Source organism: Marmota flaviventris, chromosome 14 (assembly GCF_047511675.1).
Source record: "Marmota flaviventris isolate mMarFla1 chromosome 14, mMarFla1.hap1, whole genome shotgun sequence".
NCBI lineage: Eukaryota > Metazoa > Chordata > Mammalia > Rodentia > Sciuridae > Marmota > Marmota flaviventris.
Genome location: NC_092511.1, coordinates 61,225,551 through 61,369,434, shown reverse-complemented (window position 1 = coordinate 61,369,434; position 143,884 = coordinate 61,225,551). Strand labels below are relative to the sequence as shown.

Sequence of the window (143,884 nt, the reverse complement as noted above, 5' to 3'; positions counted from 1 at the left end):
AAATAAGACTAATCTAAAAGGGAAAACATGAATGAACATAATAGATAATATCTAAAAAGTAAGAATAATGAATTAAAAAAAAATGAAACACATGATAAAAAATATCCCAGAGACCTGATAAATAGGAAAAGCAAGAAAGCCAGGCAAATTCTACAAAGAAGAATGCAAATACACATAGGAATTTAATATGTCATAAAGGTTACATTTCAAATCTGTAGGTCAGATAATTTAAGAAATTGTGATAACATACATTTTGGGGTTAAATATCTCTGGAAGTTTCCAAAATGTGGGAAAAGGCGATGTCTCCTGTGGGAAGAGTGGTGAAGATGGTGACTGGCAATTTTGAGGGAATGGAAAGCTGTTGGGGCTGCTGGGTCCTGCAGCTGTTGGCAAGTTGCTCCTTGCGCATGCGCACTGTGCTTGCGTTGGGTGGAGATGGAAGCCAAGGAGTGATTATTTTCTTGTGAGCTTTGGTTCATGGTAATGGTCCCTGAAGACAGCGCTTGCCAGAATCAATGGAAGAGGACCTGACAGGCTTCTCAGTTCAGTATTTATCCCCCCTTTCAAGTGTGATCTCTCTCCTCATCCTCTACCCCAAAGTCTCCATGCTATGCTCTGAAAGCCTGGTTGGCTGCCTGCAGGGGGCCCTTGCCAACAGTGAGGACTTGAGGATACAAGCCTCAGATTGAGGCCTTGCTTCTCGACTATTAGTAAAGTGTCAGAGTGATGCTGGCCTTGTGTGTGAAGGTTAATTCAAGTAGTGCATCTTTGCAGACCTGGTGCATGGGTGTTGAGTCAGTGGTGATTTATTCCAGGCCATGTTCTGGGTGGGCCTCATGCTGCTGCAGTTCACTTGGCCAAGTCTCAGGTTATCAGCTTCCCTCAGGGTAACTGTGAACCCTCTGACACCCCTGGTAGATTCCCTGTGTTTTGTATTCACCTTTCCCAGCTAGGGAAACTGACCCAAACATGGTGGAGATGTGCCCTGAATCTTCTTTTGTAAAATGCCTTTCAGGTAGGCCAAAAACTAGGCCATTCTCCATGAGATGTTTTTTGTTTGATTTTTGCGTTTCTTCTGGTCAACCTGAGCCCGTCTCCTATCATTTTCAACTTGATTGACATTTTATCATTTTAACCCTAGTTTCAAACATTGTGTTATTGGTCAGCCATTTTGCCAATTCCTGATTCTTCCAGTAAGTCCATACATCTCTCTTCTTTTTGCCTTCCTAGTGCTGGATCATATGCCTTCCTCTTTCCCCCATTCCTAGCCTTTACTTCTATTATCCCGGCCAACTTTGACTTCCTTTCTTCTCGTGCAGGCTGTGATCCCCACCGCTATCAAACTAAACCACACTTAACAGCCATTCAAACTCAAAATTCCTGTTTATTATCTATTAATCAATTCCATTACATTTCTCTATTCAGTTTTATTAAGTTTGAAAAGTATATTGGAATGAGTACATATTCATACGTCTATGAGGACAAATGTTTGATATCCAAGTGGTAACACAAGGCCTCTTTATTATCTATTAACCAATTCTATTGAATTTCTTCATTCAGTTTGACTAAACTTTAAAAATATATTAGAATGAATACATTTGTCTCTTTGTATCTACATATTTATAAAATTTGTATCTACACATGTAGAAAACTATGTGATGCCCAAGCAGTACCAGAAAGCATCTTTATTACTTATCTCTCAAACAATTCTATTACATTTCTTTATTCAACTATATTAAGTCTTAAAAATCTATAAGTGAATACCTTTGTATCTATGTACCTCTCTGTATATATATGTGGAAAACTATTTGGTATTCAAATGGCAACATAAAGCCTCTTTATTATTACCCTCTAATCAATACTATATAGCATTTCTTTATTGAACTATATTACCTTTTCAACTGTGCCTAATGAATAAATTTTCAACTATCTATCTATGTGTATATGAGAACACTATTTGGTACCCATGTGGTACCCAAAGGCCTCTTTATTTTCTAACAATTCTCAGTGGTATCAGAAGGCCTCTTTATTATGTATTAGTGAATTATATTACATTTCTTTATATAATTTTATTAAACTTTGAAAGCATCTGAGAATAAATAAATGTGTATCACTCTATCTATATACATGTGGAAAACTATTTGGTCCCTAAGTGGCACCACTGATCTCAGCAGCTCTTACATTATGTAGCCATAGTAGCGAGAAATCTCCATCTCTCTTTCCCTCTCAATGAAGCACTGCACTCTCCCCAAAGCAGTGTACTTGGCAGCATTCTCACGCTCTTGTTGAGCCTTCTTCTTCATGGCTTCCCGCTCTGGCCTCTGCTGTTTGGTGATGGGAGTTGATACTACTTGCCCAGGAACATTGGGTTTCCTCCATGGAATTGGTTGTAAGGCAAAGTCTTGGAGTAGATATTGGTTTTGAGACTTGAGCGGTTGTGACTGGGGCTTGGTCCCAACATTGGGAACTGGTTGCCAATGGAGAGAAGTGCAAGATGATATTTTGTAGGGTGCAGGCCCAGAAGCAGCAGACCGAGGGACACTAGGCTGGGTAGAAGCGCTCATACCTGACTGAATGGCATGAGTCAAAACGGGCTGAGCTGGCTTGGCAGGACGCATCCAAGATGGGTTGGCAGTAGCTGGTTGGGATTGATTGACTGCCATGGGTTGAGCTGAGCTAGCGGGACCAGGCTGGGCAGGGTAAGCCCCAGTGGGTGTCCGTGAAGCCAGAGACTGTGGCCTCCTATTGATTACTGGTCGAGGTGGAGGTTTCTCCAGGGTCAGAAAAGGCAAAGGTACCAATTTAACCTTCCCAGGTGGTGGAGGCTCATAAATGGATGGAGCGGGACCTTCTCCTTTAGCGCTGATATCTGGGTTCTGGGCTTTGACTTGTGATTTCTCAGCACGCTTATCCGCCAGCCATGGTTTCATAGCTGGGCATGGACGGGGGTCTTGGGTACTGCCTGAGTTTCCCAGGGCCCGGGAGGAAGAGAGCCCAGTTTTCTTATCATTCTTCTTCCCCAGTGTGTGGAAAACCTGCACCGACTCCAGCATGTGCATGCCGAGACAGCTCCAAGGCTTTTTAAAGGTCTCTTGGCAAAGCTCAGGTTGGTTCCTCTTCCTCTTCAGTTTGGGCACTGTTGGCTTCTCTTCTGCCTTGACTTTGTTGCCTGGCTGCTTCTTCTCGTCGGCTTTCCTGGAGTTGTTTTCTCTGGTCCTCTTGGTCTTTTCCTGCCCATGGCCCTTGGCCTTGCTGTTCCTGCTGGATGCAGCTTCCTGAGCTTTGCTGATAGAGTGCTTGGCTGTGTGCAAAGGGGCCCTACTACTGTCTGCATCCCTGTGAGCAACTTCTCCTCCTAATGCACACTCTAGGTCCCTTAGCTGCATTTTGGCCTGAGGAGTTCCATCAGGACACTCTGAGGCTTTATGTTTGTTCTTCCTCATTGGCTCACTAGGACCCTTTAAGGCGCTTGTGATTTCCTTACCCTGATTCACCGTGATGGCTCTGGTGTCATTGGATTTTGTTATTGTGGGACTTTCAGGTTGGTCAAAGTCTTTTAAGGAACTGAAAAGCTCAGGAAGTTGAATATCCCCCAGCAGTGCAGTGAGGTCTGCAAAACCACTGCTAAATTCAATCCCATTTTCAAGTGTGCCTTGGTCCTCAAGACTCAGGCTATTCCTTTCTAGATGGATATTTTCAGAATGTGGCTTCTCCTCTTGGTCCAGAGGACCAATGGAGGCCAGAAGCTGGTGGATTTCAGGGATGTCTAAAGGGAGTAGTGGAGGATCCTGGTTCTCCATGGCAATTTGGTAGGCATCCAGTGGTTCTGAGAGCATGGTGTTAATCTCACACAAATTCTTAATCTCTGTTTGTTCCTGGCTTTGATTTGGAGGCAATGCCAAGAAATCAGTAGAACTCTGGACTGGAGTTATTGTGGAAATGTCCCCAAGTTCAGTTTGTGAGTTTTTCTCAATTATTTGGCTTTTTCTGTTATTGCAGATGTATGGGAATTCTGGAGGCTGTGGCAGACAAAATGTCTGACTTGGAGGTTGCAATCCCAAGGAAGCCTCCATCCCTAGGGAAGTTTCCATCCCTGCAAAGGAATCAAGGACGATGGTAAGTAGGATGCTCCCCCTTCCCAGAAACACACTATTCAGGGAAACCACCTACGGTGGAGAAAGCATTTCTCTTAGCTCTTTTTAAGGACCACTGACAGGTATCTGTTAAGAGTTGCGTATTAGTTACAGGTGATCCCTTGAAGTCTTACTTTTGGGCTGGTCCATCACCATGGCAGCATGGGTTTCTGGTAGAGCACTTGTCTCCTCTGTGGGAAACACCGAAAAACTGTTTCATGAAGTCTCTCATTCTCATATAGGGGCCTCTCAATTCTCTCCACTCTCCCCAGAATGTAAGAACTCTTAACACCATGAACTAGGTGAGGGTGGAGCTGTTGCTCATGAAATCAGTGTGAAAGGTCAGGGGTTTTGGACTCCTGCTTTGGACAGCATCTCTACATACAGAGGTTAAATCCTTCAGTCAATTAAGGAACAATTAAATTGTCACACCCTGATATGTGTTGATGTATTTTTCTAAACCAAAGTAAAATTAGGGAAATATATTTATAGTGTGGTTATGTAGCTGGACTGAGTGCAGGACCCTTATCCGCCAGCCATGGTTTCATAGCTGGGCATGGACGGGGGTCTTGGGTCCTAGAGGTCTCTTAAACGCATGGGTGGCCATTATGCTGTGCTGCATGCTTCTCTTACAGAGTCTGAAAATGGGGACTGCTGAACAAGATTGTGGTTAAAATCTCAGCACTTGAATTCTAGGGATGTGTGGACTCACAGTTACCAGCTGAAAACTGGACCCTCCTTTCGAATGGTAATCTTATTCCTTCCCCTTTTTGCTGTTTGTACTCACCTTGAAAATTTGTTCCTTCTATACTTTGAGTGGACACAGAGTAGTAGGTCACAGGTGTAGGGACTGATGGTAGGACATTTGTGGGCTGAACTTCCTTCAGCACTGTCACCATTTCTGGTTGAGGGGCAGCGGCACTAATTCCTGCATATGGCACAGAGCCATAGGATTGCAGGCAGGGCCAATGTTCTCCAGAGAGCAGAGTCCCCAGAGAGTTTTGATCATAGTAGTAGACCTGGCTTCCTTCTTGGTGGGGTAGTGAGAGGCAACGTCCTTGATTTGGAATCTGAGATAGTGTCACCTGGACGAGCCTACCAGATAGTAGTGGATACCCGGGGATCATGACATTGGCTTCGGAAGTTTTGTCATACTGGGATGTCATAGATAGGGAAGAATCTGCTGTATTCTGGTCAGTGACAGTCAGATTAAAGTCCCCGAGTGAAGAGGAGCTCTTTTCAGCACTTCCTGGGATATACCACTCAGAAATACTTGGATAGGGGGCAGGTGCCATGGGAGTCTGGTTCTGGCCAGTAACCCCAGACACCATGGCTGTGGTAGCATGTTGATAAAGGTAGGCACTGCCCATGAGTGGCTGGAAGGAGGTGCCACAGGTTGAGGGCAGTAACCATGCTGAAGTGGCAGCTGGAGCAGAGGCTCTGGAGAAGTTGCAGACACTTCCTGTCCCGGAAGCTGCATTGGTCACCACAGGAAGAGAGAGCTGCAGAGATTCAGCATTTCCATGTAAAGAAGAATTTTGGAAATTTTCTGTAGGAAGAAGAGGGTGGTGAAAATATTGATGAGACAGACAGATTCTTACAATATTCGAGGAATAATGACATCTTAATGTTGTAGTAATCAGGAAGGCCCTCATTCCAATAATCATTGAGAGACCCCAAATCACTCCATTTAGGATGGCTGCAAGTACTCTTCTGATTACCTGCCTTTTGTCTCAAATTGGGCCCAGAAGTCCCAAGTGGTCTGCTTCACACATTGTTCCCTAAAAGCATCCTTCTACCTGTCCTACCTTTCCTTTGAGCCTGCACTAGTATTGACTCCTGAATTTGCCCTAGAACTGAAGCATTTTCAAACTCAGAGAAAACCCCAACATTACCAGTTACCAAATGAGTCCTCCAAGGGTTAGTGAAGTGAGATCGACTTGTTCAAAATCAGCAACAGATTATGGAAACTTACTCCCTGGCCAGGACTCTTGTTCCAAAGACCAGAAATCTGGAGAAACAGAAATTTGTTTTTCCCTGTTCATAGAAGATCGTACTGATATCACCACAGTGATCTTTAGTATCTCCTTTTGTTTGTCCAGGTCACATGATATTTCCTGGAGTTCAGTTTTACCATCCAAATGATAATTTAAGCGTCATTCTTTGCCCTCTTTCAGCCTAACTGCTGATCCTACATGAAAATGACTACCTGAAATTCAGTTTCTCAAGAAATGCTTCTTGAAAGAAATTAAAACTTTCTGAGCTTCAGGTTACTCATCTTTGGTGTGGTTATAACAATACCAACAGTGATAATTCATCCATGAATAAAAGTGTCATATTACATAAGATTCATGTGGGGGCTGAGATTATGGCTCAGCGTTAGGGCGCTTGCTTAGCACATGCGAGGCCCTGGGTTCAATCCTCAGCACCATGTAAAAATAAATAAAATAAAGGTATTGTGTTGAACTACAACTAATAAATAGATATTGCAAAAAGTTTCATTTGGAGGGAGTTACAGTATGTTCTGGAAAGATAGAAGCAAAAGTCAAAACCAGCTCAGAACTAAAAGGAATGACTAGATAGTAATGAACATATGTATATGTAGCAAAAGTGAGTGTATATCAAATTTGCTAAGAAATGAGTTCTGTTATCATGCATACAATATTATGAATGTTTCTCTTTGATTTTAGTGAATACTGTTAATCAAAACAAAGCTCATAATTGAAGGTGAGTTTGAATGCATTCTCAAGCAGTACATATAGACAGAGAAACTATACTAAAAATGTGTGTAATTTTAAGTAAAGTGAACACAAATTTAAGTAAAGTGAACAGATGGGTAGCCACGTGGAGAAGCGAAAACTAAAGCCAAAACCCATGATGAATCTGGGCATGGTGTGGTGGGCCTCTGGTCCCAGCACGTGGGAGCCTGAGGCAGTGGGATTGCAGGAAACCAGGAATTCAAAGCCACTCTGGGCAATTCAGCAAGATCCTATCTGAGAAAACAAATAAAATATCCTGGAGATATAGCTTGTGTAGCATGCTTGCCTAGCATGCATGAGACCCTGAGTTCAATCCTCAGAACTGGAAAGAAGAGAAGAAAGGAAGAAAGAAAGAATGAATGAGAGGAAGGAAGGAAGGCATAAGGAGCAAGGCAGGGAGGGAAGGAGAGAGAAATGGAGGGAGTGAGGGAAAGAAGAAGGGAAGGAGGACAGAAGGAAGGACACAAGAAATTTTGTACATACTAGAGAAAAAAACAATAAGTGTAAAGTAATTTCATTACTGTTCTTGTTTCTCTTCCTCTAAGGATTACCAACACCAAATAAAAGACATTAATTCCACTAGGTAGATATTTCAATTAATATAAACACATTTTCTGATAATCCTTTTGGTTATTAAAAAAACCAGAAAAAATGCTTTAACAAAATCATAGAAGCCTAGTTTATTATCACATTTAGAGAAAAATCTTGTCCCTAAAGTCTGAGAAAACCATCACAGTATAATAAAATCACAAATTTAAAACAATTTTTGTCTTTTATTCTGATATTTTCTTCTCCCTTTTATATTAAAACAAAATTAATACAAAAATGTTTGAGCTACCCTACACCCCAGCCCCGAAAAATTATTTGAAATGTAGACAAAACAAAAAGTCTTCACATAATTATTTAAATAAACTTGGAATTAGAGGTGTGAGCTTGAATTTTTATTCTTATATAGTTCTTTCTTTCGGTTCTTAGATTTAGAAATCATCAATGACTATTTGTATATTGTCTGTTTTAGAAAAAAAAAAAAAACCGTTGTAAAGATGGAAAACAGCTTCATCTTGACAGCTTATATCTCACAAAGGAATGTGTCCTTCTGATGCAGGTTTGGACAAAACATTTTTTAGAAATCCCTGTAGTTTAAAAATCAGAACAAAGTAGGACATGGAAAATGCCATTTCCCCAGCTCTGTCTAGAACCACTTTCCTTGGCATGTTTGGAGGAAGAATAATTTCTAAAACATACTTCTAACATGTTCATGTTCAAACTGTCAACATCATCTGTGTTGAAAGAGATCATAGAAAAACTGTAACAGCCAAGTGTGACTTTTCTGATAACCTGCTTACCCCAGTGATACCCTAATTCAAGTCTTAGTTTCCTTGCTGGTCTGTTAATCTAAACATTCTCTAAACCAGCCTCTGGGAAGATTCAATCTATGCTGTCTGTTGGTTTAAATAAAATCTTTGCTTTTCTTCCACATCCATCCCAACCCACCTCTTTTTTCTCGAGAACATCATTCTCTTCATCTCTATTATTCAAACCTTTTCTTCTCCTTTATTTTTATATTTTCTTCCTCCACCGAGTTCCTGTTGCCTTGTGCTTAAACAGTCACAAACTTGCTTTCCCAAGAACATCTGCCTCCTTACAGCCCTGTCCTCCTGTTCCTCTCTCCCTATTTCTCTTTTCACCTAGTTTAAACAGAAAACTCCCAAATATGTGAATGTCCCTTTTATGAACAGCACTAAATTTGAAATACTGAAGTAGAAATCTTGGTGAAGGGAAACTGTTACAGAGGAAACCTCTTGGTTTCCACCCTGCCTAGGATTTGTCTCTTTCAGTTGAAACAACACAACCATGAAATCTGATTTCATTCTCTATAAACATGCCCCTCAAGATGCAAGAAAAGTAAGGGACCAGAACATGGGCAATCTGTTATCCTCATGTAGCAAATCAGGAAACAGATTTTGTGAGAGAGTAAGATAGTCCAGTTCTATACCTAGTACATGTCAAATTCCAAATGAAATTAGGTGTCCAGATTTCTAGTTCTATCCTTTCCCCTATTATTCTAAGCTCTTTTGACTCCATTAGTAAATTGAGGCAGGTAAAAGTCTAATGAAAAACTTTAAAAGTTTGTTTACTCACCTGACATGGTCAGAGAAGAGGTCACATCAAATACAAAGGATGAGGAGATCACCCCAGAGGATGTGTGGGTGGCTGAGGCTAGAGAATGCATGTTTCCCAATATGGAGTTCACTGGTCACTGTTTACTGGCCACTCTAATGACTGGTTACTGGTCACTGGTCACTTGCGATGATCCAAATTTGTTTACAACTACATGGCAAGCCTAAGATTCTAGCAGGTGGCAGTAGGTTTGGTGGGAGAATGATGTCACAAAACTGGCCGTTTAAAGGTATGAAGTAGCCAATAGAGTGGTCAGACTCCCAAGGAGAAGGTGCGATTGGGTGGGGAAAATGACAAGAGAGTTGATTGGGTGGAGAAAGTGACAGGAGAGTTATAATAGAAACTAAATGGCTCAGTTCTGGTAGGTGAAGCCCTGCAAGAGGGACATAATGGGCTTACCCCATGGCTCCCTTCCTTCAGGCTCTTGTGTTAGGGATATCATCTCCATGTTCCTCTTATATGTTCATTAAAATATTATGAATATGTTATAAATTATGTTTCACAGTATAAGAGGTAATAGTGATACATTACTCTATTAATATATGCAGTTAACATCCCTGGAGATGGAAGAAAGAGACATCTAGGTTGAGCAAGTATAGTGGTTCTGGAACCACAGAAGTTGATTTGATTAGTGAAGTTACTGCAGTATTCAAGGATTCAGAAAGGGGTTAAAAAGTTTTTTTTTTTCCTAGTTGTAGATGGACCCAATACTTTTATTTTATTCATGGGTCAAGCCCAGTGCCTCACGCGTGCTAGGCTAACGTTCTACCACTGAGCCACAATCCCAGCCCTAGGGGGAAGTTCCTTGAGTGCATTCTCTGGGGAATGATGTGGCCCAAGATTCTCTTTAGTTTCTCCTGATCCCTACTTTCTTTGGCCTGGGCTGGGCCAGGTTAGACTGGTAACTCTCTTCTGCTCTCCTTCCCCCACCCCTCTTCATTGTAGACAGTTTTTCATGGACAAGCCTTGAGTCTGCATTCGTGTACATATTGATATTACTTTATTTTGACTTCCAGAAGCAGGGGTCTTTTTTTCTGTGAGTTGATTCTTTGAAAAATGAACTCTGAACAATAGCAGCAACTCTAGAGAGGTGGAAGACTTAGTTGACTGTAAAATTTCCCTCTCTGGATTTTTGTTGTACTCCTTTAACTTATAATTTCCTGAGGACAGCTCCTTGGTCATGTAGACTTTCTGCCATGAGCCTCTTTCATATGTGAGAGGCACTGAGGATCCTTTCTCTCTTCTTATGTAAGTGAATCCAGTGTGGCAGTTACTGTGACTTCCTCCCCCTTGCAAACAGCCACTATAGAATCTTGGACTTCTTGCATTCTTTGCCTTGCATGTTTGGGTGGAAGGCCAGGAGAAAAGTTAAAACATTAAGAGAACATAAAAAGTATGGATAACATAAAGAAAAGAGAGGTTAACATGGACTTTTAAATTTTAACTTTTTGTTAGAAACAAGTCAACTCATTGAGGTCCCATTTTGTGTTAATAAAAGAGGCAATTAATTTTTTTTTTTTTTTGCTGGGGGGATGGGTCCTTGGAATTTAAACCAGGGACACTTTCCCATTACCTCACATCCCCAGCCCTTTTTATTTTTCTTTAGAGACAGGATCTCACTATGTTGCTTAGGGCCTGATGGATTTGTGTAGACATGTAAAGAGAGGCTTGTGGAAAAAGCATTGTGGTTATGCTGTGCACCCAAGGAAGAGGTGTGTCTGTTCAGCCCAAGTTCATCTAAATTGGTTTTGCTTTTGATCCCCTGGAGAGTATTAGTTTCACCACTTTCTCTTGTAATGCCATAAAGTCAGTCAGGACTGAATTGGTAATAATATATATATATGAGTACTGAGCTGGTTTGGGGGAGTACAGCTATGGGATTTAATCATTTTCCTTGGTGGTAAGCTTTGTTTTTTTTTTTGTTTTTTGTGGTGGTGGGGGTTTACCAGGGATTGAACTCTACCACTGAGCCACATCACCAGCCCTATTTTATGTTTTATTAGAGACAGGGTCTCACTGAGTTGCTTAGCACCTTGCCATTGCTGATGTATGCTTTGAACTTGCGATCTTCCTGCCTCAGTCTCCCAAGCTGCTGGGATTATAGGCGTGTGTCACCCTACCCAGAAATGTGGTAAGTTGTTTTTTAAAAAAATATCCTGTTAGTTGTCAATGGACCTTTATTTAATTTTTGGACTTCTTTAGAGACAGTGAGTAGATAGTGTGATTCACGATGTCAAGAACCCACAAGAAGAGAAGCGCATATATAGAAAAAATTGCTCATAAATAAAGATAAATATTGCATTTACAGGCCTATTTTTCCCATCTCTTACACTGCTAATTGTGGAATATATATATATATATATATATTTTTTTTTTTGCTGGTTGTGTGTGGGATAATTCTTAGCTAAGAGGGATTGTGAAATGTTTGGTGGTATAAAGATATGGCTTGGAGTATGTCAACTTTTTCAGGGTATATTTTTTTTTCTTTTTATCTCAGCTGCATACCTCAGATAGCTTACTTCTATAATACTGGCATGTAATATGAGACTAAGAACATACAGTGAGTATCTGTAAGCCAGATCATTCCTTATGTTCTCTTAGAAATCAATGGTATCCACAGCTACTATAGGTTAAGGAGATGGAGATGATGGAGATTTGTGCAGACCTCATGAATTCAGCAAAGCCTTTATTCAGCTGTGGAGTCAGGCATCAGATGGGCAGACTTTCTGGTTAGAAATGGCTGCTGGTCTGGGTTTATATAGGTTACACACTGGGAGGTAACTTACCCATTGAAAACTTTAACAGGAGGTGGGCATTCAGGAAAAAGGTTACCAAACCTAGAAATTTGTTTTTATTGGCAGTGTTTTCATAGGGCAAGAATGGAGGGTGCATTGTCCTATCACTGAGAATGGATATATTGGGACAGGTCCAATGCTTGCCCTTTTCCAGGGATGTCTTGTCACTGACTGATGTTTGCTTCCTTCCCAGGGATTTTTATGTCACTGGGAAAGGAAGTATTGGGAAAGGATCAATGTTATCAATGTTCTGATTTTCCCTCCCTCCCTCTTCGTAGGCCACACTGTTTTGGGGTTGTCATTTGCATATCTTTCATTCTAGACACTGAAAAGTCATAATGAATAGTGGCAATGATTTCAGATCTGGTTGCTTCTTGCTGAGAAAGGGTCAAGTAGGAGGACCCCTGCTCTCAGAGTTCTGGAAAAGAACATGGGTTCTCTGGTGTTTTAGGCTTAAGAAGAGTATATGTGGGAGTAGACTTGGGGCTCAGGCACAGTCCTCCTTTTGTGGTTTCAGAAAGTTGCACTGTATTCTGGAGAGGGCTTGAGCCAGACAGGTCACCTCATTAAGAAAATGTTTTTTGTACACAATTAAGAATAGGGAGAAGAAAGGTTATTATAATCAAGGTGACGATTAACAGATTTGTTAGTTCTAGGAAAACAATTTTAGCAGGTCCTATCATTGGGGAGCCCATTTCCCTTAATCAAGGCCATTGTATCCCTTTCAAAAACAGGGTGCACTTTCCATGATCTCAGGAGTTCAGGTCCTTTGGAGCATTGCAAGCATGATTAATGTTGGAACCATATTTTCCTGATGGTTTAATCATTTCCAACCTGCTTGAAAGACTGTGCAGAACTAGAATATAAATTAACTGTATAGTTATAGCTAGTAACCCAGGTATATGTGTAGAAAAGTATTTCAAAGAGTTGAGGGAAGAAATCCCTTTAGCTAAACTGCCCCAAATTTCTTATCAAAAGTAGATGTTTTTGCATTTTCTATGGCAGAACTTGAGATTGTAATTTTAATTCAAACAAGTATTGATATGAAAAAGATCAAGTCCATTAGGTGATTACATACATTTTGCCCTTGTGTCTCAGTGTCATCATATGGATCTCTAGTGACACAAAATTGGGTGATATTACAGTGACCCTGAAGTTTCTGAGCCCATTGTAAATCTTGTACTTATTCTCCTAGTCAAATAATAGAATCTTTTAGTTGTTGAATTTTGTTTGAATGATCCGGATCCATATGTTCTTGAGTTTGCCAGGTCTCGGTAACATTCTTATGGAATTGTTGAAGGTAATGGGTGTTTGGATCTGCTGATGCAGTGTCTCTGCTGCAGTCAAAGCAACAGTCCCAGCTCTCAGCCACCAGATGAGCCATTTAGCATGGTGTTTCAGGTGCCTCAGTAGTTCCTACGTGGATGGTACTTAAGGGGCCTCCTGCCATGGTACTTTTAATTTTACAAGGAGCCTTTTGAGAGTCATTATAGTTTGTGCTGAACTTTGCCATAGAGTTCAAATGTTGTTGTAGCATACACTTTACACAATTTTAACATAATATAGATTTTTGTGAGGCATCACAAAATTTGAATGGGTATTTGAATGGGTCTGGACCCTAAAACATAGGGATTTAATACACATACTGTGAAGGTACAATTCCTTATGAAAGGAAATGTTATAATAGATAACATTTTTCAACTTATTATATTGAGAATTACCCTTCCAGAATGGAACCACCATTTGACCCAGCTATTCCCCTTCTCGGTCTATTCCCTAAAGACCTAAAAAGAGCATGCTACAGGGACACTGGTGCCGCAGTCTGGCTGGGCACAAAATCACGAGCCACTCAAGCAGGAACAAAGTTTATTTTTTGAAACTGCCGCCAATGTCCGGTACCGCCCGGGAAGATTTTTTCCACCCACGCGGCCTCCTCCCAGACCCGCAGAGAGAGCTCCTCCCCCGGAACTCCCTCCTACTGTACTTCCCCAACCAATGGGAACTCTCCAGGAGTCCTGTAGCCGGCCTAGGTGAACAGCAGGAGTCCAATATCCATATGAATGCAAATCTTAACATAATCATATCATCTCAGTGGCTAGCTGGCGTCACCTTTCGACCAAAAATGCCATGCATCATATACTTGGCTCTTAGCACACTGGTACATCGATGTTCATAGCAGCACAATTCACAATAGCAAGACTGTGGAACCAACCTACATGCCCTTCAATAGAGGAATGGATTAAAAAAAAAAAATGTGGCATTTATACACAACGGAGTATTACTCTGCATTAAAAAATGACAAAATCATAGAATTTGCAGGGAAATGGATGGCATTAGAGCAGATTATGCTAAGTGAAGCTAGCCAATCCCTAAAAAACTAATGCCAAATGTCTTCTTTGATATAAGGAGAGTAACTAAGAACAGAGTAAGGACGAAGAGCATGAGAAGAAGATTAACATTAAACAGGGATGAGAGGTGGGAGTGAAAGGGAGAGAGAAGGGAAATTGCATGGAAATGGAAGGAGACCCTCAGGGTTATACAAAATTACATACAAGAGGAAGTGAGGGGAAAGGGAAAAATAATACAAGGGGGAGAAATGAATGACAGTAGAGGGGGTAGAGAGAGAAGAGGGGAGGGGAGGGGAGGGGAGGGGGGATTGTAGAGGATAGGAAAGGCAGCAGAATACAACAGACACTAGTATGGCAATATGTAAATCAATGGATGTTTAACTGATGTGATTCTGCAATCTGTATACCGGGTAAAAATGGGAGTTCATAACCCACTTGAATCAAAGTGTGAAATATGATATATCAAGAACTATGTAATGTTTTGAACAACCAACAATAAAAATTAAAAATTAAAAAAAAAGAGAATTACCCTTCCAGATCCCCAAAGTCTCCTCAGTCAGACCTATTTTCCATACTGTGTCCTGAATTGGCAGAAAATCCATTCTCATGGCAGGTGGTAATTCTCCCTTAGACCCGTATCTAGTGATGTTGGAATGGAAAACAGCTCTATAAGCCAGATGTTCTAAATTGTCTCTGTAAGGTAATTTTCATTCCAAAGCTCTAGATTCAGCATCAGTCATTCCCCTGGAGAACCCCAATCAATAACTTGTTTTCCTACAATAGAAAGATTCGATGATAGGGTTATCACCTTCAGACCGTTGTAAAACTTTTGGTGAATGATTTCTGTGGCAATGGTAAGAGCATTGAGTCTGCTTACTGAGTAATTAACATTAACTCCCTGGCATGCAGGTGAGCCTCTGCCAGTGAGGAAAATAAGCCTAGCCTCTTGATCCTGTTATTTTGGGACATATATTAGCCGAGTTTTGAGGCCCAGTGTGGTAACAATATGAGTTTCTGAGCGAAACACAAAGAGGGGGTCAGGAGGACAGTCCTGAATAATTGAACAAAGATTGTTGGGAGGACCTGGTTGTCAAGAAAGGACCAGGCAAGATGGCCTTGGAATTAAGATAGATTGAAGGGGGAGGATCAAACCATGTTACTGGGTGAGCAGTGACAGGCTGTAGAATGTGGGCCCTATAAGCCTCTGTGTCTGTAGCCATGCTGGCAGTTGTGCATATTATGAAGACCAGCACGAGGAACATGCTAATCGGAATAATGAACTGACCTGTTTTCCTCAATTGTCCCCAGTTATCTCTCTTAACGTATTCCCATGGCCTGGGGTTTGTCCTCCAGGCTCAAGACATTAACATTTTTGCCTGTAGAGAGAGGATTCTCACTGAATACACCAGGCACTTCTTGTCTCTGCTGTTTCTGGTCTGGTGTGGCAGTTTGTGAAGTTAAAGATGATATGTGGAAAACACAAAGAGAGGAAATAAATTTGGGTGGGGGTCAGGACAATGAATGTTCCTTGAAGGCAGGAACATTCTCCTCTTCTAATGTTTGAAGAGTTGAAAGATGAAGGGGGAGTAAATATGATGAATTGAATTTCACTCTTGAGTGCTATTAAGAAAAGGAAGTAGAGGCTGGGGTTGTGGCTCCACAGTAGAGCACTCGCCTAGCACATGTGCGGCACGAGGTTCGATCCTCAGCACCCCATATAAATAACCAAATAAAATACAGGTATTGTGCCCAATATAACTAAAAAAAAAATATTTTAAAAAGGTAGAAGGATATCTGAGACAGAAACCCTAAGAGTTCTAGGAATGAGGGACAGCGGTTTCCTCAGGAATGGCTGGAAGGTAGGTCATGTGTAGTCCAGTGAGGCCTGTGACAACAGAATGATTAGTGGCATTAGCAGGAACAGGGATACATTACTATATTAACGTATATAGTTAATATCTCTGGAGAAGGAAGAAAGAGACATCTAAGTTGAGCAAATATAGTGGTTGTGGAACCATAGAAGTTGATTTGATTAGTGAAGTTACTGCAGTTTTCAAGGATTCAGAAAGGGATTAAAAAGTTTTTGTGTTTTTCTTTCTTTTTTTTTTGTTTTAGTTGTAGATGGACACAATACTTTTATTTTATTCATTTATTTTGAAGTGGTGCTGAGGGTCAAGCCCTGTGCCAAACACATGCTGGGCTAACGTTCTACCACTGAGCCACAATCCCAGCCCTAGGGGGAAGTTCCTTGAGTGCATTCTCTGGGGAATGATGTGGCCCAAGATTCTCTTTAGTTTCTCCTTGACCCCTATTTTCTTTGGCCTGGGCTGGGCCAGGTTAGACTGGTAACTCTCTTCTACTCTCCTTCTCCCACCCCTCTTCATTGTAGACATTTTTTCATGGACAAGCCTTGAGTCTGCATTCTTATACACATTGATATTACTTTCTTTTGACTTCCAGGAGGAGGGGTCTTCTTTTCTATGAGTTGATTCTTTGAAAAATGAACTCTGAACATTAGAAGCAATTCTAGAGAGGTGGAAGACCTAGCTGACTGTAAAATTTCCCTCTCCGTATTTTTTTTTTTTTAATTGTTGGTTGTACTCCTTATTTTTGTTGTAGTTTTGTAAGTTATAATTTCCTGAGGACAGCTCCTTGGTCATGTAGACTTTCTGCCATCAGCCTCTTTCATTTGTGAGAGGCACTGAGGATCCTTTCTGTCTTCTTATGTAAGAGGATCCAGTGTGGCAGTTACTGTGACTTCCTCCCCCTTGCAAACAGCCTCTATAGAATCTTGGGCTTCTCACATTCTTTGTCTTGCATGTTTGGGTGGAAGGCCAGGAGAATAGTTAGAACATTAGGATAACATAAAAAAGTAAGCATAACATAAAGAAAAGAGAGGTTAACATGGACTTTTAAATTTTAACTTTTTGTTAGAAACAAGTCAACTCATTGAGGTCTTATTTTGTGTTAATAAAAGAGGCAATTCATTTTTTTTTTTTTGCACGGGGACAGGTCCTTGGAATTTAAACCAGGGACACTTTCCCATTACATCACATCCCCATCCCTTTTTATTATTATTATTTTTTTAGAGACAGTGTCTCATATGTTGCTTAGGGCCTTTCTAAGTTGCTGAGGCTGGTCTTGAACTTGTGATCCTCCGTCTTCAACCTGTTGAGTTTCTGGGACTACAGGTGTATTCTACTGCACCTGGCTCATTATATATATAAATTAAATACATATATAAAAAATAAACACATATAAATTAAATGTGTATATATAAATTTAAAAATATATATATAATTTTTTAAAAATACCTAGGTTGGAAACCCAAAAACTGTCATGAATTCTATACAGTGGAGATAAAAATCTTAATTTTTATTTTCTTTTTTGTCAAATGATTTCATTTTGTCACCCATTAATGTGTTTGTAGTGTATGGATAGCTATTTTAGATTCTGGGTTTTCAGCTCACTTTTCTTTTTGTCATATTTTAAAGAAATGCAACATTGTAAGATATATTGCATGTTTTTCCATTGATGATAGTTTATGCTGAAGTATTGTGAATTAAGTTAATCTGATGGATTTGTGTAGACATGCAAAGAGAGGCTTGTGGAAAAAGCATTGTGGTTATGCTATGCACCCAAGGAACAGGTGTGTCTGTTCAGCCCAAATTTATCTAAATTGCTTTTGCTTTTTATGCCCTGGAGAGTGTTTGTATTACCAATTTCTCTTGTAATGTGATAAAGTAAGTCAGGACTGAGTTGGTAATAATATATATATGAGCACTGAGTTGGGATTTAATGATTTTCCTTGGTGGTAAACTTTTTTTTTGGTGGTGGGGGGGTTATCAGGGATGGAACTCTACCACTGAGCCACATCACCAGCCCTATTTTATGTTTTATTTATACCTAGGGTCTCACTGAGTTGCTTAGCACCTTGCCATTGCTGAAGTTTGCTTTGAACTTGCCATCTTTCTGCCTCAGTCTCCCGAGCTGCTGGGATTACAGGCATGTGCCACCCCACCCGAAATGTGGTAAGGTTGTTTTTTTTTTTTTTTTAAATGTTCTGTTAGTTTTCAGTGGACCTTTATTTAATTTGTGGACTTCTTTAGAGAGAGTAAGTAGATAGTTGATTCACAATGTCAAGAACCCACAGGAAGACAAGTGCATATATAGAAAAAATTGCTCATAAATAAAGCTAAATATTGCATAAAGAGGCCATTTGTTCCCATCTCTTACACTGCTAATTATGGAATATATATATATATATATATATTTGCTGGTTGTGTGTGGCATAATGCTTATCTAAGAGGGATTGGCAGTATAAAGATATGGCTTGAACTATGTCAGCTTTTTCAGGGTATTTTTTTTTTCTTTCTAGTTCAATTGCATACCTCAGATAGCTTACTTGTATAATACTGGCATGTAATATGAGACTAAGTACATACAGTGAGTATCTGCAAGCCAGATCATTCCATAAGTTCTCTGAGAAATCAAGGGTATCCACAGCTACTATAGGTTTAGGATATAAGAACAAAATGGTGGAGACGGGTGCAGACCTCATGAATTCAGCAAAACTTTTTATTCAGCTATGGAGTCAGGCATTAGATGGGCAGACTTTTTGGTTAGAAATGGCTGCTGGTCTGGGTTTATATAGGTTACACACTGGGAGGTAACTTACCCATTGAAGACTTTAGCAGCACGTGGGCATTCAGGAAAAAGGTTGCAAAAACTAGAAATTTGTTTTTACTGGCAGTGTTTTCATAGGGCAAGAATGGAGGGTGCATTGTCCTATCACTGAGAATGGATATATTGGGACAGGTCCAATGCTTGCCCTTTTCCAGGGATGTCTTGTCACCTAGTGATGTTTGCTTCCTTCCCAGGGATTTTTATGTCACTGGGAAAGGAAGTATTGGGAAAGGATCAATGTTATCAATGTTCTGCCTTTTCCCTCCCTCCCTCTTCCTAGGCCACACTGTTTTGGGGGGTTGTCATTTGCATATCCTTCATTCCAGACTCTGGGTAGGCATAATGAATAGGGCAATGATTTCAGATCTGGCTGCTTCTTTCCGAGAAGGTGTGAAGTAGGAGGACCCCTGATTTCAGAGTTCTGCAAAAGAATATGGGTTCTCTGGTGGATGAGGCTTAAGAGGAGTATATGTGGGAGTAGACGTGGGGTTCAGGCACAGTCCTCCTTTTGTGGTTTCAGAAATTCGGACTGTGTTCTGGAGGGGGCTTGAGCCAGGTCGGTCACCTCATTAAGAAAATTTTTTGTACACAATTTAAAATAGAGAGAAGAAAGATAATTATAATAACAGTGAAGATTAACTGATTTGCTAGTGGTAGGAAAACAATTTTAGCAGGTCCTATCATTGGGGAGCCTATTTCCCTTAATCAAGGCCATCGTATCCCTTTCAAACTCAAGGTGCACTTTCCATGATCTCAGGAGTTCGGGTCCTTTGGAGCATTGCGAGCATGATTAATATTTGAACCATATTTTCCTGATGTTTTAATCATTTCCATCCTGCTTGACAGACCCTGCAGAAGAAGAACAGAAATTAACTGTATAGTTATAGCTAGTAGCCCAGCTATAAGTGTAGAAAAGTATTTCAAAGGCTTGAGGGAAGAAATCCCTTTAGCTAAACTGCCCCAAATTTCTTACCAAAAATAGGTGTTTTTGCATTAGCTATGGCAGAACCTGAGATTGTAATTTTAATCCAAATAAGAATTTCTATGAAAAGGATCAAGTCCCATTAGGTGATTCCATACATTTTGCCATTGAATCTCAGTGTCATCAAATTGGGTGATGTTACAATGACACTGAAGTCTCTGAGCCCATCATAAATCTTGTACTTATTCTATAGTCAAATAGTAGAATCTTTTAGTTGTTGAATTTTGTTTGAATGATCCGGATCTATATGTTCTTGAGTTTGTCAGGTATTGGTAACATTCTTATGGAATTGTTGAAGGTAATGGGTGTTTAGACCTGCTGATGCAATGCCTCCGCTGCAGTGGAGGCAGAGGTAATGATGCCAGTCAAAACAGCAGTCCCAGCTCCAGGCACCAGATGAGCCATTTAGCGTGGTGTTTCAGGTGCCTCAGTAGTTCCTGCATGAATGCTACTGAAGGGGCCTCCTGCCATGGTTCTTTTAATTTTACAAGGAGCCTTTTGAGATTCATAATAGTTTGTGCTGAACTTTGCCATAGAGTTCAAATGTTGTTGTAGCATACACTTTACACATTTAACATAATATAGATTTTTTTATGGCATGGTATTGTATTTGAATGGATCTGGACCCTAAAACATAGGGATTTAATACACATACTGTGAGGTACAATTCCTTATGGAAGGAAATGTTACGATAGATAACATTTTTCAACTTATTATATTGAGAATCACCATTCCAGATCCCAAGTCTCCTCAGTCAGACCTATTTTCCAAATCGTGTCCTGAATTGGCCCAAAGTGCACTCTCATGGCAGGTGATATTTCTCCCTTAGACCAGTATCTAGTGGAGTTGGATTGTAAAACAGTTCTATAAACATACCTAAATTGTCCCTATAAAGTCATTTTCATCCCAAAGTTCTAGATTCAGCATCAGTCCGTTCCCCAGGAGAACCCCAATCTATAACTTGTTTTCCTGCAACAGAAAATTCCAAAGATGGGGTGTATCACCTTCAGTCCATTGCAAAACTTTTGGTGAATTATTTCTGTGCCAATGGTAAGAGCAAATGGGTCTGCTTAATGAATAATTAAGATTAATTTCCTGGCACGAAGGTGAGCCTCTGCCAGGGAGGAAAATAAGCCTGGCCTCTTGATCCTGTTATTTTGGGTACATATGTAAGCCAAATTTTGAGGCCCAGTGTGATAACAATATGAGTTTCTGTGAGAAATGCAAAGAGAGGGGTTCAGGAGTAGAGTCCTGAATAATTGAACAAAGATTGTTGGGAAGTCTGGAAGTCAAGAAAGGACCAGGAAAGAAGGCTTGGAATTAAGACAGATTGAAGCGGGAGGATCAAACCATGTCACTGGGTGAGCAGTGACAGGCTGTATAATGTGGGCCCTATATGCCTGTGTCTCTAGCCATGCTCACAGTTGTGCATATTATGAAGACCAGCATGAGGAACATCTAAGAGGAATAACAAACTGACCTGTTTTTCTCAATTGCTCCCAGTTATCTCTCTTGTTTTCTTAGCCTATCCCCATGACATGGAGGCTTCCAGGTTCAAGACATTAACATTTTTGCCATAGGGAGAGGATTCTCACTGAATACATCAGCCACTTCTTGTCTCTGCTGTTTCTGGTCCAGTGTGGCAGTTTGTGAAGTTAAAGATGATATGTGGAAAACACAAAGAGAGATATCTTGGTGGGCGTCAGGACAATGTATATTCCTTGAAGCCAGGGATCTCAAATGAGTTCTAATGTTTGTAGAGTAGAAAGATGAAGGGGGAGTAAATATGATGAATTTAATTTGACTCTTGAGTGCTATTAAGAAAAGGTAGTAGAGGCTGGGGTTATGGCTTAGCAGTAGAGCACTCGCCTAGCACATGCGAGGCGCTAGGTTTGATCCTCAGCACCATGTGTAAATAAAGAAATAAAATAAAGGTATTGAGCCCAACTATAACTAAAAATATATTTTTAAAAAGGTAGAATGATATCTGAGAGAGCAACACTAAGAATTCTGGGTGTGAGGGTCAGTGGTTTTCTCAGGAATGGCTGGGAGGTAGGTCATGTGTAGTCGGATGAGGCCTGTGAGAACAGAATGATAAGTGGCATTAGCAGGAACAGATTTGAAATTGCTTAAATGGATCCAGGATGGGTGGCCTTGTAGTTTGGCTGTTGTAGGTGTGGCCAGAATCACCTTAAAAGGGCACTTTCATTTTTTTTTATCTTTGTAAGGGGACTACAGGTAGGAAAGGGGAGAGTTAAACTAAGTCCCCTATGGAAATAGTAGGAGGGGCCCCTGAAGATCTAGTGTGGGAAGATGAGTGTGGGCATATTTCCAGAAGGCATCCCTGAGGTGAGGTAGGAGGTCTTTTGGGACATCTGGAGGAATGCTAGGTGGTTGAGGTTGAATGGTGGGGGAGCAACTTCTCCCATAAATTAGTTCAAAGGGGATGATCATAAGAGGATTTGGGGGCAGTACCTGGATCCAGAGAAGGGTCAAAGGGAGGAGCTTAATCAAATCCAAGGAATGTTACTACTTAATTTGGTTAAGGTTGCCTTTAAAGTACTATTTGTTTTTTCAACCTTTCCTGAGGACTGCAGATGATAGGGAATGAGGAAATTTTATTTTATATTTCAACTTTAGCCAATTCTCGGGTAATAAAGAAATTAACTTGGGGGCCTATATCAGATTGGAGAGAGGCAGGTAAATCAAAACATGGAATTATTTCTTGGGAAATTATGTTGCAGTGGTAAAAGCCTTCTTATTGTTAGCTGGAAAGGCTTTGACCCATCCAGTAAAGGTGTCTACTGAGTCTAGGTGGTATTTGTTTTTCTTACAGGGGACATGTGGGTGAAGTCAAGTTGCCAGTCTGTGGCAGGAAGGTCTCCCTAGCTTGGTGTGTAGGAAATGGATGTGGTCTCACATTATGGTTGGGGTTATCCTTGAGACAAGTGGTGCAGGATTGAGGAACTTGTGGGAGATACTGTAAATCTGAAGAGGGTAGGTGTAGTGAATTCTTCAGGAATCACTGGAGGGAGCGCATATCAGGGTGGAGTAAATTTTGTAGGTAAGATAATAGTACTTTAGTTTCATCAGGGAGAAACTGGAGATTTGTGGACATAGAGGCTTGTGATGATTGAGGGTGGTGGTGAAAGAGAGCAGCCTGCTTCACTAGCCAGTCCTCTGTATTATTCCTAAGGAAATTAACACTTGCCAGCCTGATGTCCTTTACAGTGCAACTCTGCCATCTTGTGGAATAAAGGAGCAGCTTCAAGCAAATTTCTTATGTAATTAGCATTAGAATTCCTGCCTGAGGAAGAAAACCTCTTTCCCTGCAGATTAGGATGTTAGAATGAATTATGTTATAAGTGTATTTGAAATCAGTAAAAAAAAATTGATTGATTTGTTTCTGGCTCATGATAAAACTCGAGTGAGAGCAGCAAGTTCAGCTTGTTGAGATGTGGTGCCTGAGGGGAGGGGAGCAGCCTCAATTAAATGGGTGAGGACAAAAGAAGAATCTGCTGTAATCTTTCCTTGAAGTATAGCATAGCCTCCAAGGTTTGGGGACTGTTAGCAGAAAAGGACCAGGCTGGATACAAACTTCATGGATCAGCACAGCTTTTATGTAGGAACAGGGTGCTGCCTCTGATGAACCCACTTCTCAGAAGGTTGAAAATGAGCCATGGGCCAATGGGGAATCAATGCTTATGTAGGTTACAGAGAGGTGACTTAATTAATGAGGACTCAGGATACAGGTTTGGGAGAATTTGAAAATTTGTTTTTACTGTACAATATTTTTACTTGGAGAATAATGGAGTGTCTTGGGTTAGCATTCAGTGTTTAACTGTTTCCCTTCAGAGTCCCATTGTAGTGTTACTGGGAAAAGATTTATTTGTGGAAGGATCAATGCTCTGGCTTCCTTTCTAGGGATTTTTCTGTCACTGTTAAAGAATGCAGTGGGAAATGATCAATGCCATCAATATGCTGTTTTTTTCTTTACTCCCTCTTTCCATGCCACAGTATTTTGGAGTTTGACATTTTCCATATTTAACAAGGACTCTTTCTGGGAGCTTCCGATTATGAACCAGTCTGGGGAGTCAGGGATTGGCTGATTAGTTATATGTGAAAAGGGGTTCATTAAGAAATCAAGGGTGGGGCTGGGGTTTTGGCTCAACAGTAGAGTGCTCTCCTTGCACGGGGGTGGGGGGGGTGGGGGGGGTGGGGGGGGTGACCCAGGTTGGATCCTCAGCACCACATAAAAATAAATAAATGAAATAGAGGTATTGTGTCCAACTACGACTAAAAAATAAATATTAAAAAAAAAAAAAAAAAAAAAAGAAATCAAGGGTGTCAGGAGAAGAGTGAGAAAACACAGGGGCAGAGGGGGTTTTTGTTGGGAGAAGAGTACAGGGTTTAATAGGGAGTCTTGCTGCTAGTTAGGGGATCCAAGAGTTGTGCATGCAGTCATTGTACTCTGGTTGGGGGAATGTTGGTGGAATGGAGAGAAATGACCAGCAGCTGAGAAGTTCTGAAAGAGAGTGTATGATAAGAATAGAAAAAGGCTGACATAATGCAAATGTCAAAAAAAAAAAATTATTCTGGCCTCAGGGATCAGTAGATCTACAGTGTGTAAAAACTTTAGGCCTTAGGGCCAACCTAGATAAACTAATCTAATTGTTTGGATGAGAATGTCCTGGGGTGGGGAATATTCCCTTTCCCTGATTTCTGGTAAAGAAGTCCCAAGGACTCCTTTGTTCTTTTTGTCTGAGTGGAGTGACAGGAAGAAAGGCTTATTAGGGATTGGTAAATAAAGAGTTAAGGATTCCAGAAGAGAATTCTGGAGAGTAGAAATGGTGGAAGAAAAGGAATGGGGAGATGGAAGAAGATCTAAAAGATTCCCTTTTGAGGCTTCATAAAAGGATTTGGGTATGAGAGGGAATTTGGGTATCCAGATGTGAAAATAATGAAAAAGGCCTAAGAGGGCAAGCTTATCTCTTTTAGTGGAAGATAGGGGAATGTTCTTTAAGGCCTGGAGTCATTCTGAGGGTATTGTATGGGAGTTGGGGGGTCAGTAGGATACCTAACTATTGCACCTGAGGGGAGCAGAGCAGGGTCTTAGATTGAGAGACCTGGTACCCTAGGAGGCCAGGGCAATAAGTAGGGTGTTGGTGATGTTTGGACAATTTGGGGGATGGGCTACGGAGCAGGAGATCATCTACATGTTGTATGAGATGGCTGGGGGATAAATTTAAGGTGGGCATGTCTTGTTGGAGAGCCTGGCCAAAGAATTGGGGACTATCATGGACGCCCTGTGGGAGAGGAGCTGAGGTGAGCTGCTGAGACACATTATTGCCTGGGTCAGTCCAGGTAAAGGCATAAGTGAGCATGAGGAAGGATGGAGGGGAATAGTGAACAAGGTAGCTTTCAGGTGGAGCACTGAGAAATGTGTGGTGGAGGCTGAGATATGAGATAAGGGTATAGGGACTGGATACTGCAGGATATGTGGGAACACTTGCCCCATTGATTTTCCTGACATTCTGTACTAGCCAGAATTGGCCATTGGGTTTCTTTATTCTGAGTATGGGGAAGGTGTGAGGAAAGGTGGTTGGTATGAGGAGATGGACCTGTAACAAGTGGGAGATGATTGATGTGCTTTAAACCTCTGAGAGTCAGGGAGTTAATGGATATTGGGGAAGGGAACATAGTGGTATTTTTTAGTTGGATATGAACAGGAGAGTGGTGTTTAGCTATTTTAGGTTGAGAAGTATCCCATACTGTGGAGTTAATTCCAATGGGCAAAGAACAATCAGATACTTCGGGGACTCAGGGACTAGATCTGGGCCAGAATGTATTAAGAAGATGGTAGTGGAATTTAAAGGGGGGATGATGATTGAGGCTTTTACTTTGTGGACCAGCTACTGTCTCAGTAGGGAGAAGGGCAACATGGCATAACTATAAAGAATGGATAATGAGAAGGATCGAATTGTGCAAAAAACTGGAGTGTCTTTAGTGGATATGTAGGGGTTCCTGAGAGTCCTATAATGGGGGTGTCTGCCAAAAAAGTGGGCCCATGCCATTGTGTCAAAAGTGAATGGCTTGCCCCTGTGTCAATCAGAAATGAAACTGCATTGCTGTACATCCGCCATGTAACCTGGGGCTCCTCAAATGGACAACCTGAGGAGGTAGAGGCAGTGGAGCCCAGGCCCCCTCATTCTAGAAACTCAATGAATGGGACATGGGAAGAGGTAGCTGCACCAAGGGTAATGGTGTCCTTGCCTGGGTGTAGCTCGCCTTCCAGTGTCCTCATTACAAAAATTATAATTTTTTTTAACTAAGCAGTGTTTTTACAGGGCAATAGTGGAGGGTCTATTGCACTGCCACAGGAAAGGATATATTGGGAAAGGATCAATGCTTGCCCTTTCCAGGGATGTCCTATCATTGGGTGATGTTTGCTTGCTGCCCAGGGATTGTCTTGTCACTAGGAAAGGATGTATTGGGAAAGATCAATGTTATTAATGTTCTTCCTTCTTCCCCCTGATTTCTTCAAAGGCCACACTGTTTTGGAGGTTTGTCAAGTCCACATCATTGAAAAGCAGTAGGCCTAAAACCAGGAGGAATGTGGTGTATTGTTAGCTTTCTGTTACTATAACAAACACCTGAGATAATCACCCTATAAAAGAGAAAGGATTTCTTTTGTTTCACAGCTTTGGATGATTCAGTCCATAGTCAGTTGGCAAGGCAGCACATGTTGAAAGGGAGTTCATGGTGGAACAAGCTGCTTACATTATGACCTGGATAGAAGAGAGAGAAGGGTGGGGAAGAGGACATATTGGGTCCTATTTTCCCCTTCAATACTGGGAACCCTCAAACCTCAATGACCAGAAGATATCCTACTAGGCATCCCCCGTTTTTTTCTGGTAGTAAGGATTATGAGCTGTCACCAGCTCCTCTTTTAAAATCTTATTTTGAGACAGTATCTTGCTCAGGTGCTCAGACCATCCTGGAACCTGAGATCATTCTGCTCAGCCTCCCAGGTAGCTGGGCTTATAGACATACAACATTTATCCTGGTTTAGGCCTCACCTCTTAAAGGTTCCACCATTTCCCTCTAGTGCCAAGCTGGAGACTATGGGACATTCTAGATCAAACTTTATAGCATGTGGTAAGATTATTATTGAGAGCAGTATAATTTGTACATACTGAAATATGCAGGTTCAAATGCTGTTTGCCACTCCTGTTCCCAAGCTTCATCACAATGTTGTTTTCCATGCACTTAATTCTATCTTGCAGTCTCAGCATCATCATATACTCTAAAACTAGTCTAAAATGTGGTCTGAAGAACCTAAAGAGCCTTGGTATAACATAGCATCAAGTCCTCCCCGACCTAAACCATCAGTTTTTATACTAAGCTTATTGTCCTAAGGGACAACCCCATCCCTACATTTTGTACTGATCAGGATGACTGGGACTCATCTTCGTTCACCCTACCATACTATCTGTCACTGAGGTCCTTCCATATTCTCTTCTCAGTTTTATTAAAGATTGGAAACCCTCAAGCATCCATATGGTACATAGGTCCTACCAAAAACTGTCACATTTTATTAGAGTCAATTATTTCACAGTTGCTCCAAATATCCCTTACTCCTGTCTCTATTTTCCTGTCCACGTATTAGGTATCTGGAAAAAATACCTAAAATCCTCCAATGACCTCCCGTGAGGCTTAGGATTAGAATTCGTACTCTTTACCTAGATTGCAGAGTGATTCAGCCACTGTGGCCTCTCTGACCTCATCTCCCACTTTCCTTCTTCCTTGCTACTCTCCAGCCACACCATCAGAACATCTGCAGTTCCACTGCAGACCTTTGCCCAGCTGATTACTCTCATGAGGTGCTTTTGTAGTGCTCTTCACTTGGCTGGTTCCATCTTATCATTCATGTCACCTCCTCAGAGAGAACTTCCCTGTCCATCCATTCTAAGGAGCTACCCAGTTACCCTGTATCAGTTGGTCTTGTTTCAGTTTTCTTGATAGTCCTTACCTCTCTCTGATATGGTTTGGTTGGTTTATTGTCTTTCATTGCCCACTAGAATATGATGTCCAGAAAGACAGGAGATTTTCTGACTTGCTTCCAGCTCCCTTCTCAATGTCGACATTGTTTTGGGACCCCAGTAATGTTCAATACATATTCCCGGTTGCCCACATATTACTTAGGTCAGTGTTGTCTCCTTATACCCAAAATCAGTTCCATGGATGGTCTAGCCAATTATGGTGATAACTACAATGTGCGGAGCTAAACCAACCGTTATGTTCCTGGGACCAAGAATTCTTCAAAAGGCAGTCCTTGGTAGAAGCATAAAGCCTCAAGGTTAGATGCCTTCATTAGCTATTATGTTTGGGAATCTATGCTAGCCAATGGATCTACAATGAAAACGAACACATCCTGTTTTGATAGATTTCATAGATGTTGGCTTAGAGCCATCAGAAGAACAAATAATTTTAAAAGATGAGCAAAGGGACTGAGGTTGTGGCTTAGTGGTAGAGTGCTCACTAGCATGCATGAGGCACTGGGTTTGATCCTCAGAACCACACAAAAATAAAATAAAGATACTGTTTCCACTTAAGCTCAAATATAAATATTTTTTTAAAATTCAGCAAGATCCTTGGGAGGATTTAGGTGGGTTGCATGCATTGAAACACTACAGCAGCCTATGTAAAACATTGCTAGGGAACACAGGTTATCAGAAAGCAGAAACGGAATGTGTATTAAAGACAAAGTGTTCACACTGGTAAGATGTTTGCTGTGAACCCATTGGGAATATAAAAAGACAGAATTTGAAAAGTAGATACTTGGGAAGACAAAGATGGGATGAACTGGTTCAAATATAGGTAAATACACAAATGCATTGCAATTTTTAAAATTGTACATTATTATTGTAGGTAAATTATCTTCTTTATCACATGGAATTGGGATTACCTGATGATGTTGTCCCTTAAGAAGGGAGGTGACTTAGCCTTTGAAGAGGTGGGCATTAAGCCCACAAAATGTGGGCATTCAAGAAAAAGGTGGCGGTAAAACCATACATGTAAAACCATAACATGAAGAGTAATCTGTGTTTTGGAGCACCACCTATAGTTTCTTTAAAGACTGGTATCTCCTGTCAGCAAGGAAATGACAGATTTGGAAAACATGTTCTTCCTCATGCATGGAAAGATCTTTAATATGTGTGTCTGTTAAAATTAATGATTAAATGTGTACCTGATGGATTGGTTGTATTTTATAAATACTCTGTTCCTTTTTTTATGGCTAGTTAGCTATGCTGTATGTAATTTATATTAAGTAATTCAAAATCTTTGTTTCAGTTAAAAGTTTTATCTCAAGGTTGAGAATTTCTAAAAGAGTTAAATGCCATAAGAAACTTTAGGGTTGTTTGGTGTGCTTCAGGTCAGGGATTTTATCATTTTCTATTTGGTTTACACATTTACTTTATAAAGTGGGTAGTAAGCAGACACTGTAACTGTTTAGTATGTATAATTTTTAAAAGTTTTTAAAATTTATTTGTTCTTTTTGTTTATACATGATAGTAGAGTGTATTTTGACATATTAGGCTTACATGGAGTACGACTTTCCATTCTTTTGTGTTTGGTTTTGGGGGAGGAGTTTAGAGGAACATCCTTTAATGGTATATACGTCAGCACACTCCCACACCCAGATTGGAGTGGAGTCAAAGAAGCAGGGATGAGTGGGTGACCCCACAGAGCCTCACATGGCAAAGAGGAAGAGGAAGGTGACCATCAAACAGAAGAGCCGATGGCCTTAAAAGGCAAAGGAGAAGAGCTGTTGCTTTGAGAGATGGGTTCCTACCAGGGACAGAGATCAACGCCAACCCAGGGAGAGGAGAAAATGAGAGTGGGGGAGGGTGGAGGGCACAGGAAGGTGAGGGGAAGGTGACTGTGAGGGTCTAACCTGCACATACCCTGGGGATCTGATAGATAACAATTTGGCAACTCCAAGTGAACCTGGCTGGACACACGTTTAGATTCTGGTTTAGATGTCACTGGCATAGCCAGTGGTCAAGCTGGCTTTATAAAATGGCTAATAAGCAACCTGGTAACATTTTTGTATTTCTAATTTTTAAAAGTTTTTTTTTTTTTAATTATTGATCATTTTGTTTATACATGATAGTAGAGTGTATTTTGACATATTAGGCATACATGGAGTATAACTTTGCGTTCTTTTGTGTTTGTTTGGTTTTGGGGGAGGAGTTTAGAGAAACATCATTTCTCTAAATACAGTTCCAAACCAGCCTCTGATCTGGTCACACCAACAGTGGCAGCCCTGCCACCAATGAACTTGTCTGCTGAGTCAATGTCCCAGGACACAGTCCTGTTCTGGAACTTCTGTCTGGCCACCTGGAGAGGAGCTGGTGTAGGAAGGCTGTTTAGATGAGTCCTGTGGTCTACTCAGGAGGGAGACAGACACAGGCCTGATTAGACCCCTGGTACAACAGCGGGCCAGAGCTGGAGTAATAAGCAGTGCCTGGGTGGTCTGCATTTTTTCAGTCTCTCACCTTTAGCCCTTGGTCCCAGTGTTCAGCTGCCCAACCCACGTATCCCTAACTTCCCATTCTTGTGGTTGTTTGTGGGGTGAAGATAACTGGTCATGTATTCACACATGAACACAGAAAACCTACGTCCAATTCATTCTACTGCCTTTCCTATTCCCACCTTCTTTCATCCCTACATTCCTCTTTCTCTAATCCAATGAACTTCTGCTCTTCCCTCCCCCATCCCCCAACATTCTGTGTTAGCATCTATGCATATCACAGAAAATTCTGCCTTTGGCTTTTGGGGGATTGGCTTATTTCTCTTAGCATGACAGTCTCCAGTTCCATCCATCTACTGGCAAATGCCATGATTTCATTCTTCTTTATCACTGAGTAATATTCCATTGTATATAGATACCACATTTTCTTTATCCATTCATCTGTTAAAGGGCTCTGTTGGTCCCATCGTTTAGCTATTATGAATTGAGCTGCTGTAAACATGAATGTGTCAGCATTAGTATAGTATGCTGATTTTAAGCCCTTTGGGTATATGCCATTCAACAAACATGTTCTGATCAGCTCTTATTTTTGAGACACTGTTTAAGACATGGGACACATGGAAACGAACAACATATGAGAAAATTTTGTGCCCTCAAGGGTCTTACATTTTATGAATTGACGGGCAAGGGAGTGATGGAAAGTCTAAACCTTAAAGACAACAAAGAATTAAATTGCACAGTGTATTGAAAGGTTCACAACACTGCAGGAGATGTGGTCCCTGGTGAAGGGAATCAGATGGAAGGAAGGGAGAAACCCTGAGAGAGGTGATTACAGTTTCAAAGAGTGTAGTCAGACAAAGCCTTATTGAAAGGTACAATTTGAGAAGAGGCTTGAAGGACGTGAGGAGTGTTTTTCAGGCTTGGAACAGCAAGTGGGCTCAGGGGGTCTGTACTGGAGTGATTGAAAGGGAGCATAGCAGTGGATCAGGCAGAGCCAGAGTCTGTGAAGCAGTACAACCTGTTTTTGTGAATAAAGTTTTATTAAAACAGAGCTAAGGTCCATGTATTCTCCTATTTGCATGGCCACGTTCATGCTACAAGTGCAGAGTGGAGCTGTGGAGACAGAGACAATCTGGCTCACAGACAGTTATGTATTTACCATCTGTCGGTCTTTTTATGGAAAATGTGTATGTCCCCTATCATGGTTAGAGAAAGGCAGTAAATGGTTAGGGATTACGTTAGAGCAGAAATCGGGGAATGGAGTTAGAAGTGGGTAGGTTCTAGATGTGATGTGAAGAGAGGTCAGATGAAATTTACTAAAATTCCAAGTGTGTAATTGGGAGAGAGAGAAAGGAGTCAAAGAATGTCAAAGATTTCTGGCCTGGACAACTGGAAAGATGACCCTAAGGAAGACAAGGAAACTGTGTATAGACCCGACACCCCACCCCCACCCACAGGGGAAGGAGAGCAAATAGGAGATTCCTTCTCTGATGTGTTCAGAAAGAAGATACAAAGAAAAGAAAAAGACACATTTAGACTAGAGGCCATGTCCCCATTCTCCACCTGTCCAGAAGACTACTCCCTTTTCCTGTGGCCAGATGTCCCTCCCCCACGAACCTTGAGATTGCTTCTCACTCAAACACCAACATAGCAAGCAAAGACACCAGGTGCCATGGTCGTTACAGGTGACTCACAGTCTGCCTCAGAGTCTTAACTAGTCTGGGGGAAACGAAGCTCTGCTTCAGGGAACTGAAACCTGCAATATCCCCAATTTAAAATAATTATGTTATCCATCAAGATTTCAGAAAGATGCAGGCAGCAGTGCAGTTTGGAGTCTCCTAAAACAAAGAGAAGAAAAAGACACATTTGGCCTAGAGGCCATGTAAATAGATGAAAGAAAGCCAAACCCTGGAGTAGCATTTACCACAAAAGTAGAGAACACAGTATTCCCTAGGAACCTCAGAACAAGAGGATAGGGCAAACCACCAGCAGGAGGCACCAGACCTGCCTGGCAGCAGCACTTGCAGCAGAGGAAATGGGAGACAGGAGGCTTTCAAGGCTCCAGCAGGCGTTCCTGCAAAGCCCTGTGGGCCAGCAGGAGAAGAGCAGCTGAAACAGAGGGGTTCTGGTCAACCCCAAAGTGAGTGCAGTAGGTCTCCTACAATATGTATTATACGATGTATAATCAGTATGGTACAACAGCTATTTACATAGCATTTACATTGTAGTTATGATAAGTAATTAGAGATGATTTAGATCATTTGAATGTGTGCAGTCTCTCTTCAACTCTGTGGAATTTAGTGTCTGTGAGGGGTCCTGGGTGCAATTCTCTGTGGATACTGAGGAGCAGCTGTAAGTACAAATGTCCCACATTCAAATCGGAAGGGCTGACGCTGTCCAGGCCCTAAACTCTCTTGAAAAGTGAACAGCCAATGCTCCTTTTCAGGACAAGGCCTCACCCAGAGGAGAAATCGCTGGGAGGAACAATAGACACAAAGGATAAACCTCCCTGTGGAAACAGCCAGAAAATAAGTTGACATGTTTTTAATACTTCAAGAAGGAAGAGGAGGAGGAGAAGGAGGAGAGCAAAGGGAGAATGGGGAGGGACAGAACTGGAGGGAAGAAGAAGAGGTGGAGGAAGGAGAGGTGGAAGTTGCCGTTCCATCACATAAGAAACTCTATCCTCAACCATGCTTTTACAAAGAAAATGAATTTTGCATAAAAGTGCATAGCAAGAAAAGAAGGAAACCAAATCGCAAATAAAGGTATTCTAAGAAACAGGAGAATAGCATCCTCTCAGACGACGAAAACAAGTCAGAAAAGAACCCCCCAAGCACATCAGATGGTAGCCCACTCTTTCAAAACTAGCTAAAAAACAGAAGGCCAAGCAATGCAAAATAGGACAGAACCTGAGAGGGGAATGGAAAATTATATCATGGATATAGCTTTCTGTTTGGGATTGTGAAAAGTTTTGGATTTGGTTAGTGGATAATGCTTGAACAACATTGTGCATCTACTTAATGCTATAGAGTTATCCACATAAAAATGGTTGAAATGTTAAGTTTTATGTTTCATAATAAAAAAGAACAACATAAGTGGAAATTAGATGAGATGGTAGAAATCAAAATAAGACTAATCTAAAAGGGAAAACATGAATGAACATAATAGATAATATCTAAAAAGTAAGAATAATGAATTAAAAAAAAATGAAACACATGATAAAAAATATCCCAGAGACCTGATAAATAGGAAAAGCAAGAAAGCCAGGCAAATTCTACAAAGAAGAATGCAAATACACATAGGAATTTAATATGTCATAAAGGTTACATTTCAAATCTGTAGGTCAGATAATTTAAGAAATTGTGATAACATACATTTTGGGGTTAAATATCTCTGGAAGTTTCCAAAATGTGGGAAAAGGCGATGTCTCCTGTGGGAAGAGTGGTGAAGATGGTGACTGGCAATTTTGAGGGAATGGAAAGCTGTTGGGGCTGCTGGGTCCTGCAGCTGTTGGCAAGTTGCTCCTTGCGCATGCGCACTGTGCTTGCGTTGGGTGGAGATGGAAGCCAAGGAGTGATTATTTTCTTGTGAGCTTTGGTTCATGGTAATGGTCCCTGAAGACAGCGCTTGCCAGAATCAATGGAAGAGGACCTGACAGGCTTCTCAGTTCAGTATTTATCCCCCCTTTCAAGTGTGATCTCTCTCCTCATCCTCTACCCCAAAGTCTCCATGCTATGCTCTGAAAGCCTGGTTGGCTGCCTGCAGGGGGCCCTTGCCAACAGTGAGGACTTGAGGATACAAGCCTCAGATTGAGGCCTTGCTTCTCGACTATTAGTAAAGTGTCAGAGTGATGCTGGCCTTGTGTGTGAAGGTTAATTCAAGTAGTGCATCTTTGCAGACCTGGTGCATGGGTGTTGAGTCAGTGGTGATTTATTCCAGGCCATGTTCTGGGTGGGCCTCATGCTGCTGCAGTTCACTTGGCCAAGTCTCAGGTTATCAGCTTCCCTCAGGGTAACTGTGAACCCTCTGACACCCCTGGTAGATTCCCTGTGTTTTGTATTCACCTTTCCCAGCTAGGGAAACTGACCCAAACATGGTGGAGATGTGCCCTGAATCTTCTTTTGTAAAATGCCTTTCAGGTAGGCCCAAAACTAGGCCATTCTCCATGAGATGTTTTTTGTTTGATTTTTGCGTTTCTTCTGGTCAACCTGAGCCCGTCTCCTATCATTTTCAACTTGATTGACATTTTATCATTTTAACCCTAGTTTCAAACATTGTGTTATTGGTCAGCCATTTTGCCAATTCCTGATTCTTCCAGTAAGTCCATACATCTCTCTTCTTTTTGCCTTCCTAGTGCTGGATCATATGCCTTCCTCTTTCCCCCATTCCTAGCCTTTACTTCTATTATCCTGGCCAACTTTGACTTCCTTTCTTCTCGTGCAGGCTGTGATCCCCACCGCTATCAAACTAAACCACACTTAACAGCCATTCAAACTCAAAATTCCTGTTTATTATCTATTAATCAATTCCATTACATTTCTCTATTCAGTTTTATTAAGTTTGAAAAGTATATTGGAATGAGTACATATTCATACGTCTATGAGGACAAATGTTTGATAGCCAAGTGGTAACACAAGGCCTCTTTATTATCTATTAACCAATTCTATTGAATTTCTTCATTCAGTTTGACTAAACTTTAAAAATATATTAGAATGAATACATTTGTCTCTTTGTATCTACATATTTATAAAATTTGTATCTACACATGTAGAAAACTATGTGATGCCCAAGCAGTACCAGAAAGCATCTTTATTACTTATCTCTCAAACAATTCTATTACATTTCTTTATTCAACTATATTAAGTCTTAAAAATCTATAAGTGAATACCTTTGTATCTATGTACCTCTCTGTATATATATGTGGAAAACTATTTGGTATTCAAATGGCAACATAAAGCCTCTTTATTATTACCCTCTAATCAATACTATATAGCATTTCTTTATTGAACTATATTACCTTTTCAACTGTGCCTAATGAATAAATTTTCAACTATCTATCTATGTGTATATGAGAACACTATTTGGTACCCATGTGGTACCCAAAGGCCTCTTTATTTTCTAACAATTCTCAGTGGTATCAGAAGGCCTCTTTATTATGTATTAGTGAATTATATTACATTTCTTTATATAATTTTATTAAACTTTGAAAGCATCTGAGAATAAATAAATGTGTATCACTCTATCTATATACATGTGGAAAACTATTTGGTCCCTAAGTGGCACCACTGATCTCAGCAGCTCTTACATTATGTAGCCATAGTAGTGAGAAATCTCCATCTCTCTTTCCCTCTCAATGAAGCACTGCACTCTCCCCAAAGCAGTGTACTTGGCAGCATTCTGACGCTCTTGTTGAGCCTTCTTCTTCATGGCTTCCCGCTCTGGCCTCTGCTGTTTGGTGATGGGAGTTGATACTACTTGCCCAGGAACATTGGGTTTCCTCCATGGAATTGGTTGTAAGGCAAAGTCTTGGAGTAGATATTGGTTTTGAGACTTGAGCGGTTGTGACTGGGGCTTGGTCCCAACATTGGGAACTGGTTGCCAATGGAGAGAAGTGCAAGATGATATTTTGTAGGGTGCAGGCCCAGAAGCAGCAGACCGAGGGACACTAGGCTGGGTAGAAGCGCTCATACCTGACTGAATGGCATGAGTCAAAACGGGCTGAGCTGGCTTGGCAGGACGCATCCAAGATGGGTTGGCAGTAGCTGGTTGGGATTGATTGACTGCCATGGGTTGAGCTGAGCTAGCGGGACCAGGCTGGGCAGGGTAAGCCCCAGTGGGTGTCCGTGAAGCCAGAGACTGTGGCCTCCTATTGATTACTGGTCGAGGTGGAGGTTTCTCCAGGGTCAGAAAAGGCAAAGGTACCAATTTAACCTTCCCAGGTGGTGGAGGCTCATAAATGGATGGAGCGGGACCTTCTCCTTTAGCGCTGATATCTGGGTTCTGGGCTTTGACTTGTGATTTCTCAGCACGCTTATCCGCCAGCCATGGTTTCATAGCTGGGCATGGACGGGGGTCTTGGGTACTGCCTGAGTTTCCCAGGGCCCGGGAGGAAGAGAGCCCAGTTTTCTTATCATTCTTCTTCCCCAGTGCGTGGAAAACCTGCACCGACTCCAGCATGTGCATGCCGAGACAGCTCCAAGGCTTTTTAAAGGTCTCTTGGCAAAGCTCAGGTTGGTTCCTCTTCCTCTTCAGTTTGGGCAGTGTTGGCTTCTCTTCTGCCTTGACTTTGTTGCCTGGCTGCTTCTTCTCGTCGGCTTTCCTGGAGTTGTTTTCTCTGGTCCTCTTGGTCTTTTCCTGCCCATGGCCCTTGGCCTTGCTGTTCCTGCTGGATGCAGCTTCCTGAGCTTTGCTGATAGAGTGCTTGGCTGTGTGCACAGGGGCCCTACTACTGTCTGCATCCCTGTGAGCAACTTCTCCTCCTAATGCACACTCTAGGTCCCTTAGCTGCATTTTGGCCTGAGGAGTTCCATCAGGACACTCTGAGGCTTTATGTTTGTTCTTCCTCATTGGCTCACTAGGACCCTTTAAGGCGCTTGTGATTTCCTTACCCTGATTCACCGTGATGGCTCTGGTGTCATTGGATTTTGTTATTGTGGGACTTTCAGGTTGGTCAAAGTCTTTTAAGGAACTGAAAAGCTCAGGAAGTTGAATATCCCCCAGCAGTGCAGTGAGGTCTGCAAAACCACTGCTAAATTCAATCCCATTTTCAAGTGTGCCTTGGTCCTCAAGACTCAGGCTATTCCTTTCTAGATGGATATTTTCAGAATGTGGCTTCTCCTCTTGGTCCAGAGGACCAATGGAGGCCAGAAGCTGGTGGATTTCAGGGATGTCTAAAGGGAGTAGTGGAGGATCCTTGTTCTCCATGGCAATTTGGTAGGCATCCAGTGGTTCTGAGAGCATGGTGTTAATCTCACACAAATTCTTAATCTCTGTTTGTTCCTGGCTTTGATTTGGAGGCAATGCCAAGAAATCAGTAGAACTCTGGACTGGAGTTATTGTGGAAATGTCCCCAAGTTCAGTTTGTGGGTTTTTCTCAATTATTTGGCTTTTTCTGTTATTGCAGATGTATGGGATTTCTGGAGGCTGTGGCAGACAAAATGTCTGACTTGGAGGTTGCAATCCCAAGGAAGCCTCCATCCCTAGGGAAGTTTCCATCCCTGCAAAGGAATCAAGGACGATGGTAAGTAGGATGCTCCCCCTTCCCAGAAACACACTATTCAGGGAAACCACCTACGGTGGAGAAAGCATTTCTCTTAGCTCTTTTTAAGGACCACTGACAGGTATCTGTTAAGAGTTGCGTATTAGTTACAGGTGATCCCTTGAAGTCTTACTTTTGGGCTGGTCCATCACCATGGCAGCATGGGTTTCTGGTAGAGCACTTGTCTCCTCTGTGGGAAACACCGAAAAACTGTTTCATGAAGTCTCTCATTCTCATATAGGGGCCTCTCAATTCTCTCCACTCTCCCCAGAATGTAAGAACTCTTAACACCATGAACTAGGTGAGGGTGGAGCTGTTGCTCATGAAATCAGTGTGAAAGGTCAGGGGTTTTGGACTCCTGCTTTGGACAGCATCTCTACATACAGAGGTTAAATCCTTCAGTCAATTAAGGAACAATTAAATTGTCACACCCTGATATGTGTTGATGTATTTTTCTAAACCAAAGTAAAATTAGGGAAATATATTTATAGTGTGGTTATGTAGCTGGACTGAGTGCAGGACCCTTATCCGCCAGCCATGGTTTCATAGCTGGGCATGGACGGGGGTCTTGGGTCCTAGAGGTCTCTTAAACGCATGGGTGGCCATTATGCTATGCTGCATGCTTCTCTTACAGAGTCTGAAAATGGGGACTGCTGAACAAGATTGTGGTTAAAATCTCAGCACTTGAATTCTAGGGATGTGTGGACTCACAGTTACCAGCTGAAAACTGGACCCTCCTTTCGAATGGTAATCTTATTCCTTCCCCTTTTTGCTGTTTGTACTCACCTTGAAAATTTGTTCCTTCTATACTTTGAGTGGACACAGAGTAGTAGGTCACAGGTGTAGGGACTGATGGTAGGACATTTGTGGGCTGAACTTCCTTCAGCACTGTCACCATTTCTGGTTGAGGGGCAGCGGCACTAATTCCTGCATATGGCACAGAGCCATAGGATTGCAGGCAGGGCCAATGTTCTCCAGAGAGCAGAGTCCCCAGAGAGTTTTGATCATAGTAGTAGACCTGGCTTCCTTCTTGGTGGGGTAGTGAGAGGCAACGTCCTTGATTTGGAATCTGAGATAGTGTCACCTGGACGAGCCTACCAGATAGTAGTGGATACCCGGGGATCATGACATTGGCTTCGGAAGTTTTGTCATACTGGGATGTCATAGATAGGGAAGAATCTGCTGTATTCTGGTCAGTGACAGTCAGATTAAAGTCCCCGAGTGAAGAGGAGCTCTTTTCAGCACTTCCTGGGATATACCACTCAGAAATACTTGGATAGGGGGCAGGTGCCATGGGAGTCTGGTTCTGGCCAGTAACCCCAGACACCATGGCTGTGGTAGCATGTTGATAAAGGTAGGCACTGCCCATGAGTGGCTGGAAGGAGGTGCCACAGGTTGAGGGCAGTAACCATGCTGAAGTGGCAGCTGGAGCAGAGGCTCTGGAGAAGTTGCAGACACTTCCTGTCCCGGAAGCTGCATTGGTCACCACAGGAAGAGAGAGCTGCAGAGATTCAGCATTTCCATGTAAAGAAGAATTTTGGAAATTTTCTGTAGGAAGAAGAGGGTGGTGAAAATATTGATGAGACAGACAGATTCTTACAATATTCGAGGAATAATGACATCTTAATGTTGTAGTAATCAGGAAGGCCCTCATTCCAATAATCATTGAGAGACCCCAAATCACTCCATTTAGGATGGCTGCAAGTACTCTTCTGATTACCTGCCTTTTGTCTCAAATTGGGCCCAGAAGTCCCAAGTGGTCTGCTTCACACATTGTTCCCTAAAAGCATCCTTCTACCTGTCCTACCTTTCCTTTGAGCCTGCACTAGTATTGACTCCTGAATTTGCCCTAGAACTGAAGCATTTTCAAACTCAGAGAAAACCCCAACATTACCAGTTACCAAATGAGTCCTCCAAGGGTTAGTGAAGTGAGATCGACTTGTTCAAAATCAGCAACAGATTATGGAAACTTACTCCCTGGCCAGGACTCTTGTTCCAAAGACCAGAAATCTGGAGAAACAGAAATTTGTTTTTCCCTGTTCATAGAAGATCGTACTGATATCACCACAGTGATCTTTAGTATCTCCTTTTGTTTGTCCAGGTCACATGATATTTCCTGGAGTTCAGTTTTACCATCCAAATGATAATTTAAGCGTCATTCTTTGCCCTCTTTCAGCCTAACTGCTGATCCTACATGAAAATGACTACCTGAAATTCAGTTTCTCAAGAAATGCTTCTTGAAAGAAATTAAAACTTTCTGAGCTTCAGGTTACTCATCTTTGGTGTGGTTATAACAATACCAACAGTGATAATTCATCCATGAATAAAAGTGTCATATTACATAAGATTCATGTGGGGGCTGAGATTATGGCTCAGCGTTAGGGCGCTTGCTTAGCACATGCGAGGCCCTGGGTTCAATCCTCAGCACCATGTAAAAATAAATAAAATAAAGGTATTGTGTTGAACTACAACTAATAAATAGATATTGCAAAAAGTTTCATTTGGAGGGAGTTACAGTATGTTCTGGAAAGATAGAAGCAAAAGTCAAAACCAGCTCAGAACTAAAAGGAATGACTAGATAGTAATGAACATATGTATATGTAGCAAAAGTGAGTGTATATCAAATTTGCTAAGAAATGAGTTCTGTTATCATGCATACAATATTATGAATGTTTCTCTTTGATTTTAGTGAATACTGTTAATCAAAACAAAGCTCATAATTGAAGGTGAGTTTGAATGCATTCTCAAGCAGTACATATAGACAGAGAAACTATACTAAAAATGTGTGTAATTTTAAGTAAAGTGAACACAAATTTAAGTAAAGTGAACAGATGGGTAGCCACGTGGAGAAGCGAAAACTAAAGCCAAAACCCATGATGAATCTGGGCATGGTGTGGTGGGCCTCTGGTCCCAGCACGTGGGAGCCTGAGGCAGTGGGATTGCAGGAAACCAGGAATTCAAAGCCACTCTGGGCAATTCAGCAAGATCCTATCTGAGAAAACAAATAAAATATCCTGGAGATATAGCTTGTGTAGCATGCTTGCCTAGCATGCATGAGACCCTGAGTTCAATCCTCAGAACTGGAAAGAAGAGAAGAAAGGAAGAAAGAAAGAATGAATGAGAGGAAGGAAGGAAGGCATAAGGAGCAAGGCAGGGAGGGAAGGAGAGAGAAATGGAGGGAGTGAGGGAAAGAAGAAGGGAAGGAGGACAGAAGGAAGGACACAATAAATTTTGTACATACTAGAGAAAAAAACAATAAGTGTAAAGTAATTTCATTACTGTTCTTGTTTCTCTTCCTCTAAGGATTACCAACACCAAATAAAAGACATTAATTCCACTAGGTAGATATTTCAATTAATATAAACACATTTTCTGATAATCCTTTTGGTTATTAAAAAAACCAGAAAAAATGCTTTAACAAAATCATAGAAGCCTAGTTTATTATCACATTTAGAGAAAAATCTTGTCCCTAAAGTCTGAGAAAACCATCACAGTATAATAAAATCACAAATTTAAAACAATTTTTGTCTTTTATTCTGATATTTTCTTCTCCCTTTTATATTAAAACAAAATTAATACAAAAATGTTTGAGCTACCCTACACCCCAGCCCCGAAAAATTATTTGAAATGTAGACAAAACAAAAAGTCTTCACATAATTATTTAAATAAACTTGGAATTAGAGGTGTGAGCTTGAATTTTTATTCTTATATAGTTCTTTCTTTCGGTTCTTAGATTTAGAAATCATCAATGACTATTTGTATATTGTCTGTTTTAGAAAAAAAAAAAAAAACCGTTGTAAAGATGGAAAACAGCTTCATCTTGACAGCTTATATCTCACAAAGGAATGTGTCCTTCTGATGCAGGTTTGGACAAAACATTTTTTAGAAATCCCTGTAGTTTAAAAATCAGAACAAAGTAGGACATGGAAAATGCCATTTCCCCAGCTCTGTCTAGAACCACTTTCCTTGGCATGTTTGGAGGAAGAATAATTTCTAAAACATACTTCTAACATGTTCATGTTCAAACTGTCAACATCATCTGTGTTGAAAGAGATCATAGAAAAACTGTAACAGCCAAGTGTGACTTTTCTGATAACCTGCTTACCCCAGTGATACCCTAATTCAAGTCTTAGTTTCCTTGCTGGTCTGTTAATCTAAACATTCTCTAAACCAGCCTCTGGGAAGATTCAATCTATGCTGTCTGTTGGTTTAAATAAAATCTTTGCTTTTCTTCCACATCCATCCCAACCCACCTCTTTTTTCTCGAGAACATCATTCTCTTCATCTCTATTATTCAAACCTTTTCTTCTCCTTTATTTTTATATTTTCTTCCTCCACCGAGTTCCTGTTGCCTTGTGCTTAAACAGTCACAAACTTGCTTTCCCAAGAACATCTGCCTCCTTACAGCCCTGTCCTCCTGTTCCTCTCTCCCTATTTCTCTTTTCACCTAGTTTAAACAGAAAACTCCCAAATATGTGAATGTCCCTTTTATGAACAGCACTAAATTTGAAATACTGAAGTAGAAATCTTGGTGAAGGGAAACTGTTACAGAGGAAACCTCTTGGTTTCCACCCTGCCTAGGATTTGTCTCTTTCAGTTGAAACAACACAACCATGAAATCTGATTTCATTCTCTATAAACATGCCCCTCAAGATGCAAGAAAAGTAAGGGACCAGAACATGGGCAATCTGTTATCCTCATGTAGCAAATCAGGAAACAGATTTTGTGAGAGAGTAAGATAGTCCAGTTCTATACCTAGTACATGTCAAATTCCAAATGAAATTAGGTGTCCAGATTTCTAGTTCTATCCTTTCCCCTATTATTCTAAGCTCTTTTGACTCCATTAGTAAATTGAGGCAGGTAAAAGTCTAATGAAAAACTTTAAAAGTTTCTTTACTCACCTGACATGGTCAGAGAAGAGGTCACATCAAATACAAAGGATGAGGAGATCACCCCAGAGGATGTGTGGGTGGCTGAGGCTAGAGAATGCATGTTTCCCAATATGGAGTTCACTGGTCACTGTTTACTGGCCACTCTAATGACTGGTTACTGGTCACTGGTCACTTGCGATGATCCAAATTTGTTTACAACTACATGGCAAGCCTAAGATTCTAGCAGGTGGCAGTAGGTTTGGTGGGAGAATGATGTCACAAAACTGGCCGTTTAAAGGTATGAAGTAGCCAATAGAGTGGTCAGACTCCCAAGGAGAAGGTGCGATTGGGTGGGGAAAATGACAAGAGAGTTGATTGGGTGGAGAAAGTGACAGGAGAGTTATAATAGAAACTAAATGGCTCAGTTCTGGTAGGTGAAGCCCTGCAAGAGGGACATAATGGGCTCACCCCATGGCTCCCTTCCTTCAGGCTCTTGTGTTAGGGATATCATCTCCATGTTCCTCTTATATGTTCATTAAAATATTATGAATATGTTATAAATTATGTTTCACAGTATAAGAGGTAATAGTGATACATTACTCTATTAACATATGCAGTTAACATCCCTGGAGATGGAAGAAAGAGACATCTAGGTTGAGCAAGTATAGTGGTTCTGGAACCACAGAAGTTGATTTGATTAGTGAAGTTACTGCAGTATTCAAGGATTCAAAAAGGGGTTAAAAAGTTTTTTTTTTCCTAGTTGTAGATGGACCCAATACTTTTATTTTATTCATGGGTCAAGCCCAGTGCCTCACGCGTGCTAGGCTAACGTTCTACCACTGAGCCACAATCCCAGCCCTAGGGGGAAGTTCCTTGAGTGCATTCTCTGGGGAATGATGTGGCCCAAGATTCTCTTTAGTTTCTCCTGATCCCTACTTTCTTTGGCCTGGGCTGGGCCAGGTTAGACTGGTAACTCTCTTCTGCTCTCCTTCCCCCACCCCTCTTCATTGTAGACAGTTTTTCATGGACAAGCCTTGAGTCTGCATTCGTGTACATATTGATATTACTTTATTTTGACTTCCAGAAGCAGGGGTCTTTTTTTCTGTGAGTTGATTCTTTGAAAAATGAACTCTGAACAATAGCAGCAACTCTAGAGAGGTGGAAGACTTAGTTGACTGTAAAATTTCCCTCTCTGGATTTTTGTTGTACTCCTTTAACTTATAATTTCCTGAGGACAGCTCCTTGGTCATGTAGACTTTCTGCCATGAGCCTCTTTCATATGTGAGAGGCACTGAGGATCCTTTCTCTCTTCTTATGTAAGTGAATCCAGTGTGGCAGTTACTGTGACTTCCTCCCCCTTGCAAACAGCCACTATAGAATCTTGGACTTCTTGCATTCTTTGCCTTGCATGTTTGGGTGGAAGGCCAGGAGAAAAGTTAAAACATTAAGAGAACATAAAAAAGTATGGATAACATAAAGAAAAGAGAGGTTAACATGGACTTTTAAATTTTAACTTTTTGTTAGAAACAAGTCAACTCATTGAGGTCCCATTTTGTGTTAATAAAAGAGGCAATTAATTTTTTTTTTTTTGCTGGGGGGATGGGTCCTTGGAATTTAAACCAGGGACACTTTCCCATTACCTCACATCCCCAGCCCTTTTTATTTTTCTTTAGAGACAGGATCTCACTATGTTGCTTAGGGCCTGATGGATTTGTGTAGACATGTAAGGAGAGGCTTGTGGAAAAAGCATTGTGGTTATGCTGTGCACCCAAGGAAGAGGTGTGTCTGTTCAGCCCAAATTCATCTAAATTGGTTTTGCTTTTGATCCCCTGGAGAGTATTAGTTTCACCACTTTCTCTTGTAATGCCATAAAGTCAGTCAGGACTGAATTGGTAATAATATATATATATGAGTACTGAGCTGGTTTGGGGGAGTACAGCTATGGGATTTAATCATTTTCCTTGGTGGTAAGCTTTGTTTTTTTTTTTGTTTTTTGTGGTGGTGGGGGTTTACCAGGGATTGAACTCTACCACTGAGCCACATCACCAGCCCTATTTTATGTTTTATTAGAGACAGGGTCTCACTGAGTTGCTTAGCACCTTGCCATTGCTGATGTATGCTTTGAACTTGCGATCTTCCTGCCTCAGTCTCCCAAGCTGCTGGGATTATAGGCGTGTGTCACCCTACCCAGAAATGTGGTAAGTTGTTTTTTAAAAAAATATCCTGTTAGTTGTCAATGGACCTTTATTTAATTTTTGGACTTCTTTAGAGACAGTGAGTAGATAGTGTGATTCACGATGTCAAGAACCCACAAGAAGAGAAGCGCATATATAGAAAAGATTGCTTATAAATAAAGATAAATATTGCATTTACAGGCCTATTTTTCCCATCTCTTACACTGCTAATTGTGGAATATATATATATTTTTTTTTTGCTGGTTGTGTGTGGGATAATTCTTAGCTAAGAGGGATTGTGAAATGTTTGGTGGTATAAAGATATGGCTTGGAGTATGTCAACTTTTTCAGGGTATATTTTTTTTTCTTTTTATCTCAGCTGCATACCTCAGATAGCTTACTTCTATAATACTGGCATGTAATATGAGACTAAGAACATACAGTGAGTATCTGTAAGCCAGATCATTCCTTATGTTCTCTTAGAAATCAATGGTATCCACAGCTACTATAGATTAAGGAGATGGAGATGATGGAGATTTGTGCAGACCTCATGAATTCAGCAAAGCCTTTATTCAGCTGTGGAGTCAGGCATCAGATGGGCAGACTTTCTGGTTAGAAATGGCTGCTGGTCTGGGTTTATATAGGTTACACACTGGGAGGTAACTTACCCATTGAAAACTTTAACAGGAGGTGGGCATTCAGGAAAAAGGTTACCAAACCTAGAAATTTGTTTTTATTGGCAGTGTTTTCATAGGGCAAGAATGGAGGGTGCATTGTCCTATCACTGAGAATGGATATATTGGGACAGGTCCAATGCTTGCCCTTTTCCAGGGATGTCTTGTCACTGACTGATGTTTGCTTCCTTCCCAGGGATTTTTATGTCACTGGGAAAGGAAGTATTGGGAAAGGATCAATGTTATCAATGTTCTGATTTTCCCTCCCTCCCTCTTCGTAGGCCACACTGTTTTGGGGTTGTCATTTGCATATCTTTCATTCTAGACACTGAAAAGTCATAATGAATAGTGGCAATGATTTCAGATCTGGTTGCTTCTTGCTGAGAAAGGGTCAAGTAGGAGGACCCCTGCTCTCAGAGTTCTGGAAAAGAACATGGGTTCTCTGGTGTTTTAGGCTTAAGAAGAGTATATGTGGGAGTAGACTTGGGGCTCAGGCACAGTCCTCCTTTTGTGGTTTCAGAAAGTTGCACTGTATTCTGGAGAGGGCTTGAGCCAGACAGGTCACCTCATTAAGAAAATGTTTTTTGTACACAATTAAGAATAGGGAGAAGAAAGGTTATTATAATCAAGGTGACGATTAACAGATTTGTTAGTTCTAGGAAAACAATTTTAGCAGGTCCTATCATTGGGGAGCCCATTTCCCTTAATCAAGGCCATTGTATCCCTTTCAAAAACAGGGTGCACTTTCCATGATCTCAGGAGTTCAGGTCCTTTGGAGCATTGCAAGCATGATTAATGTTGGAACCATATTTTCCTGATGGTTTAATCATTTCCAACCTGCTTGAAAGACTGTGCAGAACTAGAATATAAATTAACTGTATAGTTATAGCTAGTAACCCAGGTATATGTGTAGAAAAGTATTTCAAAGAGTTGAGGGAAGAAATCCCTTTAGCTAAACTGCCCCAAATTTCTTATCAAAAGTAGATGTTTTTGCATTTTCTATGGCAGAACTTGAGATTGTAATTTTAATTCAAACAAGTATTGATATGAAAAAGATCAAGTCCATTAGGTGATTACATACATTTTGCCCTTGTGTCTCAGTGTCATCATATGGATCTCTAGTGACACAAAATTGGGTGATATTACAGTGACCCTGAAGTTTCTGAGCCCATTGTAAATCTTGTACTTATTCTCCTAGTCAAATAATAGAATCTTTTAGTTGTTGAATTTTGTTTGAATGATCCGGATCCATATGTTCTTGAGTTTGCCAGGTCTCGGTAACATTCTTATGGAATTGTTGAAGGTAATGGGTGTTTGGACTTGCTGATGCAGTGTCTCCGCTGCAGTCAAAGCAACAGTCCCAGCTCTCAGCCACCAGATGAGCCATTTAGCATGGTGTTTCAGGTGCCTCGGTAGTTCCTACGTGGATGGTACTTAAGGGGCCTCCTGCCATGGTACTTTTAATTTTACAAGGAGCCTTTTGAGAGTCATTATAGTTTGTGCTGAACTTTGCCATAGAGTTCAAATGTTGTTGTAGCATACACTTTACACAATTTTAACATAATATAGATTTTTGTGAGGCATCACAAAATTTGAATGGGTATTTGAATGGGTCTGGACCCTAAAACATAGGGATTTAATACACATACTGTGAAGGTACAATTCCTTATGAAAGGAAATGTTATAATAGATAACATTTTTCAACTTATTATATTGAGAATTACCCTTCCAGAATGGAACCACCATTTGACCCAGCTATTCCCCTTCTCGGTCTATTCCCTAAAGACCTAAAAAGAGCATGCTACAGGGACACTGGTGCCGCAGTCTGGCTGGGCACAAAATCACGAGCCACTCAAGCAGGAACAAAGTTTATTTTTTGAAACTGCCGCCAATGTCCGGTACCGCCCGGGAAGATTTTTTCCACCCACGCGGCCTCCTCCCAGACCCGCAGAGAGAGCTCCTCCCCCGGAACTCCCTCCTACTGTACTTCCCCAACCAATGGGAACTCTCCAGGAGTCCTGTAGCCGGCCTAGGTGAACAGCAGGAGTCCAATATCCATATGAATGCAAATCTTAACATAATCATATCATCTCAGTGGCTAGCTGGCGTCACCTTTCGACCAAAAATGCCATGCATCATATACTTGGCTCTTAGCACACTGGTACATCGATGTTCATAGCAGCACAATTCACAATAGCAAGACTGTGGAACCAACCTACATGCCCTTCAATAGAGGAATGGATTAAAAAAAAAAAATGTGGCATTTATACACAACGGAGTATTACTCTGCATTAAAAAATGACAAAATCATAGAATTTGCAGGGAAATGGATGGCATTAGAGCAGATTATGCTAAGTGAAGCTAGCCAATCCCTAAAAAACTAATGCCAAATGTCTTCTTTGATATAAGGAGAGTAACTAAGAACAGAGTAAGGACGAAGAGCATGAGAAGAAGATTAACATTAAACAGGGATGAGAGGTGGGAGTGAAAGGGAGAGAGAAGGGAAATTGCATGGAAATGGAAGGAGACCCTCAGGGTTATACAAAATTACATACAAGAGGAAGTGAGGGGAAAGGGAAAAATAATACAAGGGGGAGAAATGAATGACAGTAGAGGGGGTAGAGAGAGAAGAGGGGAGGGGAGGGGAGGGGAGGGGAGGGGAGGGGGGATAGTAGAGGATAGGAAAGGCAGCAGAATACAACAGACACTAGTATGGCAATATGTAAATCAATGGATGTTTAACTGATGTGATTCTGCAATCTGTATACCGGGTAAAAATGGGAGTTCATAACCCACTTGAATCAAAGTGTGAAATATGATATATCAAGAACTATGTAATGTTTTGAACAACCAACAATAAAAATTAAAAATTAAAAAAAAAGAGAATTACCCTTCCAGATCCCCAAAGTCTCCTCAGTCAGACCTATTTTCCATACTGTGTCCTGAATTGGCAGAAAATCCATTCTCATGGCAGGTGGTAATTCTCCCTTAGACCCGTATCTAGTGATGTTGGAATGGAAAACAGCTCTATAAGCCAGATGTTCTAAATTGTCTCTGTAAGGTAATTTTCATTCCAAAGCTCTAGATTCAGCATCAGTCATTCCCCTGGAGAACCCCAATCAATAACTTGTTTTCCTACAATAGAAAGATTCGATGATAGGGTTATCACCTTCAGACCGTTGTAAAACTTTTGGTGAATGATTTCTGTGGCAATGGTAAGAGCATTGAGTCTGCTTACTGAGTAATTAACATTAACTCCCTGGCATGCAGGTGAGCCTCTGCCAGTGAGGAAAATAAGCCTAGCCTCTTGATCCTGTTATTTTGGGACATATATTAGCCGAGTTTTGAGGCCCAGTGTGGTAACAATATGAGTTTCTGAGCGAAACACAAAGAGGGGGTCAGGAGGACAGTCCTGAATAATTGAACAAAGATTGTTGGGAGGACCTGGTTGTCAAGAAAGGACCAGGCAAGATGGCCTTGGAATTAAGATAGATTGAAGGGGGAGGATCAAACCATGTTACTGGGTGAGCAGTGACAGGCTGTAGAATGTGGGCCCTATAAGCCTCTGTGTCTGTAGCCATGCTGGCAGTTGTGCATATTATGAAGACCAGCACGAGGAACATGCTAATCGGAATAATGAACTGACCTGTTTTCCTCAATTGTCCCCAGTTATCTCTCTTAACGTATTCCCATGGCCTGGGGTTTGTCCTCCAGGCTCAAGACATTAACATTTTTGCCTGTAGAGAGAGGATTCTCACTGAATACACCAGGCACTTCTTGTCTCTGCTGTTTCTGGTCTGGTGTGGCAGTTTGTGAAGTTAAAGATGATATGTGGAAAACACAAAGAGAGGAAATAAATTTGGGTGGGGGTCAGGACAATGAATGTTCCTTGAAGGCAGGAACATTCTCCTCTTCTAATGTTTGAAGAGTTGAAAGATGAAGGGGGAGTAAATATGATGAATTGAATTTCACTCTTGAGTGCTATTAAGAAAAGGAAGTAGAGGCTGGGGTTGTGGCTCCACAGTAGAGCACTCGCCTAGCACATGTGCGGCACGAGGTTCGATCCTCAGCACCCCATATAAATAACCAAATAAAATACAGGTATTGTGCCCAATATAACTAAAAAAAAATATTTTAAAAAGGTAGAAGGATATCTGAGACAGAAACCCTAAGAGTTCTAGGAATGAGGGACAGCGGTTTCCTCAGGAATGGCTGGAAGGTAGGTCATGTGTAGTCCAGTGAGGCCTGTGACAACAGAATGATTAGTGGCATTAGCAGGAACAGGGATACATTACTATATTAACGTATATAGTTAATATCTCTGGAGAAGGAAGAAAGAGACATCTAAGTTGAGCAAATATAGTGGTTGTGGAACCATAGAAGTTGATTTGATGAGTGAAGTTACTGCAGTTTTCAAGGATTCAGAAAGGGATTAAAAAGTTTTTGTGTTTTTCTTTCTTTTTTTTTTGTTTTAGTTGTAGATGGACACAATACTTTTATTTTATTCATTTATTTTGAAGTGGTGCTGAGGGTCAAGCCCTGTGCCAAACACATGCTGGGCTAACGTTCTACCACTGAGCCACAATCCCAGCCCTAGGGGGAAGTTCCTTGAGTGCATTCTCTGGGGAATGATGTGGCCCAAGATTCTCTTTAGTTTCTCCTTGACCCCTATTTTCTTTGGCCTGGGCTGGGCCAGGTTAGACTGGTAACTCTCTTCTACTCTCCTTCTCCCACCCCTCTTCATTGTAGACATTTTTTCATGGACAAGCCTTGAGTCTGCATTCTTATACACATTGATATTACTTTCTTTTGACTTCCAGGAGGAGGGGTCTTCTTTTCTATGAGTTGATTCTTTGAAAAATGAACTCTGAACATTAGAAGCAATTCTAGAGAGGTGGAAGACCTAGCTGACTGTAAAATTTCCCTCTCCGTATTTTTTTTTTTTTTTAATTGTTGGTTGTACTCCGTATTTTTGTTGTAGTTCTGTAAGTTATAATTTCCTGAGGACAGCTCCTTGGTCATGTAGACTTTCTGCCATCAGCCTCTTTCATTTGTGAGAGGCACTGAGGATCCTTTCTGTCTTCTTATGTAAGAGGATCCAGTGTGGCAGTTACTGTGACTTCCTCCCCCTTGCAAACAGCCTCTATAGAATCTTGGGCTTCTCACATTCTTTGTCTTGCATGTTTGGGTGGAAGGCCAGGAGAATAGTTAGAACATTAGGATAACATAAAAAAGTAAGCATAACATAAAGAAAAGAGAGGTTAACATGGAGTTTTAAATTTTAACTTTTTGTTAGAAACAAGTCAACTCATTGAGGTCTCATTTTGTGTTAATAAAAGAGGCAATTAATTTTTTTTTTTTTTTTGCAGGGGGGCAGGTCCTTGGAATTTAAACCAGGGACACTTTCCCATTACATCACATCCCCATCCCTTTTTATTATTATTATTTTTTTAGAGACAGTGTCTCATATGTTGCTTAGGGCCTTTCTAAGTTGCTGAGGCTGGTCTTGAACTTGTGATCCTCCGTCTTCAACCTGTTGAGTTTCTGGGACTACAGGTGTATTCTACTGCACCTGGCTCATTATATATATAAATTAAATACATATATAAAAAATAAACACATATAAATTAAATGTGTATATATAAATTTAAAAATATATATATAATTTTTAAAAAATACCTAGGTTGGAAACCCAAAAACTGTCATGAATTCTATACAGTGGAGATAAAAATCTTAATTATTATTTTCTTTTTTGTCAAATGATTTCATTTTGTCACCCATTAATGTGTTTGTAGTGTATGGATAGCTATTTTAGATTCTGGGTTTTCAGCTCACTTTTCTTTTTGTCATATTTTAAAGAAATGCAACATTGTAAGATATATTGCATGTTTTTCCATTGATGATAGTTTATGCTGAAGTATTGTGAATTAAGTTAATCTGATGGATTTGTGTAGACATGCAAAGAGAGGCTTGTGGAAAAAGCATTGTGGTTATGCTATGCACCCAAGGAACAGGTGTGTCTGTTCAGCCCAAATTTATCTAAATTGCTTTTGCTTTTTATGCCCTGGAGAGTGTTTGTATTACCAATTTCTCTTGTAATGTGATAAAGTAAGTCAGGACTGAGTTGGTAATAATATATATATGAGCACTGAGTTGGGATTTAATGATTTTCCTTGGTGGTAAACTTTTTTTTTGGTGGTGGGGGGGTTATCAGGGATGGAACTCTACCACTGAGCCACATCACCAGCCCTATTTTATGTTTTATTTATACCTAGGGTCTCACTGAGTTGCTTAGCACCTTGCCATTGCTGAAGTTTGCTTTGAACTTGCCATCTTTCTGCCTCAGTCTCCCGAGCTGCTGGGATTACAGGCATGTGCCACCCCACCCGAAATGTGGTAAGCTGTTTTTTTTTTTTTTAAATGTTCTGTTAGTTTTCAGTGAACCTTTATTTAATTTGTGGACTTCTTTAGAGAGAGTAAGTAGATAGTTGATTCACAATGTCAAGAACCCACAGGAAGACAAGTGCATATGTAGAAAAAATTGCTCATAAATAAAGCTAAATATTGCATATAGAGGCCATTTGTTCCCATCTCTTTCACTGCTAATTATGGAATATATATATATATATATAATATATATATATTTGCTGGTTGTGTGTGGCATAATGCTTATCTAAGAGGGATTGGCAGTATAAAGATATGGCTTGAACTATGTCAGCTTTTTCAGGGTATTTTTTTTTTCTTTCTAGTTCAATTGCATACCTCAGATAGCTTACTTGTATAATACTGGCATGTAATATGAGACTAAGTACATACAGTGAGTATCTGCAAGCCAGATCATTCCATAAGTTCTCTGAGAAATCAAGGGTATCCACAGCTACTATAGTTTTAGGATATAAGAACAAAATGGTGGAGACGGGTGCAGACCTCATGAATTCAGCAAAACTTTTTATTCAGCTATGGAGTCAGGCATTAGATGGGCAGACTTTTTGGTTAGAAATGGCTGCTGGTCTGGGTTTATATAGGTTACACACTGGGAGGTAACTTACCCATTGAAGACTTTAGCAGCACGTGGGCATTCAGGAAAAAGGTTGCAAAAACTAGAAATTTGTTTTTACTGGCAGTGTTTTCATAGGGCAAGAATGGAGGGTGCATTGTCCTATCACTGAGAATGGATATATTGGGACAGGTCCAATGCTTGCCCTTTTCCAGGGATGTCTTGTCACCTAGTGATGTTTGCTTCCTTCCCAGGGATTTTTATGTCACTGGGAAAGGAAGTATTGGGAAAGGATCAATGTTATCAATGTTCTGCCTTTTCCCTCCCTCCCTCTTCCTAGGCCACACTGTTTTGGGGGGTTGTCATTTGCATATCCTTCATTCCAGACTCTGGGTAGGCATAATGAATAGGGCAATGATTTCAGATCTGGCTGCTTCTTTCCGAGAAGGTGTGAAGTAGGAGGACCCCTGATTTCAGAGTTCTGCAAAAGAATATGGGTTCTCTGGTGGATGAGGCTTAAGAGGAGTATATGTGGGAGTAGACGTGGGGTTCAGGCACAGTCCTCCTTTTGTGGTTTCAGAAATTCGGACTGTGTTCTGGAGGGCGCTTGAGCCAGGTCGGTCACCTCATTAAGAAAATTTTTTGTACACAATTTAAAATAGAGAGAAGAAAGATAATTATAATAACAGTGAAGATTAACTGATTTGCTAGTGGTAGGAAAACAATTTTAGCAGGTCCTATCATTGGGGAGCCTATTTCCCTTAATCAAGGCCATCGTATCCCTTTCAAACTCAAGGTGCACTTTCCATGATCTCAGGAGTTCGGGTCCTTTGGAGCATTGCGAGCATGATTAATATTTGAACCATATTTTCCTGATGTTTTAATCATTTCCATCCTGCTTGACAGACCCTGCAGAAGAAGAACAGAAATTAACTGTATAGTTATAGCTAGTAGCCCAGCTATAAGTGTAGAAAAGTATTTCAAAGGCTTGAGGGAAGAAATCCCTTTAGCTAAACTGCCCCAAATTTCTTACCAAAAATAGGTGTTTTTGCATTAGCTATGGCAGAACCTGAGATTGTAATTTTAATCCAAATAAGAATTTCTATGAAAAGGATCAAGTCCCATTAGGTGATTCCATACATTTTGCCATTGAATCTCAGTGTCATCAAATTGGGTGATGTTACAATGACACTGAAGTCTCTGAGCCCATCATAAATCTTGTACTTATTCTATAGTCAAATAGTAGAATCTTTTAGTTGTTGAATTTTGTTTGAATGATCCGGATCTATATGTTCTTGAGTTTGTCAGGTATTGGTAACATTCTTATGGAATTGTTGAAGGTAATGGGTGTTTAGACCTGCTGATGCAATGCCTCCGCTGCAGTGGAGGCAGAGGTAATGATGCCAGTCAAAACAGCAGTCCCAGCTCCAGGCACCAGATGAGCCATTTAGCGTGGTGTTTCAGGTGCCTCAGTAGTTCCTGCATGAATGCTACTGAAGGGGCCTCCTGCCATGGTTCTTTTAATTTTACAAGGAGCCTTTTGAGATTCATAATAGTTTGTGCTGAACTTTGCCATAGAGTTCAAATGTTGTTGTAGCATACACTTTACACATTTAACATAATATAGATTTTTTTATGGCATGGTATTGTATTTGAATGGATCTGGACCCTAAAACATAGGGATTTAATACACATACTGTGAGGTACAATTCCTTATGGAAGGAAATGTTACGATAGATAACATTTTTCAACTTATTATATTGAGAATCACCATTCCAGATCCCAAGTCTCCTCAGTCAGACCTATTTTCCAAATCGTGTCCTGAATTGGCCCAAAGTGCACTCTCATGGCAGGTGATATTTCTCCCTTAGACCAGTATCTAGTGGAGTTGGATTGTAAAACAGTTCTATAAACATACCTAAATTGTCCCTATAAAGTCATTTTCATCCCAAAGTTCTAGATTCAGCATCAGTCCGTTCCCCAGGAGAACCCCAATCTATAACTTGTTTTCCTGCAACAGAAAATTCCAAAGATGGGGTGTATCACCTTCAGTCCATTGCAAAACTTTTGGTGAATTATTTCTGTGCCAATGGTAAGAGCAAATGGGTCTGCTTAATGAATAATTAAGATTAATTTCCTGGCACGAAGGTGAGCCTCTGCCAGGGAGGAAAATAAGCCTGGCCTCTTGATCCTGTTATTTTGGGTACATATGTAAGCCAAATTTTGAGGCCCAGTGTGATAACAATATGAGTTTCTGTGAGAAATGCAAAGAGAGGGGTTCAGGAGTAGAGTCCTGAATAATTGAACAAAGATTGTTGGGAAGTCTGGAAGTCAAGAAAGGACCAGGAAAGAAGGCTTGGAATTAAGACAGATTGAAGCGGGAGGATCAAACCATGTCACTGGGTGAGCAGTGACAGGCTGTATAATGTGGGCCCTATATGCCTGTGTCTCTAGCCATGCTCACAGTTGTGCATATTATGAAGACCAGCATGAGGAACATCTAAGAGGAATAACAAACTGACCTGTTTTTCTCAATTGCTCCCAGTTATCTCTCTTGTTTTCTTAGCCTATCCCCATGACATGGAGGCTTCCAGGTTCAAGACATTAACATTTTTGCCATAGGGAGAGGATTCTCACTGAATACATCAGCCACTTCTTGTCTCTGCTGTTTCTGGTCCAGTGTGGCAGTTTGTGAAGTTAAAGATGATATGTGGAAAACACAAAGAGAGATATCTTGGTGGGCGTCAGGACAATGTATATTCCTTGAAGCCAGGGATCTCAAATGAGTTCTAATGTTTGTAGAGTAGAAAGATGAAGGGGGAGTAAATATGATGAATTTAATTTGACTCTTGAGTGCTATTAAGAAAAGGTAGTAGAGGCTGGGGTTATGGCTTAGCAGTAGAGCACTCGCCTAGCACATGCGAGGCGCTAGGTTTGATCCTCAGCACCATGTGTAAATAAAGAAATAAAATAAAGGTATTGAGCCCAACTATAACTAAAAATATATTTTAAAAAAGGTAGAATGATATCTGAGAGAGCAACACTAAGAATTCTGGGTGTGAGGGTCAGTGGTTTTCTCAGGAATGGCTGGGAGGTAGGTCATGTGTAGTCGGATGAGGCCTGTGAGAACAGAATGATAAGTGGCATTAGCAGGAACAGATTTGAAATTGCTTAAATGGATCCAGGATGGGTGGCCTTGTAGTTTGGCTGTTGTAGGTGTGGCCAGAATCACCTTAAAAGGGCACTTTCATTTTTTTTTATCTTTGTAAGGGGACTACAGGTAGGAAAGGGGAGAGTTAAACTAAGTCCCCTATGGAAATAGTAGGAGGGGCCCCTGAAGATCTAGTGTGGGAAGATGAGTGTGGGCATATTTCCAGAAGGCATCCCTGAGGTGAGGTAGGAGGTCTTTTGGGACATCTGGAGGAATGCTAGGTGGTTGAGGTTGAATGGTGGGGGAGCAACTTCTCCCATAAATTAGTTCAAAGGGGATGATCATAAGAGGATTTGGGGGCAGTACCTGGATCCAGAGAAGGGTCAAAGGGAGGAGCTTAATCAAATCCAAGGAATGTTACTACTTAATTTGGTTAAGGTTGCCTTTAAAGTACTATTTGTTTTTTCAACCTTTCCTGAGGACTGCAGATGATAGGGAATGAGGAAATTTTATTTTATATTTCAACTTTAGCCAATTCTCGGGTAATAAAGAAATTAACTTGGGGGCCTATATCAGATTGGAGAGAGGCAGGTAAATCAAAACATGGAATTATTTCTTGGGAAATTATGTTGCAGTGGTAAAAGCCTTCTTATTGTTAGCTGGAAAGGCTTTGACCCATCCAGTAAAGGTGTCTACTGAGTCTAGGTGGTATTTGTTTTTCTTACAGGGGACATGTGGGTGAAGTCAAGTTGCCAGTCTGTGGCAGGAAGGTCTCCCTAGCTTGGTGTGTAGGAAATGGATGTGGTCTCACATTATGGTTGGGGTTATCCTTGAGACAAGTGGTGCAGGATTGAGGAACTTGTGGGAGATACTGTAAATCTGAAGAGGGTAGGTGTAGTGAATTCTTCAGGAATCACTGGAGGGAGCGCATATCAGGGTGGAGTAAATTTTGTAGGTAAGATAATAGTACTTTAGTTTCATCAGGGAGAAACTGGAGATTTGTGGACATAGAGGCTTGTGATGATTGAGGGTGGTGGTGAAAGAGAGCAGCCTGCTTCACTAGCCAGTCCTCTGTATTATTCCTAAGGAAATTAACACTTGCCAGCCTGATGTCCTTTACAGTGCAACTCTGCCATCTTGTGGAATAAAGGAGCAGCTTCAAGCAAATTTCTTATGTAATTAGCATTAGAATTCCTGCCTGAGGAAGAAAACCTCTTTCCCTGCAGATTAGGATGTTAGAATGAATTATGTTATAAGTGTATTTGAAATCAGTAAAAAAAAATTGATTGATTTGTTTCTGGCTCATGATAAAACTCGAGTGAGAGCAGCAAGTTCAGCTTGTTGAGATGTGGTGCCTGAGGGGAGGGGAGCAGCCTCAATTAAATGGGTGAGGACAAAAGAAGAATCTGCTGTAATCTTTCCTTGAAGTATAGCATAGCCTCCAAGGTTTGGGGACTGTTAGCAGAAAAGGACCAGGCTGGATACAAACTTCATGGATCAGCACAGCTTTTATGTAGGAACAGAGTCCTGCCTCTGATGAACCCACTTCTCAGAAGGTTGAAAATGAGCCATGGGCCAATGGGGAATCAATGCTTATGTAGGTTACAGAGAGGTGACTTAATTAATGAGGACTCAGGATACAGGTTTGGGAGAATTTGAAAATTTGTTTTTACTGTACAATATTTTTACTTGGAGAATAATGGAGTGTCTTGGGTTAGCATTCAGTGTTTAACTGTTTCCCTTCAGAGTCCCATTGTAGTGTTACTGGGAAAAGATTTATTTGTGGAAGGATCAATGCTCTGGCTTCCTTTCTAGGGATTTTTCTGTCACTGTTAAAGAATGCAGTGGGAAATGATCAATGCCATCAATATGCTGTTTTTTTCTTTACTCCCTCTTTCCATGCCACAGTATTTTGGAGTTTGACATTTTCCATATTTAACAAGGACTCTTTCTGGGAGCTTCCGATTATGAACCAGTCTGGGGAGTCAGGGATTGGCTGATTAGTTATATGTGAAAAGGGGTTCATTAAGAAATCAAGGGTGGGGCTGGGGTTTTGGCTCAACAGTAGAGTGCTCTCCTTGCACGGGGGTGGGGGGGGTGGGGGGGGTGGGGGGGGTGACCCAGGTTGGATCCTCAGCACCACATAAAAATAAATAAATGAAATAGAGGTATTGTGTCCAACTACGACTAAAAAATAAATATTAAAAAAAAAAAAAAAAAAAAAAAAGAAATCAAGGGTGTCAGGAGAAGAGTGAGAAAACACAGGGGCAGAGGGGGTTTTTGTTGGGAGAAGAGTACAGGGTTTAATAGGGAGTCTTGCTGCTAGTTAGGGGATCCAAGAGTTGTGCATGCAGTCATTGTACTCTGGTTGGGGGAATGTTGGTGGAATGGAGAGAAATGACCAGCAGCTGAGAAGTTCTGAAAGAGAGTGTATGATAAGAATAGAAAAAGGCTGACATAATGCAAATGTCAAAAAAAAAAAAATTATTCTGGCCTCAGGGATCAGTAGATCTACAGTGTGTAAAAACTTTAGGCCTTAGGGCCAACCTAGATAAACTAATCTAATTGTTTGGATGAGAATGTCCTGGGGTGGGGGATATTCCCTTTCCCTGATTTCTGGTAAAGAAGTCCCAAGGACTCCTTTGTTCTTTTTGTCTGAGTGGAGTGACAGGAAGAAAGGCTTATTAGGGATTGGTAAATAAAGAGTTAAGGATTCCAGAAGAGAATTCTGGAGAGTAGAAATGGTGGAAGAAAAGGAATGGGGAGATGGAAGAAGATCTAAAAGATTCCCTTTTGAGGCTTCATAAAAGGATTTGGGTGTGAGAGGGAATTTGGGTATCCAGATGTGAAAATAATGAAAAAGGCCTAAGAGGGCAAGCTTATCTCTTTTAGTGGAAGATAGGGGAATGTTCTTTAAGGCCTGGAGTCATTCTGAGGGTATTGTATGGGAGTTGGGGGGTCAGTAGGATACCTAACTATTGCACCTGAGGGGAGCAGAGCAGGGTCTTAGATTGAGAGACCTGGTACCCTAGGAGGCCAGGGCAATAAGTAGGGTGTTGGTGATGTTTGGACAATTTGGGGGATGGGCTACGGAGCAGGAGATCATCTACATGTTGTATGAGATGGCTGGGGGATAAATTTAAGGTGGGCATGTCTTGTTGGAGAGCCTGGCCAAAGAATTGGGGACTATCATGGACGCCCTGTGGGAGAGGAGCTGAGGTGAGCTGCTGAGACACATTATTGCCTGGGTCAGTCCAGGTAAAGGCATAAGTGAGCATGAGGAAGGATGGAGGGGAATAGTGAACAAGGTAGCTTTCAGGTGGAGCACTGAGAAATGTGTGGTGGAGGCTGAGATATGAGATAAGGGTATAGGGACTGGATACTGCAGGATATGTGGGAACACTTGCCCCATTGATTTTCCTGACATTCTGTACTAGCCAGAATTGGCCATTGGGTTTCTTTATTCTGAGTATGGGGAAGGTGTGAGGAAAGGTGGTTGGTATGAGGAGATGGACCTGTAACAAGTGGGAGATGATTGATGTGCTTTAAACCTCTGAGAGTCAGGGAGTTAATGGATATTGGGGAAGGGAACATAGTGGTATTTTTTAGTTGGATATGAACAGGAGAGTGGTGTTTAGCTATTTTAGGTTGAGAAGTATCCCATACTGTGGAGTTAATTCCAATGGGCAAAGAACAATCAGATACTTCGGGGACTCAGGGACTAGATCTGGGCCAGAATGTATTAAGAAGATGGTAGTGGAATTTAAAGGGGGGATGATGATTGAGGCTTTTACTTTGTGGACCAGCTACTGTCTCAGTAGGGAGAAGGGCAACATGGCATAACTATAAAGAATGGATAATGAGAAGGATCGAATTGTGCAAAAAACTGGAGTGTCTTTAGTGGATATGTAGGGGTTCCTGAGAGTCCTATAATGGGGGTGTCTGCCAAAAAAGTGGGCCCATGCCATTGTGTCAAAAGTGAATGGCTTGCCCCTGTGTCAATCAGAAATGAAACTGCATTGCTGTACATCCGCCATGTAACCTGGGGCTCCTCAAGTGGACAACCTGAGGAGGTAGAGGCAGTGGAGCCCAGGCCCCCTCATTCTAGAAACTCAATGAATGGGACATGGGAAGAGGTAGCTGCACCAAGGGTAATGGTGTCCTTGCCTGGGTGTAGCTCGCCTTCCAGTGTCCTCATTACAAAAATTATAATTTTTTTTAACTAAGCAGTGTTTTTACAGGGCAATAGTGGAGGGTCTATTGCACTGCCACAGGAAAGGATATAGTGGGAAAGGATCAATGCTTGCCCTTTCCAGGGATGTCCTATCATTGGGTGATGTTTGCTTGCTGCCCAGGGATTGTCTTGTCACTAGGAAAGGATGTATTGGGAAAGATCAATGTTATTAATGTTCTTCCTTCTTCCCCCTGATTTCTTCAAAGGCCACACTGTTTTGGAGGTTTGTCAAGTCCACATCATTGAAAAGCAGTAGGCCTAAAACCAGGAGGAATGTGGTGTATTGTTAGCTTTCTGTTACTATAACAAACACCTGAGATAATCACCCTATAAAAGAGAAAGGATTTCTTTTGTTTCACAGCTTTGGATGATTCAGTCCATAGTCAGTTGGCAAGGCAGCACATGTTGAAAGGGAGTTCATGGTGGAACAAGCTGCTTACATTATGACCTGGATAGAAGAGAGAGAAGGGTGGGGAAGAGGACATATTGGGTCCTATTTTCCCCTTCAATACTGGGAACCCTCAAACCTCAATGACCAGAAGATATCCTACTAGGCATCCCCCGTTTTTTTCTGGTAGTAAGGATTATGAGCTGTCACCAGCTCCTCTTTTAAAATCTTATTTTGAGACAGTATCTTGCTCAGGTGCTCAGACCATCCTGGAACCTGAGATCATTCTGCTCAGCCTCCCAGGTAGCTGGGCTTATAGACATACAACATTTATCCTGGTTTAGGCCTCACCTCTTAAAGGTTCCACCATTTCCCTCTAGTGCCAAGCTGGAGACTATGGGACATTCTAGATCAAACTTTATAGCATGTGGTAAGATTATTATTGAGAGCAGTATAATTTGTACATACTGAAATATGCAGGTTCAAATGCTGTTTGCCACTCCTGTTCCCAAGCTTCATCACAATGTTGTTTTCCATGCACTTAATTCTATCTTGCAGTCTCAGCATCATCATATACTCTAAAACTAGTCTAAAATGTGGTCTGAAGAACCTAAAGAGCCTTGGTATAACATAGCATCAAGTCTTCCCCGACCTAAACCATCAGTTTTTATACTAAGCTTATTGTCCTAAGGGACAACCCCATCCCTACATTTTGTACTGATCAGGATGACTGGGACTCATCTTCGTTCACCCTACCATACTATCTGTCACTGAGGTCCTTCCATATTCTCTTCTCAGTTTTATTAAAGATTGGAAACCCTCAAGCATCCATATGGTACATAGGTCCTACCAAAAACTGTCACATTTTATTAGAGTCAATTATTTCACAGTTGCTCCAAATATCCCTTACTCCTGTCTCTATTTTCCTGTCCACGTATTAGGTATCTGGAAAAAATACCTAAAATCCTCCAATGACCTCCCGTGAGGCTTAGGATTAGAATTCGTACTCTTTACCTAGATTGCAGAGTGATTCAGCCACTGTGGCCTCTCTGACCTCATCTCCCACTTTCCTTCTTCCTTGCTACTCTCCAGCCACACCATCAGAACATCTGCAGTTCCACTGCAGACCTTTGCCCAGCTGATTACTCTCATGAGGTGCTTTTGTAGTGCTCTTCACTTGGCTGGTTCCATCTTATCATTCATGTCACCTCCTCAGAGAGAACTTCCCTGTCCATCCATTCTAAGGAGCTACCCAGTTACCCTGTATCAGTTGGTCTTGTTTCAGTTTTCTTGATAGTCCTTACCTCTCTCTGATATGGTTTGGTTGGTTTATTGTCTTTCATTGCCCACTAGAATATGATGTCCAGAAAGACAGGAGATTTTCTGACTTGCTTCCAGCTCCCTTCTCAATGTCGACATTGTTTTGGGACCCCAGTAATGTTCAATACATATTCCCGGTTGCCCACATATTACTTAGGTCAGTGTTGTCTCCTTATACCCAAAATCAGTTCCATGGATGGTCTAGCCAATTATGGTGATAACTACAATGTGCGAAGCTAAACCAACCGTTATGTTCCTGGGACCAAGAATTCTTCAAAAGGCAGTCCTTGGTAGAAGCATAAAGCCTCAAGGTTAGATGCCTTCATTAGCTATTATGTTTGGGAATCTATGCTAGCCAATGGATCTACAATGAAAACGAACACATCCTGTTTTGATAGATTTCATAGATGTTGGCTTAGAGCCATCAGAAGAACAAATAATTTTAAAAGATGAGCAAAGGGACTGAGGTTGTGGCTTAGTGGTAGAGTGCTCACTAGCATGCATGAGGCACTGGGTTTGATCCTCAGAACCACACAAAAATAAAATAAAGATACTGTTTCCACTTAAGCTCAAATATAAATATTTTTTTAAAATTCAGCAAGATCCTTGGGAGGATTTAGGTGGGTTGCATGCATTGAAACACTACAGCAGCCTATGTAAAACATTGCTAGGGAACACAGGTTATCAGAAAGCAGAAACGGAATGTGTATTAAAGACAAAGTGTTCACACTGGTAAGATGTTTGCTGTGAACCCATTGGGAATATAAAAAGACAGAATTTGAAAAGTAGATACTTGGGAAGACAAAGATGGGATGAACTGGTTCAAATATAGGTAAATACACAAATGCATTGCAATTTTTAAAATTGTACATTATTATTGTAGGTAAATTATCTTCTTTATCACATGGAATTGGGATTACCTGATGATGTTGTCCCTTAAGAAGGGAGGTGACTTAGCCTTTGAAGAGGTGGGCATTAAGCCCACAAAATGTGGGCATTCAAGAAAAAGGTGGCAGTAAAACCATACATGTAAAACCATAACATGAAGAGTAATCTGTGTTTTGGAGCACCACCTATAGTTTCTTTAAAGACTGGTATCTCCTGTCAGCAAGGAAATGACAGATTTGGAAAACATGTTCTTCCTCATGCATGGAAAGATCTTTAATATGTGTGTCTGTTAAAATTAATGATTAAATGTGTACCTGATGGATTGGTTGTATTTTATAAATACTCTGTTCCTTTTTTTATGGCTAGTTAGCTATGCTGTATGTAATTTATATTAAGTAATTCAAAATCTTTGTTTCAGTTAAAAGTTTTATCTCAAGGTTGAGAATTTCTAAAAGAGTTAAATGCCATAAGAAACTTTAGGGTTGTTTGGTGTGCTTCAGGTCAGGGATTTTATCATTTTCTATTTGGTTTACACATTTACTTTATAAAGTGGGTAGTAAGCAGACACTGTAACTGTTTTGTATGTATAATTTTTAAAAGTTTTTAAAATTTATTTGTTCTTTTTGTTTATACATGATAGTAGAGTGTATTTTGACATATTAGGCTTACATGGAGTACGACTTTCCATTCTTTTGTGTTTGGTTTTGGGGGAGGAGTTTAGAGGAACATCCTTTAATGGTATATACGTCAGCACACTCCCACACCCAGATTGGAGTGGAGTCAAAGAAGCAGGGATGAGTGGGTGACCCCACAGAGCCTCACATGGCAAAGAGGAAGAGGAAGGTGACCATCAAACAGAAGAGCCGATGGCCTTAAAAGGCAAAGGAGAAGAGCTGTTGCTTTGAGAGATGGGTTCCTACCAGGGACAGAGATCAACGCCAACCCAGGGAGAGGAGAAAATGAGAGTGGGGGAGGGTGGAGGGCACAGGAAGGTGAGGGGAAGGTGACTGTGAGGGTCTAACCTGCACATACCCTGGGGATCTGATAGATAACAATTTGGCAACTCCAAGTGAACCTGGCTGGACACACGTTTAGATTCTGGTTTAGATGTCACTGGCATAGCCAGTGGTCAAGCTGGCTTTATAAAATGGCTAATAAGCAACCTGGTAACATTTTTGTATTTCTAATTTTTAAAAGTTTTTTTTTTTTTTTTAAATTATTGATCATTTTGTTTATACATGATAGTAGAGTGTATTTTGACATATTAGGCATACATGGAGTATAACTTTGCGTTCTTTTGTGTTTGTTTGGTTTTGGGGGAGGAGTTTAGAGAAACATCATTTCTCTAAATACAGTTCCAAACCAGCCTCTGATCTGGTCACACCAACAGTGGCAGCCCTGCCACCAATGAACTTGTCTGCTGAGTCAATGTCCCAGGACACAGTCCTGTTCTGGAACTTCTGTCTGGCCACCTGGAGAGGAGCTGGTGTAGGAAGGCTGTTTAGATGAGTCCTGTGGTCTACTCAGGAGGGAGACAGACACAGGCCTGATTAGACCCCTGGTACAACAGCGGGCCAGAGCTGGAGTAATAAGCAGTGCCTGGGTGGTCTGCATTTTTTCAGTCTCTCACCTTTAGCCCTTGGTCCCAGTGTTCAGCTGCCCAACCCACGTATCCCTAACTTCCCATTCTTGTGGTTGTTTGTGGGGTGAAGATAACTGGTCATGTATTCACACATGAACACAGAAAACCTACGTCCAATTCATTCTACTGCCTTTCCTATTCCCACCTTCTTTCATCCCTACATTCCTCTTTCTCTAATCCAATGAACTTCTGCTCTTCCCTCCCCCATCCCCCAACATTCTGTGTTAGCATCTATGCATATCACAGAAAATTCAGCCTTTGGCTTTTGGGGGATTGGCTTATTTCTCTTAGCATGACAGTCTCCAGTTCCATCCATCTACTGGCAAATGCCATGATTTCATTCTTCTTTATCACTGAGTAATATTCCATTGTATATAGATACCACATTTTCTTTATCCATTCATCTGTTAAAGGGCTCTGTTGGTCCCATCGTTTAGCTATTATGAATTGAGCTGCTGTAAACATGAATGTGTCAGCATTAGTATAGTATGCTGATTTTAAGCCCTTTGGGTATATGCCATTCAACAAACATGTTCTGATCAGCTCTTATTTTTGAGACACTGTTTAAGACATGGGACACATGGAAATGAACAACATATGAGAAAATTTTGTGCCCTCAAGGGTCTTACATTTTATGAATTGACGGGCAAGGGAGTGATGGAAAGTCTAAACCTTAAAGACAACAAAGAATTAAATTGCACAGTGTATTGAAAGGTTCACAACACTGCAGGAGATGTGGTCCCTGGTGAAGGGAATCAGATGGAAGGAAGGGAGAAACCCTGAGAGAGGTGATTACAGTTTCAAAGAGTGTAGTCAGACAAAGCCTTATTGAAAGGTACAATTTGAGAAGAGGCTTGAAGGACGTGAGGAGTGTTTTTTAGGCTTGGAACAGCAAGTGGGCTCAGGGGGTCTGGACTGGAGTGATTGAAAGGGAGCATAGCAGTGGATCAGGCAGAGCCAGAGTCTGTGAAGCAGTACAACCTGTTTTTGTGAATAAAGTTTTATTAAAACAGAGCTAAGGTCCATGTATTCTCCTATTTGCATGGCCACGTTCATGCTACAAGTGCAGAGTGGAGCTGTGGAGACAGAGACAATCTGGCTCACAGACAGTTATGTATTTACCATCTATCGGTCTTTTTATGGAAAATGTGTATGTCCCCTATCATGGTTAGAGAAAGGCAGTAAATGGTTAGGGATTACGTTAGAGCAGAAATCGGGGAATGGAGTTAGAAGTGGGTAGGTTCTAGATGTGATGTGAAGAGAGGTCAGATGAAATTTACTAAAATTCCAAGTGTGTAATTGGGAGAGAGAGAAAGGAGTCAAAGAATGTCAAAGATTTCTGGCCTGGACAACTGGAAAGATGACCCTAAGGAAGACAAGGAAACTGTGTATAGACCCGACACCCCACCCCCACCCACAGGGGAAGGAGAGCAAATAGGAGATTCCTTCTCTGATGTGTTCAGAAAGAAGATACAAAGAAAAGAAAAAGACACATTTAGACTAGAGGCCATGTCCCCATTCTCCACCTGTCCAGAAGACTACTCCCTTTTCCTGTGGCCAGATGTCCCTCCCCCACGAACCTTGAGATTGCTTCTCACTCAAACACCAACATAGCAAGCAAAGACACCAGGTGCCATGGTCGTTACAGGTGACTCACAGTCTGCCTCAGAGTCTTAACTAGTCTGGGGGAAACGAAGCTCTGCTTCAGGGAACTGAAACCTGCAATATCCCCAATTTAAAATAATTATGTTATCCATCAAGATTTCAGAAAGATGCAGGCAGCAGTGCAGTTTGGAGTCTCCTAAAACAAAGAGAAGAAAAAGACACATTTGGCCTAGAGGCCATGTAAATAGATGAAAGAAAGCCAAACCCTGGAGTAGCATTTACCACAAAAGTAGAGAACACAGTATTCCCTAGGAACCTCAGAACAAGAGGATAGGGCAAACCACCAGCAGGAGGCACCAGACCTGCCTGGCAGCAGCACTTGCAGCAGAGGAAATGGGAGACAGGAGGCTTTCAAGGCTCCAGCAGGCGTTCCTGCAAAGCCCTGTGGGCCAGCAGGAGAAGAGCAGCTGAAACAGAGGGGTTCTGGTCAACCCCAAAGTGAGTGCAGTAGGTCTCCTACAATATGTATTATACGATGTATAATCAGTATGGTACAACAGCTATTTACATAGCATTTACATTGTAGTTATGATAAGTAATTAGAGATGATTTAGATCATTTGAATGTGTGCAGTCTCTCTTCAACTCTGTGGAATTTAGTGTCTGTGAGGGGTCCTGGGTGCAATTCTCTGTGGATACTGAGGAGCAGCTGTAAGTACAAATGTCCCACATTCAAATCGGAAGGGCTGACGCTGTCCAGGCCCTAAACTCTCTTGAAAAGTGAACAGCCAATGCTCCTTTTCAGGACAAGGCCTCACCCAGAGGAGAAATCGCTGGGAGGAACAATAGACACAAAGGATAAACCTCCCTGTGGAAACAGCCAGAAAATAAGTTGACATGTTTTTAATACTTCAAGAAGGAAGAGGAGGAGGAGAAGGAGGAGAGCAAAGGGAGAATGGGGAGGGACAGAACTGGAGGGAAGAAGAAGAGGTGGAGGAAGGAGAGGTGGAAGTTGCCGTTCCATCACATAAGAAACTCTATCCTCAACCATGCTTTTACAAAGAAAATGAATTTTGCATAAAAGTGCATAGCAAGAAAAGAAGGAAACCAAATCGCAAATAAAGGTATTCTAAGAAACAGGAGAATAGCATCCTCTCAGACGACGAAAACAAGTCAGAAAAGAACCCCCCAAGCACATCAGATGGTAGCCCACTCTTTCAAAACTAGCTAAAAAACAGAAGGCCAAGCAATGCAAAATAGGACAGAACCTGAGAGGGGAATGGAAAATTATATCATGGATATAGCTTTCTGTTTGGGATTGTGAAAAGTTTTGGATTTGGTTAGTGGATAATGCTTGAACAACATTGTGCATCTACTTAATGCTATAGAGTTATCCACATAAAAATGGTTGAAATGTTAAGTTTTATGTTTCATAATAAAAAAGAACAACATAAGTGGAAATTAGATGAGATGGTAGAAATCAAAATAAGACTAATCTAAAAGGGAAAACATGAATGAACATAATAGATAATATCTAAAAAGTAAGAATAATGAATTAAAAAAAAATGAAACACATGATAAAAAATATCCCAGAGACCTGATAAATAGGAAAAGCAAGAAAGCCAGGCAAATTCTACAAAGAAGAATGCAAATACACATAGGAATTTAATATGTCATAAAGGTTACATTTCAAATCTGTAGGTCAGATAATTTAAGAAATTGTGATAACATACATTTTGGGGTTAAATATCTCTGGAAGTTTCCAAAATGTGGGAAAAGGCGATGTCTCCTGTGGGAAGAGTGGTGAAGATGGTGACTGGCAATTTTGAGGGAATGGAAAGCTGTTGGAGCTGCTGGGTCCTGCAGCTGTTGGCAAGTTGCTCCTTGCGCATGCGCACTGTGCTTGCGTTGGGTGGAGATGGAAGCCAAGGAGTGATTATTTTCTTGTGAGCTTTGGTTCATGGTAATGGTCCCTGAAGACAGCGCTTGCCAGAATCAATGGAAGAGGACCTGACAGGCTTCTCAGTTCAGTATTTATCCCCCCTTTCAAGTGTGATCTCTCTCCTCATCCTCTACCCCAAAGTCTCCATGCTATGCTCTGAAAGCCTGGTTGGCTGCCTGCAGGGGGCCCTTGCCAACACTGAGGACTTGAGGATACAAGCCTCAGATTGAGGCCTTGCTTCTCGACTATTAGTAAAGTGTCAGAGTGATGCTGGCCTTGTGTGTGAAGGTTAATTCAAGTAGTGCATCTTTGCAGACCTGGTGCATGGGTGTTGAGTCAATGGTGATTTATTCCAGGCCATGTTCTGGGTGGGCCTCATGCTGCTGCAGTTCACTTGGCCAAGTCTCAGGTTATCAGCTTCCCTCAGGGTAACTGTGAACCCTCTGACAACCCTGGTAGATTCCCTGTGTTTTGTATTCACCTTTCCCAGCTAGGGAAACTGACCCAAACATGGTGGAGATGTGCCCTGAATCTTCTTTTGTAAAATGCCTTTCAGGTAGGCCCAAAACTAGGCCATTCTCCATGAGATGTTTTTTGTTTGATTTTTGCGTTTCTTCTGGTCAACCTGAGCCCGTCTCCTATCATTTTCAACTTGATTGACATTTTATCATTTTAACCCTAGTTTCAAACATTGTGTTATTGGTCAGCCATTTTGCCAATTCCTGATTCTTCCAGTAAGTCCATACATCTCTCTTCTTTTTGCCTTCCTAGTGCTGGATCATATGCCTTCCTCTTTCCCCCATTCCTAGCCTTTACTTCTATTATCCTGGCCAACTTTGACTTCCTTTCTTCTCGTGCAGGCTGTGATCCCCACCGCTATCAAACTAAACCACACTTAACAGCCATTCAAACTCAAAATTCCTGTTTATTATCTATTAATCAATTCCATTACATTTCTCTATTCAGTTTTATTAAGTTTGAAAAGTATATTGGAATGAGTACATATTCATACGTCTATGAGGACAAATGTTTGATAGCCAAGTGGTAACACAAGGCCTCTTTATTATCTATTAACCAATTCTATTGAATTTCTTCATTCAGTTTGACTAAACTTTAAAAATATATTAGAATGAATACATTTGTCTCTTTGTATCTACATATTTATAAAATTTGTATCTACACATGTAGAAAACTATGTGATGCCCAAGCAGTACCAGAAAGCATCTTTATTACTTATCTCTCAAACAATTCTATTACATTTCTTTATTCAACTATATTAAGTCTTAAAAATCTATAAGTGAATACCTTTGTATCTATGTACCTCTCTGTATATATATGTGGAAAACTATTTGGTATTCAAATGGCAACATAAAGCCTCTTTATTATTACCCTCTAATCAATACTATATAGCATTTCTTTATTGAACTATATTACCTTTTCAACTGTGCCTAATGAATAAATTTTCAACTATCTATCTATGTGTATATGAGAACACTATTTGGTACCCATGTGGTACCCAAAGGCCTCTTTATTTTCTAACAATTCTCAGTGGTATCAGAAGGCCTCTTTATTATGTATTAGTGAATTATATTACATTTCTTTATATAATTTTATTAAACTTTGAAAGCATCTGAGAATAAATAAATGTGTATCACTCTATCTATATACATGTGGAAAACTATTTGGTCCCTAAGTGGCACCACTGATCTCAGCAGCTCTTACATTATGTAGCCATAGTAGCGAGAAATCTCCATCTCTCTTTCCCTCTCAATGAAGCACTGCACTCTCCCCAAAGCAGTGTACTTGGCAGCATTCTGACGCTCTTGTTGAGCCTTCTTCTTCATGGCTTCCCGCTCTGGCCTCTGCTGTTTGGTGATGGGAGTTGATACTACTTGCCCAGGAACATTGGGTTTCCTCCATGGAATTGGTTGTAAGGCAAAGTCTTGGAGTAGATATTGGTTTTGAGACTTGAGCGGTTGTGACTGGGGCTTGGTCCCAACATTGGGAACTGGTTGCCAATGGAGAGAAGTGCAAGATGATATTTTGTAGGGTGCAGGCCCAGAAGCAGCAGACCGAGGGACACTAGGCTGGGTAGAAGCGCTCATACCTGACTGAATGGCATGAGTCAAAACGGGCTGAGCTGGCTTGGCAGGACGCATCCAAGATGGGTTGGCAGTAGCTGGTTGGGATTGATTGACTGCCATGGGTTGAGCTGAGCTAGCGGGACCAGGCTGGGCAGGGTAAGCCCCAGTGGGTGTCCGTGAAGCCAGAGACTGTGGCCTCCTATTGATTACTGGTCGAGGTGGAGGTTTCTCCAGGGTCAGAAAAGGCAAAGGTACCAATTTAACCTTCCCAGGTGGTAGAGGCTCATAAATGGATGGAGCGGGACCTTCTCCTTTAGCGCTGATATCTGGGTTCTGGGCTTTGACTTGTGATTTCTCAGCACGCTTATCCGCCAGCCATGGTTTCATAGCTGGGCATGGACGGGGGTCTTGGGTACTGCCTGAGTTTCCCAGGGCCCGGGAGGAAGAGAGCCCAGTTTTCTTATCATTCTTCTTCCCCAGTGTGTGGAAAACCTGCACCGACTCCAGCATGTGCATGCCGAGACAGCTCCAAGGCTTTTTAAAGGTCTCTTGGCAAAGCTCAGGTTGGTTCCTCTTCCTCTTCAGTTTGGGCACTGTTGGCTTCTCTTCTGCCTTGACTTTGTTGCCTGGCTGCTTCTTCTCCTCGGCTTTCCTGGAGTTGTTTTCTCTGGTCCTCTTGGTCTTTTCCTGCCCATGGCCCTTGGCCTTGCTGTTCCTGCTGGATGCAGCTTCCTGAGCTTTGCTGATAGAGTGCTTGGCTGTGTGCACAGGGACCCTACTACTGTCTGCATCCCTGTGAGCAACTTCTCCTCCTAATGCACACTCTAGGTCCCTTAGCTGCATTTTGGCCTGAGGAGTTCCATCAGGACACTCTGAGGCTTTATGTTTGTTCTTCCTCATTGGCTCACTAGGACCCTTTAAGGCGCTTGTGATTTCCTTACCCTGATTCACCGTGATGGCTCTGGTGTCATTGGATTTTGTTATTGTGGGACTTTCAGGTTGGTCAAAGTCTTTTAAGGAACTGAAAAGCTCAGGAAGTTGAATATTCCCCAGCAGTGCAGTGAGGTCTGCAAAACCACTGCTAAATTCAATCCCATTTTCAAGTGTGCCTTGGTCCTCAAGACTCAGGCTATTCCTTTCTAGATGGATATTTTCAGAATGTGGCTTCTCCTCTTGGTCCAGAGGACCAATGGAGGCCAGAAGCTGGTGGATTTCAGGGATGTCTAAAGGGAGTAGTGGAGGATCCTGGTTCTCCGTGGCAATTTGGTAGGCATCCAGTGGTTCTGAGAGCATGGTGTTAATCTCACACAAATTCTTAATCTCTGTTTGTTCCTGGCTTTGATTTGGAGGCAATGCCAAGAAATCAGTAGAACTCTGGACTGGAGTTATTGTGGAAATGTCCCCAAGTTCAATTCGTGAGTTTTTCTCAATTATTTGGCTTTTTCTGTTATTGCAGATGTATGGGAATTCTGGAGGCTGTGGCAGACAAAATGTCTGACTTGGAGGTTGCAATCCCAAGGAAGCCTCCATCCCTAGGGAAGTTTCCATCCCTGCAAAGGAATCAAGGACGATGGTAAGTAGGAAGCTCCCCCTTCCCAGAAACACACTATTCTGGGAAACCACCTACGGTGGAGAAAGCATTTCTCTTAGCTCTTTTTAAGGACCACTGACAGGTATCTGTTAAGAGTTGCGTATTAGTTACAGGTGATCCCTTGAAGTCTTACTTTTGGGCTGGTCCATCACCATGGCAGCATGGGTTTCTGGTAGAGCACTTGTCTCCTCTGTGGGAAACACCGAAAAACTGTTTCATGAAGTCTCTCATTCTCATATAGGGGCCTCTCAATTCTCTCCACTCTCCCCAGAATGTAAGAACTCTTAACACCATGAACTAGGTGAGGGTGGAGCTGTTGCTCATGAAATCAGTGTGAAAGGTCAGGGGTTTTGGACTCCTGCTTTGGACAGCATCTCTACATACAGAGGTTAAATCCTTCAGTCAATTAAGGAACAATTAAATTGTCACACCCTGATATGTGTTGATGTATTTTTCTAAACCAAAGTAAAATTAGGGAAATATATTTATAGTGTGGTTATGTAGCTGGACTGAGTGCAGGACCCTTATCCGCCAGCCATGGTTTCATAGCTGGGCATGGACGGGGGTCTTGGGTCCTAGAGGTCTCTTAAACGCATGGGTGGCCATTATGCTATGCTGCATGCTTCTCTTACAGAGTCTGAAAATGGGGACTGCTGAACAAGATTGTGGTTAAAATCTCAGCACTTGAATTCTAGGGATGTGTGGACTCACAGTTACCAGCTGAAAACTGGACCCTCCTTTCGAATGGTAATCTTATTCCTTCCCCTTTTTGCTGTTTGTACTCACCTTGAAAATTTGTTCCTTCTATACTTTGAGTGGACACAGAGTAGTAGGTCACAGGTGTAGGGACTGATGGTAGGACATTTGTGGGCTGAACTTCCTTCAGCACTGTCACCATTTCTGGTTGAGGGGCAGCGGCACTAATTCCTGCATATGGCACAGAGCCATAGGATTGCAGGCAGGGCCAATGTTCTCCAGAGAGCAGAGTCCCCAGAGAGTTTTGATCATAGTAGTAGACCTGGCTTCCTTCTTGGTGGGGTAGTGAGAGGCAACGTCCTTGATTTGGAATCTGAGATAGTGTCACCTGGACGAGCCTACCAGATAGTAGTGGATACCCGGGGATCATGACATTGGCTTCGGAAGTTTTGTCATACTGGGATGTCATAGATAGGGAAGAATCTGCTGTATTCTGGTCAGTGACAGTCAGATTAAAGTCCCCGAGTGAAGAGGAGCTCTTTTCAGCACTTCCTGGGATATACCACTCAGAAATACTTGGATAGGGGGCAGGTGCCATGGGAGTCTGGTTCTGGCCAGTAACCCCAGACACCATGGCTGTGGTAGCATGTTGATAAAGGTAGGCACTGCCCATGAGTGGCTGGAAGGAGGTGCCACAGGTTGAGGGCAGTAACCATGCTGAAGTGGCAGCTGGAGCAGAGGCTCTGGAGAAGTTGCAGACACTTCCTGTCCCGGAAGCTGCATTGGTCACCACAGGAAGAGAGAGCTGCAGAGAATCAGCATTTCCATGTAAAGAAGAATTTTGGAAATTTTCTGTAGGAAGAAGAGGGTGGTGAAAATATTGATGAGACAGACAGATTCTTACAATATTCGAGGAATAATGACATCTTAATGTTGTAGTAATCAGGAAGGCCCTCATTCCAATAATCATTGAGAGACCCCAAATCACTCCATTTAGGATGGCTGCAAGTACTCTTCTGATTACCTGCCTTTTGTCTCAAATTGGGCCCAGAAGTCCCAAGTGGTCTGCTTCACACATTGTTCCCTAAAAGCATCCTTCTACCTGTCCTACCTTTCCTTTGAGCCTGCACTAGTATTGACTCCTGAATTTGCCCTAGAACTGAAGCATTTTCAAACTCAGAGAAAACCCCAACATTACCAGTTACCAAATGAGTCCTCCAAGGGTTAGTGAAGTGAGATCGACTTGTTCAAAATCAGCAACAGATTATGGAAACTTACTCCCTGGCCAGGACTCTTGTTCCAAAGACCAGAAATCTGGAGAAACAGAAATTTGTTTTTCCCTGTTCATAGAAGATCGTACTGATATCACCACAGTGATCTTTAGTATCTCCTTTTGTTTGTCCAGGTCACATGATATTTCCTGGAGTTCAGTTTTACCATCCAAATGATAATTTAAGCGTCATTCTTTGCCCTCTTTCAGCCTAACTGCTGATCCTACATGAAAATGACTACCTGAAATTCAGTTTCTCAAGAAATGCTTCTTGAAAGAAATTAAAACTTTCTGAGCTTCAGGTTACTCATCTTTGGTGTGGTTATAACAATACCAACAGTGATAATTCATCCATGAATAAAAGTGTCATATTACATAAGATTCATGTGGGGGCTGAGATTATGGCTCAGCGTTAGGGCGCTTGCTTAGCACATGCGAGGCCCTGGGTTCAATCCTCAGCACCATGTAAAAATAAATAAAATAAAGGTATTGTGTTGAACTACAACTAATAAATAGATATTGCAAAAAGTTTCATTTGGAGGGAGTTACAGTATGTTCTGGAAAGATAGAAGCAAAAGTCAAAACCAGCTCAGAACTAAAAGGAATGACTAGATAGTAATGAACATATGTATATGTAGCAAAAGTGAGTGTATATCAAATTTGCTAAGAAATGAGTTCTGTTATCATGCATACAATATTATGAATGTTTCTCTTTGATTTTAGTGAATACTGTTAATCAAAACAAAGCTCATAATTGAAGGTGAGTTTGAATGCATTCTCAAGCAGTACATATAGACAGAGAAACTATACTAAAAATGTGTGTAATTTTAAGTAAAGTGAACACAAATTTAAGTAAAGTGAACAGATGGGTAGCCACGTGGAGAAGCGAAAACTAAAGCCAAAACCCATGATGAATCTGGGCATGGTGTGGTGGGCCTCTGGTCCCAGCACGTGGGAGCCTGAGGCAGTGGGATTGCAGGAAACCAGGAATTCAAAGCCACTCTGGGCAATTCAGCAAGATCCTATCTGAGAAAACAAATAAAATATCCTGGAGATATAGCTTGTGTAGCATGCTTGCCTAGCATGCATGAGACCCTGAGTTCAATCCTCAGAACTGGAAAGAAGAGAAGAAAGGAAGAAAGAAAGAATGAATGAGAGGAAGGAAGGAAGGCATAAGGAGCAAGGCAGGGAGGGAAGGAGAGAGAAATGGAGGGAGTGAGGGAAAGAAGAAGGGAAGGAGGACAGAAGGAAGGACACAAGAAATTTTGTACATACTAGAGAAAAAAACAATAAGTGTAAAGTAATTTCATTACTGTTCTTGTTTCTCTTCCTCTAAGGATTACCAACACCAAATAAAAGACATTAATTCCACTAGGTAGATATTTCAATTAATATAAACACATTTTCTGATAATCCTTTTGGTTATTAAAAAAACCAGAAAAAATGCTTTAACAAAATCATAGAAGCCTAGTTTATTATCACATTTAGAGAAAAATCTTGTCCCTAAAGTCTGAGAAAACCATCACAGTATAATAAAATAACAAATTTAAAACAATTTTTGTCTTTTATTCTGATATTTTCTTCTCCCTTTTATATTAAAACAAAATTAATACAAAAATGTTTGAGCTACCCTACACCCCAGCCCCGAAAAATTATTTGAAATGTAGACAAAACAAAAAGTCTTCACATAATTATTTAAATAAACTTGGAATTAGAGGTGTGAGCTTGAATTTTTATTCTTATATAGTTCTTTCTTTCGGTTCTTAGATTTAGAAATCATCAATGACTATTTGTATATTGTCTGTTTTAGAAAAAAAAAAAAAACCGTTGTAAAGATGGAAAACAGCTTCATCTTGACAGCTTATATCTCACAAAGGAATGTGTCCTTCTGATGCAGGTTTGGACAAAACATTTTTTAGAAATCCCTGTAGTTTAAAAATCAGAACAAAGTAGGACATGGAAAATGCCATTTCCCCAGCTCTGTCTAGAACCACTTTCCTTGGCATGTTTGGAGGAAGAATAATTTCTAAAACATACTTCTAACATGTTCATGTTCAAACTGTCAACATCATCTGTGTTGAAAGAGATCATAGAAAAACTGTAACAGCCAAGTGTGACTTTTCTGATAACCTGCTTACCCCAGTGATACCCTAATTCAAGTCTTAGTTTCCTTGCTGGTCTGTTAATCTAAACATTCTCTAAACCAGCCTCTGGGAAGATTCAATCTATGCTGTCTGTTGGTTTAAATAAAATCTTTGCTTTTCTTCCACATCCATCCCAACCCACCTCTTTTTTCTCGAGAACATCATTCTCTTCATCTCTATTATTCAAACCTTTTCTTCTCCTTTATTTTTATATTTTCTTCCTCCACCGAGTTCCTGTTGCCTTGTGCTTAAACAGTCACAAACTTGCTTTCCCAAGAACATCTGCCTCCTTACAGCCCTGTCCTCCTGTTCCTCTCTCCCTATTTCTCTTTTCACCTAGTTTAAACAGAAAACTCCCAAATATGTGAATGTCCCTTTTATGAACAGCACTAAATTTGAAATACTGAAGTAGAAATCTTGGTGAAGGGAAACTGTTACAGAGGAAACCTCTTGGTTTCCACCCTGCCTAGGATTTGTCTCTTTCAGTTGAAACAACACAACCATGAAATCTGATTTCATTCTCTATAAACATGCCCCTCAAGATGCAAGAAAAGTAAGGGACCAGAACATGGGCAATCTGTTATCCTCATGTAGCAAATCAGGAAACAGATTTTGTGAGAGAGTAAGATAGTCCAGTTCTATACCTAGTACATGTCAAATTCCAAATGAAATTAGGTGTCCAGATTTCTAGTTCTATCCTTTCCCCTATTATTCTAAGCTCTTTTGACTCCATTAGTAAATTGAGGCAGGTAAAAGTCTAATGAAAAACTTTAAAAGTTTCTTTACTCACCTGACATGGTCAGAGAAGAGGTCACATCAATTGTCGATACAAAGGATGAGGAGATCACCCCAGAGGATGTGTGGGTGGCTGAGGCTAGAGAATGCATGTTTCCCAATATGGAGTTCACTGGTCACTGTTTACTGGCCACTCTAATGACTGGTTACTGGTCACTGGTCACTTGCGATGATCCAAATTTGTTTACAACTACATGGCAAGCCTAAGATTCTAGCAGGTGGCAGTAGGTTTGGTGGGAGAATGATGTCACAAAACTGGCCGTTTAAAGGTATGAAGTAGCCAATAGAGTGGTCAGACTCCCAAGGAGAAGGTGCGATTGGGTGGGGAAAATGACAAGAGAGTTGATTGGGTGGAGAAAGTGACAGGAGAGATATAATAGAAACTAAATGGCTCAGTTCTGGTAGGTGAAGCCCTGCAAGAGGGACATAATGGGCTCACCCCATGGCTCCCTTCCTTCAGGCTCTTGTGTTAGGGATATCATCTCCGTGTTCCTCTTAAATGTTCATTAAAATATTATGAATATGTTATAAATTATGTTTCACAGTATAAGAGGTAATAGTGATACATTACTCTATTAACATTTGCAGTTAACATCCCTGGAGATGGAAGAAAGAGACATCTAGGTTGAGCAAGTATAGTGGTTCTGGAACCACAGAAGTTGATTTGATTAGTGAAGTTACTGCAGTATTCAAGGATTCAGAAAGGGGTTAAAAAGTTTTTTTTTTTTCCTAGTTGTAGATGGACCCAATACTTTTATTTTATTCATGGGTCAAGCCCAGTGCCTCACGCGTGCTAGGCTAACGTTCTACCACTGAGCCACAATCCCAGCCCTAGGGGGAAGTTCCTTGAGTGCATTCTCTGGGGAATGATGTGGCCCAAGATTCTCTTTAGTTTCTCCTGATCCCTACTTTCTTTGGCCTGGGCTGGGCCAGGTTAGACTGGTAACTCTCTTCTGCTCTCCTTCCCCCACCCCTCTTCATTGTAGACAGTTTTTCATGGACAAGCCTTGAGTCTGCATTCGTGTACATATTGATATTACTTTAGTTTGACTTCCAGAAGCAGGGGTCTTTTTTTCTGTGAGTTGATTCTTTGAAAAATGAACTCTGAACAATAGCAGCAACTCTAGAGAGGTGGAAGACTTAGTTGACTGTAAAATTTCCCTCTCTGGATTTTTGTTGTACTCCTTTAACTTATAATTTCCTGAGGACAGCTCCTTGGTCATGTAGACTTTCTGCCATGAGCCTCTTTCATATGTGAGAGGCACTGAGGATCCTTTCTCTCTTCTTATGTAAGTGAATCCAGTGTGGCAGTTACTGTGACTTCCTCCCCCTTGCAAACAGCCACTCTAGAATCTTGGACTTCTTGCATTCTTTGCCTTGCATGTTTGGGTGGAAGGCCAGGAGAAAAGTTAAAACATTAAGAGAACATAAAAAAGTATGGATAACATAAAGAAAAGAGAGGTTAACATGGACTTTTAAATTTTAACTTTTTGTTAGAAACAAGTCAACTCATTGAGGTCCCATTTTGTGTTAATAAAAGAGGCAATTAATTTTTTTTTTTTTGCTGGGGGGATGGGTCCTTGGAATTTAAACCAGGGACACTTTCCCATTACCTCACATCCCCAGCCCTTTTTATTTTTCTTTAGAGACAGGATCTCACTATGTTGCTTAGGGCCTGATGGATTTGTGTAGACATGTAAGGAGAGGCTTGTGGAAAAAGCATTGTGGTTATGCTGTGCACCCAAGGAAGAGGTGTGTCTGTTCAGCCCAAGTTCATCTAAATTGGTTTTGCTTTTGATCCCCTGGAGAGTATTAGTTTCACCACTTTCTCTTGTAATGCCATAAAGTCAGTCAGGACTGAATTGGTAATAATATATATATATGAGTACTGAGCTGGTTTGGGGGAGTACAGCTATGGGATTTAATCATTTTCCTTGGTGGTAAGCTTTGTTTTTTTTTTTTTGTTTTTTGTGGTGGTGGGGGTTTACCAGGGATTGAACTCTACCACTGAGCCACATCACCAGCCCTATTTTATGTTTTATTAGAGACGGGGTCTCACTGAGTTGCTTAGCACCTTGCCATTGCTGATGTATGCTTTGAACTTGCGATCTTCCTGCCTCAGTCTCCCAAGCTGCTGGGATTATAGGCGTGTGTCACCCTACCCAGAAATGTGGTAAGTTGTTTTTTAAAAAAATATCCTGTTAGTTGTCAATGGACCTCTATTTAATTTTTGGACTTCTTTAGAGACAGTGAGTAGATAGTGTGATTCACGATGTCAAGAACCCACAAGAAGAGAAGCGCATATATAGAAAAAATTGCTCATAAATAAAGATAAATATTGCATTTACAGGCCTATTTTTCCCATCTCTTACACTGCTAATTGTGGAATATATATATATATATATTTTTGCTGGTTGTGTGTGGGATAATTCTTAGCTAAGAGGGATTGTGAAATGTTTGGTGGTATAAAGATATGGCTTGGAGTATGTCAACTTTTTCAGGGTATATTTTTTTTTCTTTTTATCTCAGCTGCATACCTCAGATAGCTTACTTCTATAATACTGGCATGTAATATGAGACTAAGAACATACAGTGAGTATCTGTAAGCCAGATCATTCCTTATGTTCTCTTAGAAATCAATGGTATCCACAGCTACTATAGGTTAAGGAGATGGAGATGATGGAGATTTGTGCAGACCTCATGAATTCAGCAAAGCCTTTATTCAGCTGTGGAGTCAGGCATCAGATGGGCAGACTTTCTGGTTAGAAATGGCTGCTGGTCTGGGTTTATATAGGTTACACACTGGGAGGTAACTTACCCATTGAAAACTTTAACAGGAGGTGGGCATTCAGGAAAAAGGTTACAAAACCTAGAAATTTGTTTTTATTGGCAGTGTTTTCATAGGGCAAGAATGGAGGGTGCATTGTCCTATCACTGAGAATGGATATATTGGGACAGGTCCAATGCTTGCCCTTTTCCAGGGATGTCTTGTCACTGACTGATGTTTGCTTCCTTCCCAGGGATTTTTATGTCACTGGGAAAGGAAGTATTGGGAAAGGATCAATGTTCTGATTTTCCCTCCCTCCCTCTTCGTAGGCCACACTGTTTTGGGGTTGTCATTTGCATATCTTTCATTCTAGACACTGAAAAGTCATAATGAATAGTGGCAATGATTTCAGATCTGGTTGCTTCTTGCTGAGAAAGGGTCAAGTAGGAGGACCCCTGCTCTCAGAGTTCTGGAAAAGAACATGGGTTCTCTGGTGTTTTAGGCTTAAGAAGAGTATATGTGGGAGTAGACTTGGGGCTCAGGCACAGTCCTCCTTTTGTGGTTTCAGAAAGTTGCACTGTATTCTGGAGAGGGCTTGAGCCAGACAGGTCACCTCATTAAGAAAATGTTTTTTGTACACAATTAAGAATAGGGAGAAGAAAGGTTATTATTATAATCAAGGTGACGATTAACAGATTTGTTAGTTCTAGGAAAACAATTTTAGCAGGTCCTATCATTGGGGAGCCCATTTCCCTTAATCAAGGCCATTGTATCCCTTTCAAAAACAGGGTGCACTTTCCATGATCTCAGGAGTTCAGGTCCTTTGGAGCATTGCAAGCATGATTAATGTTGGAACCATATTTTCCTGATGGTTTAATCATTTCCAACCTGCTTGAAAGACTGTGCAGAACTAGAATATAAATTAACTGTATAGTTATAGCTAGTAACCCAGGTATATGTGTAGAAAAGTATTTCAAAGAGTTGAGGGAAGAAATCCCTTTAGCTAAACTGCCCCAAATTTCTTATCAAAAGTAGATGTTTTTGCATTTTCTATGGCAGAACTTGAGATTGTAATTTTAATTCAAACAAGTATTGATATGAAAAAGATCAAGTCCATTAGGTGATTACATACATTTTGCCCTTGTGTCTCAGTGTCATCATATGGATCTCTAGTGACACAAAATTGGGTGATATTACAGTGACCCTGAAGTTTCTGAGCCCATTGTAAATCTTGTACTTATTCTCCTAGTCAAATAATAGAATCTTTTAGTTGTTGAATTTTGTTTGAATGATCCGGATCCATATGTTCTTGAGTTTGCCAGGTCTCGGTAACATTCTTATGGAATTGTTGAAGGTAATGGGTGTTTGGACCTGCTGATGCAGTGTCTCCGCTGCAGTCAAAGCAACAGTCCCAGCTCTCAGCCACCAGATGAGCCATTTAGCATGGTGTTTCAGGTGCCTCAGTAGTTCCTACGTGGATGGTACTTAAGGGGCCTCCTGCCATGGTACTTTTAATTTTACAAGGAGCCTTTTGAGAGTCATTATAGTTTGTGCTGAACTTTGCCATAGAGTTCAAATGTTGTTGTAGCATACACTTTACACAATTTTAACATAATATAGATTTTTGTGAGGCATCACAAAATTTGAATGGGTATTTGAATGGGTCTGGACCCTAAAACATAGGGATTTAATACACATACTGTGAAGGTACAATTCCTTATGAAAGGAAATGTTATAATAGATAACATTTTTCAACTTATTATATTGAGAATTACCCTTCCAGAATGGAACCACCATTTGACCCAGCTATTCCCCTTCTCGGTCTATTCCCTAAAGACCTAAAAAGAGCATGCTACAGGGACACTGGTGCCGCAGTCTGGCTGGGCACAAAATCACGAGCCACTCAAGCAGGACCAAAGTTTATTTTTTGAAACTGCCGCCAATGTCCGGTACCGCCAGGGAAGATTTTTTCCACCCACGCGGCCTCCTCCCAGACCCGCAGAGAGAGCTCCTCCCCCGGAACTCCCTCCTACTGTACTTCCCCAACCAATGGGAACTCTCCAGGAGTCCTGTAGCTGGCCTAGGTGAACAGCAGGAGTCCAATATCCATATGAATGCAAATCTTAACATAATCATATCATCTCAGTGGCTAGCTGGCGTCACCTTTCGACCAAAAATGCCATGCATCATATACTTGGCTCTTAGCACACTGGTACATCGATGTTCATAGCAGCACAATTCACAATAGCAAGACTGTGGAACCAACCTACATGCCCTTCAATAAAGGAATGGATTAAAAAAAAAAAATGTGGCATTTATACACAACGGAGTATTACTCTGCATTAAAAAATGACAAAATCATAGAATTTGCAGGGAAATGGATGGCATTAGAGCAGATTATGCTAAGTGAAGCTAGCCAATCCCTAAAAAACTAATGCCAAATGTCTTCTTTGATATAAGGAGAGTAACTAAGAACAGAGTAAGGACAAAGAGCATGAGAAGAAGATTAACATTAAACAGGGATGAGAGGTGGGAGTGAAAGGGAGAGAGAAGGGAAATTGCATGGAAATGGAAGGAGACCCTCAGGGTTATACAAAATTACATACAAGAGGAAGTGAGGGGAAAGGGAAAAATAATACAAGGGGGAGAAATGAATGACAGTAGAGGGGGTAGAGAGAGAAGAGGGTTGGGGAGGGGAGGGGAGGAGAGGGGAGGGGAGGGGGGATAGTAGAGGATAGGAAAGGCAGCAGAATACAACAGACACTAGTATGGCAATATGTAAATCAATGGATGTGTAACTGATGTGATTCTGCAATCTGTATACGGGGTAAAAATGGGAGTTCATAACCCACTTGAATCAAAGTGTGAAATATGATATATCAAGAACTATGTAATGTTTTGAACAACCAAAAATAAAAATTAAAAATAAAAAAAAGGGAGTTACCCTTCCAGATCCCCAAAGTCTCCTCAGTCAGACCTATTTTCCATACTGTGTCCTAAATTGGCAGAAAATCCATTCTCATGGTAGGTGGTAATTCTCCCTTAGACCCGTATCTAGTGATGTTGGAATGGAAAACAGCTCTATAAGCCAGATGTTCTAAATTTTCTCTATAAGGTAATTTTCATTCCAAAGCTCTAGATTCAGCATCAGTCATTCCCCTGGAGAACCCCAATCAATAACTTGTTTTCCTACAATAGAAAGATTCGATGATAGGGTTATCACCTTCAGACCGTTGTAAAACTTTTGGTGAATGATTTCTGTGCCAATGGTAAGAGCATTGAGTCTGCTTAATGAGTAATTAACATTAACTCCCTGGCATGCAGGTGAGCCTCTGCCAGTGAGGAAAATAAGCCTGGCCTCTTGATCCTGTTATTTTGGGACATATATTAGCCGAGTTTTGAGGCCCAGTGTGGTAACAATATGAGTTTCTGAGCGAAACACAAAGAGGGGGTCAGGAGGACAGTCCTGAATAATTGAACAAAGATTGTTGGGAGGACCTGGTTGTCAAGAAAGGACCAGGCAAGAAGGCCTTGGAATTAAGATAGATTGAAGGGGGAGGATCAAACCATGTTACTGGGTGAGCAGTGACAGGCTGTAGAATGTGGGCCCTATAAGCCTCTGTGTCTGTAGCCATGCTGGCAGTTGTGCATATTATGAAGACCAGCACGAGGAACATGCTAATCGGAATAATGAACTGACGTGTTTTCCTCAGTTGCCCCCAGTTATCTCTCTTAACCTATCCCCATGGCCTGGGGTTTGTCTTCCAGGCTCAAGACATTAACATTTTTGCCTGAGGAGAGAGGATTCTCACTGAATACACCAGGCACTTCTTGTCTCTGCTGTTTCTGGTCTGGTGTGGCAGTTTGTGAAGTTAAAAATGATATGTGGAAAACACAAAGAGAGGAAATAAATTTGTGTGGGGGTCAGGACAATGAATGTTCCTTGAAGGCAGGAACATTCTCCTCTTCTAATGTTTGAAGAGTTGAAAGATGAAGGGGGAGTAAATATGATGAATTGAATTTCACTCTTGAGTGCTATTAAGAAAAGGAAGTAGAGGCTGGGGTTGTGGCTCCACAGTAGAGCACTCGCCTAGCACATGTGCGGCACGAGGTTCGATCCTCAGCACCCCATATAAATAACCAAATAAAATACAGGTATTGTGCCCAATATAACTAAAAAAAAAATATTTTAAAAAGGTAGAAGGATATCTGAGACAGAAACACTAAGAGTTCTAGGAATGAGGGACAGCCGTTTCCTCAGGCATGGCTGGGAGGTAGGTCATGTGTAGTCAGTCCAGTGAGGCCTGTGAGAACAGAATGATTAGTGGCATTAGCAGGAACAGGGATACATTACTATATTAACGTATATAGTTAATATCTCTGGAGAAGGAAGAAAGAGACATCTAAGTTGAGCAAATATAGTGGTTCTGGAACCATAGAAGTTGATTTGATGAGTGAAGTTACTGCAGTTTTCAAGGATTCAGAAAGGGATTAAAAAGTTTTTGTGTTTTTCTTTCTTCTTTTTTTTTTTATTTGTAGATGGACACAATACTTTTATTTTATTTATTTATTTTGAAGTGGTGCTGAGGGTCAAGCCCTGTGCCAAACACATGCTGGGCTAATGTTCTACCACTGAGCCACAATCCCAGCCCTAGGGGGAAGTTCCTTGAGTGCATTCTCTGGGGAATGATGTGGCCCAAGATTCTCTTTAGTTTCTCCTTGACCCCTATTTTCTTTGGCCTGGGCTGGGCCAGGTTAGACTGGTAACTCTCTTCTACTCTCCTTCTCCCACCCCTCTTCATTGTAGACATTTTTTCATGGACAAGCCTTGAGTCTGCATTCTTATACACATTGATATTACTTTCTTTTGACTTCCAGGAGCAGGGGTCTTCTTTTCTATGAGTTGATTCTTTGAAAAATGAACTCTGAACATTAGAAGCAATTCTAGAGAGGTGGAAGACCTAGCTGACTGTAAAATTTCCCTCTCCGTATTTTTTTTTTTATTGTTGGTTGTACTCCGTATTTTTGTTGTAGTTCTTTAAGTTATAATTTCCTGAGAACAGCTCCTTGGTCATGTAGACTTTCTGCCATCAGCCTCTTTCATTTGTGAGAGGCACTGCGGATCCTTTCTGTCTTCTTATGTAAGAGGATCCAGTGTGGCAGTTACTGTGACTTCCTCCCCCTTGCAAACAGCCTCTATAGAATCTTGGGCTTCTCACATTCTTTGTCTTGCATGTTTGGGTGGAAGGCCAGGAGAATAGTTAGAACATTAGGATAACATAAAAAAGTAAGCATAACATAAAGAAAAGAGAGGTTAACATGGACTTTTAAATTTTAACTTTTTGTTAGAAACAAGTCAACTCATTGAGGTCTCATTTTGTGTTAATAAAAGAGGCAATTCTTTTTTTTTTTTTGCAGGGGGGCAGGTCCTTGGAATTTAAACCAGGGACACTTTCCCATTACATCACATCCCGAGCCCTTTTTATTATTATTATTTTTTTAGAGACAGTGTCTCATATGTTGCTTAGGGCCTTTCTAAGTTGCTGAGGCTGGTCTTGAACTTGCGATCCTCCATCTTCAACCTGTTGAGTTTCTGGGACTACAGGTGTATTCTACTGCACCTGGTTCATTATATATATAAATTAAATATATATATAAAAAATAAACACATATAAATTAAATGTGTATATATAAATTTAAAAAAATATATATAATTTTTTAAAAATACCTAGGTTGGAAACCCAAAAACTGCCATGAATTCTATACAGTGGAGATAAAAATCTTAATTCTTATTTCCTTTTTTGTCAAATGATTTCATTTTGTCACCCATTAATGTGTTTGTAGTGTATGGATAGCTATTTTAGATTCTGGGTTTTCAGCTCACTTTTCTTTTTGTCATATTTTAAAGAAATGCAACATTGTAAGATATATTGCATGTTTTTCCATTGATGATAGTTTATGCTGAAGTATTGTGAATTAAGTTAATCTGATGGATTTGTGTAGACATGCAAAGAGAGGCTTGTGGAAAAAGCATTGTGGTTATGCTATGCACCCAAGGAACAGGTGTGTCTGTTCAGCCCAAATTTATCTAAATTGCTTTTGCTTTTTATCCCCTGGAGAGTGTTTGTGTTACCAATTTCTCTTGTAATGTGATAAAGTAAGTCAGGACTGAGTTGGTAATAATATATATATGAGCACTGAGTTGGGATTTAATGATTTTCCTTGGTGGTAAACTTTTTTTTTTTTTTTTTGGTGGGGGCGGGTTTACCAGGGATTGAACTCTACCACTGAACCACATCCCCAGCCCTATTTTATGTTTTATTTAGACCCAGGGTCTCACTGAGTTGCTTAGCACCTTGCCATTGCTGAAGTTTGCTTTGAACTTGCCATCTTTCTGCCTCAGTCTCCCGAGCTGCTGGGATTACAGGCATGTGCCACCCCACCCGGAAATGTGGTAAGCTGTTTTTTTAAAAAATGTTCTGTTAATTTTCAATGGACCTTTATTTAATTTGTGGACTTCTTTAGAGAGAGTAAGTATATAGTGTGATTCACAATGTCAAGAACCCACAGGAAGACAAGTGCATATATAGAAAAAAGTGCTCATTAATAAAGCTAAATATTGCATATAGAGGCCATTTGTTCCCATCTCTTACACTGCTAATTATGGAAAAAAAATAATATATGTATATTTGCTGGTTGTGTGTGGGATAATGCTTATCTAAGAGGGATTGGCAGTATAAAGATATGGCTTGAACTATGTCAACTTTTTCAGGGTATTTTTTTTCTTTCTAGTTCAGTTGCATACCTCAGATAGCTTACTTCTATAATACTGGCATGTAATAGGAGACTAAGTACATACAGTGAGTATCTGCAAGCCAGATCATTCCATAAGTTCTCTGAGAAATCAAGGGTATCCACAGCTACTATACGTTTAGGATATAAGAACAAAATGGTGGAGACAGGTGCAGACCTCAAGAATTCAGCAAAACTTTTTATTCAGCTGTGGAGTCAGGCAGCAGATGGGCAGACTTTTTGGTTAGAAATGTCTACTGGTCTGGGTTTATATAGGTTACAAACTGGGAGGTAACTTACCCATTGAAGACTTTAACAGGACGTGGGCATTCAGGAAAAAGGTTGCAAAAACTAGAAACTTGTTTTTACTGGCAGTGTTTTCATAGGGCAAGAATGGAGGGTGCATTGTCCTATCACTGAGAATGGATATATTGGGACAGGTCCAATGCTTGCCCTTTTCCAGGGATGTCTTGTCACCTAGTGATGTTTGCTTCCTTCCCAGCGATTTTTATGTCACTGGGAAAGGAAGTATTGGGAAAGGATCAATGTTATCAATGTTCTGCCTTTTCCCTCCTTCCCTCTTCCTAGGCCACACTGTTTTGGGGGGTTGTCATTTGCATATCCTTCATTCCAGACTCTGGGTAGGCATAATGAATAGGGCAATGATTTCAGATCTGGCTGCTTCTTGCTGAGAAGGTGTGAAGTAGGAAGACCCCTGCTTTCAGAGTTCTGCAAAAGAATATGGGTTCTCTGGTGGATGAGGCTTAAGAGGAGTATATGTGGGAGTAGACGTGGGGTTCAGGCACAGTCCTCCTTTTGTGGTTTCAGAAATTCGGACTGTGTTCTGGAGGGGGCTTTAGCCAGGTCGGTCACCTCATTAAGAAAATTTTTGTACACAATTAAAAATAGCGAGAAGAAAGATAATTATAATAACAGTGAAGATTAACTGATTTGCTAGTGGTAGGAAAACAATTTTAGCAGGTCCTATCATTGGGAAGCCTATTTCCCTCAATCACGGCCATCGTATCCCTTTCAAACTCAAGGTGCACTTTCCATGATCTCAGGAGTTCGGGTCCTTTGGAGCATGCAAGCATGATTAACTTTAGAAGCATATTTTCCTGATGTTTTAATCATTTCCATCCTGCTTGACAGACCCTGTAGAAGAAGAACAGAAATTAACTGTATAGTTATAGCTAGTAGCCCAGCTATAAGTGTAGAAAAGTATTTCAAAGGCTTGAGGGAAGAAATCCCTTTAGCTAAACTGCCCCAAATTTCTTACCAAAAATAGATGTTTTTGCATTAGCTATGGCAGAACCTGAGATTGTAATTTTAATCCAAATGAACATAAAAATAGTACCTAAAAGAAAGAAGAATTTTTTAGAAAGATGATAAAAAATTTTCCAGAGACAATGGTCAATATACAATGAAGAAAGCTAGGATGGGTCTACAAAGAATAATGCAAACACATAGGAATTTAGTATGCCAAAAAGGTGACATTTCAAATTAGTAGGACAGATTATTCAACAAATTGTGATACATATATTTTGGGGTTAAATAAACTATCTCTGGAAGGATCCAATAAGTGGGAAAAGGCAAAGTCTCCCGTGGGAAGAGTGGTGAAGATGGGGGCTGGAAAATTGGAGAGAATGGGTAGATTTCCATTTAGTACTATTTTGCATCTTTTTAAGTGTTCTATTGTGTGAATATATTACTTCCAAATGTTGAATGCCAGAGTTCAAATCCCACATTCCCAGTTAAATGGTAGTTCTTAATCTTGAGCAAATTATTGACATTATCTTTTAAAGATCAAGAGGCTGAGCATAACTTTCAGCCAAAAATTCTCAATGAATGAAATTACTAGTGAAAACAACTCAATGTCCACAGGGGATGTGTGGATAAACAAAAATGGTGTATCCACACAATATCATATCAGGCAGTCTTAACTGGGGAGGAAAGACACATTTTACAGCATGGATGATGATCCTTGAAAATAGTCTTCTAAGTGGGAGAAGCCATATATAAAAGGTCATATATTGTATGATTCCTCTTATATGCAATGTCCAGAAAAAGGCAAAACCAGAGGGATTAATGGTTGCCTGGGGCCAGGGGGTGGGGGGAGTGGGAATGACCACTAACACGCACATTTTGGGATTATGAAAATGTTATGAATTAGAAAGTGGCGATGGTTACACAACTCATGAAAGTCTTTAATGCTCCTGAACTGCACGTTTTTAATGAAGAATTTTATGTGAATTTTATTAGGATATAATTTAAAAATATAAAGTACTAATCTTTCAATGGTGATGGTCTGCTGCCTCCATCATCTTCTTGCCCCACTCCATTCCTTCCCTATTCTACCTCCAGGTCCCTCATGGGGCATCTGCGCCCTAGGACTCTTAACTCGTGCAAAGTCTGGGCACCTCAGGCAACCCTTGGACTGCTGGGTCCTGCAGCGGTTGGCAGGCTGCTCCCTGCGCATGCGCACTCTACTCGCGTTGGCTGGAGATGGACGCCAAGAACTAATTTTTTTCGTGAGCTTCCGTTGATGGCAGTGTCTCTGAAGGTGGCACGTGCTGGAATTAATGGAGGAGGACCTGACAGCCAATCAGTTTAGTATTTATCCCCCTTTTGAAGCATGATCTCTCTACTGGTAACCTCTGGAAGCTGTGCTCTGAAAGCCAGGTCGGCTGCCTGCTGAGCACTTGCCAACCCCATGGACTTGAGGCCAAGGCCTCAGATTGAGGCCTTGTTTCTCTGCATACAATTTGATCATTAGTAACGTGTCAGAGTGATACTGGCCTTTTGTGTGAATGTTAATTGAAGTAGTGCATCTCTGCTGCCCTGGTACATGGGTATTGAGTCAATGGTGATTTATTCCAGGCCATGTTCTGGGTGGGTCTCACGCTGCTGAGTTCACTTGGCCAAGTCTCAGGTTATCAGCTGCCCTCAGGGTAACTGGGACACCCATGGTAGATTCCCCATGTTTTCTATTCACCTTTCCCAGCTAGGATCTTAAATGACCCCAAAATGCTGGAGATGTGCCCTGAATCTTATTTTGTAAAATGCCTCTCAGGTAGGTCATAAAACCTAGGCCATTCTCCATGAGGACTTTTGGTTTGATTTTTGCATTTTTTTCTGATCAACATGAACCCATCTTCTGGCATCTTCAAGTTGCTTCACATTTTATGCTTTTAAACCTTCCCTCAAACTTTGTTTTTTACTTCTGCCCTTTTACCTATTCCTGATTCTTCCAGTAAGCTCATACATCTCTCTCATTTTTGCTTTCCTAGTGCTGGATCATATGCCTTCCTCTTCCCTCCATTCCTATCCTTTACCCATGTTATCCTAGTCAAGTTTTAGTTCCTTTCTTCTCAAGCAGTCTGTGATCCCCACTTCTACCAAGCAATACCAGAGTTAATGGCAATTCAAACTCAAAAGTCCTCTTTATTACTTATCTATTAATCAATTCCATTACATTTCTTTATTCAATTTTATTTTTTGAAAGTATACCGGAATGAGGAAAAATGTTTGATAGCCAAGTGATAACAGAAGGCCTCTTTATTATCTGTTAACCAATTCTATTACAATTCTTTATTCAATTTTGAATATTTATTGGAATAAATAAATTTGTACCTACATAACTACATATTTAAAAAAATTTGTATCTACATATATGTGGAACATTATGGGGTGCCCAATTGGTGCCAGAAATCCTCTTTATTACTTATCTCTCAATTCTATTACATTTATTTATTCAACTATATTGAGTCTTAAAAATGTATAAGTGAATACCTTTGTATCTATGTACCTCTGTCTCAATATATATGGAAAACTATTTGGTATTCAAATGGTACCAGCAAGCCTCTTTATTACTTACCTATTAAACAAGCCTATAGCATTTCTTAACTTTATTACATTTTGAACTGTGTCTAAACGAATGAATTTGTATCTCTCTATCTATGTGTATATGTGCAACACTATTTGGTACCCATGTAGTACCCAAAGGCCTCTTTATTTTCTATCAATTCTCAGTGGTACCAGAAGGCCTCTTTATTATGTATTACTTATATTATTACATTACATTATTAATTTAATTTTTTAAAACATTGAATGTTTATGAGAATAAATAATTGTGTATCTCTCTATCTATATACATGTGGAAAACTATTCGGTCCCTAAGAGGTACCACCCATCTCAGCAGCTTTTACATTGTGTAGCCATGGTGGCAAGAAATCTCCATCTCTCTTTCCCTCTCAATGAAACACTGCACTCTCCCCAAAGCAGTGTACTTGGCAGCATTTTCACGCTCTTGTTGAGCCTTCTTCTTCATGGCTTCCCGCTCTGGCCTCTGCTGTTTGGTGATGGGAGTCGATACTACTTGCCCAGGAACATTGGGTTTCCTCCATGGAATTGATTGTAAGGCAAAGTCTTGGAGTAGATATTGGTTTTGAGGCTTGGGTGGTTGTGACTGGGGTTTGGTCCCAACCATGGGAATGGGTTGCCACTGGAGACAGGTGCAAGATGATATTTTGTAGGGTGCAGGCCCAGAAGCAGCAGACCGAGAAACACTAGGCTGTGTAGAAGCGGTCACACCAGACTGACTGGCATGGGTCAAAACGGGCTGAGCTGGCTTGGCAGGACGCATCCAAGATGGGTTGGCAGTAGCTGGTTGGGATTGTTTGACTGCCATGGGTTGAGCTGAGCTAGCGGGACCAGGCTGGGCAGGGTAAGCCCCAGTGGGTCTCCATGAAGCCAGAGACTGTGGCCTCCGATTGATTACTGGTCGAGGTGGAGGTTTCTCCAGGGTCAGAAAAGGCAAAGGTACCAATTTAACCTTCCCAGGTGGTGGAGGCTCATCAATGGAAGGAGAGGGACCCTCTCCTTCAGCCCTGATATCTGGATTCTGGGCTTTGATTTGTGACTTCTCAGGACACTTAACCGCCAGCCATGGTTTCATAGCTGGGCATGGATGGGGGTCTTGGGTAGTGCCTGAATTTCCCAGGGCCCGGGAGGAAGAGAGCCCAGTTTTCTTATCATTCTTCTTCCCCAGTGCGTGGAAAACCTGCACCGACTCCAGCATGTGCACGTCGAGACAGCTCCGAGGTCTCTTGGCGAAGGTCTCTTTGCGAAGCTCAGGTTGGCTCCTCTTCCGCTTCATCTTAGGCACAGTTGGCTTCTCTTCTGCCTTGACTTTATTGCCTGGCTGCTTCCTCTCCTCGGCTTTCCTGGAGTTGTTTTCTCTGGTCCTCTTGGTCTTTTCCTCCTCATGGCCCTTAGCCTTGCTATTCCTGCTGGATGCAGCTTTCTGAGGTTTGCTGTTAGAGTGCTTGGCTGTGTGCACAGGGGCCTTACTACTGTCTGCATCCCTGTGAGCAACTTCTCCTCCTAATGCACACTCCAGGTCCCTTGGCTGCATTTTGGCCTGAGGAGATCCATCAGGACACTCTGAGGCTTTATGTTTATTGTTCCTCACTGGATCACTAGGACCCTTTATGCCACTTGTGATTTCCTGCCCCTGTTTCACCATGATGGCTCTGGTGTCATTGGATTTTGTTATTGTGGGTCTTTCAGGTTGGTCAAAGTCTTTCAAGGAACTGAAAAGCTCAGGAAGGTGAAAATCTCCCACCAGTGCAGTGAGGTCTACAAAACCACTACTAGATTCAATCCCATTTTCAAGTGTGCCTTGGTCCTCAAGACTCAGGCTATTCCTTTCTAGATGGATATTTTCAGAATGTGGCTTCTCCTCTTGGTCCAGAGGACCAATAGAGGCCAAAAGCTGGTGGTTTTCAGGGATGTCTAAAGGGAGTAATGGAGGATCCTGGTTCTCCATGGCAATCTGGTAGGCATCCAGTGGTTCTGAGAGCATGGTGTTAATCTCACACAAATTCTTAATCTCTGTTTGTTCCTGGCTTTGATTTGGAGGCAATGCCAGGAAATCAGTAGAACTCTGGACTGGAGTTATTGTGGAAATGTCCCCAAGTTCAGTTTGTGAGTTTTTCTCAATTATTTGGCTTTTTCTGTTTTTGCAGGTGTACGGGAATTCTGGAGGCTGTGGCAGACAAAATATCTGACTTGGAGAATACAATCCCAAGGAAGCCTCCATCCCTAGGGAAGTTTCCAACACTGCAAAGAAAGGAATCAAGGACGATGGTAAGTAGGATGCTCCCCCTGCCCAGCAATGCACTAATTAGGGAACCTGTGGACTGTGGATAAGGCATTTCTATTAGCTCTTTTTAAGAACTGCGGACTTGTCTCTTTCAGAGGTCCCTGTTAGTTACAGGTGATCACTTGTTGTCACAATTTTGGGGTGACACATCATCATGGCAGCATGACTCCGTGGTGGAGCACTTGCCTACTCTCTGGGAAATGCACAAAAACTGTTTTAGGAACTCTCTCATTCTTATACAGGGTCCTCTCAATTCTCTCTACTCTCCCCAGAATGTAAGAACACTTAACAGCCTGAACTAGGAGAGCGTGAAGCTCTTGCTCAGGAAATATATGTGAAAGAACAGATTTTTAGACCCCTGCTTTGGACAGCATCACTGCATACAAAGTTTAAGTCCTGCAGCAAATTAAGGAAAAATTATAGTGTCACTCCCTGGTATATTATGCAGTGTCTTCCTAAGAGATCAAAGTAAAAATATGGGAAATAAATGTATAATGTTGTGGTGTAGGGGGACTGATCTGCAAAAATTGTGAAAATAGCCTCCTTCAGTGTCCTGGAGGTCTCTTAAATGCATCCTGGATGGCCATTATGGTATCCTGCATTCTTGTTTACAGAGTCTGACAATGTGGAATGCTAAACAAGAATGGTGGATAAAGTTTTGGGACTTAAATACTACAGGTCTGTGGACCACAGCAACTAGCTGAAATCTGGACCCTCATTTGAAAGGTAATCTTAATCCTTCCCCTTCTTGCTAATTGTACTCACTTTGAAAATTTTCTTCTGTAAAAGTTGAGCGAACACTGAGCAGTAGATCCCAGGGTTAGAGACTGATGGTAGGACATTTGTGGGCTGAACTTCCTTCAGCGCTGTCACCATTTCTGGTTGAGGGGCAGTGGCACTACTTCCTGCATATGGCACAGAGACATAGGATTGCAGACAGGGGCCATGTCCTCCACAGAGCAGAGTCCCCAGAGTGTTTTGGTCGTAGTCGTAGAGCTGGCTTCCTTCTTGGTAGGTAAGTAAGAGGCTGTGTCCCTGATTTGGAATCTGAACAAGCCTGGCATATAGTGTTGGATACACACAGACCATGACATTGGCTTCAGAAGTTTTGTCATATTGAGATGTCATAGATATGGAAGAACCTGCTGTGTCCTGGTCAGTGAGAGTCAGATTAAAGTCCCCGAGTGAAGATGAGTTCTTTTCAGCCCTTCCTGGAATATACCACTCAAAAATACTTGGATAGGAGGCAGTTGCCATGGGCATCTGGTTCTGGCCAGTAACCCCAGACACCATGGCTGTGCTAGCATGTTGATAAAGGGAGGCATTGCCCATGAGAGGCTGGAAGGAGGTGCCAGGTTGAGGGCAGTAACCATGCTGAAGTGGCAGCTGGAGCAGAGGTTCTGAGGAAGTTGCAGACACTTCCTGTGAGGGAAGCTGCATTGGTCATCACAGGAAGAGAGAGCTGCAGAGAATGTGCAGTTCCATGTAAAGAAGAATTTTGGGAATTTTCTGTAGGAAGAAAGAGGTTGGTGAAAATATCATGAGACTGAGAGATTCTTAGAATATCGGAGGATGATATCATCCTAAGGTTGTGGCAGTCAGGAAGCCTCCAATACCAGAAATCATTGAGCTACCCCAAATCAAACCATTTAGAATGGCTGCAAGTGGGGGAGCAGTTTGGTACTCTTGTGATCAACTGTCTTTTCTGTCCAATTGGGCACAGTAGACCCAAGTGATCTGCTTCACTCATTGTTCCCTAAAAGCATCCTTCTCTCTGACCTCTCTTTCCTTTGAGTGGGCCATAGTATTAACTTATGAATATGCCCTAGAGCTGAAGCATTTTAGAACTTCTAGAACACTTAACATTAACAGTTTGTTAAGTGAGGAAACAGAGGGTCAGAGAAGTAAGATTGATTTGTTCAGTATCAGTACCAGGTCATAGACAATTACTCCCTTGCCTGGACTCTGTGCTCTAGACAAAGAGCACAAGTCAGGGAAATAGAATTTTATTTTTCCCTCTTCATAGAAAACAGTTCTGGTATCACCACTGTTTGCTTGTGCAGCTCTCCTGCCATTTTCTAGAGTTTACTTGTACCATTCAGATGGTATATTTAATGGATCTTTTTTTAATATTTATTTTTTTGTTTTAGGTGGACACAATATCTTTGTTTTATTTGTATGTGGTGCTGAGAATGGAACCCAGTGCCTAACGCATGTTAGGTGAGCACGCTACCACTGAGCCGCATCACCAGCCCAATGGGTCTTTCTTTACCCTCTTAAACCTGGCTTTTGATGCTACATCAAAATGACTACCTGAGAGTAAGTTTCTTAAGAAATGCTTTCTGAAGAAAAATGTTATTTAAACTCTGTGATCTTCAGGTTACTAATCTGGAAGGTGATTACAATAATACTAACAGCGATAATTCATCCATGAACCAAAATGTAATATTACTTAAGATTCATATGAAGGATTATATAGTATGTTCTGGAATGACAGAAAAGTAAAAATGAAAAACAGCATAGAACTAAAAAGAATGCATAGATAACTGATGAAAATTTGGAAATGTAGCATATTTTCTCACAAATGAAGTTCTGTAATCATACACAAAATATTATGAAAGAGAATGTTTCTAGTCTATTTTCCTGAATACTGTTAACCAAAACACTGCCCCCACCATTGAAGGTGATTTTAAATGAATTTCTATCCAGTGCATATAGGCAGAGAAACTCTATCAGCCAACATAAGCAAGAAAATTAAGTAAAAGTGACCACAATGTATGTAGCTACCTATTTCAAAAACAGTGTTATGAAGCCAGCTGCAGTGGCACACATCTGTAATCTCAGCTACTCAGGAGCCTGAGGCAGGAGGATTGTATGATTGAGGAAGACCTTGGCCATTTAGTGAGACAGTGTATCAAAATAAAATTTTAGAAGGGCTGGGGCTGCAGCTCCTTGGTAGAGCACTTGTCTCATACATGTGAGGCACTGGGTTCAATCCTCAGCCCCACATAAAAATGAATAAATAAAGATATTGTGTCCATAAAAAGGGGGGGGGGACCTGGGGATGGAGCTCGTGGTAAAGTGTCCCTAGGTTCATTCCCTGGTACTGCAAAAAAGCAAAATCCAAACCAATCTCTTTCCCACCACATGCAAAAAGCAAAAACCAAAGCAAAAGCCCACTATGAATTGGGGGGGGGGGGGGGGGACTGTGGTCCCAGCATTCAGGAGGCTGAGGCTATGGGGTTGTTGGAGCCCAGGAATTCAAAACCACCATGGGCAATTTAGCAAGATCCTGTCTCAGGACCTCAACAAAATGTGCTGGGGATATAGATTGTCGTAGCATGCCTGCCTAGCATGAATGCGACCCTGCATTTTAATCCCTGCATTCATTCCCCAGCACTGGAAAGAAGAAAGAAAGGAAGGAGGGAAGGAAGCAAGGAAGGAAGGAAGGAAATTTTGGCCAAAGTATAGAATGAAACAAGAAGTGTAAAGTAATTTCATCACTGTGCTTGTTCATCTTCCTCTAAATATTACCCACAACAAATAAATGGTATGAATTTTACTATTAGAGTTTTCAATTAATATAAAAACATTTTCTGATAAACATTTCAGTCAAAAATCAGGAAAAATGCTTGAAAATGAACATAAAATTTACATTTGACCTCAAAATCTAGTTTATAATCATGTATAACAGGAATATGTTGTCTCTAAAGTCTGAAAAAAAACATCACCACTAGAATATCATAATACATTTAAATCTAATTTTTTTTAATGGTTACTGGTGCTGGGAAGTGAACCCAGGGCTTCACACATGCTAAGCATGCACTCCGCCACTGACCTACACCCCAGCCCATATAGAACAACCAAAAAGAGGGGCTGGGGCTCAGTGTTAGAGAGCTCGCCTAGCACACGTGAGGCACTGGATTCATGCCACATATAGATAAAGATATTGTGTCCAACTGAAACTAAAAAAAATACATATAAAAAAATAAAACCCAAAAAGACTTCATAAAATTATTTTAGATAAATGTGGAATTAGAGATGTGGAGCTTGAATTTTTATCCTTTAGTAAGTCTCTCTTTTGATTTTTAGGTTTAAAAACCATTAATGACTCTTGAAAGGTATTCTACTTTAGAGAGCAAACTCTTGGAAAACTACCTGTCACACAAAGGAATATGTTCATCTGATGCAGGTTAATGAACATCAGTTTTTCAAAATCCATGTAGTTCAAAAATCAGAGTAAAGTAGAACATGGAGATTGCTGTTGCCCCAGCCCTGTCTATAACCACTTTCATGACATGTTTGTATGAAGAATCATTTCTAAAACATACCTCTAAAATGTTCTTGTTCAAACTGTCAACATCATCGGTGTTCAAAGAGGTCATAGAAAAACTGTAACAGACTTTTCTGATAAACTGCTTACTCCAGTGATACCCTAATTCAAGTCTTAGTTTCCTTGCTAGTCCATTAATCTAAACATTCTCTAAACCATCCTCTATGAAGATTCACTCTATGCTGTCTGTTGGTTTAAATAAATCTTTGCTTTTCTTCCACATCCATCCCAACCAACCTCCTTTTTCTTGAGAACATCATGCTTTTCATCTCTTTTATTCTGACATTTTCTTCTCCCTTATTTTTATATTTTTTTCCTCTACCGAGTTCCTGTTGCCTTCTGCTTAAACAGCCTCAAACTTGCTCCGCAAGAACATCTGCCTCCTTACAGCCCTGTCCTCCTACTCCCCTCTCCCTCTTTCTCTTTTCACCTAGTTTAAACAGAAAACTCCCAAATATGTGAATGCCCCTTTTTTGAACAGCACTAAATTTGAAATACTGAAGTGGAAATCTTGGTAGAGGGAAACTGTTCCAGAAAACCTCTTGGTTTCCACCCTGCCTAGGATTTGTCTCTTTCAGTTGAAACAAACACAACCATAAAAGCTTATTTCATTCTCTATAAACATGTCCCTCAAGGGTCAATATTAGAAAACAAAGGGACCAGAGCATGGGCAGTCTGTTAGCTTCCTGTAGCAGATCAGGAAACAGATTTTGTGAGAGAGTTAAAGATGGTCCAGTCCCATACCTAGTACATGTCAAAGTCAAAAGTGAAATTAGGTGTCCAGATTTCTAGTTCCATCCTTTCCCTATTATTCTAAGCTCTTTTCACACCATTAGTAAATTTAGGCAGGGAAAAGTCTAACGAAAAACTTTAAAAAGTTTTTTTTCCTTACCTGACATGGTCAGAGAAGAGGTCACATCAATTGCAGATACAAAGGATGAGGAGACCACCCCAGAGGATGTGTGGGTGGCTGAGGCTAGAGAATGCATGTTTCCCAGTATGGGGTTCACTGGTCAGTGTTTACTGTCCACTGGCCACTCTGATTATTGGTTACTGGTCATTGGTCACTTGCGATGATCCAAATTTGTTTACAACTGCATGGTAAGCCTAAGATTCTAGCAGGTGGCAGTAGATATGGTGGGGGAATGATGTCACAAAACTGTCAGTTTAAAGGTATGAGGTAGCCAATAGGGTGATCAGATTCCCATGAGAAGGTGGGATTGGGTGGGGAAAATGACAAGAGAGTTGATTGGGTGGAGAAAGTGAGAGGAGAGTTATAATAGAAACTAAATGGCTCAGTTCTGGACAAGTGAATCTCTGTAAGAGGGACATAATGGGCTCACCTCATGGCCTCCCTCCGCAGGCTCTTGTGTTAGGGATATCATCTCCGTGTTCCTTCTAAATGTTCATTAAAGTATTATGCATATATTTTAAATTATGTTTCACAGTGTAAGAGGTAATAGTGATACATTACTATATTAACGTATACAGTTAATATCCCTGGAGAAGGAAGAAAGAGACATCTAAGTTGAGCAAATATAGTGGTTCTGGAACCATAGAAGTTGATTTGATGAGTGAAGTTACTGCAGTTTTCAAGGATTCAGAAAGGGATTAAAAAGTTTTTGTGTTTTTCTTTTTTTTTTTTTTTGTTTTAGTTGTAGATGGACACAATACTTTTATTTTATTCATTTATTTTTAAGTGGTGCTGAGGTTCAAGCCCTGTGCCAAACACATGCTGGGCTAACGTTCTACCACTGAGCCACAATCCCAGCCCTAGGGGGAAGTTCCTTGAGTGCATTCTCTGGGGAATGATGTGGCCCAAGATTCTCTTTAGTTTCTCCTTGACCCCTATTTTCTTTGGCCTGGGCTGGGCCAGGTTAGACTGGTAACTCTCTTCTACTCTCCTTCCCCCACCCCTCTTCATTGTAGACATTTTTTCATGGACAAGCCTTGAGTCTGCATTCTTATACACCTTGATATTACTTTCTTTTGACTTCCAGGAGCAGGGGTCTTCTTTTCTGTAAGCTGATTCTTTGAAAAATGAACTCTGAACAATAGAAGCAATTCTGGAGAGGTGGAAGACCTAGCTGACTGTAAAATTTCCCTCTCCGTATTTTTGTTGTCGTTCTTTAAGTTATAATTTCCTGAGAACAGCTCCTTGGTCATGTAGACTTTCTGCCATCAGCCTCTTCCATATGTGAGAAGCACTGAGGATCCTTTCTGTCTTCTTATGTAAGAGGATCCAGTGTGGCAGTTACTGTGACTTCCTCCCCCTTGCAAACAGCCTCTATAGAATCTTGGGCTTCTCACATTCTTTGTCTTGCATGTTTGGGTGGAAGGCCAGGAGAATAGTTAGAACATTAGGATAACATAAAAAAGTAAGCATAACATAAAGAAAAGAGAGGTTAACATGGACTTTTAAATTTTAACTTTTTGTTAGAAACAAGTCAACTCATTGAGGTCTCATTTTGTGTTAATAAAAGAGGCAATTAATTTTTTTTTTTTTTGCTGGGGGGACAAGTCCTTGGAATTTAAACCAGGGACACTTTCCCATTACCTCACATCCCCAGCCCTTTTTATTATTTTTTTTAGAGACACGGTCTCATATGTTGCTTAGGGCCTTTCTAAGTTGCTGAGGCTGGTCTTGAACTTGCGATCCTCCATCTCAACCTGTTGAGTTTCTGGGACTATTATATATATATATATATACATATATATACATATATATATATATATATATTAAATACATATATAAAAAATAAACACATATAAATTAAATGTGTATATATAAATTTAAAAAATATATAATTTTTAAAAAATAGCTAGGTTGGAAGCCCAAAAACTGTCATGAATTCTATACAGTGGAGATTAAAATCTTAATTCTTATTTTCTTTTTTGTCATATGATCGCATTTTTGTCACCCATTAATGTGTTTGTAGTGTATGCATAGCTATTTTAGACTCTGGGTTTTCAGCTCACTTTTCTTTTTGTCATATTTTAAAGAAATGCAACATTGTAAGATATATTGCATGTTTTTCCTTTGATGATAGTTTGTGCTCAAGTATTGTGAATTAACTTAATCTGATGGATTTGTGTAGACATGCAAAGAGAGGCTTGTGGGAAAAGCATTGTGGTTATGCTATGCACCCAAGGAACAGGTGTGTCTGTTCAGCCCAAATTTATCTAAATTGCTTTTGCTTTTTATCCCCCTAGAGAGTGCTTGTTTTACCAATTTCTCTTGTAATGTGATAAAGTAAGTCAGGACTGAGATGGTAATAATATACATATATGAGCACTGAGCTGGTTTGGGGGAGTACAACTATGGGATTTAATGATTTTCCTTGGTGGTAAAGATTTTTTTTTTTGTGGGGGTGTTACCAGGATTTGAACTCTATCACTGAAACCACATCCCCAGCCCTATTTTATGTTTTATTTAGACCCAGGGTCTCACTGAGTTGCTTAGCACCTTGCCATTGCTGAAGTTTGCTTTGAACTTGCAATCTTCCTGCCTCAGTCTCCCGAGCTGCTGGCATTACAGGCATGTGCCACTCCACCCAGAAATGTGGTAAGCTGTTTTTTTAAAAAATTATTCTGTTAGTTGTCAATGGACCTTTATTTAATTTGTGGACTTCTTTAGAGAGAGTGAGTAGATAGTGTGATTCACAATGTCAAGAACCCACAGGAAGACAAGCGCATATATAGAAAAAATTGCTCATAAATAAAGCTAAATATTGCATATAGAGGCCATAGTTCCCATCTCTTACACTGCTAATTATGGAATATATATATATATATATATATATATATATATATTTGCTGGTTATGTGTGGGATAATGCTTATCTAAGAGGGATTGGCAGTACAAAGATATGGCTTGAACTATGTCAACTTTTTCAGGGTTTTTTTTTTCTTTTTAGTTCAATTGCATACCTCAGATAGCTTATTTCTATAATACTGGCATGTAATATGAGACTAAGTACATACAGTGAGTATCTGCAAGCCAGATAATTCCATAAGTTCTCTGAGAAATCAAGGGTATCCACAGCTACTATAGGTTTAGGATATAAGAACAAAATGGTGGAGACGGGTGCAGACCTCATGAATTCAGCAAAACTTTTTATTCAGCTATGGAGTCAGGCATTAGATGGGCAGACTTTTTGGTTAGAGATGGCTGCTGGTCTAGGTTTATATAGGTTACACACTGGGAGGTAACTTACCCATTGAAGACTTTAGCAGCACGTGGGCATTCAGGAAAAAGGTTGCAAAAACTAGAAATTTGTTTTTATTGGCAGTGTTTTCATAGGGCAAGAATGGAGGGTGCATTGTCCTATCACTGAGAATGGATATATTGGGACAGGTCCAATGCTTGCCCTTTTCCAGTGATGTCTTGTCACCTAGTGATGTTTGCTTCCTTCCCAGCGATTTTTATGTCACTGGGAAAGGAAGTATTGGGAAAGGATCAATGTTATCAATGTTCTGCCTTTTCCCTCCCTCCCTCTTCCTAGGCCACACTGTTTTGGGGGGTTGTCATTTGCATATCCTTCATTCCAGACTCTGGGTAGGCATAATGAATAGGGCAATGATTTCAGATCTGGCTGCTTCTTGCTGAGAAGGTGTGAAGTAGGAAGACCCCTGCTTTCAGAGTTCTGCAAAAGAATATAGGTTCTCTGGTGGATGAGGCTTAAGAGGAGTATATGTGGGAGTAGACTTGGGGTTCAGGCACAGTCCTCCTTTTGTGGTTTCAGAAATTCGGACTGTGTTCTGGAGGGGACTTGAGCCAGGTCGGTCACCTCATTAAGAAAATTTTTTGTACACAATTAAAAATAGAGAGAAGAAAGATAATTGTAATAACAGTGAAGATTAACTGATTTGCTAGTGGTAGGAAAACAATTTTAGCAGGTCCTGTCATTGGGAAGCCTATTTCACTCAATCACGGCCATTGTATCCCTTTCAAACTCAAGGTGCACTTTCCATGATCTCAGGAGTTCGGGTCCTTTGGAGCATGCAAGCATGATTAACTTTAGAAGCATATTTTCCTGATGTTTTAATCATTTCCATCCTGCTTGACAGACCCTGCAGAAGAAGAACAGAAATTAACTGTATAGTTATAGCTAGTAGCCCAGCTATAAGTGTAGAAAAGTATTTCAAAGGCTTGAGGGAAGAAATCCCTTTAGCTAAACTGCCCCAAATTTCTTACCAAAAATAGGTGTTTTTGCATTAGCTATGGCAGAACCTGAGATTGTGTTTTAATCCAAACAAGTATTTCTATGAAAAGGATCAAGTTCCATTAGGTTATTACATACATTTTGCCATTGAATCTCAGTGTCATCATATGGATCTCTAGTGACACAAAATTGGGTGATGTTATAATGACACTGAAGTCTCTGAGCCCATCGTAAATCTTGTACTTATTCTCTAGTCAAATAATAGAATCTTTTAGTTGTTGAATTTTGTTTGAATGATCCAGATCCATATGTTCTTGAGTTTGTCAGGTTTTGGTAACATTCTTATGGAATTGTTGAAGGTAATGGGTGTTTGGACCTGATGATGCAATGTCTCCACTGTAGTGGAGGCAGAGGTAATGATGCCAGTCAAAACAACAGTCCCAGCTCTCAGCCCCCAGATGAGCCATTTAGTGTGGTGTTTCAGTGCCTTAGTAGTTCCTGCATGAATGCTACTGAAGGGGCCTTCTGCCGTGGTACTTTTAATTTTATAAGGAGCCTTTTGGGAGTCATAATAGTTTGTGCTGAAATTTGCCATAGAGTTCAAATGTTGTTATAGCATGCACTTTTCACATTTAACATAATGTCGATTTTGTGAGGCATCACATTGTGTTTGAATGGATCTGGACCCTAGAACATAGGGATTATACACACATAATGTGAGGTACAATTCCTTATGGAAGGAAATGTTACGATAGATAACATTTTTCAAGTTATTATATTGAGGATTACCATTCCAGATCCCAAAAATCTCCTCAGTCAGACCTATTTTCCATATCGTGTCCTGAGTTGGCCCAAAATGCATTTTCATGGCAGGTGATAATCCTCCCTTAGACCAATATCTAGTGGAATTGGAATGGAAAACAGTTCTATAAACCAGATCTGAATTGTCCCTATAAGGTAATTTTCATCCCAAAGCTCTAGATTCAGCATCAGTCAGTTCCCCAGGAGAACCCCAATGTATAACTTGTTTTCCTACAACTGAAAGATTCCGAGGATGGGGTGTTCCACCTTCAGACCATTGTAAAATTTTTGGGGAATGATTTCTGTGCCAATGGTAAGAGCATATGGGTCTGCTTAATGAGTAATTAACATTAACTTCCTGGGGCTGGGGATGTGGCTCAAGCAGTAGCGCGCTCGCCTGGCATGCGTGCGGCCCGGGTTCGATCCTCAGCACCACATACAAACAAAGATGTTGTGTCTGCCGAGAACTAAAAAATAAATATTAAAAAATTCTCTCTCTCTCTCTCTCCTCTCTCTCTCTCTCTCCCACTCTTTCTTAAAAAAAAAAAAAAAAAAAAAAACATTAACTTCCTGGCATTCAGGTGAGTCTCTGCCAGGGAGGAAAATAAGCCTGGCCTCTTGATCCTGTTATTTTTGGATATATATTAGCCAAATTTTGAGGCCCAGTGTGATAACAATATGAGTTTCTGTGAGAAATGCAAAGAGGGGGTCAGGAGAATAGTCCTGAATAATTGAACAAACATTTTTGGGAGGAGCTGGTAGTCAAGAAAGGACCAGGCAAAAGGCTTGGAATTAAGATAGATTGAAGGGGGAGGATCAAACCATGTTACTGGGTGAGCAGTGACAGGCTGTAGAATGTGGGCCCTGTAAGCCTTTGTGTTTCTAGCCATGCTGGCAGTTGTGCATATTTTGAAGACCAGCATGAGGAACATCTAATAGGAATAATGAACCTGTTTTCCTTCAGTTATCTCTCTTAACCTAACCCCATGGCCCGGGGCTTGTCTTCCAGGCTCAAGAAATTAATATTTTTGCCTGTAGAGAGAGGATTCTCACTGAGTACATCATCCACTTCTTGTCTCTGCTGTTTCTGGTCTGGTGTGGCAGTTTGTGAAGTTAAAGATGATATGTGGAAAACACAAGGAGAGGAAATAAATTTGGGTGGGGGTCAGAACAATGAATGTTCCTTGAAGCCAGGGATCTCAAATGAGTTTCAATGTTTGAAGAGTTGAAAGATGAAGGGGGAGTAAATATGATGAATTTAATTTGACTCCTGAGTGCTATTAAGAAAAGGTAGTAGAGGCTGGGGTTTTGGCTCAGCAGTAGAGCACTCACCTAGCACATGAGAGGCACTAGGTTTGATCCTCAGCACCATGTGTAAATAAAGAAATAAAATAAAGGTATTGAGCCCAAGTATAACTAAAAAAATATTTTAAAAAAGGTAGAAGGTTATCTGAGAGAACAACTCTAAGATTCTGGGTGTGAGGGTCAGTGGTTTCCGCAGGAATGGCTGGAAGGTAGGTCATGTGTAGTTGGGTGAGGCCTGTGAGAACAGAATGATAAGTGGCATTAGCAGGAACAGATTTGAAATTGCTTAAATGAATTTGGGATGGGTGGCCGTGTATTTTGGCTGTCGTGGATGTGGTCAGAATCACTTTAAAAGGGCCCCTTCATTTTCTTTTTTTTTTTTTTTTGTAAGGGGATTACAGGTTGGATTTTGAGGCAAAACTAAGTCCCCTATGGAAATAGGAGGAGGGGCCCCTGAAGATTGGGTGTGGGAAGATGAGTGTGGGCATATTTCTAGAGGGAATCCCTGAGGTGAGGTAAGAGGCCTTTTCTGACATCGGGAGCAATGCTAGGTGGTTGAGGTTGAATGGTGGGGGGGAATGAGGGGTCTCCCATAAAGAAGTTCAAAGGGGCTGATCATAAGAGTTTTTTTCGGGCAGTGCCTGGATCCACATAAGGGCCAAAGGTAGGAGCTTAATCAAATTCAAGGAATGTTTCTACATAATTTGGTTAAGGTTGCCTTTAAGGTCCTATTTGTCCTTTCAACCTTTCCTGAGGACTGCAGATGATAGGGAATGTGGAAATTCCATTTTATATTTAAAATTTAGCCAATTCTTGGGTAATAAAGAAAGTAACTTGGGGGCCTATATCAGACTGGAGAGAGGCAGGCAAATCAAAACATGGAATTATTGCTTGGGAAATTGTGTTGCAGTGGTAAAAGCTTTCTTATTGTTAGCAGGAAAGGCTTTGATCCATCCAGTAAAGGTGTCTACTGAGTCTAGGAGATATTTGTTTTTCTTACAGGGGACATGTGGATGAAGTCCAGTTGCCAGTCCTTGTCAGGAAGGTCTCCCTAGCTTGCTGTGTCAGAAATGGGTGTGGTGTCACCTTGGGGTTGGGGTTGTCCTTGAGACAAGTGGTGTAGGATTGAGGAACTTGTTGGAGATACTGAATTTAGTGAATTCTTCAGGAATCATTGGAGGGAGTGCATATCAGGGAAACCTAATAGGACTTTAGTTTCATCAGGGAGAAAGTGGAGTTTTGTGGGCATAGAGGCTTGCGATGATTGAGGGTGGTGGTGAAGAGAGAGCAGCCTGCTTCACTAGCTAGTCCCCTGTATTATTTCCTAAGGTAATGTATCCCTTGCCAGCCTGATGTCCTTTACAGTGCAACGCTGCCATCTTGTGGAATAAAGCAGCAGCTTCAATTAGATTTCTTATGTAATATTAAGAATTCCTGCCTGAGGAAGAAAACCTCTTTCCCTGCAGATTAGGATGTTAGAATGAATTATGTTATAAGTGTATTTGGAATCAGTGAAAATATTGATTGATTTGTTTCTGGCTGATGATAAAACTTGAGTGAGAGCAGCAAGTTCCGCTTGTTGAAATATGGTACCTGAGAGGATGGAAGCCGCCTCAAATAAATGGGTGAGGACAAAAGAAGAATCTGCTGTAATCTTTCCTTGAAGTATAGCATAGCCTGCAAGTTATGGGGACTGTTAGCACAAAAGGACCAGGCTGGATACAAACTTCATGGATCAGCACAGCTTTTATGCAGGAACAGAGTGCTGCCTCTGATGGACCCACTTCTCAGAAGGTGGACAAAGAGCCATGGGCCCAACGGGGAATCAATGCTTATGTAGGTTACAGAAAGGTGACTTAACTAACGAGTACTCGGGAAATAGGTTTGGGAGAATTTGAAAATTTGTTTTTACTGTACAGTGTTTTTACTTGGAGAAAAATGGTGGGTCTGGGGTCAGCATTCAGTGTTTAACTCTTTCCCTTAAGGGTTCCATTGTAGTGTTACTGGGAAAAGATTTATTTGGGAAAGGATCAATGCTCTGGCTTCCTTTCTAGGGATTTTTATGTCACTGGGAAATAATGCAGTGGGAAATGATCAATGCCATCCATGTGCTGCTTTCTTCTTTATTCCCTCTTCCCATGCCACAGTATTTTGGAGTTTGTCATTTTCTATATCCTACAGGGATTCTTTCTGGGAGCTTCCATTTATGAACCAGTCTGGGGAGTCAGGGATTGGCTGATCATTTATATGTGAAAAGGGGTTCATTAAGAAATCAAGGATGGGGCTGGGGTTGTGGCTCAGGGGTAGAATGCTCACCTCGCCCAGGCAGGGCCCTGGGTTTGATCCTCAGCACCATATAAAAATAAATAAATGAAATAGAGGTATTGTGTCCAAGTATGATTAAAAAATAAATATTAAAGAAAATGAAGGTTATCAAGACAAGAGTGAGAAATCACAGGGGCAGAGGGTTTTTTGTTGGGAGAAGAGTACAGGGTTTAATAGGGAGTCTTGCTGCTAGGAAGTTAGGGGATCCAGGAGTTGTACATGCAGTCATTGGACTTTGGTTGGGGGAATGTTGGTGGAATGGAGAGAAATGACCAACAGCTGAGAAGTTCTGAAAGGGAGGGAGTATGTGGTAAGAATAGTAAAAGGTTGATATAATGCAAATTTTCTGGCCTCAGGGATCAGTAGAGCTGCAGTCTCTAAAACCTTGAGGCATTGGGCCAGCTTTGATAAACTAAGTCTAATTGTTTGGATGAGAATGTCCTGGGGAGGGGGATGTTCCCTGACTCCTGGTGAAGAAGTCCCAAGGACTCCTTTGTCTTCTTTGCCAGAGTGGAGTGCCAGGAAGAAAGGCTTATTAGGGATAGGTAAGAGTTAAGGATTCCAGAAGAGAATTCTGGAGAGTAGAAATGGTGGAAGAAAAGAAATGGGGAGATGGAAGAAGATCTAAAAGATTCCCTTTTGAGGCTTCATAAAAGGGTTTGGCTATGAGAGAGAATTATCCAGATGTGAAAATAATGAAAAAGGCCAAAGAGGGAAAGCCTATCTCTTTTAGTGTAAGGTAGGGGAATGTTCTTTAAGGCTTGGAGTCATTCTGGTGTATTGTATGGGAGTTGGGGGGTCAGTAGGATATCTAACTATTGCACTTGAGGGGAGCAGAGCAGGGTCTTAGATTGAGAGACCTTGTACCCTAGGAGGACAGGGCATTAAGTAGGGTGTTGGTGATGTTTGGAGATTTTGGGGGATGGGCTACTGAGCAAGAGATCATCTACATGTTGTATGAAATGGCTGGGGGATAAATTTAAGGTTGCCAGATCTTGTTGGAGAGCCTTTCCTAAGTTGTGGGGGCTATGCGGACGCCCTGTGGGAGAAGAGCCCAGGTGAGCTGCTGAGACATATTAGTGCCTGGGTCAGTCCAGGTAAAGACATAAGTGAGCTCGAGGCAGGATGGAGGGGAATAGTGAACAAGGTAGCTTTCAGGTGGAGCACTGAGAAATGTGTGGTGGAGGCTGGAATATGAGATAAGGGTATAGGGACTGGTTACTGCAGGATATGTGGGAACACTTGATGCAGTGATTTTTATGACCTTCTGTACTAGCCAGAATTGGCCATTGGGTTTCTTTACTCTGAGTATGGGGAAGGAGTGAGGAAAGTTGGTTGGTATGAGGAGATGGACCTGTAATAAGTGGGAGATGATTGATGTGCTTTAAACTTCTGAGAGTCAGGGAGTTAATGGATATTGGGGAAGGGAATATAGTGAGTGGTATCTTTTAGTTGGATATGAACAGGGGAGTGATGTTTAGCTATTTTAGGTTGAGAAGTATCCTAGACTGTGGGGTTCATTCCAATGGGCAAAGTACAATCAGGACGCTTAGGAGACTCAGGGACTAGATCTGGGCCAGAATGTATTAAGAAGATGGTTGTGGAGTTTAAAGGGGGGAAGATGATTTAGGCTTTTATTTTGTGGAGCAGATACTGTCCCAGTAGGGAGCAGGGCAACGTGGCATAACTATAAAGAATGGATAATGAGAAGGATCGAATTGTGCAAAAAACTGGAGTGTCTTTAGTGGATATGTAGGGGTTCCTGAAACTCCCATAATGGGAGTGTCTGACTTAAAATGTGGGTCCATGGCATTGAGTGAAAAGTGAAAGGCTTGCCCCTGTGTCAATAAAAAATGAAACTGCATGGCTGTTCACTCACCCTGTAACCTGGGGCTCCTCAGACGTACAATCTAAGGTGATAGGGGCAGTGGAGCCCAGGTCCCCACATTCTAGAAACTCAGTGAATGGGAAAAGGGAAGTAGATAGCTGCACCAAGGGGAATGGTGTCCTTGCCTGAGGACAGTTCGCCTTCCAGTGTCCCCATTGCCTACAGTTGCAATAGGGCTTGGTCGGAGGCCTTGGGTTAAGGCAAGATTTTGCCCAATATCCAGTCCAGCCACATCGGAAGCAGGATCCAGGAGGTGTATTACTCGGGACCACGAGTGACAGGGGCGCTTTTTCTTTGGTGCTGGGGATTCAACCCAGGGCTTTGTGCATGGGAGGCAGGCACTCTACCAACTGAGCTATATCCCCAGCCTCACAGTGGCATTTTTAGGGCTCTGGATGGCTTAGGCCAGTAGCTGATATTTAGTTTAAAGACATTTATCTCTCTTGTTTTTGGCTTTGTCTTCCCTATTTTTAAAAATCCTTGAAAGTAGTATCTAGAAGCTGCTGTAGTGGGGTCTCGGGGCCCTTTTCTGACTTTCTAAGTGTTTTATGGATATCAGGTGCAGACCCACTGATAAAGTTAAAATGGAGAAAGAGAGTGCCACCAGGAGTATCCAGGTCTAGGTTGGTATATTTGGTAACAGCCTCAGTAAGCCAGGCCAAAAAGAGGGTGGGGTTTTTATCAGGTCCCTGAAAAATTGCCTTTTAAATTACTCAGGGACCTGATGAAAATAACCTATGTATGAGTATTTTTGTCATGCCTTAAAGGAGGCAAATAATCATGTGCTGGTGTCTGATGACCCCAGAGTTTTGAGGCTGATATGTCCCATCAGGTTCAGCTGTAGGAATGGCAGCCCCTGTGCAGGATGGATAAGGGGAATTTGGGCATAGAGGAGATTGACATGGTTTAGCCACCTGTGAAATATGAGCATGTTCATCAGGAGTCAGGGTGGAAGGCCTACTCTGCCTCTGTTTGTGACAAAGCTGTCAGAGAAACGGTGACATGAACTTGGACCATCCCTTCAGCCAAGTTTAATATTCAAGTTCAGTTTTTGGAATTTGGCATTTGCTAAAACATAAGTGTTACCTACTTTATGAACTCTTTCCTGTACTTAGTAGGGTTTTCAGAAAATGAGCCTACTCTGCCTCTGTTTGTGACAAAGCTGTCAGAGAAATGGTGACATGAACTTGGACCATCCCTTCAGCCCCTGCCACTTCTGTGAGAGGGAACACGTGTTGCACTCTTAAGGATTTTGAATCTTGTAGAGGAGGTGATGGCAGGGAGGAGGTAGAGTATAAGTGTGAGGTTTGAGCGGGGGCGGGAGGTTAGATGGGGGAATTGTGGGACTTTGAGGAGAGGAGTCTGATGTGGGGCCAGTGAGACCCCAGAATCTGTAAGGATTGGGTTCATCTGCTATTTCTGGATTAGTGAATGAGGAAGAGATGTATGAGTCTGTGAGTCAGTTTAAAGATTCAGCAGTAGCTGCATGAGCTGGGCCAAAGGAGTGAAAGATGTTCAGTGGTCACTTCTAAGGTCTCATGGGTCATTTCATGTGACTGAGAAAAGGAGCAGGTTGGGAGGGGGATGGGGACAGGTGCAGACCTCATGAATTCAGCAAAGCCTTTATTTAGCTGTGGATTCAGGCATCAGGTGGACACACTTTCTGGGTTCGAAAATGGCCACCCATTACAGGAGCAGTCTGGATTTATATACTTTTGAATAAGATAACTATCATAATTATCTGCGGTTTAATCTGTAATTTAGTACTTTTTTCTGTCTTGAGACACACTGTTCTTTGCTCTTCTAATTGTAGGTGAATTCAGAGTTTTCCTAACATGTTGAGTCCTGGTGCCTGATAAGTATGTGCAGATATTGCACTGAGCTGCATTCTTAAGTCTGTTTTGGTTTGTTTTTGGAATTTGCTAAAACATAAGTGTTACCTACTTTAGCATGATACCTATTATGTAATAGTAACTGAGGAAAAGTCTGTCTATGAATAGGAGTGTAGGTTGACACAATTTTGTTAGATTAAGCAGTATCCTTCTAAATTTAAAGTTGTGTATCCTTAATTTCAGAAATTCTATTTCTAGGAATTTCTATTTCTATTTCTAGGTATAGTTGTACTTATGTGTAAGGATATTGCATTGCATGGTCTGTAACAGAAGACCCAAACCCAAACCAAAAGCTTGTAATAGAGGTCCATCCATATGGGACTGGTGAAGTGAATGCTGTTATTTTCAGTTATGTTACTTATAGTCCATGCAATTCTCTATGGTCATTAAAAAACTTGGAAGGATATAAGTATAAATGGAGAAAAATCAATATTCTAGGCACATCGTAGAGAACATATCCTATGCTGTAGAGGATACACATATATGTGAAAATACAAATATCTATAAGAGACACAAAATGTAAATGTAAACACTGGGACACATCTCCAAGAACACATCAGGAACTGGGTGCAGAGGGACCTAATTTTTTATTTCAGGTCCTGTACCATTTGAACTCTGAAGTACTCACAGAAACTCACAGACCTGTGCTACAGGCCTCCGGCCATGGATGGCGCTGTCGTCGCCAAAGTCCTGTTTGTCAACCTAGCGACTCAGCAAACAGGTCTGTGACGCCATCACGAAGGGCGGTGGCGAAGGCGCAGTGGCTACTCCCGGGCACTGTGTGGGTAGCTGCAGTTCAGACCGGCATCTCATTCTGGCACAGGGAACCTACAGATGTCTTCAACCCTTTGACTCGCTGGCATTGGGTGGACGGCTTCTTGGTGCCCACATTAGTCAATGGCGTCATGGCCGCAGTGGCTGGGGCCGGGCACCCGACTTTTCTGGACATCTCTCAGCAAAGAGGAAGGATGGAAACCGCATCGCGAAAAGGTAGTACGCCCTGGGTGCTGGGGATGGCCCTTCTCGCTTCTGGGCGTGGGCTCCATGTCTTGTGTCTTAGCCTCTCACTGTCGCTGTAGCGAGCTTGGCACATGGGCCAAGCTGGGATTAGAGACTTTGACCCTGGCTGCGCCACCTGCAGAAGCTGAAAGACATAGAGGTCAGTAAATTCGCCCACCCTTTTAAAAGGGAGACAGAGCGTCCATTGCTCCTCGGGTCAACTAGTGCTTTGAGACGGGACTTGGTTTTGGGGATGCTCCTTAATCATCCAAATTGAACCTCTCCTCGATTCAACCACAGAATATATGAATAAAAAGATTTAAATTTCAGCCAGGCGCTGTAGTGCACGCCTGTAATCCCAGCGGCTCAGGAGGCTGAGAAAGGAGGATCCGGAGTTCAAAGCCAGCCTCAGCAATAGCGAGGCGCTAAGGAACTCAGTGAGATCCTGTCTCTAAATAAAGTACAAAATAGGGCTGGGGATGTGGCAGAGGGCCCCTCAGTTCAATCCCCAGTACCAAGTAAATAAATAAATAAAAGAAAATAAATTTGAATGGCTTTTTCAGAATCTGCTTGAGACCTTTCATGAAAAGTGGTTTTGCATTATTTCCAGGAATTGGGGAAGTCAAACTGGTGCTTCCTGACAGGTGTCACCTGAGAGATCTTCCTGTAGACTTCCAGATGGTTAGTGTTGAGACTCTGTTCATATTTGCTATGAAACAGTTTACTTCTTGAAACCTTCCAAGCTTCCTCTCTTCCTTTCCAACCTTACATCAAGTCCCTTTCATTTGATCTCCTGAATATGTTTTGTATTGGGCAGCTTTTCTCCTTCAACATCATAATGCAGGTCTTGCCTGACCTATTGCAGTGGAGTCCAGTGGTGTCCATAGATCTATTGTTACATTCTTCCAGTATGTTCTTTGCACAAATCTTTTAAATAGGTCATTACAAAAAATTGAAATTGAGCCAGGCACAGTGGTACATGGCTGTAATCCCAGCTACTTACGAGACCCAAGGAAGGTAGATCGCAAGTTCCAAGCCAGGCTCAGCAATTTATTCAGACCTTGTCTCAAAATTTAAAAAATAAAATAAAAATAAGTGTGGGTTCATAGCTTAGGAGATAAATGCTCATAAGTTTAGCCTCAGCACCCAAACCATCTTGAAATTGAAATGGAATAGGAAAAAGTTCATAGTTCTGATAGACATCAGACTAAAGCATTATTTTGAGAATAAAAGAAATCTCCTTACATGGTCTATAGGGTCCTGTATGGTCTGGGATCCTCTCTGCCTCCCCAGCCCCATTTCTTGCTACTCTTGACTTTCTGTGCTTCAGATTGTATTGAATTAACTACAGTTAATTTTAACTTGTACTGTAGAAGTGAGCGCAAATATTACTTTTCAGGTCGACTCCTAGTATTTTCAAGAGAAGTTCACAGTCCCTTTCTTTTGGAAGTTTTCTCTTGAAACATAAAGTTTAAATTCTCTACCGATTGAATTTGATGCCATCAGTTGTATGAAAACTAAAACATCGTTTATAGTGAAAGAATTGCATTTAAACTATTGTTCTGTGTTTGTTTTAATAACACTTCGGTATTTGGTGCTGGTGTTAGCTTTTGTCAGGGATACAGAAGTTCTGACCATCTGATTATAGATATTGCTTATTTCTGGAGACCTTTGTTCTGTTGCCTTGGATCTGTTTTCCATATGGGCAGATGGGAAGAAGGAATTTATGGGTTACTATCAGGCAGGGATGAATAAGTTAAGTGGCAGAATGAGAAGCAGAGAATAGGGACATGCTCTGTGGGCTATGACTGTGGTATTCCAGAAGCCTTTATTCTGTGTAGGGAGAAAAGGCTAACATATAGTTTGACTAACAAAAACATATCCACTAGGTGGAAAGACCACCTCCCAGTTGGACAGAGGATGCCTGAGACTGGATTCATTGCTTTCAAAGTTCTTTTGCAAAAGGTAAGAAAAGTTAATTTTGTATTCTTTCAGCAATCTAAATTCAGTATAGAATACTGGTTTTGCATTCTTTTCCCTTTTCAAATTAATATAGAATTTTAATATACATAGCTACAGATGTATATTTTAACAGAAGATGAAAATTTATTTAATACAAATTGTTCACTATGAAGTTGTTAAAAAACAAACTTTCCTAATAATATACACATCATAAACATAGGTTTCTTTTTGCGGTATGGGTTAAAAGTCCTGGTATCCTCCCTTCCAGGTAGGAACCTGAAGACAAGGAGTGCTCTTTTACTCTTTGGTGGCCGCATAGGCCACATGGCCATCAGAGAGTTGGGTTGTTGTGGCCAGCAGATGAGTAGCATGGACTCTTCAGAGTTAGGGTGTCATCAAGCTGTGACATTCTGTGGTGAAGAGCTTTTTAGCTGGGAGTGGTTCTTTGGGGATGTAGCTACTCAGAATCATGCTACAATTGGCCTCTGTAAGTTACTTGGGGACATTGACTCTGCCATCTCCACCCATTTTACTGTGGTTTTACACATGTGCAAATAATGGAACCCTTATTTGTGGCTGTTTCTGGGACTTATGAGTCACAACTCATGCATCCATATGGTTCACAGTGCCACAGAGCCAGAACTGGGTGTTTGGGAGGAGAGCATTCATATGAACTTCATTGCTTATGTGCCTAGCCACTATATTAGATCACATTCCTGGAGTAGGAAAAAAAAATAGGCCTTTTTATCTCCTACTTCTTATCTCTCAGAGCCATGCCATGGAAGGATTATTCTATACAGTGCTATTATTTATGAAATTATAGCTATTTGGGTTGAATTTGAAGAATTCCCACATATTGTCCAGGATACACAGCTTTTGCAACTTCCTATGCAGTGACATAGCTGCTTGGTGTCTTGTCTGCTTATGCCTGTGACCCTGTGTGCCGGCGCTTCATACACCAGTGTATTTAAAAGCATGGCTAGCTGTAACCAGAGTGGAAACATGGAGTAGGTTCTTCAACAATGTCTTTCCTTTGAATGGATGTCCTATGGAATTCAGCCAAATTACTTATTTTCACAATAACATTAAGAAACATCTTCCACTGTTTTCTGCAGTTTTTTTAAAAATTTATTTATTCTAATTTGTTAACATGACAACAGAATGCTTTTCAAGTCATAGTACACATATAGAGCACAATTTTTCATGTCTCTGGTTGTACACAAAGTAGAATCACACAATTCATGTCTTCATACATGTACTTAGGGTAATAATGTCCATCTCATTCCACCATCTTTCCTAATCCCTGCCCCTTACCTCTCCCTCCCTCCCTTTGCCCTATCTAAACTTCCTCCATTCCTCTCATGCTACCTCCCAACCCCATTATGGATCAGCATCCACATATCAGAGAAAACTTTTGGCCTTTTGTTTTTGGGGATTGGATTACTTCACTTAGGATGGTATTCTCCAACTCCATCCATTTACCTGCAAATGCCATGATTGTATTCTCTTTTATTGCAGAGTTATATTCCGTTGTGTATATTACTCTGCTTTAAGAAACCACCATTTCTTTATGCCTTCATCTATTGAGGGATACCTCGGTTGGTTCCATAGTGTAGCTATTGGGAATGGAGCTGCTATAAACATTGATGTGGCTGCGTCACAAGAGTACACTGATTTTAAGTCCTTTGGGTATAAACAAAGAGGGGGATAGCTGAGTGAAACGGTGCTTCCATTCCCAATTTTCTGAGGAATCTCTATACTGTTTTCCAGAGTGGTTGTACCAATTTGCAGTTCCACCAGCAGTATATGAGTTTACCTTTTTTCACCACATTTTCTCCAACATTTATTGTTGCCTGTATTCTTGACGATTGCCATTCTGATGGGAGTGAGATGAAATAAATGACAGCAGAATGCATTACAATTCTTATTACACATACACAGCACAAGTTTTCATATCTCTGGTTGTATATAAAGTATGTTGACACCAATAGTGTCTTTATACATCTACTTTGGATAATGATGAATTCCTCTATTTCTCCCATGCTCCTCCCCCCCACCCCACTGTGAGTCAGCCTCCTGATATCAGAGAAATCGTTGGCCATTTGGTTTTTTGGGATTGGCTAACTTCACTTAGGATTATCTTCTGTTCATTTCCTTAGCCCACTTATTGATTGGGTTATTTGGTTTATGTATTTATTTATTTGGTGTCTAGTTTTTTGAGTTCTTTATATTTCCTAGAGATTAATCCTTTATCTGAGGTGCATGTGGTAAAGATTTTCTCCCAATCTGAAGACACTTTAGGAGTCTTGGATTTGTTTTTTTGGTGTTAAGCTTTTGACTTCTTAGATATCCTAGAGATTAGTGCTCTGATTTGCGTGTGGTAAAAATTTGCTCCCATTCTGTAGGCTCTCTCTTCACCTCACTGATTGTTTCTTTTGCTGAAAAGAAACTTTTCAGTTTGAATTTATCCCATTTATTGATTCTTGATTTTATTTCTTATGCTTTAGGAGTCTTGGATTTGTTTTTGTGGTGTTAAGTTTTTTGAGTTCTTTAGATATCCTACAGATCCGTGCTCTGATTTACGTGTGATAAAAATTTGTTTTCATTCTGAAGGTTTTCGCTTCACGTCATTGGTTGTTTCTTTTTCTGAGAAAAGCTTTTCAGTTTGCATCCATCTCATTTATTGAATCTTGATTTTCATTTCTTGCGCTATAGGAGTCTGGTAAAGGAGGTCAGGGCCTATTCCTACATGATATAGGTTTGGTCTTACTTTCTTTTAGGCACAGGGACTTTGGTTTCATTTCTAGGTCCTTGATCCACTTTGAGTGGAGTTTTGTGCATGGTGAGAGAGATAGGGACTTAATTTCATTTTGTTGCATATGGATTTCCAGTTTTCCTAACACCGTTTGTTGAAGAGGCTATCTTTTCTCCAGTATATGTTTTTGGCGCCTTTGTCTCGTATGGGTTTGTCTCTGTGTCCTCTATTCTGTACCTTTGGTCTACAAGTCTGTTTTGGTGCCAATACCTTGCCATGTTTGTTACTATTGCTCTGTAGTATAGTTTAAGGTCTAGTAAAGTGATGCTACCTGCTTCACTCTTCTTGCTAAGGATTGCTTTGCCTATTCAGGCTCTCTTATTTCTCTTTGGTCTATATCCAAAGGACTTAAAAACAGCATACTCCAGGGACTCAGCCAGATCAATGTTTATTTATAGCAGCATAATTCACAATAGCTAAAACGTGGAACCAAACTAGATGCCCTTCCATAGATGAGTGGATAAAAAACTGTGGCATTTATACACAATACAATATTACTCAGCGATAAAAAAAGAATAAAATCATGGCATTTGCAGGTAAATGGATGGATTAGAGAAGATAATGCTAAGTGAGGTTAGCCAATCCGAAAAAACCAAATGCCAAATGTTTTCTCTGTTATAAGAAGGCTGATTCATAGTGGTGTAGGGATGGGGGAGCATGGGAGAAATAGAGGAACTCTAGATAGGGCCGAGGGTTGGGAGGGGAATGGACGGGGCATGGGATTAGAAATGTGAATGTGATGGATGGACAACATTATCCTAAAGTACTTGTATGAAGACATGAATTGGTGTGAATATAGTTTGTATTCAACCAGAGATAGGAAAAATTGTTCTCTGTGTGTAATAAGAATTGTAATGCATTCTGCTGTCATATATAAATTTAAAAAACGTTCAAAAAATAAAATTAATTAATTAAAAAAAAGATTCCTTATACAACATGATGAGTACATAGTTCTGTTTTTTTTTTTCATCTTTATTTTGAGGAATTGAATTTTTTATTTGATTTGAAATATTTTAATTGATACATAATTGAAGATATTTATGGTATACAGGGTGATATTTCAATATATATGTATACACACTATGTATAACAATCAGGGTAAGTGGCCTGTATATTACATCTTAAGTATATATCTGTGTTAGAGAACATTCAAAAACCTTATAAGGAGTCATTTTGAAATATGCAGTTCATTGTTGTCAAACTCAGTTTCCCTACCCTATAAAACATTACTTTTTTTCCCCCGAAGAGCACTCTTACACCTATAAACCATCCTGTCTCCAAACTGCACTCCCCAACTCTTTCCAGCCTCTGCTAATCAGTGTTTGTCTCTCTCTTGGGAGATCAACTCTTTTGAGCTTCTACATACACATGAGAACATATAGAAATATTTCCGCCTGTGTGAAACCTTTTGGTTACCTCGCTGCAGCATACCAATCTTTCATCTAGTTCAGTGGTAAGTTTTTTGTTTTTTATTTGTATTCTTTACTTCTTAATGTTGGAATTCCCCAGGGGTCAGACCTTTGCCATTTTCTCTTTTTCATCTGCATTAAGTGATTTTTATCTAATGCCATGGTTATTCCCTAATGACTCCCAGATTAATTTTCAAGCCCTAAATTATACTGTGAAGTTTAATTTTCTATTCAACCTCTTGAACCCCACATGGGCAAAATAGAACTCGAGTCAATGCTTCTCCAAACCTTCCTCCAGTTTGCCTCATCTCTATCTCAGAATTTACCTAGTTGTTCAGGAAAAAAAAATGTAGGATTCATCTGTTACTCTTCTCTTTTCTTCCTCCTAATATACAAGTCATCAAAAAATCCTAATTTCTCAATCTTCAAAACAGACTGAATCCAAAATGTAACCACTTGTCCGTCATCTGTGAGACTAGCCTAAGACTCTTGCCTGGAATATAGTAATAACTTAATTGGTCTCTCTGCTTTTCCCTCAGTTCTCTTCATTCCTGCCTTCCCATTATAGCTTCATATTTCATACAGGTAAGCCAAATTGTACCACTCTACTTCTCAATCTCACTAGTGGCCTCATTTACATATCCGTACCAGGCTAAATGGACCTTTTATAAAATAATCTCTAACTTTCTCCCCTAGTTCTTATGACTCTTTTTTCTTAATCAGTATGCTGCATCCTCACCAGCGTCTGCTATTCCTTAACATGCCACATAAGTTAACATTCAGGGCCTTTTCACTGCCTTAACCTCTCTGCAGAATGTTCTTTCCTAGTGGCATGGCTTATATGCTTATGAGATTCTCTGCCTATATTGCCTCTTTAGACAGACCTTTCCTAACCACCTCCACATTCTGTCCCCAATCCCTGCTTTTTCTTCTTAGCACCTGATGGTATATATTGCTTATAATGTTTTGGTCAGTCTTCTTCTCTGGGATGTAAACTCTATAAAAGCAGGTACATTATATGGGATACAGCTGTATAACCAGCACACAGAAGTATACCTGGCACATGGTAAGGAGTGCAATACATATTAATTCAGTTTATGAATGGATGAATGGGATTTCTGTTATCCAATAACATAGTTTTTGTTTGAATGAATAGGAAATTAAAGAAAGTTAAGGATGTGCCCATAAAGACAATGATAAATAAATTCATGTTCATTCCTCAAATGATACGAATTTTTTTTAAGACTAGGAGAGTTATTCAGTAGTAGTAAAGAAAAAATTTATTTTTTTAAATACTATTTCAGTTGATGGTGGGCTTTATTTGTTTACTTATTTTTATTCATTTACTGTGCTGAGAATCAAACTTAGTACCTCCCATATGCTAGGCAAGCTCTCTGCCACTGAGGTACAACCCCAGCCCCTCAAAATTTATATTTTCAACAAGACAGTTTACTTCATATGAAATTCATAAAAAGCCTCAGTATTACTTTTGAATGGAAAGTTGCAGTTAGTGTATTTAGGCCTGAACATTTAAAAAGCAAATATATACATATTCATATACACTCACATACAGTAGTTTCATGAAAGCCTATCTGTATAAACAGACGCATCTTCTTTCCTCAACAAATTCCTACCAGGAGGCCATCAGCTACTCAGGACTCTTAAGAGTCGTATGTGTTGTATCCTATTAATTTGGTACTGTTGCTCCTGTTTAAGAAAACGTGGTAATATCTACATTGGTTTCACAGAGGCAGAAAAGTATTCTGCATGATTATGTTTGTGGATTATCTACTACTATGCAGCTCCTAGTTTACAAAAATGTGGAAAATCCCACCACAAAGCAGATGTCTCTCTTCATGTATAATTTGGTGGAAGGCAGAGCATGGTGAGGATGTCAGTTTTTACTAGTGAGCTGAAAATCTAAATCATGAAATATAGTTAGCCACACCAAGGCCCTCCTGAGCCATGGACAGAAGGCCATTCTGAGTATTCCTTGAAGATGGCAGTCTGTTAGTGAAATGAATAGGGAAACACAAGTTGAGCCACTGGGCCTCTCTAGAATTCAGGAAGGATTTTAATCTGGCATGTTCAATTTGTATGTCAACATTCATTTAACTTTTATCATGTGGTTGTGTTCTCTGATAAGGGGACAGCTGTGATCATGGGACAGAAGAATGATAAACCTTACTTCCTATAAAGACTTTCAAGCCGAGTAACCCCTCTGAGAATAAGTGCTCCCAATACCAGTTCCATTTCTTTTCCCGAAGACAGCTCATGTTTATTGTCCTTTCTTCTGTACTTTCCTGCACCAGAAAAGGAAGCAGCAAAGCTTAATAGAGAAGGGCAGTAGACTAAATTTAAACTATTGTAGTAGTGTACTACTAGAGGTTTTTCTAGGATTTGGAGGTCAATATATGTTCCTTTCTCAAAGGGTCTGTATGTGCACAGGCAGCCAACCATGGTTGTTAAGTAATGATAAAATTGTTCATAGATAGATCTTGCTGCTAAAAAAGGAGTCTAATTTTCCATTTGAACCAACTCAGTTTTATTTGTAGCAGTCAAACTTTCACGATACCTGTGCATAATATATCAGAGCTGGTTCAGTATACTGGTATCCAGCCTGAGGAGTGCAGAGTCGAAGATCCCAGGAGGAAATAATACCACTAAAGGGCGGTCATAATTTACATATGTGTTCACATACCTTCTCATAGAAATCCCAAATGAAGTACAACAAGAAAGTACTGCTACTCTCCAATGACATTGCAGTAGTGGACAGCCATCCTACATAGTGAATCAGTTTAGACATAGAGTTCATGAATCTACCAGGTTGTCTCTAGAGGACTGCTTGTCATTGGTTTCATGCGAGTGACCACAGAAAGCCACAACAGCCAGTTTTGCAATGGCTCTTTCAGACTGAAGATCACTGCACTTGAAAGAAATGTTGATGTAAAGAAGAGGCTTCATGTCTGAGAAACTACTAAAAGGAATCCAGCTCAGGAGCTGAAGGAATTGTGACCAACAAAAGAGGCCATCCCAGAGAGGAAGGATCTTAAACAGGAACAAAGCCCTTCCTATAGGAAGCAGTGTGCCCTGATCATAGTGTCCAGGAAGTTGGTAAAGTCTTATCTCCGTGTTCCTAATTTTTCATTTTATACCAAATACATTCTTCTTGCAATGTGTCTTAACCAAAGATAGAGCCCCCCAGTAAGATCAACTCATCTCTGACACAGTTGCTATAGTGAAGTAGCACAGAGTTGTTCACACAACTCATCTGAGGAGGCACCTCACACGAATGGATATTTTGTAAGCATTCAGGGAAGTTCTGAAGCTGATCTTTTTTTTTTTTTTTTTTAAGAGAAAAAAGAGAGAGAGAGAGAATTTTAATATTTTATTTTTTGGCGGACACAACGTTTTTGCTTGTATGTGGTGCTGAGGATCGAACCCGGGACGCACGCATGCCGGGCGAGCGCGCTACCGCTTGAGCCACATCCCCAGCCCCTGAAGCTGTTCTAATGGGAGGGATCTACTGTGATTGAGACATTCAGAAAGACTCATCTCTTTTTTTCAACGTTCTTTAGCGTAGCTACCAGAATTTAGCCCAGGTAAAACTGAGTGAGAATTCCATTTTTTTTAGGATGGACATTAGCTGGAGCTAACCGCAGTTTTAGAGGTTCTGGAAAAGGTTGCCGATTTCTTAGTAGAAGCAGTCAGATATAGAAGAACTGTATCCAATGGAGAGAAAAAGAATAAATTAAGTAAATTTAATCCGTTCCAAGAAAGAAACAAGCAATGTTTATAACACAAAGATAGAAGAGGTGAGGAACCCTCAGAGAGCCCAGATTTGCTTCCATGAATCCAGCCCAGTGTGGTGAGACTCTGTTGATTCTATATGAGGAAAAGTTCTTTGTTCTCCATGTTGCAGTAATCAGACCCAGCACTTTGCTTGGTTATGACAATGTGGGTAATGGTTAAATTCATTCCTTGTCTGCCAAAGGAGAAAACAGCTTGTCACAATTCTGGGGCACTCCTTCAACTCCACCCAGTGGAAAGTCAAACATCTGCACAAGCAAAGGCCCTTCCCACCACAGCATGGTCTCTCTTGTGTTCCCTGAATCCCTCACAACTGTGCCTGCTACTGTGCATTTCTGGGGGGTCTGTGAAGCAGAGATGCTGAGACCAACCCCAGGGTCCCCTCTGATGCACAGCATGGGTAACTGCCACAGCCCTGTTGCAGTGCAGTCGTGGTTCTTGAAAAGTTCCAGGTGGAGTACCATTCTCTTCCTTTGCTCATGTCTAAAGCAGTTTCCCTCCACTGTTATGTCCTTCTCATTAAGACTCAGGTTAAATCTGTTGCATTTCCTTCATGGATTTATTAGCACTTAGTAATGTATTCTTTTAAGTGCCTCCATTCATTGATCTCTGCTTCCTCAAAATTCCTAGTGCTTGTATGGTACATAGTATCAGAATGCTATTTATCTTTTTTTGTGTGTCTTCCATCTCTCCACAGTGATATTGGACACTTTTTGTGGACATATACTCTGTGCCTTATGTATATTTTATATTCCTAGGGCCTACCAAAAGTAGGTTCTCAGAACTTGATGGTATAGGTAGTAGCTAGATCCATCTACTAAATTTAGAGTTTGGTATTTTCTAACTCTAATATTAATCAGTTCAAGTTAAGGGACTCTGAAAGTAACTAAATACAGAGTCAACAGATCCAAAGTGATTATACTATATAGTCCTTGGTTCCTTCTGTGAAGGATTTGGTACAAAGAAAAACTGACCCTGATTATTTTCTCTGAGAGTCCTGGGAGGTCAATGAAAAAGAAACAGTCTCAGTTCAGGAAAGAGTGAGTTTGTTTGTTTATTGTTTTTAATTTATTTATTTACCAGTTTTCCACAGAGAATTCCACGTGTTTCTACTCCCGGAGCAGTGTTGGCACTGGCTGACTGGAGAAACTGTGGACTCAGCTTCCTGGGCACCTGCACATGGCACAATCAATGGATTGTAGAAATTGGACTGGAAAGGGGAAAGTCTGAGACCATGAGGCTGAATCATTCCAAGCAGACCTCACAGCTGCTAGCACTGGGAGAGCAAACTAAGTCACTAAAATCCCTGCAACTTCAGACATTGAGTTGGGCATTGGGCATCTCACTCTAATGGCATCAAAAACGTGTTGTAAAGTCTCTTCTGCAGCCTATAGCCAGAGCTCATTAGGAGATGTGATGGTTAATTTTAGGTATCAGCTTTACTGCATTAAGGAATAGGAACATGGTAAAGAATTACTTCTGGGTGAGACTTTCAGGGGTGTTCTGAGGGAAATTGATATGTGGTTGTACAGAATGAGTGGGGAATATCTACCCTCAATATGGGTGGGCACAATGCAGTCAGCTTTGGGTCCACATAGAAACACAAGAAAGGCAGAGGTAAGTCACTCGTCTTTTTCTGCCCCTGGGAAATAAAAACTGTTCATTTTAGAGGATGGATTCCAAGACTGGCACCAAGTGACTCCTGGATTCTCAGGACTTTGGACTTGGACTGAGAATTATGCCATTAGCTTCCTTGGTTCTGAGGGTTTTGGATGTCGACTGAGCCACATGAGCAGCATTGCAGGGTCTCCATCTTGGAAAAAGGCTTCTGTGAGATTTCTCATCTTCTGTAATTATATGAGCCATGTTGTCTCTGCCTAGATTTTAGAGTATGTGGCAGAAAGCCTGAGAGCATGGATGGAGGCATGACACAGGATCAGAGCCACCAAAGAGACTTCCCTTTGGGGCAATGACTTGGCATTGTAGGAGTAGGGCAGCCCCTCAAGACCCTAAAACCAAAGAGCCATCAGCCAACAATTCCGGTCTGGACAAGATGAGGGCAAACTGCTAACTTCTGAGAGCTGCTGGGTGAAGTGAGCCCAGCAAAAATATAGCAATGGCCTGTCTGAGGCCTTGGGGGTCCAACCCTTTTCTTAGTGTGCACCTATGTAGGACATGGAATCAAAAGAGATTGTTCTCCAACTTTACGACTTAATGTTTTCTCTTTTTTGTCTGGCCTTGAACTTGGGAATTCTCCCACCTCAGCCTCCCCAGTAGTGGGATTACAGGCATGCGCTACCATGCCTGCTCCAGTCACTCCATTCTTCATTTGTTCCTCCCTTTTGGAATGGGGGACTGACGGTCCGATACCTGTTCCACCATTGTATTTTGGAAGCATGTAACTTATTCATTTCACAGGCTCACAACTGGTGAAGGATGAATTGTGTCTTGAGTCTCACCCACATCTGATATATCGGAACCTTTGGACTTTTGAGTTCAGTACTCTTGATGCTTTAAGAAAAGGGTAGGCTTTAATTGGTCAAGGTAAGACAAGTGTAAACTACTACTTTCCAGAGCATTTCTAAGAAATTTAGGGATTCTCTGTCAGAATCTAAGAAGAAGGATGAAAAACTAACCTTCCCATTCAACTGAACATTTTATTTATTTTTTTCTCTTTGAACTCATAAGAATATCAGGGTATGAATTTCTAAGAGTCCTACAATAAGGTAGTCTTGATAATGGAAAATGACTTCAGTAGTTATTTACTTCTAAATTGAGTCTTTAGAAGAAAGTTTAGATGCCAAACCCTGCCCCTCTCAAAAAACAAAAACCAGTCTGGTCCCTCTAAAAAGGCATGAAGAAATGGGTCATAAACTGCTTCAGGATACCAAGAATGGACTCAGTTTGTGAGCCCAGTGGAGAAACCCCATGAGAAAGCCAGCAAGCTAAGGTTAGGGAGCAAGTTTCACAGCTATATTTTCATATTAAGAAAAAAATGTTAGAAAGTATATTAAATTTCTGCACATTCAACAGCAACGTGTGAACTGTTGGACAATGACAATGTTTGATCAGGAGGTGCACAGTCATTCAGCAGTCTGATGATGCCATCTAGCCATGATGAATTAAAGTTTGGCCGAATCTTTTCCTTTCAATTCAATAAATCCACTTAGTCAATGTATACAAGTAGACACTGTGCTCAGCCTACACAGGGAACACAAATGTGAATGAGACTCAAGACTCAGGTCCTACCTTGTGGGAAGTGAAAATAGTTATTGCAGATAACTCCATGAATGGGTAAATGATCTAAGTTGTGTTGCAGATGAAAAGAGCTCTGAGAGTTTTAGAACAGAATCAATCTACTTGAAGAGAGGAACTGGAAATCCTTCTAGAAAAGTAGGGAAGACAGAAAGAGTAGTTAGAAGACAAATGATAACAAGCCTCTTTGGGCAAGATAATGCCCTGAGAATATGAGAGTTCAATTTCCCTGAAATTAGAATGTGTACAAGGGAACAACTAATGGGAGCAAAGCTTGTCCAGGAAATGGGGTGGAGGTCAAAAGGTCAGGCCTCAGAGCCCAGCCCTCCTTGTCTTCTTCCATTGTACTTTTAAATGGATTTTCAGCAAATTGACTTCTTTAAATGACTACTTGAAAGTCAGTACCTGTCTTCCACAAATTCCTCTAATAATCAAGATATACTCACCATTTTTCCCCATTTTCTTGATTGCAGTCATCAATGACAGGAGGAAAGATGGCCAATAGTTTTTGTGGTTGAACTTAATTATCACCCACTATACACAATGTTTTTCTTGACTAAATTGTTTAAGAATCAAGAATGCTTTCAGGGCAAGCACAATTCAGTAGTCCCCCCCCCCCTTTTTTTTTTCTTATTTTTTTAAAAGTCATTCATCGAATTGCCCCATTGTACTGTAATTTTGAAGATTTTTTTTTTTTTTTTTTTTTTACAAAAAGCCAATCTGGTCTCTAATTCCCTGACCATTTTGAATCTCTGAATAACCTTAAAAGCTGAGTATTTGACATTTAAAGATAGCACCAGCTTTTCAGAAAATTGATATTGCTTCAGCTCAATTGCATGTTTTCAACAAAGGCCTCTTTTACAAGATAGCCAGTGTAACAGAACAGAGTATGGCAGTCCTTATCCAAGGGGGTTCTATTGTCAAAGCCTGGTAAGTGGGATCACAGAGGCAGTCCTGGGATGAATCCCCCAGAATGACACTGGCAGCAAAAACATGGAAGAGGATAACAGCAAATGGACTTGCTCAGTGCTTAAGTGTTCATGGACCTGTCTACCACTGGTGGCTTAGTTGGCTTTGCATTTGTGGTGCATTCTGCAGGGTGTGTGGATGACCCAGGTGAGGTGGGGAAGTATCAACGGGGTGAAATGTTTTCATTCACCTCCAGGGTACTCCCCAAATGGGACAGAGCCCTCCCCTGGCCTTCATGTGGAAGGAGCCTCCATGGTCAGATGGTCAGGACCAAGAATTTCTGAGACACAAAAGAGAAAACAGATGGCATTAGAAAGAAGACCAACATCATCCCAGCCCGTTCTAGTACAAAGTGTGTTTACCTCACGAACTTCTACTTGAAAATATTTAAAGAAAAAAATATGTTGTGGTTCTTATCAAATAAAGTCTGTTTCCTTCAAGAAGGTGGAGCGCATCAAGGAAGCTCAAATCATGATGAGAGTATTGGCATACTCAAAAACCTACAATCCTTGTAGCACAATTAGGTTAGTACAATGAATATAATGAGAATAGGCCAAGGTGGGTTCAGTTCTACCCTCAAGTAGTCATTTGCTATCATTAAGTTGCTCTGCCTAGAGCATCATAAAAGTAGGTACAGTACCTTGTATTTCTTCCATCATTTCTCCTCTCAGCTACCTATTTGCATTTATCCCAGTACCTGTAAGAGCACATTCTGTGAACTTACAGGAGGATTGTTAAGTGACTTTATGTGTGGTTATTTTAATTTAATCCGAGTATCTGACATTTTCTGTGCTATACTTTTTCATATTTGTGTCCAAACTTGATTAGGGAAACTTGTCTGGGAATGAGTGTTCATAATTATTATTGCTCACTAAACCACTATTCCTTTCAGTCTAAAACATTGTGCCTCATTTTCATGGCAAGGTATTTAAATTTTTTTTTTTCAGTAAGGATTGAACCCAGGCATGTTTTACTACTGAGCTACATTCCAAGCCCATTTTATGTTTTATTTTTGAGATAGAATCTCACTAAGTTTCTCAGGGCCTTGCTCAGTTGTTGAGGTTGGCCTTAAACTTGTGATTCCCCTGAGTCTCCTGTGACTTTGAGATGACAGGCACCAGGCCCAGCTGAATTTTACTTTATTTTTTTAAACCAGTTTGAGAAACATTATCTTTAGTTCTAGTTATAAGTGAAACCCATTCATATTTCTTGTGCCATTGATTGATATGACCACATATCCCAGTCATCAAATGCTTTTGCCGGGGTGTGGGTTGCGGGGGTGGGTGGCTGGGATTTCAGGAAGGTACCACCATATCAGCTTGGAATTTAGATCTTAAAATAACAATTTATTTATATTCAAAAACTAAGCACTCATTTAATAACAAAAGGGCACAAAGTAGTTTTGAATGTGGGGGAGAGGCATGGTTCCCAGTCTGGAAGTTTTCTTTCCCTGTGTCCTAAACTCCAGTAATTTTACAATCTTTCCAGTTATTCTTGCTGTTAGACTCCAGATTTTCTTGAGAGTTTCATTAGTTTCCATAATCTTTAAAAGAAAAGTGGGTATTTGACATGCATTAAAATGTAGTATTCCCTAGCCAGCACTCTCTAGGGTTGTACAAGCTATACAATTCATCTTATAATTCAGAGCCAAAGCCAACTGTCTCTTTCTTGTCTTTTCCATAATTCCATCTTACCTCCTCCTCCACATATTTTTTTTTCTTTAGTTGGGATTACAGCGCCCCTGGGAATCCGCACCTTTTGCTTCATTTATCTAGCCACTGTTTCTGTGTTTTCTACTCCATCCCTTCCCTAGAGTTAGTCATCTCTTTGCCAGTTCTCTCATGTGGTTTCCTCAATATTCAAGTCACATTTCCTTCATAGAACTTTCCCTCTAAACCCTCCTCATGGTCATGAAAAGCTGGGGAACTGCTAGAGATGCAGAGGCACTGCGTCTCCCACAAAGCCTCTTGCGAACCTAAAATGTCCCCAAGATGCCTCATTGATAAAATGTATTGTGGAGGCAGTGAAAGGAAGCAGCAGGAATGAGCAGAGGGGGCGTTTTCAGTATAGAGGGATGCATCCACAACTGTTTGGAGTGCCCTTCTTGAAGGCACTCAAGCCCAAACTGTCATTCCTGGGCAAAATCACCTAAGGTTGTAGGTCTTTCATATGAAGTAGCCAGGATAGAGCTGGACCTTGCTGGTCAGGTGACAACCCAAGGAGACCAGAGCCTTAAATGGCCTCATGCACAGTGGGTGGTGTAGAGGACACACAGCAGCTGCTCCTTTCAGAGTCCCATGCTCAAAATTCTTACCCACTACATCCAAGACCCTTTATCTCCTTTCCTCCAGGATGATGCCTGGAGGCACGCCCACTAACACCAATCTGTCATTTCACCAATCTGTCAATTATACTCCCAAGGATTTAGGACCAGGGGTGAGAAGCTGGTGAGTGGGGCTAGAATCAACTCCTGCAAAATCTGACCAGTGACTAGTGAGCTCTACAGTGCCTAGCTTTTAAAGGAAAATAGATCCGAAAGAAAGTGAACTCCAGTAGTTAAAAGAAACCAGTGATCAAGCTGACTCTTTGTTTTTAAAATCATTTTGCTTTTGGGTAGGTGTTTCCCAAGAGATATCCCCTCCGTTACACTCACATAAACCTCATGTTCAAAGAGCATTGCTGATTCAAGTAAAACAGCCGACTTCCTAAACGAATCATGAATTGAAACCCAGGACATTGACGTTGTTTTCAGCTTGTGTAATTTTCTACCCAAGATTTGTAGCCTGAGGTATTACTGAGGGAGTAACTTATTGCTTAGAAGAGAATATAAGACTGTAATAATACCTATAAGATGTGTTGAAAGTGTTATGTTGAATTAGGACAGAAGAGGCCAGACACCTAAGCAATTTTCAGGAAGCAGATTTATTAATTGCAGGGTTCAGAGGTGGCTCATGCCTAAGAATTCTTCCTCTGAACAAAGATGATAGAAATTCCCTGAATTTTCTACCCCTGGGAGTCCAGTGGGGTCGGTAGGAGGTTCGTATACCAATGGAGTTTCATTCTATCTTTTTAGACAGTCACAGGTTTCACAGTTTTTACCAAGAAAACATAAAAATCATTTTTTTTTTTTAATTAAGAAGCTTTCAGACTACTCTGTCAAACCTTTTGTGTGCAAACCTGGCATTTTAAAAAAAGAGGAAAGTACCAACCTCAATATCCTCTGCAGACATCCTGCTGATCTCACAAAGAGAAGCTTAATTACGGCAAGAGTCTTCTGGGTGGAGGTCACTGACCTGCTTTAATAGTGCAAAAGCAATGGGTTCACAAAGACACCTACATGATAAAGTTCCAGCCCCTGAAACCAGGAAAAGGTGTTTATATACCCAAGTGCAAATAGAGTGCCATATTCTACTTCTAGGTATGCATATGATTGAATTTGTACTCACCTTTTTTTCAGTAAGGTTCAGGAGGCCTGCTACCCATTCTGTCATAGGAGACTGTATGTCACCACCTTGAAAATTTATGTTTTGGTTTTAAAGCTTAACTCTGAGGACACTTTCTGAAAATTTATTTGGTAGCTCCCTAGAAGCTTGTTCTATGGTAACCTATTTGTCAAAGTATAGCTTAAAGATCCAGCTCAGGTGTACCAGCTCCAGTGCCTTTTTTCTGCCAAACATAATTGTGTATATATCTCTTTGTTTTCCTAAAGTGACTGTGTGGTCATTGACTTTTAAGATGACTGAAAGCACATTGTACGTCATCCTCCCATCCCCAATTAACACTAACACGTATGCCAATGCAAGGCTTCACTATTTAACTCATGGATCCCTTGCAGAAGTATTTGGGAAGACAGTTGTACACAGCACATAGTAGACCACACCTAAGGTAAACAGTACCCCATCTACTTCTCTGTTGATTCTTTCCCTTCAGAATATGAGTGTAGTAGATTATGCCTAAAGAAATGGAGGCATTGGAGATACTGGTCAAACAGGGCATAGAGTATTGGTCAGGTCCTGGCAGGAGCCAATACAGGACAAAATCCAGTCAATTCAACATTTTGATAAATACTGATTGAACAGCTGGTTCTAGGTGTTAGGGATGTAACAGTGAATGAGTCCAGCAGGTGGATGCTGTTATTGGGTAAGTGCTATTCTTGTGGAAGTAGAGCTCCTAAGGTAGGAATCAGGCTTATCTGCTCCCATTGAGCATAATCCCCCAAGTAACTCATTTTTCCTCATGTTTTTAAAACATTTTTTTAGTTGTGGATGGACACAGTATCTTCATTTTATTTGTATGTGGTGCTGAGGATAGAACCTAGTGCCTCACATGTGCTAAGCGAGCGTTCCACCACTGAGGTACAACTCAGCCCCACCTCAGGCTTTTTAAAGGTCTCTTCTCAAAGCTCAGGTTGGTTTCTCTTCTGCTTCATCTTGGGCATGGTTGGCTTCTATTCTGCTTTGACTTATTTGCCTGGTTGCTTATTCTCCTGGTTTTTCCTGGAGTGGTTTTCTCTGGTCTTCTTGGTCTTGTCCTGCCCATGGCCCTTAGCCTTGCCATTCCTGCTGGATGCAGCTTTCTGAGGTTTGCTGTTAGAGTGCTTGGCTATGTGCACATGGGCCCTACTACTGTCTGCATTCCTGTGAGCAACTTCTTCTAATGCACACTCTAGGTTTCTGGTTACATTTTGGCCTGAGGAGTTCCATCAGGACACTCTGAAGCTTTATGTTTGTTGTTCCTCGCTGGAGCACTAGGACCCTTTATGACACTTGAGTTTTCCTGCCCCTGTTTCACCATGATGGCTCTGGTGCCATTGTATTTTGTTATTGTGGGACTTTCAGGTTGGTCAAAGTCTTTCAAGGAACTGAAAAGCTCAGGATGGTGAATATCCTCTACCAGGGCAGTGAGGTCTGTGAAACCACTGCTAGATTCAATCCCATTTTCAAGTGTACCTTGGTCTTCAAGACTCAGGCTGTTGTTTCCCAGATGGATATTTTCAGAATGTGGCTTCTCCCCTTGGTCCAGAAGACCAATGGAGGCCAGCAGCTGGTGGATTTCAGGGATGTCTAAAGGGAATAGTGGAGGATCTTGGTTTTTCGTGGTAAACTGGTAGGCATCCAGAGGCTTTGAAAGCATGGTTTTAATCTCATTTAGTTTCTTACTCTCTGTTTGTTCCTGGCTTTGAGTTGGAGGCAATGCCCAGAAAGTAGTAGAACTCTGGACTGGAGTTATTTCTGAAATGTTTCCATGTTTAGTTTGTGAGTTCCTCTCAAGTATTTGGCTTTTTCTGTTACTGTAGGATTTGGGGAATTCTGGAGGTTGTAGCAGACAAAATGTCTGGGAAGTTGCAATCCCAAGGAAACCTCCATCCCTAGGAAAATTTCCATCTCTGCAAAGGAAGGAATGAAGAAAGATTGTAAGTTGGATGCTCCTTCTATGCAGAAACACTCTAATTAGGGAACCTTCCAACTGTGGAGAAGGCATTTCTAGTAGCAGTTTTTAAGGACCATGGACAGGCTTCTGTTAGGAGGTGCCTGTTGGTTACAGGTGATCACTTGATGTCCTACTTTTGGGCTGGCACATCATATTGGTACCATGGCTCAAAGGTAGAGCACTTGCCTACTCTGTGGGAAATACATAAAAACTGTTTCATGGAGTCTCTCCTGCTCATATAGGGGCCTCTCAAATCTCACCCCTCTCCGCAGAGTGTGAGAACACTTAACACCATGAACTAGGAGAGGGTGGAACTCTTGCTCATGAACTAATGATCTCTGGCCCCTCAGCGACCAGCTGGAAACTGGACCCTCATTTCAAATGCTGTACTTATTTCTTCCCCTTCCTGGTGTTTGTACTCCCTTGAAAATTTGTTTCTATGATAGGTTGAGCAGACCGAGAGTAGTAGATCCCATAGTAGACATTTGTGGGCTGAACCTTCTTCAGCACTGTCACCATTTCTGATTGAGGGGCAGTGGCACAATTTCCTGCATATGGCACAGAGCTGTAGGATTGCAGGCAGGGTCCATGTTCTCCAGAGAGCAGATTCCCCAGAGTGTTTTGATCATAATAGTAGACCTGGCTTCCTTCTTCGTAGGGAGGTTCAAGGCTATGTCCCTGACTTGGAATCTGCGATGGTGTCACCTGGACAACCTTGGTAGACTGTGATGTATACACAGAGACCATGACATAGGTATTGGAAGTTTTGTCATATTGGACTGTCATAGAAGTGGAAGAACCTGCTGTGTCCTGTTCAGTGAGAGTCAGATTTAAATCCCCAAGTGCAGATGAGCTCTTTTCAGCACTTCCTGGGATATACCACTCAGAGATATTGGATAGGAGGCTGATGCCATGGGCATCTGGTTCTGGCCAGTAACCCCGACACCATGTCTGTGCTAGAATGTTTATAAAGGTAGGCACTGCCCATGAGTGGCTGGAAGGAGGTGCCACAGGTTGAGGGCAGTAACCATACTGAAGTGGCAGCTGGAGCAGATGCTCTGGAGAAGTTGCAGACACTTCCTGTAAGGGAAGCTGCATTGGTTGCCAGAGGAAGAGAGAACTGCAGAGAATGTGCAGTTCCATGTAAAGAAAAATTTTGGAAATTTTATGTAGGAAGCAAGAGGGAGTTGAAAATATTGATGAGACAGGCAGATTCTTACGATATTTGAGGATGAATATCATCCTGAGGTTGTGGCAGTCAGAATGATTCCAATATTAGAAATCATTGAGATATCCCAAATGAAACCATTTAGGTTGGCTGCAAGTGTTGGAGCAGTTTGGTACTCTTCTGATCAACTTTCTTTTCTGTCCAATTGGGCACCATAGACCCAAGTGGTTTGCTTCTCTCATTTGTTCACTAACAGCATCCTTCTCTCTCCCCTATCTTTCCTTTGAGTGGACAATAGTATTGACTTATGAATATACCCTAGAACTGAAGCATTTTAAAATTTTGAGAACAGTTAACACTAACAGTTTGTAAGTGACGAAATAGGGTCAGAGAAATAAGATTGACTTGTTCAATATCAGTAAGGGGGTCATAGAAAATTCCTCCCTTGCTGGGACTCTGTGCTCTAGACAAAAAACACAAGTCAGGAGAAAAGAATTTTATTTTCCCTGTTCAGATAAAACAGTTCTGGTATCACCACTGCTATTTTTAGTGTCTCAGTTTGCTTGTGCAAATCACATACCATTTTCTAGAGTTCAGTTTTACTATCCAGATGGTACATTTAATGGGTCTTTCTTTATCCTCTTTGAGCCTGGCTTCCAATTCTACATCAAAATGAATACCTGAGAGTAAATTTATCAAGAAATGCTTCCTGGATGAAAAAATTATTTAAACTTTCTGAGTTTCAGGTGTCTAATCTGGAAAGTGGTTACAATAATACTAGCAGTGATAATTCATCTGTGAACCAAAGTGATATATTAGTTAAGGTTCGTATGGGGGAATACATAGTAAGTTATGGAAAGATAGAAAGGCAAAAAGTGAAAAACAGCACAGAACTACAAAGAATACATAGGTACTAGTGAAATTTTAGATATGTAGCAAACATCAAAGCATAGCAAATTTTCTAATAAACAATGATCTATTATCATGCATACAGTATTAGGAAAGTGAATGTTTCTAGTTTATTTTCCTGAATGCTGTTAACCAAAACACTGCCCACCATTGAAAGTGGTTTTCAATGAATTTCTATGAAGTACATATAGACAGAGAAACTCCTGTTTCTCTTTAAGCAGCAAAATTAAGAAAAGTGAACACATAGGGAGCCACAGTGTAGTTCAATAAAAAGCATATTTCAATAAAAAGCAGTATGAAACCAGCTGCAGTATTACACACCTTGTAACCTCAGCTACTCAGGAGCCTGAGGCAGGAGGATTGCAAGTTTGAGGATGGTCTTGGCTATTTAGTGAGACACTATCAAAATAAAATTTTAAAAGTGCTGGGGCTGCAGCTCCATGGTAGAGAACTTGTCTTACACATGTGAGGCGAGGCACTGGGTTTGATCTACAGCACCATCCAAAAATGAATAAAGATATTGTGTCCATAAAAACGGAAGGGGTGCAGGGGATGTAGCTCAGTGTTAAAATGACCCTAGGTTCATTCCCTAGAACTGCAGAAAAGCAAAATCCAAAGCAACTTCTTTCCCACCACATGCAAAAGCAAAACTCCACTATGAATGGTGGGGTGGGCCTGTAGTCCCAGCATTCAAGGGCTGAAGCTGTGGGATTGTTGGAGCCCAGGAATTCAAAACCACCATGGGTAATTTAGCAAGATCCTGTCTCAGAAGCTCAACAAAATGTGATGGGGATATATATTGTGGTAGCGTGCCTCGTTAGTATGAGACCCTGCGTTTCAATCCCTGCATTCATTACCCAGGACTGGAAAGAAGAAGAAACAAAGGAAAGAAGAAAAGGAAGGAAAGAACAAAGGAAAAAAGTGAATTTTTTACAAAATAGAGAACAAAACAAGAAGTGTAAAGTAATTTTATCAACTGTTCTTTTTTATCTTCCTCTATTACCCCTAAAAAGTAAAAGATATGAATGCCAGTAGGTAGATATTTCAATTAATATAATTTTTTTTCTGATAAACATTTCAGTTATAAAGAGGCAAAGGAAATGATTCAAAATGATCATGTAATTTGTATTTGTCCTGAAATTCTACTTTATAATTATTTTTAACAAGAAAATGTTATCTCTAAAGTCTGAAAAAACCACCACCAATAGAATATAATAATAAATTTAAGTTTAATTTTTTTGATGGTTACTGGTGCTGGGAAGTGGAACCAGGACTCTAGGATGTTAAGCATGACCCTCACCACGGACCTACTCCCCCAGCCTACAATAATTCTTTGATATACAGAAAAACCAAAAAGACTTCACAAAATTAGATAAATGTGGAAATTAGAGCTGTGGAATTGACTTTTTATTCTTCCATAGGTCTCTCTTTTGGTTCTTAGGCTTAAAAATCATTAATGACTCTTTGTATATATTCTATTTTAGAAAGAAAACTCTTGGAAAGATGAAAAATAGGTTCTGCTCCAAAACTACCTGTCACACAAAGGAATTTGTCCTTCTGATACAGGTTAGGGCACATCAGTTTTTCAAAATCCATGTAGTTCAAAAATCAAAGTAAAATAGGACATGGAGTTTTCTGTTGCCCCAGCCCTGTCTATAATCACTTTCATTACATATTTATAGAAAGAATCATTTCTAAAACATACTTTTAAAATGTTCATTTCAAACTGTCAACATCATCTGTGTTCAAAGAGGTCATAGAAAAACTAACAGCCAAGTGTGACTTTTCTGATAAAGTGCTTATCCCAGTAATGCCCTAATTCAAGTCTTAGTTTCCTTGCAAGTTGGTTATTCTAAACATTCTCTAAACCAGCCTCATTTTTTGCAGATCACTCTGTGCTGTCTGTTGATTTAAAATCTTTGGTTCTCTTCCACATTCCATCCCAACCAACCTCGTTTTTCTTGAGAACATGTCCATGCTGAGGTAGCTGAGGCTGTTTCCCAGTATGGATTTCACAGGTCACTGTTCACTGGCCACCAGCCACTCTGATGACTGGTTACTTGTCACTGGTCACTTGCATGCTCCAAATTTGTTTACAACTGCATGGCAAGCCTAAGATTCTAGCAGGTGACATTAGGTTTGGTTGGAGAATGATGTCACAAAACTCGCTGTTTAGTGGTATAAGGTAGCCAATATGGCGGTCAAATTCCCAACAAGAAGGTGGGATTGGGTAGAGAAAATGACAAGAGAGTTGATTGGGTGGAGATAGTGACAGGAGAGTTATAATAGAAACTAAATGGCTCAGTTCTGGACAGGTGAATCCTGCAACAGGGACATAATGGGCTCACCCCAGGCTCACCCCTCCCCCAGGCTCTTGTGTTAGGTATATTATCTCAGTGTTCCTCTTAAATGTTCATTAAAATATTGTGAATATGTTACAAATTATATTTCACAGTATAAGAGGTAATAGTGTATACATTTCTATATTAACAGATACTGTTAATATCCCTGGAGATGGAAGAAAGAGACATCTAGGTTGAGCAAGTATCGTTATTGTGGAACCATAGAACTTGATTTGATTTGTGAAGTTACTGCAGTTTTCAAGGATTAAGAAAGGGGTTAGTCAAAAATTTTGTGTTTTTTTTTTTTGTTTTATTTTTTTAGTTTTAGAAGACAGAATACTTTTCTTTCATTTGTTTATTTGTGTGTAATCTGTTGAGCCTATTGCCTCACAGATGCTAGGCTGATGTTCTACCATTGAGCCACAATCCCAGCCCTAGGGTGAAGTTCCTTCAGTGCATTCTCTGGGGAATGAAGTGGTCCAAGATTCTCTTTAGTTTCTCCTTGACTCCTACTTTCTTTGGCCTTAGCTAGGCCAGGTGGGACTGGTAACTCTCTTCTGCTCTCCTTCCCCCACCCCTCTTCATTGTAGACATTATTTCATGGAAAAACCTTGATTCTGCCTTCATATACTCATCAATATTACTTTCTTTTGACTTCAGGAGCAGGGGTCTTCTTTTCTGTGAGCTGATTCTTGCAAAAATGAACTCTGAATAATAGAAGCATAATCTAGAATGGTGGAAGACCCAGGTGACTGTAAAATTTTCCTCTTCTGGATTTTGTTGTACTGCTTTAACTTATAATTTGCTGCAGACAGCTCCTTTGATCATGTAGACATCCTGCCATCAGCCTCTTTCATATGTGAGAGGCACTGAGGATCCTTTCTCTCTTCTTCTTTAAGTAGATCCAGTGTGGCTGTTACTGTGACTTCCTCCCCCATGCAAACAGCCACTATAGAATCTTGGGCTTCTCACATTCTTTGTCTTGCATGCTTGGAAGACCAGGAGAATAGTTAGAACATTAGGAAAACATAAAGAGAGGGTACATAAAGAATGGTTAACATGTATTTTTAAAAAAATTTTATTTTTTTCAGAAACAATTCACATTTAGGTCTCATTTGTGTTAATAAAAGGGGCAATTAAATTTTGAGGGGAGGTGCATTTTCTGGGAATTTAAACCAGGGAAACTTTCCCATTACATCACATCCCCATCCCTTTTTTTCTTTTGAGACAGGGTCTCAGTATATTGCTTAGGGCCTTTCTAAGTTGCTGAGGTTGGTCTTGAACTTGAGATCCTCCATCCTCAGCCTTTGAGTTTCTGGGATTACATCCATGTTCCACTGAACCTAGCTTGTGCACCTTCCCCATATATATATGAATATAAATTTATATATATAATTATCATATATATATTTGCTTATTTTATATTAGCTAGGTAGCAAGTCCAGAATCTGTCATGAATTCTATAAGATAAAGATCTTAAGTCTTATTTTGTTTTATGTCATATGATCTGATTTTTGTCACCCATTAATGTGTTCATAGTGTATAGATGGCTCTTTTAGGCTCTGGGTTTTCAGCTCACTGTTTTGGGTCATATTTTAAAGAAATCCAGCATTGTTAGACATATTGCATGTTTTTCCATTGATGATTGTTTATGGTTAACTTTTGTGAATTAACTTAACATGATGGATTTTTGGAGAAAAGTAAAGAAGGGCATTTGGAAAAATTCTTGTGGTGAGTTATGCTGTGCACCCAAGTAAGAGGTGTGTCTGTTCAGCCCAACTTCACCTAAAAAACTCCTTTGGTTTTGAATTTGTGGAGAGTGTTTTTTTTCACTGACTTCTCTTATGAGTGTTATAAAGTAAGTCAGGACTGAGTTGCCAAATACACACACACACACACACACACACACACTCACATTCAGCTGGTCAGCTGGTTTTGGGGAGTAAAACTATGGATTTAATCATTTTCCTTGATGGTAAGCTTTTTTTTTGGTGGGGAAGGGTACCAGGGATGAACTCCACCACTGAGACACATTCCCAGCCTTATTTTATATTTTATTTATTTATTTATTTTTATTGGTTGTTCAAAACATTACAAAGCTCTTGACATATCATATTTCATACATTTGATTCAGGTGGGTTTTGAACTCCCAATTTTACCCCAAATACAGATTGCAGAATCACGTCGGTTACACATCTACATTTTTACATAATGCCCTATTAGTAATTGTTGTATTCTGCTACCTTTCCTATCCTCTACTATCTCCCCTCCCCTCCCCTCCCATCTTCTCTCTCTACCCCATCTACTGTAATTCATTTCTCTCCTTGTTTATTTTCCCATTCCCCTCACAACCTCTTATATGTAATTTTGTATAACAATGAGGATCTCCCTCCATTACCATGCAATTTCCCTTTTCTCTCCCTTTCCCTCCCACCTCATGTATCTGTTTAATGTTAATCTTTTCTTCCTGCTCTTCCTCCCTGCTTTGTTCTTAGTTGCTCTCATTATATCAAAGAAGACATTTGGTATTTGTTTTTTAGGGATTGGCTAGCTTCACTAAGCATAATCTGCTCTAGTGCCATCCATTTCCCTGCAAATTCCATGATTTTGTCATGTTTTAGTGCTGTATAATACTCCGTTGTGTATAAATGCCACATTTTTTTTATCCATTCATCTATTGAAGGGCATCTGGGTTGGTTCCACAGTCTAGCGATTCTGAATTGTGCTGCTATGAACATCGATGTAGCAGTATCCCTGTAGTACGCTCTTTTAAGGTCTTCAGGGAATAGTCCGAGAAGGGCAATAGCTGGGTCAAATGGTGGTTCCATTCCCAGCTTTCCCAGGAATCTCCATACTGCTTTCCAAATTGGCCACACCAGTTTGCAGTCCCACCAGCAATGTACAAGTGTACCCTTTTCCCCACATCCTCTCCAGCACTTGTTGTTGTTTGACTTCATAATGGCTGCCAATCTTACTGGAGTGAGATGGTATCTTAGGGTGGTTTTGATTTGCATTTCTCTGACTGCTAGTGATGGTGAGCATTTTTTCATGTACTTGTTGATTGATTGTATATCCTCCTCTGAGAAGTGTCTGTTCAGGTCCTTGGCCCATTTGTTGATTGGGTTATTTGTTTTCTTATTGTTTAATTTTTTGAGTTCTTTGTATACTCTGGATATTAGGGCTCTATCTGAAGTGTGAGGAGTAAAAATTTGTTCCCATGATGTAGGCTCCCTATTTACCTCTCTTATTGTTTCTCTTGCTGAGAAAAAACTTTTCAGTTTAAGTAGGTCCCATTTGTTGATTCTTGTTATTAACTTTTGTGCTATGGGTGTCCTTTTGAGGAATTTGGAGCCCGACCCCACAATATGTAGATCGGAGCCAACTTTTTCTTCTATCAGACGTAGAGTCTCTGATTTGATATCTAGCTCCTTGATCCACTTTGAGTTAACTTTTGTGCATGGCGAGAGGAGTGGATTCAGTTTCATTTTGTTGCATATGGATTTCCAGTTTTCCCAACACCATTTGTTGAAGATGCTATCCTTCCTCCATTGCATGCTTTTAGCTCCTTTATCAAATATAAGATAGCTGTAGCTTTGTGGATTAGTCTCTGTGTCGTCTATTCTGTACCATTGGTCCACCCGCCTGTTTTGGTACCAGTACCATGCTGTTTTTGTTACTGTTGCTCTGTAATATAGTTTTAAATCCGGTATCGCTATACCACCTGATTCACACTTCCTGCTTAGAATTGCTTTTGCTATTCTTGGTCTTTTATTTTTCCATATGAATTTCATGATTGCTTTGTCTATTTCTACAAGAAATGCCATTGGGATTTTGATTGGCATTGCATTAAACCTATAGAGAACTTTTGGTAATATCGCCATTTTGATGATGTTAGTTCTGCCTATCCATGAACTGGGTATATTTTTCCATCTTCTGAGATCTTCTTCTACTTCTCTTTTTAGGGTTTTGTAGTTTTCATTGTATAAGTCCTTCACCTCTTTTGTTAGGTTGATTCCCAAGTATTTTATTTTTTTTGAGGATATTGTGAATGGAGTGTTTTTCCTCATTTCCGTTTCAGAAGTTTTGTCGCTGATATACAGAAATGCCTTTGATTTATGCGTGTTGATTTTATATCCTGCCACTTTGCTGAATTCATTTATTAGTTCTAGTAGTTTTTTTGTAGACCCTTTTGGGTCTTCTAGGTATAGAATCATGTCATCTGCAAATAGTGATAATTTAAGTTCTTCCTTTCCTATTTTTATGCCTTTAATTTCTTTCGTCTGTCTAATTGCTCTGGCCAGTGTTTCGAGAACTATATTGAATAGAAGTGGTGATAGAGGGCATCCCTGTCTTGTTCCAGATTTTAGGGGGAATGCCTTCAATTTTTCTCCATTGAGAATGATGCTAGCCTGAGGCTTAGCATAGATAGCTTTTACTATGTCGAGGTAAGTTCCTGTTATTCCTAGTTTTTCTAATGTTTTGAACATAAAGGGATGCTGTACTTTGTCGAATGCTTTTTCTGTGTCTATTGAGATGATCATATGGTTCTTATCTTTAAGTCTATTGATGTGGTGAATAACATTTATTGATTTCCGTATATTGAACCATCCTTGCATCCCAGGGATGAATCCTACTTGATCATGGTGCACAATTTTTTTGATATGTTTTTGTATCTGATTCGCCAGAATTTTATTGAGGATTTTTGCATCTAGGTTCATCATAGATATTGGTCTGTAGTTTTCTTTCTTTGAGGTGTCTTTGTCTGGTTTCGGAATCAGGGTGATGTTGGCCTCATAGAATGAATTTGGCAGAGCTCCCTCTTTTTCTATTTCCTGAAATAGCTTGAAAAGTATTGGTATTAATTCTTCCTTAAAGGTTTTGTAAAACTCCGCTGTATACCCATCCGGTCCTGGGCTTTTCTTGGTTGGAAGTCTTTTGATTGCTTCTTCTGTTTCATCTATTGATATTGGTCTGTTTAAGTTGTGAGTATCCTCCTGACTCAGTCTGGGCAAATCATATGACTTAAGGAATTTATCGATGTCTTCACTATCTTCTATTTTATTCGAATATAGGTTTTCAAAATAATTTCTAATTGTCTTCTGTATTTCTGTAGTGTCTGTTGTGATACTGCCTTTTTCATCCCGTATGTTAGTAATTTGAGTTCTCTCTCTTCTTCTCTTCGTTAGCATGGCTAAGGGTCTGTTGATCTTATTTATTTTTTCAAAGAACCAACTCTTAGTTTTGTTAATTTTTTCAATAGTTTCTTTTCAATTTCGTTGATTTCCGCTCTGATTTTAATTATTTCTTGCCTTCTGCTACATTTGCTGTTGTTTTGCTCTTCCTTTTCTAGGGCTTTGAGATGAAGTGTGAGCTCATTTATTTGTTGGTTTTTCCTTTTTTTGAGGAATGACCTCCAGGCGATGAATTTCCCTCTTAAAACTGCTTTCATTGTTTCCCATAGATTCCGATATGTTGTGTCTGTATTTTCATTTATCTCTAAGAATTTTTTGATTTCCTCCTTTATGTCTTCTGTAACCCATTGATCATTCAGTAACATATTGTTCATTTTCCATGTGATGTAGGATTTTTCCTTCCTTCTTTTATCATTGATTTCCAGTTTCATTCCATTATGATCAGATAAAATGCATGGGATTATCTCCACCCCTGTATATTTACTGAGGGTTGCCCTATGGCATAATATATGGTCTATTTTTGAGAAGGATCCATGTGCTGCTGAGAAAAAAGTATATCCACTTGATGATGGTTGATATATTCTATATATGTCAGTTAAGTCTCGGTTGTTGATTGTGATATTGAGTTCTATAGTTTCTTTATTCAACTTTTGTTTGGAGGATCTGTCAAATGGTGAGAGAGGTGTGTTGAAGTCACCCATAATTATTGTGTTGTGGTCTATTTGATTCATGAACTTGAGGAGAATTTGTTTTATGAACGTCGCAGCACCATTATTTGGTGCATAAATATTGATAATTGTTATGTCTTGTTGGTGAATGGTTCCTTTTAACAGTATATAATGTCCTTCCTTATCCCTTTTGATTAACTTAGTCTTGAAGTCGATTTTATTTTTATTTTTTTTTTAAATTTTTTATTGTTGGCTGTTCAAAACATTACATAGTTCTTGATATATCATATTTCACAATTTGATTCAAGTGGGTTATGAGCTCCCATTTTTACCCCATATACAGATTGCAGAATCACATCAGTTACACATCCATTGATTTACATATTGCCATACTAGTGTCTGTTGTATTCTGCTGTCTTTCCTATCCTCTACTATCCCCCCTCCCCTCCCCTCCCCTCTTCTCTCTCTGCCCCCTTTACTGACATTCGTTTGTCCCCCTTGTATTATTTTTCCCCTTCCCCTCACTTCCTCTTGTATGTACTTTTGTATACCTCTGAGGGTCTCCTTCCATTTCCATGCATTTTCCCTTCTCTCTCCCTTTCCCTCCCACCTCTCATCCCTGTTTAATGTTAATCTTCTTCTCATGCTCTTCGACCCTACTCTGTTCTTAGCTACTCTCCTTATATCAAAGAAGGCATTTGACATTTGTTTTTTAGGGATTGGCTAGCTTCACTTAGCATAATCTGCTCTAATGCCATCCATTTCCCTGCAAATTCTATGATTTTGTCATTTTTTAATGCAGAGTAATACTCCATTGTGTATAAATGCCACATTTTTTTTATCCATTCATCCATTGAAGGGCATCTAGGTTGGTTCCACAGTCTAGCTATTGTGAATTGTGCTGCTATGAACATCGATGTAGCAGTGTCCCTGTAGCATGCTCTTTTTAGGTCTTTAGGGAATAGACCGAGAAGGGGAATAGCTGGGTCAAATGGTGGCTCCATTCCCAGCTTTCCAAGAAATCTCCATACTGCTTTCCAAATTGGCTGCACCAATTTGCAGTCCCACCAGCAATGTACAAGTGTACCCTTTTCCCCACATCCTCGCCAGCACTTGTTGTTGTTTGACTTCATAATGGCTGCCAATCTAACTGGAGTGAGATGGTATCTTAGGGTGGTTTTGATTTGCATTTTTCTGACTGCTAGAGATGGTGAGCATTTTTTCATGTACTTGTTGATTGACTGTATGTCCTCCTCTGAGAAGTGTCTGTTCAGGTCCTTGGCCCATTTGTTGATTGGGTTGTTTGTTCTCTTATTGTCTAATTTTTTGAGCTCTTTGTATACTCTGGATATTAGGGCTCTATCTGAGGTGTGAGGAGTAAAGATTTGTTCCCAGGATGTAGGCTCTCTATTTACCTCTCTTATTGTATCTTTTGCTGAGAAAAAACTTTTTAGTTTGAGTAAGTCCCATTTGTTGATTCTAGTTATTAACTTTTGTGCTATGGGTGTCCTATTGAGGAATTTGGAGCCCGACCCCACCGACTGTAGATCGTAGCCAACTTTTTCTTCTATCAGACGGCGCGTCTCTGATTTGATATCAAGCTCCTTGATCCATTTTGAATTAACTTTTGTGCATGGCGAGAGAAAGGGATTCAGTTTCATTTTGTTGCATATGGATTTCCAGTTTTCCCAGCACCATTTGTTGAAGATGCTATCCTTCCTCCATTGCATGCTTTTAGCCCCTTTATCAAATATAAGATAGTTGTAGTTTTGTGGATTGGTTTCTGTGTCCTCTATTCTGTACCATTGGTCCACCCGCCTGTTTTGGTACCAGTACCATGCTGTTTTTGTTACTATTGCTCTGTAATATAGTTTGAAGTCTGGTATCGCTATACCGCCTGATTCACACTTCCTGCTTAGCATTGTTTTTGCTATTCTGGGTCTTTTATTTTTCCATATGAATTTCATGATTGCTTTCTCTATTTCTACAAGAAATGCCGTTGGGATTTTGATTGGCATTGCATTAAACCTATAGAGAACTTTTGGTAATATCGCCATTTTGATGATGTTAGTTCTGCCTATCCATGAACAGGGTATATTTTTCCATCTTCTAAGATCTTCTTCTATTTCTCTCTTTAGGGTTCTGTAGTTTTCATTGTATAAGTCTTTCACCTCTTTTGTTAGGTTGATTCCCAAGTATTTTATTTTTTTTGAAGATATTGTGAATGGAGTGGTTGTCCTCATTTCCATTTCAGAGGATTTGTCGCTGATATACAGGAATGCCTTTGATTTATGCGTGTTGATTTTATATCCTGCCACTTTGCTGAATTCATTTATTAGCTCTAATAGTTTCTTTGTAGACCCTTTTGGGTCTGCTAGGTATAGAATCATGTCATCTGCAAATAGTGATAATTTAAGTTCTTCTTTTCCTATTTTGATGCCTTTAATTTCTTTCGTCTGTCTAATTGCTCTGGCCAGTGTTTCGAGAACTATGTTGAACAGAAGTGGTGAGAGAGGGCATCCCTGTCTTGTTCCAGATTTTAGAGGGAATGCCTTCAATTTTTCTCCATTCAGAATGATGCTAGCCTGAGGCTTAGCATAGATTGCTTTTACAATATTGAGGTATGTTCCTGTTATCCCTAGTTTTTCTAGAGTTTTGAACATAAAGGGATGCTGTACTTTGTCGAATGCTTTTTCCGCATCTATCGAGATGATCATATGGTTCTTATTTTTAAGTCTATTGATGTGGTGAATAACATTTATTGATTTCCTTATATTGAACCAGCCTTGCATCCCAGGGATGAATCCTACTTGATCATGGTGCACAATTTTTTTGATGTGCCTTTGTATCCGAGTGGCCAGAATTTTATTGAGGATTTTTGCATCTAGGTTCATTAGAGATATTGGTCTGTAGTTTTCTTTCTTTGAAGTGTCTTTGTCTGGTTTAGGTATCAGGGTGATGTTGGCCTCGTAGAATGAATTTGGAAGTTCTCCCTCTTTTTCTATTTCCCGAAGTAGCTTGAAAAGTATTGGTATTAGTTCCTCTTTAAAGGTTTTGTAAAACTCTGCTGTATACCCATCCGGTCCTGGGCTTTTCTTAGTTGGTAGTCTTTTGATGGTTTCTTCTATTTCCTCAATTGATATTGGTCTGTTTAGGTTGTCTATATCCTCCTGACTCAATCTGGGCAGATCATATGACTTAAGAAATTTATCTATGCCTTCACTATCTTCTAATTTATTGGAGTATAAGGATTCAAAATAATTTTTGATTATCTTCTGTATTTCTGAAGTGTCTGTTGTGATATTGCCTCTTTCATCCCGTATGTTAGTGATTTGAGTTCTCTCTCTTCTTCTCTTCGCTAGCATGGCTAAGGGTCTGT

General features: G+C 40.7%; 5 protein-coding genes, 1 long non-coding RNA gene and 1 pseudogene across 6 annotated transcripts; 2 read left to right on the top strand and 5 right to left on the bottom strand.

The window, feature by feature from the left end:
• Positions 1–2,135: 2,135 nt before the first annotated feature.
• On the bottom strand, positions 2,136–9,125 carry LOC139701802 (uncharacterized protein C2orf78-like). The gene is made up of 3 exons (XM_071601724.1): positions 9,035–9,125; positions 4,921–5,682; positions 2,136–4,093 (listed from the first exon to the last, which is right to left on the bottom strand). Exons 1-3 carry the CDS (start codon positions 9,123–9,125, stop codon positions 2,178–2,180), a joined length of 2,769 nt encoding a protein of 922 aa, XP_071457825.1. The 3' UTR covers positions 2,136–2,177.
• Positions 9,126–35,722: 26,597 nt separating this feature from the next.
• On the bottom strand, positions 35,723–42,671 carry LOC139701797 (uncharacterized protein C2orf78-like). Its single transcript, XM_071601718.1, has 3 exons — positions 42,581–42,671; positions 38,466–39,227; positions 35,723–37,638 (listed from the first exon to the last, which is right to left on the bottom strand). Exons 1-3 carry the CDS (start codon positions 42,669–42,671, stop codon positions 35,723–35,725), a joined length of 2,769 nt encoding a protein of 922 aa, XP_071457819.1.
• Positions 37,574–72,164, top strand: LOC139701799 (uncharacterized). Its single transcript, XR_011704386.1, has 6 exons — positions 37,574–37,661; positions 38,314–38,426; positions 44,621–44,748; positions 51,674–51,794; positions 71,105–71,221; positions 71,874–72,164. It is a non-coding gene; the product is annotated as an uncharacterized lncRNA (long non-coding RNA).
• LOC139701796 (uncharacterized protein C2orf78-like) lies at positions 69,283–76,236 on the bottom strand. The gene is made up of 3 exons (XM_071601716.1): positions 76,140–76,236; positions 72,026–72,787; positions 69,283–71,198 (listed from the first exon to the last, which is right to left on the bottom strand). The coding sequence occupies exons 1-3, from the start codon at positions 76,234–76,236 to the stop codon at positions 69,283–69,285; spliced, it is 2,775 nt and encodes a 924-aa protein (XP_071457817.1).
• A 1,967-nt stretch (positions 76,237–78,203) lies between these two features.
• On the top strand, positions 78,204–125,239 carry LOC139701798 (uncharacterized). The gene is made up of 9 exons (XM_071601720.1): positions 78,204–78,317; positions 85,244–85,365; positions 91,733–91,853; positions 92,484–92,595; positions 94,020–94,188; positions 110,174–110,567; positions 112,466–112,541; positions 117,302–117,347; positions 121,656–125,239. The coding sequence occupies exons 5-9, from the start codon at positions 94,162–94,164 to the stop codon at positions 121,710–121,712; spliced, it is 600 nt and encodes a 199-aa protein (XP_071457821.1). The 5' UTR covers positions 78,204–78,317; positions 85,244–85,365; positions 91,733–91,853; positions 92,484–92,595; positions 94,020–94,161; the 3' UTR covers positions 121,713–125,239.
• On the bottom strand, positions 89,908–97,191 carry LOC114082623 (uncharacterized protein C2orf78-like). Its single transcript, XM_071601719.1, is given in 4 exon segments — positions 89,908–91,826; positions 92,631–93,223; positions 93,225–93,378; positions 97,095–97,191. Coding segments are annotated over 4 exon segments (2,763 nt in total).
• Positions 125,240–128,094: 2,855 nt separating the features above from the next.
• LOC139701719 (uncharacterized protein C2orf78-like) lies at positions 128,095–131,382 on the bottom strand (annotated as a pseudogene).
• Positions 131,383–143,884: the final 12,502 nt, after the last annotated feature.

Bases quoted from the DNA above. Each gene is read 5' to 3' on its own strand.
- LOC139701797 (XM_071601718.1), bottom strand. From the start codon at position 42,671: ATGCATTCTCTAGCCTCAGCCACCCACACATCCTCTGGGGTGATCTCC. The intron at 39,228-42,580 runs GTGAGTAAAGAA...TTCTTCCTACAG, and splicing joins CTCTTCTCTGACCATGTCAG to AAAATTTCCAAAATTCTTCT. The intron at 37,639-38,465 runs GTGAGTACAAAC...ATTCCTTTGCAG, and splicing joins AGAAGGAACAAATTTTCAAG to GGATGGAAACTTCCCTAGGG.
- LOC139701802 (XM_071601724.1), bottom strand. From the start codon at position 9,125: ATGCATTCTCTAGCCTCAGCCACCCACACATCCTCTGGGGTGATCTCC. The intron at 5,683-9,034 runs GTGAGTAAACAA...TTCTTCCTACAG, and splicing joins CTCTTCTCTGACCATGTCAG to AAAATTTCCAAAATTCTTCT. The intron at 4,094-4,920 runs GTGAGTACAAAC...ATTCCTTTGCAG, and splicing joins AGAAGGAACAAATTTTCAAG to GGATGGAAACTTCCCTAGGG.
- LOC139701796 (XM_071601716.1), bottom strand. From the start codon at position 76,236: ATGCATTCTCTAGCCTCAGCCACCCACACATCCTCTGGGGTGATCTCC. The intron at 72,788-76,139 runs GTGAGTAAAGAA...TTCTTCCTACAG, and splicing joins CTCTTCTCTGACCATGTCAG to AAAATTTCCAAAATTCTTCT. The intron at 71,199-72,025 runs GTGAGTACAAAC...ATTCCTTTGCAG, and splicing joins AGAAGGAACAAATTTTCAAG to GGATGGAAACTTCCCTAGGG.
- LOC139701798 (XM_071601720.1), top strand. From the start codon at position 94,162: ATGCTACATCAAAATGACTACCTGAGA. The intron at 112,542-117,301 runs GTAAGAAAAGTT...CTTTTCCCTCAG, and splicing joins TCAAAGTTCTTTTGCAAAAG to TTCTCTTCATTCCTGCCTTC. The intron at 117,348-121,655 runs GTAAGCCAAATT...TTTATTTACCAG, and splicing joins TAGCTTCATATTTCATACAG to TTTTCCACAGAGAATTCCAC.